The 144179-nt window shown below is 41.3% G+C and overlaps 1 protein-coding gene across 1 annotated transcript; it reads right to left on the bottom strand.

The window, feature by feature from the left end:
• Window positions 1-38248: 38248 nt before the first annotated feature.
• ofcc1 (orofacial cleft 1 candidate 1) lies at window positions 38249-125785 on the bottom strand. The gene is made up of 23 exons (XM_033638554.2): window positions 125754-125785; window positions 121189-121255; window positions 120636-120815; window positions 117313-117417; window positions 116585-116668; window positions 113934-114158; window positions 113508-113605; window positions 112028-112114; window positions 111587-111663; window positions 110252-110378; window positions 103122-103364; window positions 98536-98684; window positions 98233-98347; window positions 97115-97415; window positions 90990-91081; window positions 88964-89109; window positions 74682-74933; window positions 71167-71419; window positions 70464-70627; window positions 65216-65375; window positions 45547-45744; window positions 39934-40072; window positions 38249-39795 (listed from the first exon to the last, which is right to left on the bottom strand). Exons 1-23 carry the CDS (start codon window positions 125769-125771, stop codon window positions 39722-39724), a joined length of 3354 nt encoding a protein of 1117 aa, XP_033494445.2. The 5' UTR covers window positions 125772-125785; the 3' UTR covers window positions 38249-39721.
• Between the last annotated feature and the right edge of the window lie 18394 nt (window positions 125786-144179).

The raw sequence follows: 144179 nt of genomic DNA, 5'->3' as shown, positions 1-144179 counted from the left end.
GCCTGTTATCACTTATGTCAGTCAGTTCAGCTCAGCTTCTATCTGTGGCCAGGTACAGTAATCTGAGGTACAGCAGAGAGTTCAGGACGAAAAAAAAAACAAAACAATGAGGCCATTTCATTTTATTCCTTCATCCAATCTAAATGAATGGAAAGTGGCCCCTTTTTGTCAGAGTTGATTGGGGAAATGTTTTGATCTGGGTGATGCGTGACACGGGACCGACGACACCAATGCATATACGCCCTGCTGTACATCAATTCAAACGCAGGCGAAGGGAATATTCAAAATATATTCATGGAATGTTCAGAGCTATTTCAGCGAGGGATCACACAATATTACCTCCACATGGTGATAAGATAAGGTATTTTTCATATTTCCATGTATTTTCATTCATTTTCTCATTTTGGGGAAGGAGGAGGAAGAGTCTGGCCTCGGGCAAGATTAATAAGCATTTAAAACGGTTTCACTGCTAACCGGCAAATCACAGTGTGTGTTTCAGAGTATTGTTCACTACTGAGTGGCCATGAATGACATAAATAGATTGCCCTGGTATACCTCACCAGCAAGCTATTGAAGGCAGGAACAAATAAATAAACAAAGCACACATGCTTTACCTATAGAGTTTCACACTTGCAAATGCAGCTTGGCAATCACATACACACAAATAGAAAATACACACCAAACACACAGTATACAGCACATATATTCCATCTCCCATCTGAGCTATAATTAAATGAAAACTTGCCTTCCGGTGGCTTTTTTTTCCCTCAAAAGACAGAATTCAAAACACTTAACCCCTATTAGATACCAATTGACAACAGAGCCTAAAATGGTTGCTGCAGCCGTTGGCTAAGACCAAGTTAGTGTCAATAGCTGGCTGGAAGCCTGTGTATGTGGCTACAGGCTCACCACCAGCAACACCAACCTTCCTCCCACCAACACAGAAACCCACAAACACGCACATGCATATACCATCTACAGATACACAGAAATGTATGCATGCATGAGCACACACACACACACACACACACACACACACAACAAACTTGTGCCCAAGCTTTACAACTGTAAAGTGGTTTAATGGCTGATGTTCAAACAAGCAAGCGCAGCCGCCATAATTGAAGCCCTCCCCAAATTGTGTTTTTATTTTGCTCCCCAGTTCTGAAATATAATCAGTTTGCCTAATTTTATTGCATTTCCTAATGATGCTCGCCCAGAGCAATTGTTCTGTGTGTTCCTTAGCAAACAGCGCGTGTCAGCTCACTGAGATTAATCTTGATTACTTTAGCCCTTGATGAAGTAGGCTACAATAATGCTTTAATTGGGGAATATTACCACATACAGAAAAAACGGTGATAGATAGACCAGGAGATGGATGTTTGACTCCAAACTGCACTAATTGTAATGCTGTTTGGAGTGATTAACTTTGGATAGATCAGTGGCTGTGGCGGAAGGCAGAACACAAACAACAAATAGGGAACCACATCCATGACTGCAGTGTGCTGCAGTCATGGATGTTGTGTTCCCACTGTGATGCTGACAAAAATGATGATTCAGATTTCATTATCAAGACAAAGACAATGCTTTGTAATAGTTAGTGTACAAACAAAATGATTTACTTATTCCTTTTATGGGTCTCCAGTGGTTTTATCTGGTCCTGGCATTTGTATTAAGTCAGCTGCTCCAGGGTGTGTACATAATAAAGGAAATACTTGATAAATAATATAATAAACTTTAAAATTTAAGACTGTTAATAGCAGTTTTAGCCATATTCTTACTAATTAAGAAGAAGTAAGAACAAATCATTGTTTAGCAATTCAAGACAGGCAAGTCCCAAGTCAAGCTCCAAGTCCTAAAGAAGTCTTAATGCACTATTTACCAAATGTAACGCCATTTTAACACAGCAATAATATATTCAATTTACAAGAATCATGACTGCTTTTTAAAGGTTGTATTTATTTGTTAAAACAAGTGTGTTGGAAGTTGTTGTGTCTCCATCTGTATCTTTCAACCTGCACGTTCTCCACACTGCAAATTGTTTTTGTTGACTCCCGCATGTTTTTGAACGTGAAAGAAATTATTTCAGTATAATTTTTTCCAACTCGCACTCAGTAACGTAACGTTAGTTCTTAATGCTTCTCTCCTGCAACTTGAGTGGATGCTATTAGATTGATTCAAACAAAGTGGATCATCTGCGGAGTTAAGCATCAACTCATTGGGAATGAATATTGGTAATGTTAGTTGATTCAAAAAATGATGAGAAATGAATTAACTTGAGGCACACTTTTAAAGCAAAATTCTTTTTAATCGTTGGGCTTAAGAAAGGTATAAAATATTTTCAAGTCAAAAGGCTCAAGTCCAGCTAAAGTCCCAAGTCATTAGTGTTAAAGTCCAAGTTGAGTTGCAAGTCTTTTTTATTTCAATCGTCAAGTTGAATCTGTAGTCATCAAATTTGTGACTTGAGTCTAACTCAAGTCCACACCTCTGCAATTATCTTTTGAAAGAGTGACCCCTACTTAACCATTGCACTCCTATAACATTGTCGGACACTTGATTGATGGTTATAAAAGAAATGCTAAAAATCTTTGCAGCAGAACCAAAGAAATGTTTATTAAACTCCACACATTCTTCCTGTCCTTTTGTAAACCCTGGCGCCTGCTTTAACCATAACGCAACTCTGCTGTTGACAGTACAGTTGGAGGTTTGAGTGTGTTATAGTAGTAGCATCTGATAAAGCCTTGAGCAACTAGCCTTGAGCAGAAATGAGGAACGGGCTACAGAGGTCTGCTAACATCACTTTTTTCTCCAAACCCTTGTAGTGCTCAGCTAATTTATCTGTGGCACATGGAGAAAGAACAGGGGCAGGAAAGAGAGAAACAGAGAGAGGGAAGACAATATATAGAAAAAGCACAGTGGCAGTGAAAAGTAATTCAGGACGAAGGAAGCACACCAGAAATGTATTTTTGCAAGTTTATGGGTAATACCCAGAGAAAATGTATGCCGATAGTTCAGGTCAAATATGGTACTGTCACTTCATTCAAAATGACCTCTGCTCTTAGTTTAAAGTCCCCCTTCCCCCTATAGCCAAATCTCCACAATGTAATATTAGCCATCTTGATGCACACTGCTTTCACCGGTCAACCTAGCGCTAGTCTTTTATAGCCAGAACTATTTCCACATTTCATTTTAGCACTGTGGAGACCCAGAAAGGAAAAGCGAAACCTCCCTGATCTTCTTCAAGCCCCTCTTTAGCTTTTTTTTCTTTTTGTGTTGGAAAACCAACAAAATATCAATCATAGCAGAGAAGTTTTACATACTTTAAAATGTCTCTGGAGGAGGACTTTCAGTTTCTAGCTGTGTAGCTACAAGAGTTAGACTTTGTAAGTGGGCGACAGAAGACAGTTTCCAGTTTGTGGTCTTAAAGAGAAAACAGACCAAACTAATTGTGCTTGCATCACTTATACTTACTTATTTCTCCTTCATTCTCAGTCTTAAATACTTAGTCCCAAGCTTCTTGTATGACTTAAACCCAGCTTCTGGTTGGAGATCAAATTCAGCCTTCTAACCTCATTACCTGGACCTGAAGTATAATGAAGCCCCAAATATACGGGTCCAAGGCCTGTCATGTCACTACTTATGGAGACTACAGTACGCACCCTGGGGGCAACACCCAAATCTGCTCATGCAGCTCTCCTGCTATTCTGCCCCATCTTCACTTGTGTAGTATTGTACGTGACACGGGTGAGCGCACACACACACACACACTGTACAGTAAAGTGCACACACACAGCTGCACACCACACTACACTGAAGCTGTAGGAGACACCCAATCTGCTTGGTTGGGACAGTTGTCTTACGAGGTGTCGTACGCTGACTGGACATATGCTGACCCCTTCCGATTTTTTTTTGTGCTGACTTCCTCGTTGGTGCCTCTTTGTGTCACGACTTTGTGCTGAGTTTTGTTTATGGGGGGGGTGCAGAGGGAGGAGGAAGTTGCTTGTAGAGTATAGGGTGTGAGAGAATGTTCCTGTTGTGTGTGTGTGTGTGTGTGTGTGTGTGTTCAGAGCAATGCTCGTGAGCAGTGTTTGTTGGCTTGTGTGGTTCATGCCGGCTAATGTCCAGACAGGAAGCTGAGACAGAGCCAGTCCATTAATTGACCTACACAAACTTTTCCTCACACACACACTTACTTGTTGAACACATGAAAGAACACACAACTTTAAAAAAAAATAGCACGTCTGTATATTTGTACAGACTAATCGTCTTTCACACACCAACACTCGCTGCGGTCCTTTCACTCCCAGCTCAATCTCTCTGCAGTCCATGTGAGTGACACCTGACAGAATGTGTGTGACTAGAGTTAAAGGTAAACACACACACACACTCACACCTCCAGAGAGCTTGTCACCTGCTCACGCCACAGCGAGTTGAAGAGAAGAAGCTGGGATAGGCGATGGGGGAATGGGGACAACAGCCTAAGCGTGTGGACACTGGTGCTGTCTCGCGAAGGTGTGAATCTGCCATTATAGAACATCACAGGTCACACACACACGCGCACACACACACACATTAGGACATCCACTGGCACGACAAATGCATGCACACACAGGCACACGTGCTGAGGAGTGATCCTGGAGTCCTCGCATGGAAAAATATGTATGTATGCATGTAGGCGTATATCTTTATGCACACACAGACACACACATGCTCACACTCCAATACACCCACTGCACCGCAGTCCTTGGGTAGGACTAGGAGGTCACCCACAGTAAAAGTGTACTGTTCATCATGCCACGTCAAATCCTGCTGCAGCGCGGCTGTGCATGTCAAAAAGGCCTTTCTCTGAGAAAGCCTGACAAGATGCAGAAGGATCAGTCACGCTGTACCGGAAAGATAACGTCACCAGAATCTGTTACGACATATTGAGGGGACACACACACACACACACACACACACACACACCACTGTGACATGTTCCACAAAAGCCACGCTTAAAACAGGAGCCGTACAGTTATTTTGTGATATTAATGTATGACGACAACTAGCAAAAAGAATCAATAAAATTTTTTATGACATCTCCATCTCCCCTGGCCGGCGTGTCTGTAATACTATTCAAATGGGAGCAATGATGATAAGGTTTGGCCAAGGCTTCTATAAAGGAGGGGGAATGGAAGACGAGGATGATAGAGGGCCCCCAGATAGCTCGCTTCAGGCTGTCTGCGGTGCCATAAGCCGTTGTTTTATTTCTCATTTTGTGGATGTAATCAGAAGAACAAATACAGTATGTAGTTGGCAGGGAGGTGTGAGGGTTATCCCCATCTTTAAAATCATATAACACATAATCTACATACTGTACGCTGTGTGAGGAATTATAGAGAAATGTGTCATGTTGGATCTGTGAGAATATGGCCAGAGGTTAAACCTGTGTGTTGCTCCAGCAGTGAAACACATACCACATATGGATATATATTTTAGCCCCATATATAGTTATACAGCAATTTAATTTAGAAATGCCATATCTAAAAATCACAGAACAACTAAATGGACTGTTAGAGAGAATTAGTATAATAAACAACTTGGGTGGCCCCATTTGGCTCAAGGTTGTGCACCCGTGCTGAATATGTAAAACCGCCATGTTTCCTTAATCCGTGAGTAAACAGTTCAGGTGCAGTTTGTTAATGCATTTTGCCAAAGTATGTCTATTTGCTGCTCATCATGAGTATGGTTTTCTCACAGAATTAATGTGGATTTCAGTCTAATCTTCTGGGTTTACTCCGTGTACAGTCCAACAGCAGCTTCGGCTTACAGGAATTTTTTGACAGTTGACAGTCACCCCTGGTTTGTCTTGTTAGAGCTCAGCAAGCTCTAACAAGACAAACCAGGGGTGACTGTCAACTGTCACAAACATATACACACACACACACACACACACACACACACAAGCTCACACATAGGAGCAGAAGGAAAGCCAACTGTACACTAAATAAACCTGCTTGTCATAATAATGATGAGAGCCGACTCCATTATGTTCTTTTGAGTTTATTTCTCTGATTTACCGCAGTCAAAGCGACGCGTGCCTGGGACGGTCTCCAAGGTTGCTGTCAGGGAGAATTTAATGTCCTTGGCTTTAGCATCTTTCTGGGAGCCTGTCACATCAGCTCAGCGCTGACTGGCATACCAGCCGGGACCTCTGGCATTGTGAATATTAATAGAATATTGATACCGCCAAAACACTGCGATGGGATTCTCATGTCTCCCCCCCCACACACACTTCTGTCTCTGCAGGACTTTAACCCCTCTCTTTCTTCCCCATTCCCCTCTTTACATGCTTGTGCTCTCCTTTTTTTCTTAATTCGATAAAACCTCTAATATTATGCAAAACCCAATTAATTACTGTTTTTACTACCTCTCCTTATCATCACATTAATTATTAACTGAGCAAAAAATACAGGTGTGTTTAATGCTTCAATTATCAGCAGAAGTTTTTTGTGGGAGCTCAGTGGTTGAAGTGTACGGGGTTGAGACCAGGTTATTTACACTCACACATAGACAGACAGGTACACTCACATGCAGTATAGCTGTTGCATAAGCCACTCCATGCATGTACCTTCATGTGGACAGTTTCTTAAAAACAATGACTCAGCCATGAAGAAACTGGGAGCTCGTCCAACTATCTTTATTCATGTTTCCGCCACTGCCGTTACACCAACCAGTACTGGCATGACCCCGCAAGTGCTTTAAATCCTCTCATGAAATTACTTAACTGATGCTGGTTTCCTTTCCCAGGCTCGTTTTGGATCCCATAAAGTGGAGTAGTGGAGTATTTAAACACCATGTGCTGCAGTGGGAAGTCCTTAAGTTTTTTGAGAACTGAAATGTCAGTAAGTTCTAACATGCTCAGCTCCCAAAGCATGGTCCTGCAGATTTCAAGTATTGTGCTTAAAGTCCTTGAAAACTTGGTTTCAAATCTCCAAGTATTTCTGTATTAGGTTAAATATTCATGACTAAATTAGCAACAGTCGAAGTGTAAAAAGTCTAAATTTGGAAATAAACCTTCCTGAGTATTTTTTATTAACGTTTTAACACAAAAAGTAGCTAATCCTATTCATCGGGACTGTGTTGATCAAATTTGATTGACAGTGCATGCAATATAAGATATTGCTTACCTCTGACTGGGGCACTAAAGTACATGACATCACCTTTTTCCAGCTGAGCCCTGCCCACTCCAAATCAGTGATTAATGTAAAATGAAAAGCTGTCTTTTTAGGGCCTTTAAGTACAGATTATTTTGTACCATTAATACCAAACTCAAACTTTAAAAACATAGGAGGCTTTCACATCAGTGACCTGGACTCTGATACAAGTACACTTCACCCTAAAGTCCTGTTCATTTGATCAACGTGAATACTGTCTGCCGTATCTGAGCACGGCTTGTTGATTTGTGCCCGAGTCCACTTGAAAAGTTGGTCTTGAGTATAGTTCATGTGTACTTGGCTACGGTCTGCATTAGGTATTTATATTAATCATACCAAAACTTGGGTGTAGACTGCTATTTTATGCGAGTAGGATTGCAGTCGCATTTCTCAACATCGCTGGTCTCCTCCAAAATCTGCATATGCTTGCCGATCTCATCCTCTCAACTGCACGGTCATGGGTGATAAAGTAGGAAAGTAGGTGAGAAGGTTGTTCTTATCATTTTCTCCAAAATACAAACCATAGTAGGTATTATGCAACGGTCAGATCATTTGTATGGGCTTGGGATCTTGTGTTTTTTCTACACTAACATAGGCAAATGTCACATAGATGACACAAGTGTACTTTGGTACAAAATGAAAGCTAAGCGGTACAAGTCAATCGTACCAAGTAAGAAAACACCCATAGTTATTATGGAGCTCTCAGCTTCACTGTATTCCCCTATATTATTGAACCACATGATAACTTCTAACATATTCCATCACAAGGGGCATTGATTTTGATGTAAACATAATTATCAAAGAGCGTCAGACTAAATTGGCCTGACAAGATAGAGAGTTCATTATCAGCCAAAACACTTGGGAGTGTGTTACTCTAATTAATTTTCTATAATGAACCCAATGTTTTTGTTAAGCTTGGAAAAATACCTCAATGACACATTGTTTACTGAGAGACCTCATCCCAGCCCCACTGGGCTTTGTGGGGAAGCTTGTGTTGGGTTATGTATTGCAGTAGCCTGATGTATGTTCATGTTTCATCTACATCACTGCAAGGGAAAATTAATGATAGCTTTTTTTTTTTTTTTAAAAAAAGCATGTAACAGGATATTATGACTGAAAAAGGACGAGAAGTAATTGTGACGAGGTGGACGTTAAAGCCTTAAAGCTGCGTTATTTTTATTATTTACGCAACATTTTGAAGTTCTTCCATGTGGGCCACATAAGTACCGTCCTCTCTCTGCACACACTCTCACTCACTATACCAGGCGGCGTTGGCATCAGAAACTATTTTCAATAATTGATTCCGCACTCTAATTGAACAGCACGACTGAACGACATAGCTCATTACTTTACTCATTAGTTAATTATCGGAGAAGTAGGACAAGTCAATAAAAGTGAAGGCAGTAAATTCCGATACTAATTAGCCGCGCTTCCTTCAAGACATATTTAAAGGCAGATTAGTTACCTGAATGTCCCGCGATGGGATAGGAGGGGGCTGGTGGTGGTGGTGGTGGTGGAGGGGGAGAAGGGTATAGGGGGAGGGTGGGACACTGACGGGAGAGTTGGCGAAGGTTAGCTGCTTGATATCATTAAAGTGGGAGAGATCATAGTTACAGCAATGTGACGGCGCTCCCCCCAATAGACAGCTTTTCAAGCACATGGGGAGTGAAGAGTGGGAAATTGGTGCACTGGAAAAGCCTGAATTATGTTGTGTTAGTATTGTAAATAAATGTACAATCTAAACTGAAAATGAAAAATGTTAGTAGTTATAAATAAATGAGCAAAAAAATGTTTTAAAAATTAAAAATGAGAGGCAAAATTAATGTAAAACTGCAACGATCCCTTGTGATTACACTCTGTCCCGAACAATATTATGTGTGATTCGTCAGCAGTATCAGCTGAGATTGTGTCTCTGACATATTGCTCCAAACTGATTAATGAGGAGAATTGATTAAAACAATCTATTCCCTTTCATTATGAGCCTCTCTGCCTCTATTTGTTTTCTTGGCTAACACTGCTAATAATAACCGTTTGACATATTGGGCCCACAGTGAATAGCCGTGACTGGGTTCATGCACTCCTAACAGGGGGGGGATTTGCAACAGTAGCGCAGATGCCCCGTCAGCCAATCACAGGGCAGGAGAGAGGCCCGAGCGAAGCCAACGCTAGTGTCTTTTTCACATGCAAATGCTACAATGTGATAATAAACACCTGACATGGAGCATGACTGAATTATCCTGCCTGTTTAATCAAAGGCACTCCTTATTGCAGCTCCCAACCCTCTGTTGCCCCTCTCTTCCTGGCACCTTCCTCTTTCTGTGATATTTCATCACCCGTTCCTTCTCTACGCCTTTTCTCTTCATTCACATTTCTTTCTACATCTCTTTCGCTACTTTTCTTTCCTCCTCGCTCCTCACTTTCTCTCTCCTCCCCTCACATCCACTTCCTGGCCTGTTAATCTTCCCCCCTTTCTCTCCCTCCCTCCCTTCTATCACTCAGCTGTTTTCACAGTCATACATTATCACTTTTTCCGTCAATTGGCTTTAACCGTGCTAAGTTTTGTGAGGAGCCATCGACGGGGGCCCCTTGGGGACAAGGAAATGACAGAAGGCGGCCTTTATTTACCTCTGTGGCCCCTACCGTGTCGTCTGCTTAATCATGTGGCTAATCGACAACACTGTCTCCCCGCTCGCCCGCACCCGGACAATGGGGAACCTCATTCATATTTAATACAATGGAGTGTTTAAGTCATTGCACGCGTCTGAGGAGGAGGATATTGTGTTTCATTGTGAAGGGCTCCACAGGGACCTCCTCCCTGCCCACCCAGGCCTCCCTATCTGCCCTCCTCCTCCCAACTAGCATATGCTTGGCACTTCTGGTGTTAAGCAGGCGGGCCCCGGCCTGTGCAGCTGGCTGGACGCAAGGGCCCTGGCCTGGTATCAAAGCGTTCATTCCCATGATTAATTCAAATGGTTAATTCTGCTTTATCATGGCTTAAGAAAAATTACCAAGACAAATATGTACTCCACTGAAGAATGAATTACGTGGAGGTGTCTTTAATAATGCAACAGGGCGTATAATAGGGGCTCTTTTCCTTGCACTAATCTCCTCACCACCTCCACTTTAGAGAGCATGGTGTCAGATGCTGGGCACCATGTGCTGCCTCTGTTCTTTAATGGCTCTAAAAAGGGATTTATCGCAGAGAAAAGATTATTTCGTGCAGGATATGTTTATGTGTCTGTTGCTACTTAATCATTTAAAATGGCATGTCCAAGTCCAGCTTGGCTCTGATTGAAAACTTACATAACTGTAAACACTCCTATTGATGTGAGTGGCTGATATCTGGATGTAGTCCCTCTCCCTGTCAGATTCTCTCCCTATCTTTCTCTCTGGCTGTCTGCTCTCCTCCCTGTTTCTTTAAAAGATTAACCAGGGTCATTAAGGACACCGAGAGGGTTCATTTCGTCGTTACGAGTGGCAAATTAATCATGGGGGGATGCCATTTAATGACACACTTCCCTGGACTGATTACTTGTGTTCTTGCTAATTACATTGGTTAACTACAGTGCACCTATGAAGGTCCTTTTGGTATTTGGTCTCTCTGGTCCACGGGCCTCCTTAAAGACACACTCACACGCTTTATTTTCTCCTCGGAGCAAATTAAAGAACATAAAAGAAACAGCTGTGTACGGCGCGGTACCCCGACGAGCCCATTACTGACGCGCCTGCCTGTGCCACGGAAGGAACTTAACTGTGTCCTATAACCTTAAAACGAGGGCACGCCACTTGCCGCAGTTTTACTGTCGCAGTGCTGCGGCGGTTTTCCTCCTCATCTCTCACTCCTTGTCTAAATGAGAAGAGCACAAAAGCTCAGTGTCATTAAAAACCACCACCATTAGGACAGGGTGGCTTCATTTGTCCTCCATTATTACTGAAGACGGCTCCAGCCTTCAGAGCCTCAGAGGTGGGGAGGGGGCGGCGAGGCAATAGAATACAGGTTAGACAGAGGGCCACAGCCCAGTTAATAAGGGAGGGAATCTTGGGGCAGGTAAGGGTCAAACTGGACACTTCCTAGCATGCAGCGAAGAGCCATTCATCTGAATGGAAATGTCAGCGGAGACCATCAGGTCAACAGCTCCAGGCTAACTTGGACCTGGGTGTGACTCCTGACACTCAACTGTGGACAGGGGCCAGATAATGGGTTTAGGGCCCTGATGGTTATCTCCTCAACTCTGGCTTGTTTTCATTCCTCTCCTCCCCTGCCCCTCCTTCCATCCCTCCATCCTCTCTCCCCCTCTCTAATGACAACTGAGGAGGGGTTAAATGGTCCAATTCCACAGAGATTTTTTGTGGGGGAGAAGATACGTGACAGATTTATCGCGATAAACGTGATGCTGGCATTACTTAGAAAGAGCAACTCAGAAGTCAGGGACAACAATGTTGTTTCCCCTCTGATATGTGCCAGTATTTATAGCATGTGTGTGTGTGTGTGTGTGTGTGTGTGTGTGTGTGTGTGTAAACAACAAGTCCCGCCTCATGACTATCATAATTGGTGGGTTTATTTATTTATTTCTTTAAGATTACAACCCAGACCTCAGTTATTTTACTCCTCACTCAAATTATTCCTTTGCCTCGTGCACTGATGCAGAGATGTGTTTGTTTTAAGTGTAATTGATTTCTTTCATTGATTTATCTATTTTTCAGTCACAGTCGTTGAAAATATTTTAATTTCAGTTTATCACTTAGAGTGAAATTGCGGTAATTTAGATGCGTTTGAAATTAAATCTTTCATTTGATGATTTAAATCAAGAGTTTTAATTCCAAAGGGGAAAAAATACTTTTCCGACATGTAAAATGCGGAGCACTTTTTCTTTTCCCCAGGAATGCAACCCTTTGTGTGGAAAACAGCAGACAAATATCCACATCTTCCTCATGTCAAAATCTGTCACAGCATTTGGAGTCCTTTGATATTTTTTTTCTCCCTCTTGCTCATATTGAGACGGCTTAGAGGAGATCCTGAAAAGACCTTTTGAAATGGACCAGAGCTGGCAGTCTGGCTATTTGGTAACCCCCTCCTTTTCCTCAGCCTGTTTTACAATCTCATTAAATCGGCCCTTTGTTTTGCCACTTTCCAAGCTCTGATCTCTGGCTTAGGACGAGTCAAGAGGCCGAGACAGTTTGAAAAAGGCTCCCTCCGCCACAAAGAGGCCGCTTGTTCGCCATCATTCCCCTCTTCAGCGCCACCCAGACAAAAAAAGAGAGGGAGAGAGCAAGAGGGTCATTCACTGGCGCGTTATCGTGAGAACTTAATGAAAGTTTTATAACTCTTGAAATGTTTATGACCTTCCCACTCAGCAGCTTGTCCCACCAATTGATGGCTGATGCTGACAAGAGCCCATGAGCTCAGCTGCTCAGGCAAAATAAGGAGGAAATATAGTTGGGAGAATTATTTCTAATATTTGACATTGTCAGAATGCACTTGAAAAAATCAAATTAAGAAATGAAAAGATCCTCCTTTAACTAGGGCTGCCCAATATTACGAAATTATACGCTAACATTATTGATAATCTGGATAACGATATCACTTGTGATGAAAACACAGCTTTCAGTATACTACTAAAAAAAATAGCTTGCTGAATAAAAAAATAAATGAAAGGAAATTATTTTTAGCATTCATTTATGAAACAAATTAAACATTGAGCTGGATGCAAAAGTCACAATAAAAAAAGAATAATAGTTACATTTTAAAGTGCAGGTATCTACTGTCTTTCAACTTACTCAAAAAATCCCTGAGTGCAATATCACAGTCTTTCATGATGTGTTTATCATGCAAGTTGACATCGCAATGACCATAGGTGTAGATTTTGGGGGAAAGTAGGGGACACACCCCCTTCAATATTTAGGACACGTGCATTTGCCCTCCCCAATAAAAACATAAAAGTAGCAGAGGACTTTTATTTTGAAGAATTAAAGATATTTACACCATAAATTGGTGCAGAAAAATTCACCAGTGTCTGATGCTCAGAATTTTCTGGCAGAGGACCCCCCCCCCCCCCCCCCCCCATTTCACATATCCCCCCTAATGTTGAAACAAAACCTATGCCATTGGCACAGACGATTATAAACGACACATTGTGCAGCCCTACCTTTAACCTAGGTGAGTCTATCACCACCTGGCCCGCTCTTTAACTCCCAGATAGTGTATATGCCATTTACCTTGGCTGTTTAGTTGCTACAGGGAGACACGGCACATAGAGATATTATAATCTCTTTGGCAGCCCAGGCCTCTCAGGCACCGCTAACAAAGTCTTCCTCCTCTTCCCTGCCCAGCAGCTTTCCAGCTCTTGATAAATACTGCTCTATTGTGGCCTTATTATGCAACATTCCACTCCATTATGTCACTATGTTTACAGGGTGCAAAAAAGAAAAAAATGGAGAACTGAAAAGGCCACAATCAAAGAGAGATTCCGCTGCTGTTACTGCATCATGTTCAGGTCCAAATAATGCATTCAAAAGTGTTGCATCAAAGAGCAAAATGAACGCTGAATGCAGCCTCTTCCACTCAGTAGACAGTAGTTACTGAATTACTCCTCTTGCAAGGACTTAGCAGAGATCCATCTTGGTACTGTGAACCTGTCATGGAGCAATGAAGGGGAATCCAGCGCCCATCTGAAACAAATGACAAAGTCTATCGCCCAAGGCCCCTCTCTCCCTCTTCTTAACAGCTATGCTGAGAAGCCATCACTGTCCACAAAATATGATAAAACCCATGCCATAATAGGATTCATAAACATGCCCAAATACAATTTGCTGAGATGTATTTCAGGAAAAGACAATCATTTACAACTTCTGAGGGGGATTTAGAATAAGTATGTTTGTATGCAAATCCGGCAAACACGTTTTATGTACTCCGCTCCCACAGATCATGAAAGCGCATTAGATTTATGGCAATGTGTGTGCATAATTGTGAAGATGGTGGGGTGGGGGAAAAGAGGAAGAGGACGAAGAAGAAGAAGAAGAAGTGTCGGGATTTATACTGAGACCTTTTTGGGGGGTTTTGATTAGTGTAGAATGAGCCCAGCTTTCATGCCCCCGACATGGAAAACAATCGCTGCCACTTGGCTGAGTCCTGGGCATCCAGGCCCCCATTGCTTCCACATGGGATGCCGCCAACATTCGCTTTTGGCAATAAAGATAGCTGAGGACAAAAGACAGACAGCAAGTACCTCTTGGCAAATTCTTATTTGCAAGCAGGCCTTCTTAATTTGTAGGGTTTTTTTTACCCTTAAAAACAAGAGCATTTCTAAGTGAAAAGTTTAACAAGCGGAGATATTTCGAGGGGGATTGTTTCATCAGGGGAGAAATTAATCTTAAACATGTACTTGACATTATTGTGTGTCTCTTAAAATGTGATAAATAAGCGTAAAGTTCTCTCCCAAAATGGCTACCATGTACCTGGAAAATTTAGTGCAAGTAGTCGTTCAGTTGTTTTCATTTTTTGAGACACACACCTTCAGCCTTTAACAAAAGGAAATTACAACTTTTCTACTTTTGTCAAGACGTGTCTCTGTTCCCTGTCATATCCCTGACGTCTGACACCTTATAGCTTTCATCTGTGTAAGCTAGCAACATTTAAGGTCTGATCAAATTCTCCAGTAAAGAAACTAAAGCATTCTGATTGGTCTTCTATAAAGATGCCACTTTAAATAAAGCAAGTGCTACAATGCCTAATGACTTTATGCTACCCTGGCCTTATGTAAACATCGTTAGAAAGTTTAATCCAATAAAGTCCAATTTACAAACTCATTTATTACCAATAAAGGAGAAGAGAAACACCTGCTTCATGCCACCTTAACCTCATTTTGAGATGTGTTTTCTTTTCTCTCTCTCGTTCTGTCTGGAGAGGCCGTTATGTGCAATGTGGCATGAATTTGTGCGTCTGAGACAGCAGCCTCCTCTTCCTCTATCTCACCCATTGGTGGGAGAGAAGAAGGAAAGGAGTGGGGGGGGATTGACCCAGGAATCTGGAGTTTTTTGGAATGAGAGTTCAAAGGAACTCCCCGCAGCCTATATAAACCACCCTCAATTGGCACAAAGAGGAAACTCAATTTGCAGGGAGCTGTGCTGTATACTTTTTATAGAGGAACTTTTAGTCATTAGGCCATATACTCCATCTCACTCAAAGAGCCAGGCGACGCGGCAGGAGGCCGCAACGTGCTTCTTCTACAAAAAAGCAGGACCCCCACTCCAGAAGAGAAAAAATTCTCTTAATGAGAGCCCAGTTAGTTCCTGTGTCTTCAGACGGTGTCCTGTTTGTTCAGCAAAGCAGGGGGATCTGCGTTAACCCTTCCACAACGAAATCTGCTTAGAAGGTGTAATCCTATCTAGTATGCATGTAGCAGTCTTCAGGCGGGGCTGTGCAGGAAAAACAGCCAAAGATGCTGTATCAAATTAAACATATGTGTGACAAAAAAGCACACTCTTTTGGGCAACAATCAGTCCGCATTGAAAGAGAATGAATTTCCTCCGAAAATCTAGTTTAAGGTTGTCATATTCATTTCAGTCAAATGGGATTTGAGAACAAAACACAGTTTGAAACATGACAAAAACAGACCCAGTAGTTGATCTGTTTACAAAAACATTATTCACTATGCACACTGTGGGACTTTCATAGCTGGGTAAATAAAATAGGGAAAGATCATTTAAAATACAGATATAACATACATTTATTTAAATATTAGTGATTTAAATATTTAAATTTATGCCATAAAAATTAAACAAAAGTCAAAAATACTATATATTGGGTACATTTTGAAATTAGACACATTTTTATTGTTTGAGACAATTATATTTATGATTCCGAAACTGATGAGACACAGCTGGACCAGATGTAGTCTGGGTCAGTCATGAGATAAAATCACACAGCTTTTCATTTTAAGATTATTTTCAAATTTTAAAACATTTTTGGAATTTAGACTGTCATTATTATCAATGTGAGATAGATTTTTTAATGGCTAAAACAGCATATAAACAGAAAAATATGTGATGTATTAGAATATTACATTTATCATCTTTTTACATGCAGACGTGCCGCTCAGCTGAAGTCTGTCTCTTTCTTATCTATTTTGGACAGTCATGCGTTTGAGAATTTGTCTAATTTGGGGTGTTGTTAAGCAAAATTTTATTGACCTGTCATTCACTATATGTCCACTTTATTTACTTGTTCATCATGTGCTTCTCTGTGACTGTCGAGACTGAAACAATCAAGTTGTTTTCTGTGGGTTATCCAGGCTTTGTATGTTGCAATCATCATTAGGTCCCCCAGTTAAAAAATCTATCCAAACATCATCTTTCATAATCTCCACCTCGCCCTGTCCACCTGGGTTCTTGCTAACCTCTGTGAACTTTGACCTTACCATACAGCCCTTGCCAGCCATCATATTTGTCTCTTTGTGTCCTTTGTTGCCCTTCTCTCCCCCCCACTCTCCCCCTTCACTATGTATGGCAGATTAATGACAGCTAATAATATCTGATGTTCCTGGACATTGCGTCCGGTAATGAGATGCATTCCCAATGGGTAGGCAAGGTGTCACCACTAACAAATTCACCGTGGCTGTGTGCAATTAGCCTGTAAAAAGGCTGGAAAAATACACTAAATCAGTATCGGCCAAGATGGATGAAGCGTGCTGAAAGAAAAATACCCCATTGTTACCAAACACCCAACGCGGAGGAAGAGAGAGAGAGAGGGGGGAAAAAATGTCTCTTTTCCTCCTCCACATCTTTCTCCTGGAGGAGATGTGGACAGGTTACCTTTATGGAAACATTATTCCTTGACTGCTCCCTGGCAGGAGTTCATTACAGCTCAGCCTTACGTTGAAATATTCTCTGCAAAATGTCAGCGTATGTAAATGAGGACTCAGCCCTCATTCGCATGTCATGTTTTGTTAAAAGTTGTTGCAACCTTTCTTTCCTACTTATTTCTGGCTTTCCTTTGGCCCCTTCCTCATCACCAGTGATTCAGTTCACTTGCACAATGATACATATCTGCTTTGAAAAATACAAAGAAATGAAAAGAAAAAATACACATATTATTTGATGTTGATCAAACATGAAAAATATGTGTTATAAATGCTAATTTAAATATAAACCCTCAAACTGAGCTATTTTGTAACTTGTTTAAAGCTACTGATATCTCATGTGATTCGATGTCTGTTTTACCACCATTCCAAAGAAGTTAAATGAAACACCAAATAATCGATTTCCTGTGTTATGTGGCCGTATTTATATCTGTACTAGTAGGCCATATTAAATCATGTTCAACAGCATCGATCCCTCAGGGCAGTTTAAATATTAGTGAGCATTAAATCAATATCAATGCAGGCTGTTGTTACACTCTAAAAGGGACGCTGGCATGATTCAACATTTATGCAAAACAACAGCTAAACTCTGGCATAATGTCTTGGCTGGTGCCATCCTCACTGTACGGGCCCTGTGGCTACTCCGAATGATGAGAATGGATAGAGCCTCCATTCACAGCATCCATGTGTGCCCAGTAGCTCAAAGCGTCGACTAGTTGCCCAGTCATCCCCCAATGTGACAGCTAGCGCAACTCAGATGGGAGCGGCTAATGCTACGCTAACGCTGACACACCACCCACTTCCTGCTCTTTAAACTCGCAGTGTCTGTGCTCAGTGTCTGTTTCACACTCTAAAGCTCTTTTGCTTTCCAGGGCAGACTTAGATGCAGGGCTATATGGTAAATAATTTTCATTGTTGGGGGGGCTTGCTTAACTTATGTTGCTATGCATGTATGAATGCGTCAGCTTCTCTGTGTTGCATTGTCAAAAATTCATTTTATGCAGGGGCACAGAAGATGCCAACTAGTTCACCTAGAGCTGTGAGGAAAGGGGATTTGGTGCATTGTGCCTGTGAAAAGAACGCTGCACTACTCCCATATTCAGCAGCCGGCTCCTCGCTCTGCTTTGTGCCCCTACTGTACGCCTGTGCACAGGCTGAATCTGTGGGGGCTCGATCAGCCTAATGAAAATTACATTCACACCCGCGCCACTTCTGCCTATACAGCCTACATTATGCAACAGATGAGCACTGGGGCCAGGGTGTCTAAGTTTGATAGCATTTCTTAAGCAGGATCAAACTGGAAGCGCGGGAGGAGTGTTGGCAGTGATGTGAATTTGATGAGTTCAACAGTAAAAATATTCACTTTTCACGTATAATGAGAATGACAAACAGGTCGGCGCCGGGTAGATTTTTGGAGACTTTTTTTCGGGGGGAGGAATCTTCCTTTGCAATATCATTACGTGGGGTAAAATTGATATAAAAATGAACTTTTTGGAATAATTGACTCTGTGCTCATAACGAGAGGGAGTCCCGTCATTTGTTATGAGCCAAATGTATGCTACAATATAGGAAATCCAGTTAGGAGAAAAGTGATGAGTTTCAGGAAGGCACTGAAATCTACATGCAAATGCATAATAATCACACATCTACAATATTGCAGTGTTAAGAAAAAAAATACCTTGAATTCAATTATCATGTGGGCTGGAATAATCATAATGTTATTGGAAACTCAATTACGGAGGCAAGCCATGTCTGGAAATTAGCTGAACTTAGCTAAGGCAAGTCAGCCCCTTGAATTCATCAAGTATGGATTATCACAATATTACATGTTCACTTTGATTCTGCTGTCCAAAGACAAACATTCACAGTCACTGCTGCATACTCCCCACGTTTGTTTTATTCATGAACTGCGCTCTGATCTATTATACATACAAAACTGATTCTATGCTGATCGCCTCGGGCTAAGAGGCTCAGACATAGAATTAATTATATTATATACACATGCATGATAATTGTGTACGATTCGGTCAAACACAGAGGTATTTCTCTATGTGTGATTACCATTGTTGCTTCAGTGGCAATTATTTTCATTATTGTTGCTAATATTGTTAATGTTATTGTTTTCTCATTACAGCATTTCTCTGGGGCTTATTTTTAAGATATTAGGATGTATGTGACCGCTACTCTGGAATAAATCATGGCGTTGGCTGACGAGGCCCATGACATTAATACATAAACGGCACGCTCATATAGCAAGAAAATTACTTTGAAATTAAACACCAGGCTAGCACAGGTCGGGCACAGGAAATAGAGATAAGGGTGCTAATTCATTAAAAAATATTAATGAAATATCCCCCTCAACACAGTGTGCGTGGAGACAACCATACTTTTGAATATTGCAACATTAAAAGTATTTCCTCTGGCTGATATGAAGGCTAGATCTTTCTTTATTATTAATATTATATTGGTTGATACTTGGACTGTGTTTTCCATGCCTGAGCATGATTGAAAATATCATTTCCACTTGGTACTGGGAGCGTCATGCATGGTTTGGTTATCAAATTCCAACACACACTGCAAGGTCCAATATGATTCCACCCCAAGATTGTCCAAAGACATTTATAATAAATATACTGGGTTTATGCAGAGTGCACTGTATAAAAGTGTGCAGAGGTCAATTGCATGCCTGGGTGGCATTTCTATTAAAGATACTGTATTTAGGCATGGACCATGGGAGAAAGTGTGAGGATCTTTACTGATATTTGCATAGATCTATTTACAATGTGACGGCTTATATAGTATGGGAATGTCTGTATATGTATATAGAAGACAACATATTGTATTCACAGTGTGAATCCACAAAAAAAGCATAATCTGAAATTTTGCTTACAGCTTTAAACCTCTTCTTATTGTAGTTTAAATCATCAGGCAATACACAACTGAAAACCTTTTAACTAGCTGGTAATATGAGGGCAGAAAACGAAAATCAAGTGCTGTAATTTCTTTTTTTCTGCTGTCCAGCATCAATTATTCTAGTAATTTCTGTGTTCTTGTCTTTGTCTGTGTATCTGTGTCTGTTTCTGTCAACTTCCAGAGTTCCTTTCAGTTCACTCTGTCACCAGCCTTACCCCTGTTCCCCCTGCACCGCATGCCTGCCATGGCTGAGCTGGGGAACATGCAGCCTCGCTCCGAGACGACTTCAATCCCCTATTATCAGGAGAGCGCACATTGCCGCTCACAAGGGTTTAATTTATTTGTGCCTGTTTCAGCCCAAGATTAAAGTTTAATTGGCGCTGACTGGCAGCTCCCAAGTTTTGACTAATTCTCCTTATCGGGAATCCTTACCGTGTAGCTGTGGGCAATGTGAGGCCTGCCTGCCTGCCTGCCTGCCTGTGTGCGTGGCAGCAGTGCCCACACACACACACACATTTACGCACATGCAGTCAACATAGTAATCCCTTATTTTAATTGGTTGATCCATTGAGTACCTGTGACTACATGTTTATTTGAGTTGTGTGTGTTTTCTAGGTGTGTGTGCAGCGTGTGGATGCAATTATGCATGTTTGTGTTTGTGTTTGTTTGAGTGGTAATACATGTGTTAGCTCCCTTTCTCCTTGGCAAGGCCCCCAAAAGCTTCTGGATTGTTGGGTAATTAGACATGCATCGTATTATTTACCCCAGACTTTATAATTGATTTGTAAAGGTGGAACCATCGTGCTATAGTGCAGGCCGCTCTTGTGTTTCCGAAACACAAACCGAAGCTTTGTGACTTTGGCGGTGTATATGAATGTACATATTTACAAGTGAAATGTCTCAGTCAGGGCTGCAAACACAGGAGGAGAAAAATACCGGGTAAAAAAACAAGAACATTGGAATGAGGGTTGATGCAGCTTGTGCTCTGCCACGTTTTTTCCATGAATCGTTCTAGCATAAATCATTATAAAGTGCATTACCGTAGAGGGATCGCATTTCCATAAGTGCGTGTTTATGCCAGAGTGATACACAAGCGTAAATAACACTGATAATCTCAGCCTGTGTTTGATCAGCCAAATCTGAGTCTGAGGGTGCAATCATTTGTGACCTGTAATATTAGTGGCAGCTATTAAAAGCTGTGGAGGATTTGCAAAGCTTCATTTAGTCCGTCGGGGAGATGTGCGTGAAATAGAGTTCCTTTGGTCGTAACTAATGTCTCTAATTCTAATGAGCGGAGCTTCTGTGTTGCAGCTACATGCTCCTAAACTGGGAAGCACTGTATTAAGAGAGTACTCAGGAGGGCAAATGGACCAGAGTTCAAAGTCATCGGCTGTGATCAGGCATGCAGAAGTACACACTGGCACAAAAGCCTGTGTCAAATGATTCTACTGATGTACTTTTGTATGTGTGGTTGAACACACGCTCACTTTCATCCTATCAAACATAATTACGATAAACTAAAAGTGTTAGGAAAACTGCCACACCAAGTTTAGGCACATTTGAATATATCACTTTGACACTTTTCCAGCAAGACTGACATTTATAATGTGGCAGTGCCGAATCAAGTCAGGGAACATCTATGCTGGAAAATGAGGACTTAAAAGAGAAAGGAAGGAGATGCAAGGTGGGATGGTGAATGGAGATGAAAATGAAGAGAGCATGCACGTATATATGCAGGAAGGGTGAAAATGAAGGAGTCGTCCTGGCTAGTTGAAAGCAGTTTCTCACCTGCCAGAGCAAATCTGGGATAATGCCAAGCTCACAGGTAGCGTGAGCGCTGCGTCCAGCTGGAGACAGCAGGCTCCCGTCTAATGCAAATAATGTGTTAATACACTGTCCCTGAGCATATTACTGGGCTGTGCATTGAAACATGCCACCGCTGGCTACATACCTGTTGGAGTAAGGGGAATAAAGCGAAAACATACATAAGCACGTATGTGAACACAAACACATACTAGCTACTCTAATATCAAGAATTAGCATGATAAGCTAATGTATGTCAGGCAAACTTGTTCTTTATGAGATGTCTTATTGTGTCTTAAAACAATAGTTAGACATTTTAGGAGTTAAGTAAATATGAATGAAATGACATTACTTGCCAGAATAAAATTTGGCATTGTACGTCTCTGCTAACTATAAATATATGTTACACGTTTCATACTGTGTTATATCAGTGTTTTTAAAGTGACGTAATATATAAGCTGACTTTGTCATCTGGAGGTGGAGAGGATTGCAGGTGGTGTGTCACCTAGGTGAGATACCAGCCAAGCTGCAAACAAGCAACAAAACCAGTTGTGATTCAGTGAGTCATTACTGTGTTTCAAGCAGCTTTTTAGGCACCAAATATGGGTGTTTTTTAGGGACCCATCACTGTTTTCCCTGTCACTTTTCAGCCCCCCAAATGTGGGTGTTTTTGGAGACCCGTCACTGTGTTTTGAGCAGGTTTTTTTTGGTACGAAAAGCTGTTGTTGCAGAAACACTGCTGCATTTCCTGCTGAGATATTGCTGTGAAAAGCTATTGTTTTTTGCCAAGACATCATTGCTTTTCCTGCCAGGACAGTGGCATGAACAGCGGATGTTCTTTATCGAGACATTCCTGCTTCTCCTGCTGAGATAGTGGCACTAAAAGCGGTTACTTTTGACCCAGACTGTGTATTCTGAGCCAAAAATGATGTTTTCCAAACCATAACCAAATGGTAGTTGTGACTAAACGTTATCCATAGTGCTGATGAAACAAAAAGTTTCAACATATCCCCTACACAGTAACTTACAAATGTAATATCCATGGTTTGCAAAAATATACAATGCCACCATTTTTTCTGGTGGTGTAAGCTAAGCTAACCACCTGCTGGCACTAGCTTTATATGTAATGGACAAACATGGGAGCATCTTTCGTGCAAACTCTTAGCAAGAAAGTGAATAAGTATGTTCCCCAATTTTTTCTAAACAATTTCTTTGGGAAATCAGTTCACTCTAATTACAAAAATCTTCTTACCTAACCATACTGCTATGGAGCCATGCAAACAGTTCGGGTTATATTTGTCCATTCAGCTTATGTGTTGCTGTGATGGCAGAAATTGCAAAGACCTACATCTTGAAACATGGGCAACTCTGGGTCTTAAAATTTCAAATCTGTGCGGCGTTTTGCAAAATGAAATAAAGTGGAATTCTGACACCTCGCAATTACCATCACACTGATTCAGCTCTGATGTTTTTTTGAGAGACAGTTAGCTGGTTGGTTTAAAAAAGAAGGTACTTGTGAATGATGTGGTTGGCATGGTGTTTGCTAAAATGGCCCTGGAGCACAGGAAAAGAAAAAAGAGGGCAAGGACACACATGCACTGATAAACACACACACACACACACACACCCATGAACATACACTGTTTTGGACTTGGTGAGACTCTTAGCTGGGAGTCATTATTTGGAGCTGTGGGATCAGACGGGAATGGCGTGTGTCTGGTGTGGATGTGTGTATGTGTGTCAAGGGTGTAAGTGTGAAGGGCTGTCAGTGCGTTGAGATGGGGGAGGTTGTCCCTAATGAATCCCCCAGGTCTGAGGGTCTTTCATTGACAGCTGCTAATTTCACCTGACATTGCCGAGCCGCCGCTGAGCACGGCCTGGCAACCAATCGGCACGCATCAGTCTCAATCAGGAGGAGATGCCCCCTCTCTGTTGCCCACACACACACAAACAAAGACACTTAATGCAGGGTCAAGGCTGGTATCGGTGTTTCCACAAGTCTCATCCCCAAGGAGAGCACCTGATCCTGACCAGGAGGGGGACGGTTTTGCTGAGTCTAAGTCTTTCTGACCTCTAGGTGCTAAATACTGTTCTGACTCGTTTGTCACATCTGTCACACCTGAGGAAGAAGGAGCTGTCAACTCTGGAGAAACACACCGGTACAACACTAGGGCCTCCTCTCTTCTCTGAAGCACAAAACTCTTAATGACATCACCTTGGCTTATTGCCACCTTTTGCACGCCTCATGACAACTCCTCTAAAACATTGTGTGTACCACCTGAGGAGTGGCAGAGTGGCTTCCTCTCAAGCTGAAGTCAAGCAGCACCAAACAAACAGCACCCACTTGACAGATGGTGTCACGCTGCTGAGCTGAAGCACAAGGGAGGCACAGCCAAATAACAGCGTTGCCAGTTACGGTATAACACCTTCCACTGAAGATGTGGATGTATGTGCAGTTGTAAATCTCGTGTTTGTGTGTGTCCCTCAGTATTCAAAGACAGTTTCGGTGACTTGGCTGCAGAAGGTGCACTCTTGTGTATCACAGAGACACATGTTGGCAGTCTCGACTGGTCAGCTGTGCAACAACAACACAAAAAACATCTTTTTAATTCATAAATGTGACAAATGAACGACAATCGTCTGCCTTCATCATCCTCCCACTGCTTCTTTTATTTAGTCTTTTTTTCAAGGTCGTTACTCCGGGGCACGAAAATGTTCCTTTCCTCCGTCCAACGTCGAGTTATGATGAACAAATTGCGAGGCGAGAGTTGTTTACAGGAGGAAACAAAAACAAGAAACAATGTTGAAAAATGGGATTCGCAGTTAGTTTTTCGCAAAACAATTAATGTTGCTCGCGGTGGGCAAAAGCGCTCGCGGCCAAAACCCATCTCTCGTCCTGCTCGGCTTGTGTATGTAGTCGACGTAGCGGGTTTCTCACTGTGTCAAGAAAGAACATATTCAAATGTGTATGGCTATTAAATGTTAATTTGCACAACAGATGAATGTCAAGTACAGTGCTTCATCAACCAAATGCCCCTCTGTTTCAGTATGCAAAGAGCCGGGCTTTCACCAAGTCGATTGAGCTCTTGATTTCGGCATTAACAAACCTCATTTCTTTTTAAGTTTTGAAAAGTTGTTTTCTTTTTCAAGACCACTCCTCACATTCATACACGAGCCTCGGACGAACAAAGGGCAACCAGCAGCTGCGATGAAACAAATGCAGATGAAATGCTTTGCTCAAGAGTAACACAAGTAGAACTGAAGGGGATAATGGTTAATCCTCACCTTTCCAGGCACAAAATGATTCAACTTTTTTGGCTTCTATTCAACATTTGAACAGCTGTGCCACTTGTATCAACTCAGGATGTCTTTATTTCTTCTGTATTATTTTATGTTTAGAACGTAATCTTCAGCAAACAGCTTGAATTGGCCACAGACCAGCAGTGACTAATATGGCTGCTCACCACGTATCACTCAGCAGAGTGCTGACATTGAAGAGTGTTGAACTGCTATTGACACAATGTCGTTGAGCAAAATAAACCAAATGACTGGAGATAGAATATTTTAATACGGCCAGCTTAGTGCGCTGATAGATGGAGATTATCATGAACAGATGTAGCCCTCAACACGTTTTTGACAATTTTAAATCCAAACTCAAACAAAGTTTAAGATTCCGTAATGCCTCACGGAGGCCTTGATTATTGTACATAATATTCTCTTTGTCAGTTTTTAGCCTGCGAGGTTACTTGACTTTGCAATACACTTTCTCCTTTCCATTTCACTCTATATTCTTTCTACAAGACCCAAGACTACAAATTTTATATATGTCTGTCTTGAATTTGTCTTGTAGGTAGAAAACAAGCTTTTTATTTTTATTAACTTTGAAACAAAAAAATGATCTCCATCCATGCTGTATCTTTTGCCTCTCTGTGATATGAAATGTTGTAGAGTTGTTAACTGCAACTCCACCATGGAGCATTGTCCAGAGGTGAGTCACCCTCCTCTCTTTCATACACACACACACACACTAAAGTGCCCCTGTCAGTAGGGCTCAGGTACGTACAGGGCGTACATACCTGACAGCTCCTCCCAACCACATCTGCAATGGAGACGCACTCACACTCGAGATGCTGAAACGGAGACGGAAGAATAAAACGGACCTCCACGCCTCACACTGGAGCTTGAGCTGATGTCACTTGACATGGTCAAAAACAAAGCTCAGTGTTTCTCCGCCGCTACGTTAAGCATCAAGGCCAGAGTGTCAGGCCTTACCTGCTTCCTGTTTGAAGGCTCCATGGAAAGCCGTTGTGACGACACCACCTGGTCAGTGTCAGCAGAAGTCAGTATGAGGGGTGCATAAGAGAGAGAGAGGAAGGGAAGAAAGACACACTGTACGCTCCTGTACTCCTACTGTGCCGTATAGCTTCAGGAAACTGTTGTCCATTTTCACAAATATTGATTATTTTGTTAAAAAAACGTAACATGTTATACTGTTGACACATGCTAGATTGTCCAAAACACTGACCTTTGCACTTAATTCAGACAACTGTTGAATTAAATATTATTAAACTCTTGCATTTACCATATAGAATCTTAAATAGCTTACTTATCTAGCACTATTTTCTGTCATATAGCTACAGCATGATAATGTGCACCAGGGCTAAAGGGCAGTTGGTTTTAGAGGTAAAGCCCTGGACAGATTCAGTCATCCTCTGGGCTTGCTGCTTTTTTTTGGCTGCGCTGTTGTCAAATAGTTACACATCGAGGCTCCAGAGCCATGTAACGCCTTCAGGGGATTTATTTATGTATCTATTCATTTATTGAGCAACTGGTGCATTTTTAAAAGTTACAAACATTAAATGTATTCATTGTGTCGGCCCACTATTTATCGATCAGTAAAGTTGCGCCACATGCTTGGATTTTCTACAAGCTTGAGGAATAGTAATAGGATTGCAGGCCTTGGCTCAGAGGGGGGTGTAACATAATGTGGGCTTAATTTAAACATGTAGATGATGAAGTTAATGCTGTATATGCAGAGTGTCAACCTTTAGTGTTTTTAAAGAAAGTTAAATATTGTAAAATAAGTAATAAGATATTTTAGGAGTCTTACCAATGACCACATTTACCTTCACAAACTATTTTGGTTTAATTAAAAAAAAAAGAAAAGACAATATTCCTGCTGCAGTAAGCTCTTCACATGGCTAATGTAAATGAATATTCCACTAATTCTCCCCTTCACATGCAGCTGTGCATACATAATGTTCACTTACATGTTTATTATACGGAAAACTGGACCTGCTGTGGCCGCATGTGCCATTATGCTTCTTTGCGTCGAAAAAGGTTTTTTCAGTTTTCCAACAGTGCTAGACTTTTTGACTTTGTTAAAACAGCCTCCCTCTTTTATTCCTTCAACCACCATCTTGGAAAGGTCAGCACTGTGATATTTGTGCATATCCAAAAAACTGTTGATATACACGCTTTTTATAATGTTTAAAAGTAGATGGGTTTCGTGATCTTTTCTTTTGGTAATGCATCTCTACCTCACAACCTTGCAAACTATTGGAGAGTTGGTTTATGTACACTGAGTCCATGACATCATGCAGAGCTGACTGTAAACGCACAAAAGGCCATATGTCACAAACTGTGGTAAAGACCTTAGTTGAGATGAATATTCTGAATGAGCTACATATATGTTCAATGAATGCTCCTCAAACCTGAATAATACCAGCATATCCCACGTGTCGTCATTGGAAAAATGCTGCATTGGCCTGATATGGAATATCCAAATGGAATATGCTGTTAACATGACCTGTATCAAATCTGGAATACTGTCACATTTGGAATTATAGTGGAACATTAGCATGCATGTAAACTTAGTCAGTGTTGCAGGTTCCTGGATCATGCATCGTTCACATGGACTCAGACAGATAGTAAACAGCAAACCGGATATCATTTAAATCACTGTAGGTGAGGCCTGCAAGAAAGAAAATGCCGGCAGTGGTAACAGTAGACAGTTTTACTGTTAAGTTAAAATGTTTTTGCAATTCACCGTGGCAGAATTAACAACCAGATGTTACATATTTCCCCTCACACAAGGAGAAAAATGGCCTATCGGAACAGTTACTGGACATTACTGGAATAGTAACATAAAAAATAAAAACCAAATAATTTTATTTTATATGTTTTATTCCATTCTTTGCAAACATGCAACATCAGCACTGCAACCTCTTCTGATGAGTGTTTTGTTTTGCCGTCCTGCCATTTCTTCACATTGTTTATTTGTTTTTCCCGTGCCATCCAGAAGGTGTTGTCCGTCTGCCTGATTCCATATGAACACCACATTAATCTGACAAAACTAACACCACTGAAACAAATATGCAAATCTACTCCTGGAGTTGATTTGCAGCATGTGCAGTAAATCTCCATCCATTTTAGTGAAATCAAAATTATGAATAGTTGCAGTGTGATAAAAGTAGGGCATTGCAACAGAAGTGCAAAAGAGAAGGAAGAGCAGAATGCTTGTGTGTGTTTTCAGCCTTCCCCCAAATTGAGGCCACACTTTTAAGGTCAGCAGAGTGCGAGGAAGTGCAGCGGGTTGCAGAATGTTGCTGGCACTTAGCTTGGCGCACTTGTGAACCTCGCAGACGTCTGTGGCAAGGTCACTGCAGGAAGCATAAATGGGAGTTGATGGCTCCGTTGTTCCGTGTCATCCGCCGTGCTCTCCACCATACTATTTGGGGTCGGCACTACTGAGCGCAGCTGACATCATGTACATGTGTACACAAAGGAGGCAGGCGTTATTTAAAAAAGCGTGGCAAAAATAGAGCCAGGCCTGACATTATTAAGACACAAGCTTCAGTTAGCCCACACAATGTGGGGATGGGTCATAATTGATGCATTTCCTGTCTTCAACCCGAGAGAGCTTTTCATGCTGGTCTACACAAACACACATCCTTGTGTCTGACTGCATTTTAGTGCAAGTTTTTTTATTTGTGGGCTACTTTTTTCAGTATTTTTAAAATGCAAAGGGATAATGGAAATTCATGATGAGAGGCCAGAGTGGTCCTGATCCTCCACTCACCCTTTTTCTACTCAAGACTTTTTTTCCTACTTTGCGAATGCATTGTTTTACTGCAAATTATAACCATAAAAAGCCTCTGATCCCCCATTCTGTTAAATTAATAGAATTACGCAAAAAATGTAATGATAGCAATTAAGTCTTGAAAATGCAAATTTTATAGTCAAGGACGATTACCTCATTTATAGCATGTGCTGGAATGATGCCAGACGAAGGTAATTTAGATCCGGGTTGCTCACGGTTACATCATGATGAATATGAGACGAGCGGGGCCTCATCACGCACCTCCAGTCACCCAACGCTCAATCAAATGGAGAGGTCGGGGCGGAGTTTAGGGGAATGAGGAACATGAACGCTGTCAGGGACGACTCTTCCGCAGGAAAGAAAGACATACATCACGAGTAAATGGGACTGGAAGAGGATGAGAAAAAACTGCAGGTATTCTCCAACAGATGTGAGTGCTCGGGCGTTTAAAAGGACTGCAAAGGGCACTTCTGCACTGACCATAAGCTTTACAGCGCCTGTTCTTGACTTCTGTGACTTTACAAATGTTATGCATTCCAACAACTCCTCGACAGAGAGAAACTGTAATGTGTTTTACAACGAATGCTGACATTTCAGGGCGGAATGGATTCTAACACAGGTTTGATGGAAGCCTCTCAGGACGACACCACATCGTTTCCATCAGCGCGCCCTGTTAACCTCATAATGTTTATTGCCCCAGATTAAGAATTCACATCTAAACTCCACGCCCAAATGACATTTAAATGAAAGGATTTTTAAACCGTAACTGAGTTTGGCTGAGTAAAATACTCACATTAGTTAATTATTCGAGAAAGGCAGCTGTAATGGCATGAATCTTTTATGGGGGTCTGCCTGGTGCCATGATCTCTAATAGCTTAACATTTCACTTTAGCACTCCCTCCATGCTAGTACACTCTTCTAATCAACAACTGTTTTACATGCTGGAGTGCAGTGCAGGGGGGCAGCACAGCACCAAGGTCCACATCCAGTGCAGTTTTTGTTTTAAAATCTCGGCCTCACACTGTCTGTAAGAACAAAGAACACCAGGAAGAAAGGACTTTAATTTTGTCAATTTATCAAAGCATTTCCAGTGTGGTAACATCCTCATGTGGGTCGGATATTTCCCACCTATCAGTCATACAATGTTTCCACATCTTACTTGATTTAGTTTGATTTCACCTCCAGGGAGATTTAATAGTGGAATAAAGCACCGAGATAAAATAAGAGAAATAGCACAAGTATCCCTCTTGTTTCTTTTAAAACTGGAAAGCCATTTAAGTAACATTTCACCCAGGTCTGGCTATTACACAGTCTATTGACACACATTGCACCCGGGTTGGACTCTTTCTCAACCCCATCCATCGGTCACACAGATTGTCCCCTGGTAGGCAGAGGCCTGCGACGTTAATGGAAATGGGGCGATGCTGGGAGCATAGAGCCTGGAGAAGCCTGGATGATCCCTCAGGCCATGGCTGCCACGGGATGAAATAGAGAGACTATTACAGCGGAGTTGTAAAGCCCCACACGCTCCACGCACTATCATAATAGAATATTGATTCTATCAGATGCCAGGCCCGGGCCTGTCCCCGCAATGAAGGAAAGAGCACTAAAGGTCATTGTGTAAAAGAACAGAGTGGGGGAGAGAGAGACAGAAGAGCAGGAGAGGTAGAGAGGAACAGAGAAGAGTGGACAGGAAAGAAAGAGCAGGCTGCTGCTGTTGTGATGCTGTATTTCTGTAATAACACAATGTATCATGCTGTTAGAGCGCACGTCTAAACTATCAGAGAAAATACAAGGACAAGTAGGAATGAGTTCAATACTGTATGAATAAAGTTGCACCGATCTCGAACACATTTCTGCTGTTCAATTAAACTATCTTTCTTTTCTTTTTTTTGCATTGCCGCATCTGTCTCCACAGCTATAAGTAACAAGGAAGCAATTTCAACCATTAATTGTTGATCAAGGCGGTTGGGAAAAGCGCCAAAGGAAAAGGATGACAAATAAGCGCCCACCACGCGAACAGCAGTACAAATTACACCACAAGCAGGAGACGTTTATGCTTGATTGGAGCAATTTAATGTTTTCTTACGAAAAAAAAAAAAAAAAAAGCTTGCAAATCCTGGGAGGACAGTTAAGGAAATGACTTTTTAATCATCCAAGGAGCCGCTGCGCCTTGTCTCTCCTGATGGCCCCATATTGAAGACTTAGAGCCATTAAGGGAAGGAGTTCATTGGTGGAGGCCGTTCTTAGCAACAGTTGGACTGATGTTACTTAAGGTGACAGCTTTTTTAGGGTCAGACTGAACAGAAATAGTTTGAACTGGGGATGAAACAGTGAAAAAAACTGGATGCAGGCCATTTATGATGACTTTTTAAATGATTTCTTTTCTTTGTTACATTAAATCATTCTTTATATATATATTCTGTTCTTTAAGAATGCAGACATCAACACTGAGGAAGAAACAGTGCAAAACAATCAGTGTAGGTTTGCGCCATCATTAAAAAATGACAGTAGACGGAATAGTTTTAATCAAAGCTCTAACTGATTTTAAAAGAGGCCCAAAATCGGTGCTGAAACTAGCACATTTGGCACCCTGGGCAAGCTTCCACTGCACCCCTCCCCAGAATTTCATTATTATTATCATTATTATCTTCTATTGATATTTGGTGGTGGCTGCCTATGTCGCCTATAACAAGATCCGCCTCTGCCCACACTACACTGTTGTAAAACAATATAAGCCATGGCGGTCTGTCTACAGCCACCAAGAAGCATACTGTATGCTTAACAGCACCACAGTTACATGTACAATACATTAGGAAATTGACTAATCTTCGCTGTGACATTATGGCCTGTACAAACTTCATGATGAATTCTGTTTTTCCAGGCCCCTTGGAAAATATATTCATGAAATTTCAATGTCCGATGAAACAAGTCATCTTTTAACCAGAGCTTGACTGTGACATACCATTCCTCATTTCTATTCCAGGCAAGGCTTTATTTTAGTCAAATAAATATCCATTTGTCTTGTTTTTTTTTCCTTTTCAATTCACACACAGCCCCAGTAATTGAACAGTAGTTGTTGTCGAGGGCCCCGGCAAATGAAACTGCCATTGTAGCATCAAAAATAATCAATTTGATGAGTCTTGTATATACTCCCATACTCAAAGTAATGTGATATTGATTCGGCGCTCTGATATAGTACTCCTCTTCTGCACCAGAATGATTATTGGCTTTAGACAAATTCCAGCACAATCTTTTATCCCCCCCTCCCTCCTCTTCCTCCCCTCCCTCTCTGCCTCTCTGCCCGGCCACCTCTTGTCTCAAAACGCCGGTGCCAAAGCCCTCAGCTCCAATTCCACTCCGCAGCCAGACTTTGTGTGTGTTTGTAACACACTTGGACAATAAAAGACTCTTTTCTTTATTGCTAAACAACAGCGGGAATACAATTTGACCCGATCAGTCTGCGTCAAACCATTTTACATGCAGCTCAATTTGCATCTAAAAGACATGCAATTTCATATACTGTGCCCCTCTCTCTCTCCCTCTCTCTCTCTTTCTTTCACCTTCACACAAACACAAACACACACACACACGTGCGTACCTTTAAGTTATTATGTTTCATAGTGTTGTGAGGCATTGTGGATGGTAGCTCTGGAAATCTAATACATTATTTAAATCCAAATCACCCTCCCCTGTCCGGTCATGTTATAGATGACAATAATGCGGCCTCTCTCTCTCTCTCTCTCTCTCTCTCTCTCTCTCTCACACACACACACACACACACACACGCACACACAGTCTTTCTCCCTCTTTAGCTCTCCTTTCTCTCTGAATCAAAGAGATGCCAAGGACCAAAACAGTCAGATAGATGGAGTGATGGTTGGAGTGTAAGATGAAAGGATAGGTGATGATGGATGGAACGCAGGGCGGAGAGACAGAAGGGTGGATGAATGAAAGGAAGGGAGGAACAGGAGAGATGAATGATGGTAAGGAGGGATGAGGAGTGAGAGAAGGAGGCCGCAGAGGAGAGATGGAAAGATGGCAGGCCTCAACACCAGGCCAGTCTGTATTGATTAGTGTGTGTAATAAAGAAAGCGAGACACTTGGCCCCAGAGAGGACATGGTTCACTTGGTATCTGCTTTAACAAGGAGTGTAAGGGTGTGCGTGCGAGTGTGTGTTTGAGATCTAAAGCCACTAAATATGCCGATGTGTGCATTTTACACACAGAAATGCCTATGGGTGTCTACAGAAATGAATAAATGAAAAAGTGCGTGTGTGTCTGTGTGTGTGTGCACCTGTGTCTGTTTGTTTGTGTCGGCCCGTGTACAGAGCATGCAAGCGTGTGTGTTTGCGCACGCTACAGGCTGCATCCCCCTATGTGCCGTGCATGAAAACACCTCACACACACAACGGGGGCCCTGCTCATGGAAAAATCAATATGCTGGTGATAGAAATATGCTAGAATGTTCTCTAGGTGAGAGATTGATCTGAGCTCCACAGAGGGTCTGTCCAAAACCAAATAATGGTTAGGGGCCAGCGACCTCCAGATCTCCACAGAAAACAATAATTATAACCACACCGTGTATGCCTGCACTAAGCATAAAGGCCGCAGTCAATGAAGGCTAAATGCTAACGCTGCAAAGGTGGTGGCTCAGCATTAAGAAAAACTGGGGCTTTCAACTATAATTAGGTCCAGAGTGTAATTGTCAAGATTGTTTTTTATAGGGTCTGTTCACCCAGATGACAAATACAACACATTTTCCTCACTTGTATCAAACAGCACATGCAGATAATTTGGGTTTTATTCACCCAGGGCTTGAGATATCCATATCTTAACTTTTCCCATGTTATCCTAAATAAACAAAGGCAAATGGAATTCCATTTGTGGCGCTCAAAGCATCTGAAAATTACTTACAAATCAACAGCAACAATTTGGAGTCAACAGTTCTCCTGTTGCTTTGGTTGAAAGGAGTTCCAGTTTTAGGTGAAGTGATCTTTTAACATGACCATTAACAGAATAAATATTCAGGTCAAGGCTCTGATGTTTGAAACTATATGTACTTTATGTCTACACTGTATATGATATAATAAAACTTTATTGTCAGTTTAAATGGCAATTCATTTTGCATCCTTAGGGAGCTCCATTTAAGAAATTTAAACACAGGTTGAACACATCACAGTCATGATAAGTATATAACATTATGTCCTCTGGATTCAGATCTCAGTTGCCAGCATATTGATTTGGGTGCGGCAACAGGATGGGCTGATGTATAGAAGAATTCTTCAGACTGTTCGAGGACAGACGTTGGTTATCTCAGTTTAAATGTACAAGGAGTCAGAAGAGGTATTGTTAGCGAGTCTGAGCATGCTCCTGTAGTGAGTTGCTTGAAATAATCTAAGCACAAATTGTTATTTGAGTAGCTTTGAGTGTCACAGATAGGTAGCTGAGCCGCAGCAGTACAGCAAGACACTCTGAACCACTGATTTAAAAAAGAGAAAAATATTCTGGCCACTGGAACTCAAAAAAATCTGATGAAACAGCCTTACTGATACCTGACAAGGTCAAATTTCTGCTCTAGATACAATCTACAGTTCCGGTTTCTACCTAAATTACCACCAGCTAATTATGAGTCATCCAATAAAAGCAACTCTTTTCACTTAGTTCATTAATGGATTAAGTCTACAGAGTTTCAAAGTGTTATCTGATGTCTATAATCCAGACTTCCTTCTGCTGAATGAGGATGTTCAGCCAAAACAACCTGCATGATGATAATTTCATCCTGCACACTGTGTCTGCTTACATTATGAATAATCAGTGCAGTTGAATGCTTAGTTTAACACCACTAGTTTGGCTCCCCAGCACCTTGCTCAGTGCACAAGCAACAGAGCTGCACACAGAGCCTCTATTCTACAAATAAACCAAATAAAGAGCATTCATTCAGGAGCAGGAATGTCTGTTCTCAAGCCAGACTGAAACTCACAATATGTCCAATACACGACGTGTACGTTAGGTCACAGATCCACAGAGGGACTTGGCATTCTTGTTGGTGATGCCTGTGTCCAGCTCGGTCCTGGCAGGTGCAGCAACACAAGCTGTCTGTGTGGAAGGCGACCAGGCAGATAGACAGATAAAGAGAGACGGCCAAGCTGAAGCGCTGTGCTGGCGTGAGGAGGTTTAATTGCTCTGTGTGGCAGGAAACTAACTCGTCATCAGGCATAGCCTCCTGAAAATAGGCTCTCAAGTAAATTTTGTCATTTTATTCAAATATGCTACAGGAGGCAAAAGGTCTCCATATCAAAATATTTTGCCAGACTGAGTCTATTATAAGAGGTTGGTTCAAAATATGGTACGAAAATGCCCAAGTCAAAATTGAAAGGAGTTCTTGATAATCCCAAAGGAAATTATGTTAACATATAAATTGGTCTTGTTTTCTCAGGGCTGGATCTGCCGACAGAACATCCTGATATTACCTAGCCAGCTTATCATCAGCACGGCCACTTTTTGAGTGATGAGTCTCCTACAGGAACCAACAGCTGTATGTGCAAATCATGCATATAAATCAATTACTGGGGCCCTATGTACTTTAAATGCACCCATTAATTAAGCAATGTCAGACACAATGAACCGTGAAGTTCATTACATTTTTAGCATTCAAACCCAGGATTATTTGAAGAGTGCATGTGAGAGAGGGAAGACGGGTTTACCTAATGATTAGCCCCATAGCTCAATGTCGGGCAGACGCCAGCGGAAATTTCAGGAAAGCTGTTGCGAGAGGAGACAGAGCAGCAGCGAGCTGTCTCAGCAATCTACAAAACACGAAAGGGTTGATCAAACGGGAGGCGAGGAACAACAACAACTACGGTTTGATCGGCGCCGGCTGTGCCTACTTTTGAACTTTCAACTAAAAGTAAAACTCTCACACGAGCATCCATCGAAATTCTACCCAGTGGATTGATGTGAGTCATTTTTTTAATCATCTCAATTTGCATTTTGTCTGAGCCAGTGAGGTTTTATATGCAAAGTTCTCCTGAACAAAACATGCAACATGCATTCTGTGACTAGTGGTGTGTGCGTGGTATTTATTTACAACACAGCAAAGACAACATTTTTTATTTATCAAGTAAGTGTGTCAAGAATTTTCTTAATCCTTTAAGTAAAGTGAAAAAAGGATCAACAAAACTGAAGCTGCAAGGTTTTCTGTTTACAGCAACATGCAGGTGTTTAGAGTATGGATATGTGTGTATCGCTCCGTGTGTGTGTGTGTGTGTGTGTGTGTGTGTGTGTGTGTCCGTGACCTCTGTGTTGCTTCGTGCCAGGCTGTAGTTTGGTTCAAGTTGCTGTGAGATGACAGGAGAGGTTGGAGGGGTGGGGGTGCGAGTGCAGAGAGAAGAAGCTGGGCCCAGCTGCCTGGCATTAAGCAATGACCTCTGCATAATGAAAGATGGCGACAACATTTCCCACTCATTACAAGGTTCCACACTGTGACAAGATTTGCATATTCATATATTTTTCTCCTCCACCTCCCCTCCCCTATTTTTTTTTTTCCACTGCAAATTATTTTTCCTGTGAGCAGGACATCTGCCTCCCTGACACTGCTCTGGAAGAGGGAAAATAAATAAATATGTGTGCAGAGAGGCACATGATCTATCCAGATGCCACAGAAATATGGCACGATGTTGACATCTCCGCACACCCCGACCGTGTGTGTTTTCCACGGCTTAAGCACCAGGAAATCATGTTCGGGGTCAGCGGAGAAGAATACAGCTTGGGCAGAGAAACCTGACGGAAGTCTGGAATGTATATCTGTTTTGCATATTATTGTTCTACCACAGTGACATAAATGCCACTGTAAAACACTGGTGTTGCAGGTTACGCATAGCTGGGGCCAACTAAAATTCATGCCACAGAGGAGAGGATCAGTGGATGTGTTGGTGAGCAGATGTAACTGATGTGGCCTTATCTCACAGCTGAGGTGAGTTGTTGTTGTATAGATTATTAAAATAAAGATGTAATAATGAACAAACATATATTTATTTACAGTCGAAAGTTGAAAATTCTAAAGTTTTTTTTTTTTTTTTTTAATTTAAAAAAAGATGCTGTTTTTCAGAACAGAAATAATACTGTATGTACACATGAGAAGTCTAGTGAACGTACATTTAAGATACACACATTTAAGCTGAATGTCATCAGACACCCCTGATGGATATTCTCTGATCAAAAAAGCATCAGCGCACAAAGCTCTTCCACTCCTTACAAGACATAATTACATTTCAACATCAAACAAAAAAGGTGCCATAAATGAAGTTGGGTAAATAGAAAATACCGACATGTATGCAAAGACAGTAAATGTATAAAGTTCTTCATCAAAAGAAAAGTGGTTGCCTTAAAAAACAATCAGAGAGGTTTGAAAAGAAAGAAAAAAAAGCAGCAAAAGTGGGAATTTGAATCCCTTTTATTTAGTTGGTAACTTTAATTCAAATGAATCAGGCTGAGCTGCACCCGCCAACCGTGCCCGAAGAGTTGCCGATCTCAACGTGCAGCATAACGATCACCGCAGCACTTCTGAATACAAACTGTTTTATGTGAACACCTCAAGCTGAGGGCTACATAAATATAGAATTAGACAAAGTGTTATTTTTTTCTTTTTATGTTTTATTTTTCCCCCTCTCTTCTCTCACTCTCCAGCAACATCCCCAGGTTGGGTTGGCTCTAAGCAGATGTAGGCACTTACTTCAAAAAGTTGCAGCTCCCTTATGATAGCTCTGCAAAAAGGTTTTCTTTTAACTTAAATCAGCAAATGTGCGGAGCAGAGACCTAGCGGCGTGTTTTCTCTCCCCCAGAAATAATTGCTCCTAGGGATCAATTTGAAATTTAAATTGTGGTGAAATGGTGTTTGTCATTAACAATCAAATATTTGAACCGTTGAAATACCTTTGCCCCCGCTGTATCTGCACCCTCTGCGCCCAGTCGGAGAATATTGCAGAGGGCATTGTTTTGATGATGATGAACTGGAAAGTTGGCGATATTCTCAGAAAACATCACAAGAGAGAAAAAGCAGGAAGATAAAAAAAAAAACATCAGCAATTTTAGATTTATATAAAGGTATTAATGTATCAAACAGATTCATAAACCAGAGCGATATGTATGCTTCTGATTTTGCTTCATCGTACATACACTGTGCTATTACAGCGAGACACACAGAGAGAGTAAAAAGAGCAAGAGAGTTGAGTAAAGGGATAAGAAAAATACAGATATGGAGAGAGGTAGCAAAGTAGGACAAATGGGGAGAGAGAAGAGCTTCCTGTCATCTCTGAGAGGCAGCGTCTCTGCTTAATGTTCATTAGGGGGCTGATTGAATTGGGGGGTGTAGCACTGTCACTGTTAATGGAGTGATCTCTAATTGGAGCGCATTAGCTCTATAGGTTCTGGCTAGTGTCAAAGGCAGACAGAAGGACAGGATGCAACAAGAGCGTCTAACATATCCTGCCAATGCTGAAAATACACCACATAAAACAACATGTCATTATCCGTTGAGCGTTTGCACACAGTGGAGATAAACAATCAATCAATTCCCCGTAAAATTACACCAACATGTTGTGCTTTAGTCATTTTACAGCACAGATGGACTGATAAATCTAAAAAAATCTCATCTAATTCTTTTAAATTTTTTGGCTGGAAAGGCCCGTGTCTCTATCAGCACTCTGAGGATCAGAAGCAGAGACGTTATATGTGTGTGTGTGTGTGTGTGTGTGTGTGTGTGAGAGAGAATGTGTGTGTCCGTATGCACTGTGTGCCACGCCCCCCGGGCCATGATGGTTTAAACATGGAGGTGAGAAACAACTTCAAGGCCAAAGTAAGGTGTGTTCCTGATAATGACGAGCACAAATGGCCGCCATCGCCATCCAACAAGACCCAGAACTTGATCTGTAATGGCCGCCCATAAAGGCGAATCATCATCAATGAAAATGACAGGTTATTAAGATCCGATTTTAGGAGGGGGGCCATGGCTTTAGTATGATAGGTTAGCTATCTATAAAACCTTTAAAGCCTGGCCCTCAACGACATCAGCCCCCCGATTCCTATCTCCCCGCACCCTGTGCCAGAGACACATGCTAATAAGCTCACAACCTTTAATTAAGCAATATGTGTAAGTAGGCAGCCATTATGGCCTGATTTGTGAGCCACTTCATTACACTGAGCACCGGCTAGCAGACACATATTCAATACAAATCAAGCTGGCCTGAATATTATCCTGCTTAATGTGAGGCCAATATTGATATTTTATCACTCGTGTTCTGATTAGTGACTTTTAGAATCTTCATTTTTCATTGTGTTCAGGCAGCGCTGAACACCTAACGACCTGCATCCATTAGAAGTGTTGCTGAACATTGTTTATCAGGTTACAAACAGTTCATACATACTGTTTATGTTTACTGGCAGAGGGATGCAAGAATTATATAATTTACAGTACTGTGTTTTTTACCTGTTATTCTGATGAGTCAACCTTCCATTATTTATTTTTTTGACTATGTTAAGCATTTTATTTCTGTCATTAAAAAGGTATAGATGCCAGGAAGTAAACAGTACCCACATGCATTTTTTACTACTGGAAAAAGCTGTTGAAAAGTACATTTTCCAGCTGATGGCAGCAATACAGCATTTTTAAAGTAAGAATAAAAGTTCAGTTCATAAAAGTTTTAATATACAACTTCACAAAGAGCCCCAAATTGTTCAAGTATTCCACGAACATAATGACTACTGCAGTACATTCCAGAGACTTCAAGTCAAAACAGATGGTTGATATGATGACTTACATTAGTTTAGAGTCCTATCTCTCCCTTTGCTTTGATATCATTGGTTGAGGTCATGCAGAGCAAAACTGGAGCCACACCCGCTTCCTCCTACCGGCTCAACGCGATGAGACCCTGAGGGAACGAAACACTGGGTGAAACTGTGTAAACTCTGCTCAACAAACAGCAAGTAGCAAAGCTTTGCACAGGTAAGAGGGTCACGTGTGTGTGAGACAACCACTGTAAATATGTGCTCTTAAATGCAACACTCACGCCCAAATATTTTTTTCCGTTTCCGTAGCTGGTGTGGAGCACCAGCGCCTTCCTTGTTCTCTCTCTGATTGGCTGAGCCCTGACCAGCGCAGGGCACCATCCTGGTTGCGTTGTCCACCCCTTCCATGTCACCGATCACCTTCAGAAAAAAAAAAAAAAAACACGTGCACGAGTCAGTACGAACGGAAACAATAAATGAACAGTGCAACAACTGTTTCCGGAGAGACCCCAGGGGCCATATGCATCAAGCATCTCAAAGTACAGGTTGAACTTGGATGACAGTGACTGAGATTGGCAGGAGAACTGCTATTTTTCCTCGAGGCCTGCTAGTAGTGTTGTCATGCATAGTCTCTACCTCTGTGACTGTCCTGGTGCTTAGAGTGAACTTGGAGGAGAAGCAGAAATGGAGACTTTATATGACACACTACCTCCAGTCCCAGAGGGGAAACAGCTCTCACAACTCTGGCTTGGCCTACTTATGTACAGTGATATGAAATACAACTTAAATCTCACTGGTATAGCCACGATGAAATGATAGACTGTAAAATTGTCTTAAAAAAAACATATTTTTTTTACCATAAATATATGAAGGAAAATTCACTCAGTGAAGTTGCGCTACATAAATAATGACTGCAAATTTAACACAACACGTCAAAATTACTTCTGCATTCTTTCCGCACTCAGCTCTATATTTCATAACAGCATCAAGTCATCCTGTCAGAAAGGTACGCTGGCACTTTTCTAAAGTTGCAAATTACACAGATAGAGCAGCAATTGAGCAAACTTGAAAAATGTGCCACAGAGTGCTTCTTTATCTCAAACTAGTATAAACTTGCCAGATAATTACATGCGGTGTACTTTGGAGAAGTCCTCCTGCTAAGCAGATATGGCTGCCAGGGAGGCATTAATCTCCTCATGCAACATACAGTACGTAGCCAAGGACATCCCCCCTCTCTCTCTCTCGTGCTCACTGTCTCTCTCTCTCTCTCTCTCTCTCTCTCACACACACACACACATACACACACACCACATGCAAAAAAAAAGACAGCACACACACAGAATACAGAGCACACTCACTTCCTGTATAAATCATATTCATATTTCTGAGGGCTGCCGATGACCTCACGGCAAATGAAGCGTGGGTCCTCAGCTCCGCAGCGGCAATCAAACGTGCGGCAGAGTAATTACAAAAGAGGGGCAGGAGGGAGAATTGATGCGGTTTGTCAATTAATGTTGCTGCAAGGTGTTTTTTTTCCAAAGGTTAACTTCTTCATATTCTCTGCATGCTAAATTAGGTCAATATTGGTCCGGCAAAGAGTCGTCGTGGTCGTGGTTGTGGGCAGACGGACGGTGGGCTGAGTCATGAAAGGACAAGACAAAGGGGTCCTTGTTAATGAGAGATTTGATGGCATATCACGATGATGAGGTGTCCCTTAAGGAAGCACAATCCTCTGTGCTCTTTACAGCTCGGCTTTCCATCTCTCATATACTCTGATTGTCATCATCTGTCATTATTATCCTATTTCTCAGCTTTGCCACTGTTATTATAAAAATCTACAAACTATAAGGGGATATGCTCTCCTAATTATACACACCATGCATAATACAACACAGTCCTCCCTGCTGAGGTTAAGATAATTAAATGCGATACAGTTAAAACCTTACTAGGTGAATAAACTGCATACCTTTTGTTTCTACAAATGGTTAAGCACATCCCCCCCAAAAAGGGAGAGAGAAAAAAAAAAGCCCAGCTGAAATTGCCGAGAAAAGTGTTTTTATTTATACAAGTCGCTGGAGATGCTCATCATCAGCGTTTTTTCCGAGCCATAAATAATTTGCGGAGAGAGGTAATATTCAAGCTGGCAGAGCCTTAGTTGTGCATCTTTAATGGAAGTTTTACAGAAGCTGAGCCAGTTCTTGCATATGCTGCTGCCTCCCATATGGAGGAAAGGAGACAAAAGGGGCACAGTTGGCTTGTCCTATCTTTTTATAAGTCCATCGACACTTAAATGCTAGCCCCGGAGAAAAAACGACACAGGGGGACATAAACCCACTGTGGTTTTAGGAGGGAAGATAATGACTTTGCCTGCATTAATTTCTTCATCAGCCATCTTGTTTCCTCAGACAGAGTGGTTATGAGGCCTTCTCTGAAGGTCCTAGGTTATATAGATGCATTTCCCTGCATAATTTCGGCCCTAACAGTTGTTGTCAGCAGTGCATTTTGCGAGTTGGCAGCTGGGGAACATCTGTTTATAGGTAATGAGTGTTTGAAAAGCTACACCTCACTTTACCTTTAATGTCTTTTATTGGAGCACACTGATGGGAACGCAGCTTTAACTTTTTGTATTGTTGTGATTCAGCGAGAAGATTCCTTCAACATGGTCAATATTACAAACACCTGCCTTGGGCAACACGCTGAATGAGAGCATATGATGGATCATTAATATTAACTTTCTTTAAACAGAATTCAATATGCAAGTCAATAAAGACTTCATTATGGTTATATTTTTTACTGCACAGCCACAACTCAGACTTTTCTGCTTCCACTCCGTTCCTACTTCTTGCTAACGATGCAACACTGAAAGAAGAAGAGGAAAAAAAACTTTCAGTCAACAGTGCTGGTTCAATAATGGCTGAATAAACAACAGAAATATTTAGTTTCTCATGACTCTTGCTCAGTTTCTCAGTCTTCAGCAAATCAAACAGGACACACCTCACTGTTCTGCTCCTTTCAAACAGTGCCTAACAGTGTCTATAGCTCAGGGCACTTCTTCCAGGACTTGCTTTTTAAGGTGTTCGTTTAGACAAATTTTGGATGTAAATTTGTGGGTATTATGCAAAACAGCCGGCCCCTGAAGCTGTGGTCATGTTAGTCTAAGGGAGGAGCAAGTCCTTCGGGGCATCAGTGTCCAGGACACTGCCTGAGAAAACAGAGCTCTTTAAAGGAAATGAGCCATCCGTCAATATTTCCTCAGTAAATGGAAACAGACTTCTTAAGTAGGATTAGGCTTTTAACTAACTGGGACAGAGAATGGAGTCATGTTATTACACAGGCAAATGACGCTTTTTTTTTTGTCACTGTCGTTCTCCTATTTCAGGTATCATCTATAATCAAGACTTCAAAACAGAATGTAAAATATATTGTAGTTACTACTAATAATAATAGTGATAAAGGGGAAAAAATGTGTTTTCAATTGAAATGTAAAAACAAAAGTAATGGTATGCTGACATGCTGCAATAAAGCCTCTGTGGAAATGTCAAATACACCTCAGCATATTTGGCTTAAAGTAAAACAAACTACATTAGTTTTTTTTATTGCTCAAACAGGATTCAAGCTACATAATACTTAGTCTAGTAACATGGCAGTGTAACCACATCACCATAAAACATGCTATTATTCGGATAAGTGAATAAAGTAATAAGCCTATACAGGAAAACCCATAAAATTGCTTTAAAATGTCATAAATCTAAGAACAGAGGGGAACTTCTCTGCATTACTGTGGTCACTGCATCTCATAGCACAGCCCTTTTCTATTCCATTCTATATTTTTTATCTATTTAATTTTTGTCGAAGTGCCTGCACGGCTGTTATTTCTCTCTGAGGAGCTGTCACCTTACATCTGAAGGCCAGTTTGTACACAACACCGTGTCGCAGTGTGTGTATCGCTGCCAGAATTATATAAAGCACTAATAAAATCAGCTCAAGTGTTCTTCCGAGTGCTGGGGATGCCCTTTGGTGATTCCTGGATCTTGCTCTATACATAAAACCAGTCTATATATTCAGGGGAGGATTAGTTTTGAATATGTAAAGTGGGGGTCCGCGCTGTGAGGCGAAGGGGAATGGCATAGTGCTCTCTCGGTGACGCTGCGTGTCGGTGTTATCACTCCCCACTACCAGCGGGTGAAAGAGGATGCCATCGGCGTCTCTTGCTACTGGAGGTCCCTGCCTGTTAAGTTGCAAGGAACAGACAGCAACACCCAAGGGACACAGTGTGTGTGAGAAAAGAGAGCAACAGAGAGAGATAGTGTGTGTGTGTGTGTGTGTGTGTGTTTTTCCAAGGACAGTAACACCTATCTTTCACTTAAGGTGGCCTTCATGAAACTCCCCTCACAGTATAAAGAATGGAGAGTCAGCACAGTAGAAAAGGCAGGAATTCAGTCTTTAACTCTCAGTGAGCTGATGTTTTGTGTATCAGGGTTATGGCTGTAGTAAATTTGTGTCCGCACCCATATTTGTGTGTCTCTGTTTTTTGTTTTTTTTTGTGGATCCCATAATAACATTTTTCCACAGGAAGTGGAGATCCTCGTGTGTTTGCCTGTGTCAATGAGTGTGTGCTGTTTGGCTACGAACAATCCACCCAGATGTCTCATCTGCTATGCACAGGTCTAGAGGCTACATGCACACACATACACACCCAGACAGTGCGACACCAGTAATAAATATACCATGCTGTGTGTTTACTCACATAAGCTCACCATCACTCAAATTATGACGGAGAACCATTAGAACGCAAAAGAGCCTCAGAGCTAATTGTTAGCACATACACCCCCCCTCCACCCTCCTCCCTCCCTCGCTCCTCTGACATTCAAACTTCAAAAATATTAATTTTGTTGGGATGATCCAGGTTGCTCTTGGGCGACTGACAGAATGATTGAGGAAAGGAATGACTTCTTGCTACTGCAGCAGGAGTCACAAAGCACTACTTTTAATTAGGCAACAATCTGTGATTCAGTCTGTTTCTGACCTGCCTGTCTTGCAGGGACTTGAAGGACGAGGAGCTAAATATAAGCTGCAATAATTACAATGCACGGCAAAGTGAGGTAGCATTGTATCCTCTTTTTTTTTTTTTGCTGTCAAAGATGACATTCCATCATAAGTCATATCAGTGTTAAAAAGGATGAGGTGCTGGAGTGTTTATTATCCCGTACAGATTGTAAATAGTTGTTACAAGCAGAAGAGACGAGGGGAAAGGTTGTTTTGTTGGAGCTTTGTTGACTTAGTTAAAGTAAGTAACAGTCAAATGATGAACTAAGTCTTGATTTGTGTCTCAGGGCAAATCCTGTCATTTTTTATTTGAAAAGAAGAACTAATTTCAACTCTGGTTTTACCCGAGGAGAAAATGAAAATCTGTCACGGTTCTTCACCCGTTCAGACCACAGACCTGTACTGTTGTCTTTTTATTGTTCTGACAGCAGTGTAAGGAACTAGTTTCTGTTTCCATGTCTGTCCTATCCCCTTCTTGCTGTCTTTTGAGAGGGAGGAGTGAGAGAAAGAGGAAAGGAGGGAGTGTTTTGTGAACCTCCAATTCATCTCACCATTTCCTCTCCCTTCCTTTGTCCTCCTGTCTTTATTTTGCAAGCTTCATATAGAGAGGGACCTTGCACGAAGCCCTAATATTTCAAAGATTTAGCTTTAGATGCAGGTAGAATTAAAACTGTATGGTTTGTGCTCTGTCTGTATTTATGGCCTCGCATTTAATCCCATTGGCAATATTATAAGGAAGAACTGACCCTGCATATTGTAAAACAAAACTTGTGTTCTGCACCAGCAGTAAACGGGAAAATTCAAGTATGTTGTCAAAATGTTTTGTGTACAATATGTTAAAATCCCACCTCAATGATAGCCCCATCCGGCTGTCGGAGGAAGTGCCTGTATCTTTGTTTCAGCCCGCTCAGGTACAGGGTGTAGACTGCCACATGGGTGCTGGTTTCGCCCTCTGGTAGTGGTGCACCTTCCCTTGAGGGGTCACTAAAGGCTGCAGAGCCTGCCAAGGGGTCTTCCACTGTCCAGATATAGTCATAGACCGCCACCTAATCAAGCAAAAACAAGAAGGGAGATGATGAGATATTGTGAGCTGGGACTGTAAACTCTTCCTTGTTTGATATCCAAGGCAAGCTGCTAAACAGTACTGTTAGAAAATAAACCCAAAAAGAAATTTCAAAAAATGAGAATGTGTGACAACATACAGCGCACACATTCAGGGAAAAAAATCCCACACAAATTGTATGTCAGGTAACTTTATTTTATTGAGACAACCCAATATCAAAAACCCATGTACAACCTATTAAGATCAGCCTGAACCTCACCTTGTAAACTGTTGAGATGTTCATTTTAATTACATACAACTGCAGCCACCAGATAAGCACCACTGGCATACAGTACATCAGCACACAAATTCCTAGTAGTGCATGAGTCCTATGGGGCCTGATCTGTGGCAGGTAAAGAGACAGGTTGTGTTTGTGATCATGCATACATATGTATAATCCTGGTGGCAGGCTTGTTGATGACTCTTTGTGTATGTGTGTATGTATGTGTGTTTGTGTGTGTGTGTGTGTATTAGGGACTTACACACCTGTAATGCGCTGCCCTTCTGTATTAGGGTGAGACACGGGGAGCAAGCAGAGCGTGTAACATGTTATATAGGTCATGTAACTCGAAGTCATCCATGTGTGAAGATCATGGAAGCTCTCTCCCTCTCTGATAGTGTCTGCTGGTGAAGGCTTGAATGTGTGCTGATCACATGCACTATGGTAGATCTTATGTATCATATTGGGTAAAAGTAAAAGTTGTAAACCCATGTGCAAACATAAATATAAAGAAATAATATGACACAGCTATTTTTTTCTGACATAAATCCCAAATTCATGCTTTGGACTAGCAGGAAAAGGTAGGTCTTAATAACATAACTACACATACTCGGCCCAGGTGAAAGCACGCATGTGAGCGCATAGTTTCACTGGTGTGTATGTGAAACACTTTTTAAATGTTTTAGTGTGTTTGTATGTGTACATGCATGTGCTATGAGGAGCCATACGGGCCTTGTTGCAAACTTTAACTCTAATACCGCAGACTCATACCAGTGAAAACCTAACACACACACACACACACACACACACACACTAAGCCACACACTCACACACAGTTAGAGTAATAAAGAGGAGGAAGTTTTTCAAGTAGTTTCTAAAACTCAAGGTGACCCCCTAATTGGCTGCGTAATTATGATTCGTCTAAAAATACAGAAAGAGGGAAAAAGGCAAACTCATTCAGCGGGCCATGAGTGGCAGGGTCAAGCTGAAGGAGAGGTTTAATTTGGCAATGCATTGCTGTCACCCCGCACTTAAAAACGGTTAGCCAAACACAACTCTAGGCACTTCACCGAGAAAACAGTGGGAGCCATTACCCCACTTGTAATTAGAGACATTGCATAAACTGCAAACCAGAAAGCCCCCACGAGGGGAAAGGACCACATTGTCAAAATGTCAAAGAGTCACGGGTGCAGAGAGAAAGACGACTAGTAAAGAACATTTAAAGAAGGTGTGCATGTGTGCGAGGGGGGGAGGGGGGGACGCGGGGATGCATCTCTTCAACGCTAATTAAGACGCTCATTAGTGAAATCGCCTCAACTGCGCCTTGCCTCTAGCTTGGCCTCGGCCCACACTGGGGGAAACTGATTACCTGAATTCCTTAAGTAATCAGCACCTCTGCTAGGCAGCAATCAGTCTGTTTGGATAGTGTGTGTATGTTGATTTGTTGCTTTTTTTCCCCTTTTTGAGGAAACACAAGTGGGAGTGTGCAGAAAATCCAAGAGCTCTTCTTATACGGTGGTCCTCAGCGTGCTCATGATACAGTAAGGGATCACAAACATTCAAAGTCACGAATGTGGAACTGAGTATGAAAACATTCTTTCCCGCTGTGCTGGTCACAGGAAGTGCGCCCATGACCCGGTTGAGGCCCCAGTCCAGGATTTTATAAACCAAGCTGTACAGTGGTGATAGAAACACCATGGATTCAGCCTCTGTACTCTAAGTCACTTTGGTTAAACACACCTGCTTAAATTCCCCTGTATGGTGTGCATGTGTATGTATTTTGGCTTGCATGAAAATAGATTTTTTTGATGTTAGCCATGCCACCATCCTACGCTAATTAGCACGTGAAATCCACTTGACAAGACTAGACAAAAGCTTGAAAAGGTGTTTGTGTGTTCGGTTTGGGTGATGCCATTTCATGCAACGCACCATGGCTCTCAGGATGCATCATTGCCGAGACACAAAAAGGAAAGAGCATTAGAAGGCCTGTCTGCTCTACACTACTCTGTTCTGGTCTGTTGTGTTGCGTTATGGTGCTAGCCTGGCTTCTAGCCCTAGCTTGAGTGCTCTCTCCACTCCACCATTGTTCCATTTGATAGCACTAAGTGACTGATTTAGGTTCAATGCCTGCATGGAGCAGACAGGCCAGCTGTGGGTTAAGCAGATAGCATTCAAGTGAGCTAACCCAATTCAAACCCAATCAAGCCGGGATTTATTGTCGGGGTCTGTATTTAGAAATCTGATAGAGTCTGCATCAGTCCCTTGACTTGCATCAGGAGAGACGGGCCTTATTTCTTTTAACGGAGGACTATAAACGGCAAACCATGTTTTCCAGCAGGGACATAAATTTCAGGATTTGTAGACATTACCGCAAATGCACATAGAGAATGGGAGGGAGGGACAGGGGCACAGGAAGTGGGGATGGCACAGCTGCAGACATGGCTCCATGGTTCACAAATATAGTCTGTCTGTCTTTCTGGGAGAAGATGCGATTTCACGCCAACCGAATCATACCATACCACGTATGAATGCAGAATAAAAGCAATCAGCACTCAAATACAGGCGCCTGTGGAAAGCTTTTCTTTTTAAAAATGCACTGTGACTTGTAATAAAATTCGACTGACCTGTCAATCACGTTTATTCAAGTGTGTGCAAATATAAAGTCTGTCAAGAGATGGATTTGGAATTCCTTTGCTGTTTGTGTTAGTTTGAGGCCAACAAATAGGCATCACTGCCTCGGAGATAAAAAGGATAAATGCACTACATTCTAAAAAGGATTTTCCTTTGTGTTATATATAAAAAAGTGACCCATATTCATACCTAAATTAGGATTTAAACTTGCAACTAACAGCTAAAAAGAGGGCAGGCTGATTCTGGGAATTAAATAGTAATTTTCCACCAGGTGACAGACTGGTCTAGTAATAACTATATGTCTGTTTCTACAGTGTATTTTATATACTTGTCTCACATGTCCTTGACTGTCACAAATATCGATGTCTGACATTTTCCTCCATTTCTTGACATGTCAGATGTAAACACAGTGTCTAGAGCTGACCATTATTAAAAGAGGACATTTCCCTGCTGACAGCCGAAACAGTTCCCCAACTTGACCCCGTGACCCCATGCAGCAAACTTTGCCATTTTCAACTAATAATCAAAACACAGTGTCAAAATGGGAACCAATCATATGCCTCAGGAGCACATTTAAAGTCACCCATAGTCAACCCATGCGTGCCTTAATCCTCCATTGTAAAAACAGTACCAGAAGGGGGGGATGCATCACTGATTAATAAACACAAACTAACAAGGCCCCAGAGCGAGTTATCCATAGGCATTAAATATTAAGCTTTTATTGGGAGTGTGAGTATACATGTGTGTTTGAATGCAATATATGAGTACATGTGGTATGTTCATGTGTGTGTGACTGAACTGAAGGGAGGAGAGAAGGAGAAGTCTCCATAGCCAGGCAGACTGAGCCGGGCTGGCGACTGTCCAGGACAGGAGCCTAAGGCGTGGGCACGAACAGGCCTGTCAGTCCCCCTGATCCTTTAATGATTGATCCAAACTAGATAGCCATCATTACCATTCATGTACTCTCTCTTCCCCAGGTCTCCCTTCCTCTGTCTAATTTTACCTTCCATTTGCATGTTCCCATGGACTAATTAAATCTTTCCCCTCTCTCTCTCTCTCTCTCTCTCTGCGTCTCTTTACCTCACTCTCTCTGTCTTTCTTTCTCTCTCCGTGTCCATTGGTATGAAAAATAATGCAGCACATTTTTGGCACATTATTATGTATGAAATGTGAGGGCATAATGTATTCCAGCTGGTTGAAGTTCTCTAGACCCTGTCTGTAATGAGCACAACAGAAGCAGACTTGCCGCACAGCCTGTGTGAACGCTGTACCTCCCTACTCTCCCCTCTCTGTCTCCCTCACTATCTCCCCACTTGAAGACAAAAGCTGCTGACCGTCCCTCCGTCTACCATCCACACACTTCCTTCAGCTTCCCACCCTTCACGCAGTTCATACAAAGGAGGGCCGGGGTTTTCTCCTGCCACTGCCATGATCATTTTGGTTTGTAGTTCTGTCCCACTTGGCTTTAATTTACAGTGGGAAAATAATTAGAATCTCACTTTTGCGAAGAGTGGAGTGAAAATGTAAACAATGCTTCCCTGCGGGCGGGTGCTTCATCACTTTGACAGGTGCATTTGAATTTGCCTGGGTGGCGGACAGGCTTGGTTATTTATGTGTCAGTCGCACATGGAAGCCCCGGCTGTGGCTGGGACTATGGTTGGGACTGAGACTAGGGAGGAGATTGGAGCTCTGTTGAGTGGGGGGTACAGGTTTGCATTTGGGAGAAGACTGAGGATGGTGCTGGTTCTGCAGCTGGTGCTTGGAATGGGGCTGTGGCTGGTTCTGGCACTTAGAAAATGGCCACAGCAGTATTGGGAATGGAGCTGAATGTGGAGCTGGTGCTGTGGCTGAGTACTGGTGCTGAAATCTGGAGGAGGCTAGATTTAATGCAAGGGTCTGTATTTGGGCATGGGAATTTGGATGTGGATGATGCTTGGTGTGGTGCTATCTTTGAAAATGAATTGAGGAAAAACAGTGTATAGACTTGGCTTTATAGGCTGGTACCAGCATGTTCTAATAACTCTGGAGCTTAGCTTCCTGTGAAAAAAAAAAGAGTATTTTGAGCACACAGATCATTGGAAATGTTTTAAAAGGTGCCAAGTCACCTGATTATAAGCCAATTTTCCATAATGCAATTTTAATCTAGTGCCGAAGAGGAACCAAATCTGAGTCATGAAAAGCACTGGCAAAGTCCATCGGGAAACATGCAGACTATCTGAGACACGTATTGGAGCAGTTGTTGTTGTTGGGTTAGCCTATCCCCATCTGGACCACTGCTGTATATTAAAGCACGAAGGCGGAACTCCAGTCTCCCCCCTCTGGCAGTGAGAGTAATTACATAAACACTGTTGACACGAGCTCATGACGTATGTCTGCAGGTGAGCTTACCTCATCTCTGCGCATGTTTTTTTCTTTTACTTTAATCCTTCCTTTGAACGCCAACTTTCTTTTTTACCTGGAGCATCCCCTCCAGGAACTTTTCTTGAACGCCTCTTAGGATTTTTCCCCATAGCTTCGGCCATACTCCCAGCTGCTGCTCTGTCCGTAAAGTCGCCACAGACACCTGACACCAAAACCTTGGTATACTGTGAAATACAGAGAGCTTTCCCTGACAGCGATAGGCTTATTTAGCATTGTGTGAACTCAACTGGCAAGTGCTTGAATGTAATGGACATTCATTTAAATGTATAAGTCCCACACTCCAACTTTAAGAAAGGCCGAGTGATCCTCACACAAACCTGTAAGAGCCAGTTAGTCAACTTAAGACATGGCAATAGACGAGGCCTAATGATGTCCATGATGATTCTCATCGATAGAGGACTGATTTAAAGGGTAAAGTAATATTTGCATCAAGCAAATATCAGGACAATGGAAACTACTCAGGGATTTTGGATTGTTGAACCAAACACGAGGTGATGAGAATTTATATCAGTATCTAATTTGTATGCCTCATATAAAAGGCTTATTGTCTCCTAACAACTTTACCAACTACTGTACAGAAGCTACTGTGTCTTAAACCAAACCACAAAGCACTGATTTCAATAAACATTGATTTCAGTAGCCTATCTCTTTCTGTCTCTTGTGTTTATATTGTCACCCTAACATTGTCAGGCGTTCCCATTTGACACAGATTTTTCCGTACATCTCAAAACAAAAGGCAGTCATAACATGAGAATGCAGCGGGCACACTAGCACAGATAGAGCAGAAAGGAGCATCAATGATTATTGCCAAGTGAGAGAAGAGGTAGACATGGTTGCTTCTTTTGTCCACAGATCCTCATCCACATGCACGCACACACGCACGCACACACACACACACACACACACACACACACACACACACACACACACACACATACGCTCATCTACATGCTAACACACACACATACAACCATGCTCACAAACAGACAAAGCCTCACACAGTGCGAGGCCACGCATGCGTGCATCTCCAGTGCCTGCGGGCGCTTGGGGCTAGGCAGCAGGGAATGGGGGGAGGGAGGGAGGGGAGGGTTGTGGGGAGATGGGGAGGAGGGAGTTGGGGGGAGAGAGGAGTGTGTACTGTGCAGAGGCTCTCTAAGCTATAGAGGGTCAATCCCTCCACTCCACTCCACCCCACCACCACCACCCTGTCTGTCAGAGCTGGCCTGGACTCAAGGCCTGTTTGCTGAGCACTGGGTTCATACCACAGACTGTATGTAGGCACACAAACACGAGTGCCAACACGGCTCATGGACACACACACATGCGCTGGGTTCACACGCTCACACACCAATCTGAAATAACAGGCATATATACTGTGGTACAGATGCACAAGCTTTGTACATCAGGGGTCACAGTGCATAAATGCACATCCACAGAGATAGTAATGCATGCACATATACACACACAGATACATACACTGGCTTCATGCAATACACACAGGGTCAAGACAGGCTGCAGCACATTCCACATGACTGGGAACAGACCAAACCACGAAGCATAAAAGACCACCGACATACATGCATGGATAAGCCAAGCAATGTCAGCCATTAGAACGGAAATAGATATGCTATTATTGTAAATTTGGCCAATATGTGGACAGTCGGAAGATATAATTGGAGCAGCTTGAAAATGGCATGGATGCACACTGTCTGTGTTGGGCCTGATTTGGCTGAGGCAAAGGTCTGTGTCTGGTTAAACGCACCACTGGACAAGACAGGCCACCCATTCATATTTGCATGCAGGGACACACGCATACCGTACACACACACACACATACGTTCACACACCCAGTGACAAAATGGCTAGTACGCTACAGTAGCTTTCATCCACCCTCCTCTCATTACTGTGCCTATAAAGCAAATCGCCGTCTATAAATATTTCAACTTGAGTAATCATGGTTAAAGTGCAATAGCACACTCCATCCAAAAGTAGCACGGACCAAATTGGACTTCGAGAAAAGATAAACAAGCAGCAATGACTATATTTACAGTCAGAATAAACTGAACAACTTTAAAAGAGATTATCCAGTGAGATAGTATCTCTGAGTGCCTGAGATAATCCAGAAAATAAGACATGCATAATTCACTGTTACTAATCTCCTTTGCGGAAAATAAAGCCTACTCCCAGCCTACAGTAAACAACTCAGATCGTAGCCCAGCTTCTGCTTGCACACCATGTCTGACTCACCCTGGGCCCTAAGGAGATCACTTTTCCAGGTTTGCTCTGAAGCACATTGAAGTTCACCTGCAACTTTGTTTAACAAAGGGAAAGATGTGTGTTCAGGGATGATATACGAGGATGATTAAAGCATTTAACACATTAAATTAATGACTCCATCTGCAAATATGTAACCTCAAACCTGAACTACCACATATGAGCAAGCATTGCAACGTGTGGTTGTGTAATTTTAAATATTTGCAAGAAGATGAACTAAAGGATTAATATAAAAATGAATAAAGCACTTTGAAACACATGCCTCTATTGAAAATTACAGTTCAGCAGCACCCTGCAACCAGAGACCACTCACATAAACCAGACTATTGAGAATGTTTTTATATCTTACACCCAACTATTTCAGTGTTTATAGACATGCCCCCTCCTGGTAATTCTTGAAAGCATGTTTTCTCACTGGAACACATATTTTAAGACGTTTTGCTCGATTCTCAGAATTTCAGGAGATCAGGCTTCATATTAAGATGCGGCAGACAGATGTCAAAGTTGAGTATTGCCTTTGATATCCAAAATTTGACTTTGGAGTAGCTTCAACCTAATCAGGCCTCGGAGGCTGGAGGTGATAAGTATCCAAGCCAATAACCGAAATGAGAGCTGGGGAATCAGTAGTACGATGCACACACTCACACACACATGCGCGCACACACACACACACTGTCTCTTTAAGGTTATGAGTGAAACCCTTATGAAAAAAAACCCTCCAAATGTCTATCTCTCCTCGGGATGTCATGTGGGGCTGTTAAGACGCGACACCTGTCACAATCACCAGACCTTCCTCATCCCCTCCGGGCCGCAGGAAGCGGCCAAGGTCAAACTCTTTAAAGGAGAGGAAGGGAGAAAGGGGGAAAGAAGTGACTAACGGCGGACAGTCACAAAGAATCAGATCTGTCAAGTTCAAGCTGTAAAGCCTCTGTGGAGTCTGAGGCTGTATATGCATCTTTATATGTATGTGTGAGTGAGCTTTACATACAGCATCACCCCTGTGCGTACCGTACGCATGTCGTCATATTTTGCTTTGTAAGATTTCTTCAGCTGACAATTAGCTTTCCACAATAATTACTGGTACACACATTTAATATTAATCAATCAACCTTTTGGTCTTTTTCCACATGACCTATCTGAGCCATGTAGTTTGGTCGCAAAACCTCTGGAACTGACATACTTTAACTCCTCTAAATTTTTGCTCAGTGTGTGCAGTGCTGCTAAAATCTTTTCTGACTCTTCAACAGTCCAGTTTGTTGCCTTCTGTTTCACATTATGGGATGGCAAGGGAACAGGCCCAGGACTCTTTAGGATGGAGGAGGAAGGAGGTGAGGTACAGTAGAGGATGAGGAGAAGGAAGGAAAGACGGACAAGCATCTCAATGTGGTGAAAACCTGGCGTCAATTTAACCTCCTCCAGCTGGACATGTTTTGACAGCTGACAGGCGAAGCTTCATATTATGAAGAAACTGAGGGAAAAATCTCCTTCCTCACTGACGGAGTCACAAGTGTCCGAAACACTCGAAGAACACAGTGTTTTGAAATAGCCGCCAAGAATCTTAGCTTGATCCTTTCTGTGTGACACAGAGGTCGAGCGTACTGTAGGCTGCTAACCAAAGGCACTTCCTTGTTTTGACTTGCTTTTTCATTTTTCCCTCCCTCTTTTCCCTCTGACAGAGACGCCTGCCCAGGCCCAGGCTTTGGTAGATAATGACATCCTCTCCCTGGATTAATTGTGAGGGACACATTAAGCAATGGGGCTGACACTCCCTGTAATTAAACTGTTCACACCGACGAGTTCATACTGGAACACTTTCTCCCTTCTCTCTCTATGTGCTGCTGGAATTGTGGGCCTGTTTGGAAATGGGATGAGACATTATAGTGGTTTGTTTGTGAGAGAAAGTGAGTGCATGAAATTTGAGGGCTGTGCCTGTGTTCACAAAACTAGAATAATTGTATTGGCCAGATAATAAACCTTGATTACTAGATGAGCATACACCTGTTTTCAGATTTAAGAAACACATCAAATAAAATTACTAGCATTCAATAAATCCGATGTTGGAGAAAAAAGATAGCAAACCCTAAAGAAAATCAACATTCAACCATAATGATTGCTCTGTCCACCTTTGTTTGTAAAACAGCTGAAAGTACCTGCGTCCACAGAACCACTGAGACATTGGTAATTGCTGTTCCTATGTCCATGTCCTCACATGCCCGGTCTCTTGAGAAAGCCACAGTATATATGGACCTATTGTGTACGGCCCCTTGCGCCAAACAGCAGGTGCTAAACAGAGGTCAAAGAAGTGTATCACAAAGAACAATGCTGACTGAAAAAAGGGTGCAAGGGACAGACTAATGGAGAACAGCTCTCCTCCCACAGCTCATTTAAGGCAGAGGTGGGCTCATGGTAAATGTGCAAAAAAAGCTCTGTTGTTTGGAAAGTTGTTCTTTAAGTAATTTGCGTTGAATAAAATCGTATGTGTGTGTGAATTGGGAAGGAGGAAGGAGGGTGCATGTGTTTGATCTTTATCTGTTTCCCCCCCTTTTCTTTTTTAACCACTGTGTACCGCTTTCACACATTACTGCCCAGCAATGACCTTTTCAGGAACACAGGCATGTAGCCTTTGCAGTCATATCTCATATTGAGCTCCCTAATGCTCTGACTGCGGATGCTGTGCTTGCTGCTACATCGCTCCTGTCCTTGCCTGCCTGCTTTGCTATTGCCTCGGGGCCGTTGGGGCCCTCAGCGCTGTCCACTAAAAAAAAAAAAGAAAAGAAAAAAACCCATCCGCTGTAATTGAAGAAGCCACTCTAATGTGACATGCACATGCGGGCGCGCAGAGCGGTTTGCATGCATGTACTCACACTTACAAATGTGCATGACAGTGTACACACATGCACGGACGTACGGTATAAGCACATGAATGCACACACATGCATGTGCACAGCGACCACTTTGCTCTTTGGTAGAGGTTACTCGGGGGTTGGGAGGACTCACACGCACACACACACACACACGATAGACCAATAGTTGCCCTCTGACTCTAGACGACCCTTCCTGTGCTGCTAAAGCACTCAGCTCCTCCTCTCCTCTCTCGGTGTTCCTGTGTTGCTGTTATGGGTTCCTGTTCAGAAGCTGAGGGTTCTATTGTTGTATGACAGCGGTTCCTGTGTATCCTGTCACGGCCTACTGCTCCTTCTGTCCACCTTCCACTCCGAAGCTTCTTCTTCCTCTTACTTGAGTTTAGATTTGCATCTCAGGTGGCCTCATACTCACATCACTGTACTAAAGCGAGACAGCGAGACTGATGATTACACCAGGTGAAGTGCTGCACTGCATTGTTGTCTTGTAAATAGAGATTCAACTGAACTGCTTTATTGTAGTTTAGAGTTTTAGAGGCCATGCTGATTGTATGATGTCAAAACTCATTTACAGTGATAGATTTGAAATTAAAATAAGTAAGGTGTTCTTGTCAGTTTTGCATGTTCATGTTGTGTAGCAAACTGTAGGCGCATCATATTATTTCGTCTAAAAAGCGAGGCAATATAGAATACTTCCAAATTAGCTTTTGCAATGAGATTCAGGCTTTCTTTTCTCACATGTAACTGGTAGAAAACAAAGATGACCCTGGTGTCTCTCTGGTCAGGTGGTAGCATCATGATGCTGCTATAGATTAAGATGGAGAACACATCTCACATGATTAACAGCCAGCCTTCCAGACTCAAGTTATCATTACCATTCCAATCTGTGCTGTTTGACTCTCAACAGGTTTACTCCCCACCAACCACGCTGCTGTTGCAAAGCACCTTGGGTGTTCCCAAACTCGCCCGCTGGTAACCCATTACCTAGACATACGGAGACAAACGGCACGAAGGTACGCAAATGTTGATGCAATCAGGTTGCGAAAACATCTCCAGGGCCACCACACATACCCCGTCTCTCTCATCTCTCCCTCCTTCCCCACTTCTTTTAATCTCTCCCTCTCTCCTTCAATTATCACAATGTCACCACCACCACTGGGAAACTTTCCTTTTGCTGAATGAAAAGAGCTTTGCAGCGGGTAAGCCGGTGCTCTACTCTGTCATTGTCATAGCGGTGGCTCTGACAAAACAGTTTGCGTACCTGCTTAAGTATTACAGAAATTAACACCTCCCTTCCAGGTACAGTAATCAACGGGGTGACGGGAGACAATTAATTAGGTCCATCTGCATCACTGCCTTTACATAATTAATGGGGCTCATTACTGAACCAGTAGTATGATGTGGAGCTTGCTAGCACACTCACTAGCTCAGAGCACGGCAGAACTAAAAGCACAAGGAAAGAGAAGACTTTGTTTGTTTGCATTTTGTACAAATTTCCCTCTGGTTGACTGATCTGTCAACTTTTTATTGGCTTATTTCAAAGGTTTGTCACTGTTTTCAAGGCTCAACTGCCTGAAAAACAGTGACACAGAGTCACTAGAATACTGTCATTCATATTTAATTATGTACAGTTTTGAGGTACTTGTACTGTATTTGAGTATTTCCATTTACTGCTATTTTATACTTCTTCCCCACCACAATTATTGTACTTTTTGCTCCACTTGATTTATTAAAATGCTAGTTACTTTTCAAATCAAGATTTTCCAAACAAAACAGTCAGAGATTAAACTACCAACAGTAACTTAAGTAGTTAAAGGTCCAGCATGTGGGATTTAGAGGCATCTATTAGCAGAAATGGAATATAATATTCATAACTTTTTTCATTAGTGTATAATGACCTGACAATAAAAATCATTGTGTTCTGGTTACCCTAAAAGAAACTGTTTATATCTACATACGGAGCAGGTCCCCTTCCACGGAGTCGGCCATGTTGTTTCTACAGTAGCCCAGAACGGACAAATCAAACACTGGCTCTAGATAGGACCATTTTCACAATGGTTACCAGAGTTCTCCTTCACGCTTGGCACACTGGAGAAGTCTCAGTTCTGCAATCTCACAGCTAGAATGCTAATGAAACCTACACATGACCAACAACAACGTTAAAAGTACCATGTACACATTAATACATAAATAATAATAATCTAATTTTACAACAACATAACACTGAAGGTAGCTACTCTGCGTTCTGGGTCCTTTCACTTATGATACTTCAAGTGCATTTTATTGCTAATAACTTTTTCTTGAGTGAAATTTCATAGCGGAGTGTTTTTAATACAGTGGTATTACTACTTTTAGTACAGTTAAAGATCTGAGTACTTCTTCCACCTCTGCTGCCAAGTGACAACCCAATCAACCACACTTCACTATAAAGTAGAATATAAGAATAAGAACATTACTAGGGCTGTACCTGCCTCACAATTATGCCAGTTAAATTGGATTTGTCTCACTGTTTTTATTATTATGATACTATTCATTTCTTTATTCGTAATAAAATTTGAACAAGTTTCGGCTATAGTAAACCGGCCAAATTAGCCCTCTAAGCTAATGCTTGCTGGCTACGCTGACAATGGATCAGACATATGTGACATTTTTTTGCTGACACTAGATATCAAACAAATGCCAGAGACTATATCTTGTAAAGTTGTTGTGAGCTGTAAATTAGCCACTTCTAAGCAGAACGTAGAAAATATTGTTATCTCTGAATCTGACAGGGCAAAGACTCTCCTCCTCTGGACTCATCCAGGGTCTGAGTCCTGTATGGAGAGCAGCATGAAAGCGAAGAAAGCTCACTCTGCAGCTACTTCTGGGGACTGAAACATCCCCAGAAGTGCACTGCACACTGAATGACAAAAACAAAACAAAACAATGAATGCTCAACTTAAGGAATCTCAGTCGACTGAGGGGTCTCAAACTGATGATTCGAATCTTCAGCTTTTAATGAGCAGTCTTAAACGTCACATTCATTTAAATGGAAAACAAGAAAACTTAGTATGTAAAAGGTGTGGCATCTGCTATATATATACATAGAAGTAGGGACGTGTGAGTTAAGTCTTAAAGAATTTCAATTATGAAAAATGCCATAATTGGTGGGTGAGCTAATGCCCCCTCTCTCAGCTGTTATCCACAACACTTGAGGCAAGTGATCTTTGACGGAAACTCATTCTTTTTCCTTCCTTCCTGGGATCAAATTAAAGAGCACACAGGTAGATAGATCCTTGGCTCATTCGCCCCCTCTCCGCTTAGCCGCTAAGCTCCACTGCTGACATCTTAACCTGAGAGTCATATTTAAACCTTGAAGCAACTCCAATGATCATATGGCATAGAGGAATCTATAATATAAAGTTAATTGGTGAGAAAGTAAAAATTAGATTATGTTTTATGACCGCCTTGTGAAAATTACAAGTTTGATAATAATAGGCCATTTGCAGGTTGGTTATTGAATGTGGATTCTTTTTTTATTGTTTCAGTGCTGGAGGGAGACACAGCATCAGAGAGATTTTGCTGACTTCTGAGTTACAGCACAGCACATCCGCAAAACTAGTTTCAACTTAATTGATTATAATCATCTTTCATTTTGTTTTGCTTGCTTTAACTTTTGTGTGCCTGCTGCGTATAAACAGTGGTAAAGTCATGGGCATACGTGTGATATTGGGAAACCTCTGATGCTCTGCAAACTACAAATACATGTACTCCATTAATGCCTAATTTTATAGCCTGTTTTCTTATGTATATCTTAAACTAAAGTCTATGTCTTTGTATTATAATAATAATGATTTGTCTGCTTGCCCCACGAATGTGCAGGTGATGTGATCAGTGATTGACACAAGGATACATGAGACCCTTATATTTCAGGTATGAAGTGGGTTGGCTAATCAAACACAGTGCAAACTGGCTGACAGATTTTTAACTCTTTTCTAGGGATGTTAATATCCATCGATCTTATTATTAATTGGTAGATTAATCCAATATCATCGATGCAAAGTGTGGATATCCATCCATATCACTGTCTTTAGGATATAGCTTTACTTTTAAATTCAGAGTCACTGTCAAACTGCACCAGGTAGATAATGGTGAGCAGCCAAGAAAAAGACAATGAGGATAACGTCATTTACTCTGGAATAAATAATCAGTGTGGAAGTATTTTTGATTTTGGAAAAAATACAGGTCAACCGACAAAGCACATGCCATGTGTTAACAATGCCATAATGAGATAAAATACTTAAGAAACACAACGTACCTGCCTCGACAGGAATCTCACTAAACTCTTTTCTTATTATGGCAACATTAGCTGCTGTATTTCAATAATAGTCAGCTACGCAGAACAACCACCGCTCCACTGAGCTTGGTCTTGGCAAGTTGCTGGAAACATCAATAAGTATGGAGTGGTAGAAAAAGATTTTCACACTCTTACATCTATGCAGAGTTTCTGCAGAGTTTATTTTTACATAGGCAGCAATGGACAGGCTGGTAAAAGTAACCAATCTCAGGTTAACCATTGGCAGTATGCAACACATCTGTGCATAACCCTGGTGGTAGAAGCTCCACCTCCTGGGAGTTGTAGTTTTTTTTTATAGCAATGTTAGGCTGATAAAAAAGGTGCATGCAGTCTGAAATTTAAGCGTGCTGTTCTGTCAGGAGATACAGTGAAAAAGTATGAATACTACATGTAATTTGTTAAGCTATGAGTAGAGGAAAAGTCCTCTAGCTGCTTGGCTAATTTATGCAATGTAAAAATGGTTAAGCTAATAACAGATGATATTGTTTTGTCCATGAACCCTGACAGTTATTATTGAGCTGAATTTTACTGTTTTTGCTAAATGATCTTGTTGTTTATTCAGGTTTTATGGCTGTTGGGAGAAGTTTGCTTTCAGGGCTTTACACCCCTACTTGTTTCTATTTCAAGTTTCCCGACTGATGCCCAATTTAGAAACAAATTGCTACCTGTGATCCAATGCAGCTTAAAGGAGCTGTATGTGAGTGTGAGCCTGGATTGTCAATATTGAGGTGACTGAGACAGACACTAGCAGCTTACAGTGCTAACAGCAGCAACAGTGCTGACAGAGCTAATCTTGAAGGGTGACGCTACTCTTCTGCAACAATGCTGTTTCCCTACTGTGGGATTGGACAGCGTTATCAGGGGTAACCGCTGTATGAGTGCAGTGCAGAGTGGTGGCTATTAGCTTGCCACTGGGATACACACACAGGGACTCACATGTGATAACATGCACGCATGGCTGGACCGGCTATTGCAACAAAGAACAGAGAAGGTCGAAGTTATAACAAACACAGAGTGAGCATGACTTTATTCTCTGCTCAGGATTACTTCACCATATCTTTACATAGCAAATTGTTTGTTGCAATATTAATGCTCTGACTGTCTCATACAGCACCTTTAAACACCTCTATAGGGTGCAACAGTGGAGGCTCTAAGGTGACTGCTGCATGTTATAACCCACCTTAAGTACTAAATTAACCTTAAAAGACCTTTCACTTGTGATTCTCTGACTCACTTTCCATTTTCAGTTGCCCTGTCAGGCACCTGACATACAGCTAGTGTCAAATTAGTCCAAAACAAACAAGAAGTATTTGCAGTTCCTGCCTGCCCCAGATCTGATTTGTTGAAAATGTCATACTATATCCTTTTAAGAGTGTACTGTTCAATAACTTTCTAAAATTGGCTCAATATCAGACGGCTGCTGTTCCTGTGAGTACCTTGTTTTCCTTCTCCTCATCCCTCCTCTCTCTAACTCAGCTAATGAAGGCCTCGTGGCCCACTGTTATTAAAATTACGCCCTTGCCTCTGATATTAATTGGGTCCGTAATAAGGAATGCATCGGATTCATTATTTAATTGCAAGGGCACATTTGGAATACAGTTTCTGAAATGTATTTTTAATGAAAAACACTACATCCTGACCTAATCATATCAACCTTATTCTATCTAATTAAGGATGCAAAAAATCATTAGAGTTGCAAAATATTAGCTTCAGCTCTGTCGGGCTGCTCCTTTGCTCGCCTTCATGAATATATTTTTTTCCTGTCTATGATAAATAGTTAATGAGGGAAAAATGACAAAAATTTGCATGTAGGCAAATTAGTCTAATAGGGATATGTCTTTGCTGAGTTAGGAAAGTGACCCTTTTCACAGGAGAAATTGTTACAATAATTATGAAATAATGGCAAGGCCCATCTTATTTTGATGAAAAATGGCCGGCTTGAATAATGTAAAAATCATAAAATGCAATAACCCTAAATTTTCATCATGCTGGAGAATGTGTTAACGTGTTAGCATTTTATCAGTTTAATAACGCCAAATTAGGGACAATATGAAGTATGCTGTAATTGTTGCTGTGGAGGGAGATATGCAGTAATGCAAGGATGATTTAGCAGTGCCACCACAGCAAGAGGCCATCAGCGGCTAAATGAAGCATTTTCTTAATCACAAACTTTGGGGGTATAATTTCTTTCAAAGTCTCCAAACATTGGGAGGTTCAATTTTCTCCCAATAAACAGGTCCATCACCATCCCATTAGCATTAGTGTAGTCACCTCTCGGAGCCAGGGCTGCAGTTCATTAAGGCTTACAAGACAGGTGTTAAGAGAAAAACAGCATTTTAACGCTTTATGTGCAGTATGCAGTAAGTTACACATAAAACAAATCTTATCTTGTGAGTTTAAATTGCAGGACAGTTATGAGTAAAATAAAGGTGTCCTTTCCAAGCACCAACAATGTAAATAACATTCATCATCTTCTGTGTTTTTCAGCTCAGTTTTCATCAAATTCTCAATCAACAGCACAGGAAGTGAGGTCACACTGTCATACTGTTGGTCAAAATGATGGTTGCTATTCTGACATAAGATGTCTATGATAGCAGATGGTGTGCAGCAAAGCAGCAGATCAACACTGTTCAAAACTAACTGCCTTACGTTGTGTTTGTTATGTTGCCTCCGCTCACACTGTGGGGAGTAGATCTTCAAAGTGTAGAGCAATTTCTTAGTGTGGGGTTTCACAGAGGAAGGTGATTTCATACAAATGTTAGAAGGGACGTTTTATGCTTTTCCTTATTTTCTGTCACGTTACGATGTCGAATGTTCACTTTAAACGTGGCCAAAGATGCAAATAATGAGGGAAACATATACAAAAGTAATCCCGGTAAGCAATACTCACTACTTTTTCTACTTTGGCCACAAGCTGCTGACATCAGATTGTAACAGATTTCTTTACACGGTCATCTGCTCCAGGCATGCTACTGCAACTGTTTCCATTAGGTATAGTGTACACTGCTACATGAGGCTACGTGCTAATTCCAGGGGAACATTTAATCTTGGTTGCTGATGTTGATTATTTCTCCCTGATTTCACATCATATTCATGCTGAAACATGTCTGTCATTTTTTCTCAGTAAGGGGCAACCTCTAGCTCACCTGGTAGAGTGCGTGGCCCATAAAGGTTAAGGACTTTGCAATGGCCTGGGTTTGACTCTGATCTGCAGCCATTTGCTGTGTGTCATCTCCCTCTCTTTGCACCTTTCCTGTCAGTCTTCAGCTATACTATCATTAAAAAAGGCAAAAATGTCTCTCCCGAAAAAAAAAATCTTTGAGAAACTGCCGCTGTACTCCAATTAAGTCATTCCCTGGCTGCAATTATAGTACAGAGACGCTAAGACGCATATGACCTGAAAAGGCTGACCAATAAGAGTGGACTGGGCTAATTGAGGAGGGGGCTTAAAGAGACAGGTGCTAAAATGGAGGGTTTCGAACGGACGGTGAATACAGGTGTTCCAGCACAGACGGTATGAGGAGACAATTAAAGCATGTAAATATGTTCTTTCAGAAATCCAAAATACAAGTATGAATCTAAACTTCAGCAAAGTAGGTTCCCTTTAATTACCTTGGACCTCAGAAATTATGTTTAAGTTCAGTCAAGCCTGTTTTTACTCGCCTGTAAGACAAAACAGTGCATACATTATAACAGCCAGTCTTTCACTAGAAACTGAAAAAGGACTGTAGCTTGTGGTTCCATTTTACTCCTTTACAGCCATATGAACTTGTGCAAGCAAAGAGCAAAGGAGTTAATGAACACGGAGAACACCGAGCGATGTGTGCCACTAACAAATCCTGCCGGAATAAATTAAAGGGGGCTGCAGTTTGATCGCTGTGTTCCATTTCCCTTATCTCAACAAGTCACATTTTCAATCACTATGCAAAGATTCTACATCGGGTGTAGGCTTGGTGCTAATGCACTGCCCTTCCCTGTGTCATCTCCATCGACCTGCGCTGGGCTGTCAAACATGCAACAGCCTCTCCCAAGCAATAGTAATTTCATGGGGACATACATTTATACCTGCTGGAATCATGCATTCCTCCATGTCACCGAGCTGTCCACATTAAGGGAATGCCCAGCATATGCACATGTATGCACCCCAGCGTTTGTGTTGATTGAGCAGTCTTTCTTTAATGAAATATCTTCGGAAATTGGTTTCCACAGACTAATCAGGCAGCCCGCTAGCCGAGTTTCTGTTTTGGTAATTATCTTGTACTAATTAGAATGAAGCTAAAGACCTCTGAGATGAATTCTCAGCTTTCTGAAATGTAACTAAAGAAAATGTAATGATATAAAATGAGCCTATTCTATACATCCTCTCGGACGTAATATCTTCGTTAAAGTGACCAAATTGGACATGGTATTGATGAGCAATGGGATGCCATCATGGCTGCCGTTATATGTTTCTTTCAGTATCACATTCATGTTGCCTCAGCCAGTCCTCCCTTCAGATGCCTCCCATAGTTACAGACAACCAACTGTAATTCCTCCTTTATACACAGACCAACCTAATAGACAAGTATCAGTGACCTTTTATCTCATTCTCTTGTTAAGAAAACATCAATTAGCCCAATTAATCAGGAGGGGGAGAAGAGCATCCTCTGGAGAGACAGGACAGGCTGCTTACCTTGCGTCTCTCCCCATTAAAGCCTCTCCACTGCTCCGCCTTCTTGACAATGTAGCTCAGCTCCTGATTGGACAGCTCTAGGTCCTGAGGCAGGAAGTACGTCCCCTCCTTGGCTGTGAGCCGTTGAAAGACGTCTAGCATGCGCCCGTCGTTGTGGAACCTGGAAGATGTGGTGTGAGAGAAGAAGTTAGAGGCGGGAGTGGCAGCAGGAGTGACGCCATACTGAATCACTGTCTTTGCCCTGTAAAGGTCACATGGGGTCAAAGAAAAAAACATCTTTGCCTTGTGTCATGATGATAATTGTGGATATCTAGCTCTGTGGTTACCCTTGTGCCAAAAAGTATCCTCTTTTTTTGTATTCTGGCTGGCTTTTATGGAACAGGTCAAATCAAAATGATCCCAACTTGCTGGGAGAACATATGATTCTTCTATTGATTACACAAAGCATATTTGCAGTGTGACGCTCTATAAAAGTCTAATACATCAATACAAACACAATGAAAGAGCAAAAGGAATCAAACAAATTGGCCTGTGAGTGGGAAGCACTTTGTTAACACAAGCTGTAGCAATGTCTGCGTTTGGCTGCGTGTCTGCGTGGTTGTTGTACATCTGTTACTGTGTGGGAGTCAGATCCTGGGATACTCTTCAGTGTTAATGCCGAGCTTCAAAGATGGCAGATGCAACGGACGTGCTGGTTGCAGATGTGTCTGGAGAGACCGGCCTGAGTCACAAGAAAACGTTCGGCGCAGCAGAAGGCATATTGATTCATACCTCCAGATGAGCGCACAGCACCAAAGTGTTGTTTTTCTTTTGCCACACAAGGGTGCATGCAGCCAACCCCTAAAAAGAATCACCATGTCTGTAAACAAATGCCTTGGCTGACCATCAAAACCAGCAGACCTTGTGCCCTTCCATAGAGATTCTAGCCTGTCAGAGGGTAATCAACTCTCAAATAAAACCAACATCAAGGAGACGGGGATTTATACAAGACACTGGTATGGAGCTTTGAACTCAGCATCATTCCCCATCGCTCTTGGGAGAGGCATGTTTGTAGAATCTTGACCTCAGACACAGGAATAGCATGCATTCATTTTCATCCTACACTTGAATTGTGCTTCTCATTCATTTATGCGGCATCTCTCTTGGAGGAATTCACCATCTATGCATCTTTGTGCTTCAAAACAGGCTCATTTCCTCAGCGTTGGAAGTGCCCTGAATGTAAGTTTGTGTTACTTATATCTGGGGTTTGACCTTGATGATAAGGCTCTCATCAGCTCTTCTTCACTGTGGGGGTCACCTTGAGGACACGTGTTAACTTATGGAATACATTTTGACGGAATATTCATGACAACATGATCACGGTGGGAAAAAAAGGGAAGGGTATTTTTGTCTGGGAAACCTGCATACATTAAATGCATTTAGACTGAAAGAATTATGCAGTGTTTTCTATCTTTGACTTTACTATGTACTACTCTTTCATTGCTTAAGAATAGAATATTATCCTCCCAGTCCCACGCATATACACTACATGATATGACATTTTACAAGATGTAACTGCTAGTCAATGCATGTTTCCTTTGAGAAGAAGTGCTTAATGAGTGATTTGGCTATGGCTATGGAGTCTCACTGCCCTTAAGTTCCTGTTTAAACTGCATGCTGTATGTATATATACATACTAGGGATGTAACAATACATGTATTGAACCATGCAGTACAAGACTTTCAGTTTGGTATGCATTACAAACAGAGCGATACGATGAACTATCCTATTACATTTAGAAAATAAAATATACAGCTTAAACTGTGTTTAATATAATGTTCTCAGTGCCACTGTGCTCAACAAGGCAGCCCACACGACAGAGCAGGCAACATGCTGTCTGCCCCTCCCAACCCCAAACCAAAACATTATACTCCAGTGAGACACACTGGGAGGCATGCTACGCTAAGCTAGCTCATTTCAAGATGATCAGTACCGCCATTACCAGACCAGAAATATAGGATCCTCTGATAACCTACAGGTCTGTCGTTTGGAGCCACTTTGGTTTCACTGTGAATTATACAGCTAGCCCAGTAGCACAGTAACATACACGACCCCCAAGCTGAAGCACAGGTACCTGCACAGCAACAGACTCTTTATACCAGCCAAGACAGTAGCACACACATGGCTGCACAGCACAAACCCCCCGAACCAGGGAACAAGAGCTGCTGCACGGTAGCCTCTAGTTCAGCAGCTAACAGCAGCTAACATTAGCACAAACCACACACCCACAGCAGTGAGAGGTAACTGCTGACGGGCCAGGTAGCCAATTCGGCCAGAGGGACAGCAATGAATGTTAGTGATGGCTGTTTAGCTCGTTTTTATATGATTGTGATTTAACAGAGATGTTTATTCACATATTTAGTAGAGCTCGAGGGATGTAGCAGAAACACAGTAGGCCAATGAAACAACACTGATATCATGCGCTCTAATGTTAGTAGTAACATAGTATTTATATCGTAGGACACAAAAATGGTGAAAAACAGTTTAATAGTCTCCACAGTTCAGTTATACACAGTTCCAGGTCTTTTCACATATTTTTAACAAGTATTTTCTAAGATATATAATGTGTTAGAAATAAATCACTAATTTTGAGAAACACAGCAATTGTGTGCAGGAATGCAATTAATTATTATTTTATAGCTCTGAACCTTGTAATCATTTGGCTCTAACTCCCTAACTATCAATGTAACATCATCTTTTTGGTGTTTATGAAGTTTCAAAGAGGACAGAGATGTAAAACACATCACTGATGTGTATATTTGCAGCCAGTGAATAAAGGCTGCCTAAAATGTAATTAAAAAAGGATAACAGTCCATTCTATCTATACATATAGCCCCAGGCATTTTTTTAGAAATAGGTCACGCTCTGTGTCAGAGCCCCTTCCTTGCAGCCAATAGGAAACTGTAACCCATAAAATTATCAGCCTTGCTTCAGCCTTGTGGCCTACATTCAATACAAACCCGTGTGGCGGTTGAGTGGCAGAAGTCATTATTCCCGGCTGCTGTTTTAATATTGTCCATTTAGCTGGAGCCCGATAAGCGTCCCGCTTACTGAAATTAGATGGCACCCTCTCCTCGGCCGCCAATCTCAAACTGATTAATTCAATAAGGGTTTTCTTACATTTTGAGCCGTTAATGGAATTTGGGCTTATATGAGGGTGGGAGAACACACCTTGGATGAATACTGAGTTACATTATTCAGTAATTTATCATCCGCCCTTCTACTTTTTTACTTCCATGCTGCAAAGAATGATGTCCTTCTATTATTTAAAAAGTGCAATAGTCATCTTTTAAGCTGGAAATTTGGAATCAGTGGTTCTGCAGTGCATGTTTGAGTCCACCCTCCCATTGCAATGCAGTGCTAATCTCTTTCTAAAACAGAGGAAAAAGGGTAGTGTCTGACTCAACAGTTAGGAACCAGAAGCTCCTAACAGCTCCACCGAGGACATGAAAACTTGAAAAAATTGTTAAAAAATTCTGAGGTGCTAAAACATCATATAAACCTAGCAAGTAAATGCTTCAGCATGAGTGACCTCAATCCGCAAGACATGAGTGGAACACATAGTGCGGTGAGATAGAGTTTGTGTGTTCACCACCATGTACATGCAGTCCATTTCAATATGTATGAAACCTGCAGTGATACCAACCATGCAAAACATTCAGCCTAATCGGATAATGTAAGGGGGTTATATGTTCACGCTATATCAAAACACATCTAACTTTTGAATTAGAAACGCTTTCAATTTTCCGACCAATTGCAGAGTATGGTATGTTCAAAAAAGGCAACTATGTGGTGCGCGTGTGTGTGTGTGTGTGTATTTCTGTGTTTGTGTCTGAGAACTCAATGTGTGCGCATGTGTGTAGATGTGTGAGGTTGATGCATAACTGCATAAGTAATTCCATGTGACTATAAAATCAAAATGGATTACATCAACATTTGTTTTCATTTTCTGTTTTTTTTTTTTTTTTTTTGTGCTTTTCTGTGGACAGAGTAGGGGAAGAAAGATTGTGGATGGGGTAGAAAGTGGCACGAGGCTGCGGGGGTGGAAGGTTTAGAGTTATTTCTAAACGGGTGCTCGAGAATAGTAGGCTGGTGAGGGCCAGGGTGTTTCAGAGAGGGTCTTCCTCTCCATTGGCAGACTGTCCCTACAGGCTGCATCAATTCAAAAATACCCAAATGATAATTCTCAGCTAAAGCTGTGTTGTGATGCTTTTCAGCCACCAGGAAGGTCAGACACAGAGATCAAAGTCAGGGGTGAATGAGTAATTTGGAATAAAAATGGGACTGGATTCAGTGGAACCAGAACTGACTAAATTTATGGGAACACGATCATCACGGTGTTTCACCAGTGATACACCATGGTACATCTTAATACTGACATGTACTGACATGAAGCTGGTTGTTCTCATAGCTTTAGTAATAGACCCAAATTGAGTGCATTTAATTTCCTCCAACAGATTTGCACATAAAAAATAAAAAATAGCTTTGTTTAGACTGCCAGCCTGAATCTGTTTTGGCATATCCAGATTGTATCCAGATTGATTTCAGAAAGTCTGGACGGCTGGAAACTAAATGACTAAGTTTTGCAAATCAGATCCAAACCACACTGGCGGATTGAAATGTGAGTCCAATCAGATTTCTACAAATGTGTCTCAGTCTGGATGCTCTGGCTGCTCAAATCGGATTTCAACGTGTCTTTGGCGTCACTTGCAACACAAACAACAACGTTAAATCCAGAGTGACAGAAAGGCTGAGCAGATCTGCACTTGACAGCACGATTGTTTGGAGGGCCAACTGAGGGACCTCCATTTCTCATGCTTATGTGTTGGGAAGCCAAGTCACCAACCTAGCTACACAGTTACTGATGCCTATGCTGTTACCACAGCAACCCATGCAAATAGGCTGATGATGTCTGGATGCACAAATCTGATCAGGTCACTTTGATTTGAGAAATCTGATTTGCCTACAATGACAGGGACGTAACTCATTTTGGGTCTCAAAATAATGTTCTTTTACATGTTTGACCTAACAGGAAGTGTCAGGGTATAAACAAGGTAAGTTTTTGGGATAAAAACTTTTCTACCAACCTGGCTACCAAATTTTTAACTGCTTGTATACATATATATATATATATTAACATATTGTGTTACTGTAGTCTTGATTTGGTGACAATCTCTGCCATTCACAAAATTTTTCTCAACTTTCTCACCTGAGCATATTAATGGAGAGGATGGTGATGGACAGCAGGAAGAGGACTGCGTACAGGAAGAGAGTGATGATCACTCCCGCTGCACCTGATTGGTCGGCTCGATAGAAGTGCCAGTAAAGCTTGGCTGCGTCACCCACCGGTGTGTCTGGGCTGTAGGCGAGACGCTGAGGAGACAAAGATTGAAAGAAAAGGAAAAAAAACAGACAAATCTAAAACTGTTACAAGGCTGGACATTTGCAATATGGGAAAGCTCGTGCCCAAGACAGAGACTGATCACAGGGAGATCACGGGATGGCTCTAGGACGAAGGTTCACATACTGGTCAGCTGGTGTTCCTCTCACTCTGCATCTTACATTACTGACTTTTTGAAATCACAAATTATAGGTTTAGATTAATTTCTTTGGGATAAATGGAACATGTTAAGTGTTGTCTGGTCAGACACTGTTACAACGCCATTTAACTAGGACTTGATTTACACATCACCTCATCAGTCCAAATCATTTCAATCTTCCTCACTGACAAAATCCAACACGCTGCCAAAAAAAGACACTCATCTCATCTCACTCATCTCATCTAACCTTGCACATTTTCTTTCTCACCCTCTCCCCTCCCCCTTTTTTTGTAATCTAAAGTCACTTTGCCAAGATAAAGTGAACTCCTATTTAAAGTGCACAAGTGTCCAAGTTATTTTTAAGTGACTTACCCCGAGGACGGCGTCCACTGCAAAGACTGCCAGGGGGTTGAGGACTGTCCACACTCCCTGAGCCATGATAAACTTTGACGTGAAGGAAGGGAGTGAGCCAAATATCTGTTGACAGCCCCATCTGATCAGAACCAGCAGGAACGTTACTGCGTTCAAGGTCAGGGGACCCACCACCACCATGGCCAGCTCCTCCCGGGTGTGGAGCAGAGAACTCTGGTACACGAGGTCCACCGTGTGTGCGTGGAACTGGAATCTGGCGGGAGAGGAAACGGGAGGCGGGTGATGTGCTGTGATGTGGGCAGAGTGTGAAGTGTGTGCATGTGTCAATATGTGTGTAGCATGTTTGTGTTTGTGATGCTTTGAGGCTCAAGGGCAACTGGTTCCAGCAATTCACACACTGTGTTATATTGTTTGTGGTTGATTCTGTCATGTCTAATTAGTTTGATGACAATTAACATTGTAATTGTCTGTTTTACTAGTATGTGCTGTCTTGCATGTGATACATTTAAAGACAAATTTCATGTATAATAAGATTATCTGTATATATATCCCAAAAAACATACAGACTTTAGAAGTAACAGTATTAACACCTTTGCTGTTACTTGAGAGAGCTTTTCTGAGACCCCTATTGTAGGTTAGACTCCCCATTTACCGCAAGCCTCATGAGTTTCTTAATCTTCCCATCAGTCAGGAGGAGGTAGAGCCACTGGTGGAAGAGGAGAGGTCCAGTTTTTGCTCATTAATTTCCATCTGATTTGCTCCAAGAGTCAAGCATCTCTCAGATTCTGTCCATTAATCTGACAGTGGAGGTCCGTTGGCGTTTTATCTGAGGCAAATCTCCTAACACACAGATTCAACCCTCCAAAAGTCCTTTTAGAGCGCAGAGGTTCCCTCACTGAATGACCGGTACAGAAAGAAGAGTTTCATGTTATTTTTTTTGACACTGTAAGCTTCTACTTTTTCCAGATAAATTGCACTGTTAAATCTCATTCCAACATTGACAGGGGAATATTTCATTTATAGTGAATCTTGATGTAATACAATGAAACTTTCCACTTCAATAAATTGTAACAGCATTTTGACATTGGCAGCATCATTCCGTATCAAATATTGACGGTCATGATTTTACATCAAATCAAATTTGGTGCCTCACATTTGAAATTTCAAAACGACATGTGGCACTTGTGTAATGATTGGAGCATGTGTGGTCCTATTGCCAGGCAACATGGATCTTGTTCAGCCGTGGAAAGTAACTGTGTGTCCCAACACCCAAACTACCATGCTATATAGTATCCCAGAAAAAATATTAAGCACGTCCCAGTATATACTATGTCAAATGCAGTATGGCAAAACAAAAAAAGGATGTTCTACTACATCCGGTCTGATTTTGCAGTATGCAAGCCGGCACGCTTTTATGGCTGTTCTGACCCACAATCCTCTGCGCAGCGGACGATAAGTCACATCAACAGATGTCAGCTTGACAGCTGATTGGCAGCTGTCAGAGGATGCAATGATGGACAACAGCGCATTCAAGTAACTGATGACCAGTTGAATAGTAATTATAGGAATATTGATTAAGTAAACAAATAATTATAAATATCACAAACAACAAAAGGATAGAAGAGAGGAGAGGAGAATTGCAGATGTAATTTCACTGTCGCAAATATAATATGTCAGAATCTACAATCTGTGCAGGTATAACTTTGAAGTTAAACTACATACTTTGCAAAGTAACAACAGCAAATTTCTCTTGGTCAATCTTCGTCTCTGGCGAACTCTGCAAGCGCCGGTTGTTTTACCTCCAAGGTAACGGATATAAAAGCAAAAGAGTCAAAGTTCAGGGTGTAATGTTATGAGAAAGTAGTATGTCCCCATTGTGTGCATACTGCATACAACAGTACATACTTTTTAACGGCAGTTTCAGTACCTACTAAATGTAAAAAGAAAAAGTATGCGATTCAAAACGCACCCTAAGTATATGTAAGCAAGCAAAACAAGGCACTTCTACTCCACTACATTTCAGAGAGAAATATTTACTTTATTCCTGCCAGCTACAGTTAGTAATTATTTAGCAGATTAGATTTTACATGAGCATATAATACATGTAATAAAGTACACTTATCTACCCAACAGGATAAAAAAAGAGTATTCGCCCTACCTGACCCAGCTACAGAGATGCTGCTTAGACACTGATGCATGAGAAATAATAGTCCATATAATATATAAATATATACAGTATATATCAGGACAGGGGGAACTGTGCACAAGTACTTTCATACTTGTAGCTAAGTAAAATTCTGAACGCAGGACTTATACTGGAATAATTTTAGTGTTTTATTATTTATGTCAGAAAAAAAAAAGAAAGGAAGAAAGGAGAGCTCATAGGTGACTGAAGCAACACAGGGGCCAGAGAGTCTGTTGCTCCTGGGCACACTTTGCTGTCCGCTGATGTCCGAGGGAGGACTATGGGGAAGGAGGAAGCAAAGAGAGACAGAGAGACGGAGCTAGAGAGGATGAAAAAACAGAGTGAGATAAAAAACGAAAAAGGGAGGGAGGCCTGTCATCACACTAGCCACTCTGACTGTCACTTGGCCTCTCTCTCTCTCTCTCTCTCTCACTGGGCACCACCAGCTCTGGCCATCGCATGGAGAGAGAAATGCTCGGAGGGAGAGCAGCAGATTTGGACATGTGGAAGTTGTCATCCGACGTTGACCCCCTCTGTTTTTGTGTTTTTGTTTTTTCACCTCCTATCCACCCCCTCAGTCCATCTTTTTTTTTTTTTTTTTATTCCACCACATTTTTTTCTCCCTCAGCCTCCCTCTATAACTTTCCATGATTTAATGCGTGATGTTTGCACCCCCATGTTATTGTAATAAAAACCTGCTTGTATGCATGTTTGCAGCCAGCTTGTTTTATTGTGATGAATTAAATCAGCACCATATGCCATTGAGATGTGATTTAACAGTTCTGCGGTATCTTATTGCTGTTTATTATCAATGCTGTGTACCAAATAATAACAATAAATTCCTTCCAAATAATGTAGCCTTTTGGGACTTAAATCTGCATGGTAAAATCAGCAAACTCCCCCAGCAATGGTTTGTTAATATTGAGAGAGTCTTGTTAAAATGTTAATGGGGGGATTCCAAACAGATGATTTGGGCGTATCCAGTGTGTGCGTGTGCATGTTTGCCAACACACACACTCAGACACATTGCACATCCTCCTTCTCTCCTCTAGTCCTTCACTCCTCCACATCCTATTTCATAACCATACTTTGCATTTGTGTTCTCCCGAGTTTGCGAGCCTCTGTTGTGTGTGCATCTAGAGTTTGCCTATATGTTCTTCAGTATGTAAAAGGATTTATGTCAGCAGCAATGTATGGGCTCAAAGAGTGTCTATGTAGTTCTGCTGTGTGTGTGTGTGTGTGTGTGTGTGTGCATGTGTATCCATATGCCCCCCCCCCCCATACGAGTGTGTGTGTGCATGCAGGGTGATATCAAAGGAAGCAAACTCACTTGTTGACAGGAACTGCTATGGCCTGGAGGTAGAGCCACTGGCTGCAGTAATGCAGGTAGAGCCTCACAAACCACATCAAAGCCAGCAGCAGCATAATGAGGCCGAGCTGCCGCACGGAGCCACGCCAGCTCCTATGCGGCTGTTGTTGCCGCGGCAACGGCAGGCCCAGCTCGGACGGCAGCATGCGGAGGGCCAGGCGGGCTCGGTCGGACAGGCGTGAGGGGCAGGAACCAGATCCAGTCAGTGCCGATCTGTTTTTAGAATCAGATAACATACATAACAAACTCTTATTCTCTGGAAATGATAGTGATATTTATTCAAATAGCTTTTTACAGAGAACCTTTTCTGCATTTCCTTGTTGACTCTATCATACATAATGTTACAGTGTTATAATCAGATTAAACATGACTGATGTGAAAGTATTTCATGTGAGCAAAAACCTAAGGATTAAGATTGTTATGCATGTTTTGAATACTCTGTTTTTTTTTTATCTACTTTAGACACAAGGTGATGTCAGCTCATGAGGGATTTCTTTATATTGTCATTTGCTCCACCAGGCACACTACTTTGAGTGCTGTTTGCATAGCCCACACTGCTACACACTAACATCAGAAAAACATGTTCTTGGTTGCTGATGTTGTTAATTTTCCCCTCGATTTTGGGTCATAGTCCTGTCGGAACATGTGCGGTTGTGAAGATTTTGGTTTAGAAGCTTTTACTGGTGATTTCTAATGTTAGAAAGCGCCTCTATACTTTGTTTCAGTCATTCCCCGGTTGCAGTGAAGGTGCAGAGATGCTGACTGGACGTTGTCGGGAGGGGGGCTTAAAGAGACAGGCACTAAAATGAAGCGTCTCACACAGAGGGTGAGTACAGGTGTACAGGTGTTCAAGCACGGACAGGATGAGGTGTTTTTTGAACGTTAAAGCATGTTAACATGTTCACAAAGAAACACAAAATTCAAGTATGAACCTGACAGTGCGCATAATATGGGACCTTTAAACACATAATGTACAAAAGTGTTATCCTTAAACCTTCACAATGTCTTACGACTTACACCTGTCCTGTCATGCTTGATATTTTGCATCACATTTACAGTTAGATGGCTTGAACACAGGGTGATTAAACAGTTCCTGAGCATGGGTCACAGAGCAGATTACAACACTAGATGTTATGTTTATGTATGTTTGAATTCACAGTGCAAACACTTCCTTCTCCGTGCATCACATATAGTTTTCAAATGTATTTTTTACGATAGTCAGATGCATGCAATAAATAATAGGTAGGGAAATGTAGTATTCAAATTGACACACATGCACACACAAACAGATAGGAATCCCTTCCAGCAGTGCTCAGCTTCCCTCAGCACCTCTGCCTCCTCTGTGCCGCCCTTTGTCAGGCCTGCTCAACTATTCCCTTTCATATAGAGGGCACAGATGGAACAGTGGAGGCAAGAGGAGAGGAGAGAGAAAAATTCAAAATGTTACAATGGGCTCATAACAGCCTAGCATAAAAAACTTCATACACACCCCATACCGCACAGTACAGCGTGCGTCTGTGTGTATAGTTAATTAGTGTGTATCGTTACAACGTGCATAGAAATCCATTTATTATAATTTGAACATGTCAACACAAGCAAACACTGATGACCCCAATCGTCTGGCTGGCAGTAATCAGACGAAGGCTAAAGTAGGTGTGTGCAGTGGAGCTATGGTTAGCATCACAGAGTGTGACTTAAGGCCTTTGCCTGTGGACATCCCTGTGTCTCACCACTGTGTCCCAGAGCACAGTTGGAATTCACTTTGTAGTGTGTATCTAGGGAAAATGGTACACTGCCTAAAGACGAAAAACAAGAAAAAAACAGAATCAATTGCATTACCCCCCCTCCCCTTACCAAATAATTAGGCTAGACTTAAATCAGAATGCAGCATTGTGTTTTCTTCTGCTTGTATTGCTGCTGAAATGTGAACCATAACACACAGCTGCGTTTAAAACAAAAGAGATCATCTTTCCTGTTCCTGTGAGGTGGGTACAGTCTCTGAAGTGTTAAATTATTTGAAGTTATCGAGTTCCTTTGTGGATGCACACGAGAGCGGCGCTGTTGCATACAGTACACGTGGGAGAACTCTGGGATTCATTCAGAAAACGCTCAGTCAACAGTTTGGGATGATAAATATTCATAGCTTGGCTGAAATAAACTTGAGCAGAGAGGATAAACATCTGGCATAAAAGTCAGCTACCGGTCAGTTCTGTGGTTGAGGTTTTAAACTACAGCGTGTGTTCCAAGTGTTGCACTGCACTCTGTATATTTCCTGTGTGAGGTCAGTGAGATGCTCTGTGTGCAAGATAATATATGCAACAGAGATGCAGGAAGAATTGCTTCAATTGCTTTTTGATTACATGTAAATTAAATCATCTCAAGGCTTTGTTTACTGTTGTTTTTGTACTTTACTATTAATGTTACATGAAAAAGCAGTATGTGGTAAAGGAACAAACTGTCAGCTCTTTATAATGGGATGCAACAGCCTCCATGTTAATGAATGGCACTATCAATAAGGATAACTTTAAAGTCACAGTCCTGAATCTTCAGAATAAACGATTACAAGAAGCTGTTTATGACACTTTAGATTTCCAGGAGATACTGCCAAAAATAAATATTCCGGCTTTCAGTTCACTCCAACAAAAACAAGTTCTGCTGTGATGATGTTGAAAAGTGTGCAATGCCAGTGTCAAGTGTGTGTTTATACAAGGCTAACACAAACAGAAAGACGATAACGTACGAGCAAATGTCTGTCTCTGCTTCTCTATTGTGATTTTGACAAAGGCCCTCCCATTCTGTTCCCAGCTTTATCACGACTTGCTTCAGCGTGTGGTACGAAACTGCTTTCCGCACGTCTGCAAAAGTGGAATTACAGAGTAGACAAAAAAGCAGTGTGTCACAAACACAAGGCAAGATGCTACCCTGTCAAGTGACATTAAACGAAAACAGCAAATACAACCTGACGCCCATCTTTCATATAATGAAGATATTGATGATGCATGAAAGAGGAGTATTTTTAGACGTCTTCATGTGGCGGCCTCTTCCAAAGGAAACTGGTAACATGATGTGAAATCTGTTATCACCACTGAATTGATTTCATTATGGCACCTCCAATTACAAAAGTACAATACAGAAAAAGAGGGGAAGGCAGGGGGTGGAGGTGTGGGCTTTTTTATCTTGCAGGAACGAAGGATGTTTCACAGCTTGTCCCTCGAACGATTGATAGCATGTGGCATAGCGGGCCCAGAGATGAAACTAACCATTTAAACAGGCATGCATTGGCACATAATACTATATTTTAATTGTATATGATTCTGTGAAATCTGGGCCAGAAGCTGTTCCCTCATTATCTCAGTTTTGATATGTTTGTTGTTCATTCCCATGTCATCAAATCACGTTGCAAAAGAACTCATCGTTCTCCTTAAACCTTGCCACAGAGTGCCAAAGCCTGTAAATCAGATTTAACTAGCGTATATCTGTCAACCATTGGAGCAAGAACCATCTCCTGGACTGGTTTTCCCAGGCTGTGTCCCTTAATGTTGAACGGCATGACAACAAACGGTAGCTGTGCGCTTAAAAATAGCACAAAAAGAAAAGCAAGCACAGGCAAGTATTAAACCTCTAAGATGGCATGGGTAATGAGAGATGGAGGGGCGGGGGGGAGGAGAGGAGTACAGTGGGGTGTTACATTTTAAATAGCAGATTTATGATGGGAAGGCTCCAGGGCCGAGGAGAGTGAAGGTAACCCTCAGAATCCCTCTGCATAGCCCTGATGGCTTAAACCCTCCAGTCTAAGGCCACTTAAAGTATTGGACTTATCCCTTTATTTTGAGGATTAAGTTATTTTCTGTCACTTTCTTATTTGGGCCACCGGCATTGTTTATAAATGCACTAAAACCACACATCTCTTCCCACATAGCCGAGGAACGGTTTGCTGTTGGGGAAATAGAGAAAGCAAAGATACAGTGTGAAAATAGACTTAAAAGATTGACAGATAACGTGATTGTTGTCTTAGTGGCCCAGATGCACGCAAGTTGTGGTGATTATGGAAGTGTGATTATCTGAGGTGTCAACAGATAGGACTGAAGATACCACATCTTTGTTTACATTTCATTTTTGAAGAATGCTGATAATGCATTTGTTCTGAATTGTGACAGTATCAGTCATCTGTTCTCTGTGGGTTTTACAACTAGCTCCTCTCTGGGGCATTATGGCTTTTAATGTAATTGAAAAAAAAAAAAAAAATGGTGAAACTTAGTTTGCAACTCGTAAACAAACGTACAACTGACTCTAACAGAATACAGACAGACTTTACTGTGTCCCATAAAGACTCATAATGGCATAAAGAGCACAAGCAACAGGCGCACGTACTACCAGTCATAGTTTTCAACACTTAGTTAACATTGTGATATGGTCGCACTTAGGCACCAAATCTACTCAGCTAAGTTAGTAAGTATATTACATACGGGATGTATTTGAAGTACGTAAGATAAGTTGAAGATACAGCTGTAACTTTTAATCATATTTGCTAAAACTGTCACCATATCCACACAGAAATACAAGAGACAGATAATCCGTGAAAAAAAATCAGCTTCATCCTCCCACTCCTTGTGCTTCTAATGGCATTTGCTAGAATATAACATAGGTCATGAAAAACAACCAATCACAGCCAAGGATTCTCTTACGCAGCTGTCAATTTTGTCAATCACTGCTTGTGAACTGTCAAAACAGACATGAGGAGAATGGAAGTGTTTCATAATCGATGCCTCCGACGAATATGCCAGATCTTTTGGCCTAATAAAATCTCCAACAATGAATTGTACAAGAAAACGGGAAGCCCGAACATCACCAAGGAGATTACGCACAGACGCCTGAGATGGCTAGGACATGTGTTGAGGATGGAGCAGGACCGCATCACAAAAGTTGCCTTAAGATGGACACCACCAGGCAAAAGAAAACCTGGAAGACCCAAAACCACCTGGCGCAGAACTGTGACACAAGAGCTGGAACAGATGAACCTGTCATGGGGAGAGGCCCAACATGCTACCAGGGACCAAATGCAATGGAGAATGCTCATTGAAGCCTTATGTCCCATAGGAGACCAAGAAGAGTAAGTAAGTAAGTAAGCTTGTGAACTGCGGTCAAACAGTCAAGCTAGGCAGCACTGATCAAATATAAACTAGGATTCCGTTACTGCATTGCAGATTTCTCACCTAAGAAGTTTTCAGAAACATATTTTAGTGTACTGTTTAGCTGTGAAATGATAAAGTTTGCTATTGGGCAGTGCTTGGTTTTCAACCTGACTGTTTCCATAATGGCCAGGTCACAAACTTCCTCATTTTACATCTAAACAGTACAAATTAGAGTTCCTCTGTTGAGTTCCTGCAAATAATTATTAGTTAGCCAAAACCTGTATTTTAAACTCTTTGAGCTCGTCAAAAAAAGACGTAGGTGGCAATAGCCCATCCCTATCCCAGCAGTACCAACCACCTCCCTACGAGGACTTTGTTGTTCTTTAAACTACATCACCTGACTTCCCTCTTTGCTCCTGTCATAATTACTACATACAGCCACTCAATTAGTACAGGTCGTCATAAGCTGCTTGCACAGACGACCCATAGTTGACAGTATTTATCCACTGTTTTGGAAGATGCTACACAGTAAACTTTATAAAGGTCACAGCTGAGATTCAGCCCTAAGAATTTAGTTTCACTGTATACTACATTGGAGGTTTGTGCTAATATGAAAGAAACATGCCATATTAGTTTTAAGATGCCGTATCTGCTATGCATGAAAAGCAGATATTATGGGATCAATCCACAGCCAGTAGCAGGTTGCAACTAGTGAAACACTTCATCAACTGTGTTGCATAAACATGAACAAATGGACAAACTCTATGTGTCCCAGTCCAAGTTTACATCATGTACAGATGCTGCAGTCATTCCCACAGTAGAAGCTTTAACTGCCCATTTATTTCATTTACGCAGAAGCACACAGGTTTACGTAATGACTGGCATGTAAACAGGGCTTTGCACAGGTGGGGCAAATATAATACAGGAAGCTATGAAACCTCACAAAGTGGAAATCACAAAGAAACCTGCTCCCACAAGATGTATTAAATGATAATCATTGGTTACTAAGCTGGTATCATTTTCCAAAGCACCTTGAATGTGTGTGTGTGTGTGTGTGTGTATGTGCATAAAAAACAAGTTGAACAGAGCAGCACTATATGCCTGCAGGGCTTTTAGATAATTGAGTCATTTTTATATCATCTTGTGAGAAGTTTTATTTATACTGAAAAAAAAAAAATCACAAAAAAAAAATACAAAAAAACTGCCTCAAAATTAACTTTGTGCTCCCTCTTTCTCTCTCTTTTAATTTTATTTGTTCCAAGAACAATTACCTTACCATTTGGGGGCTTTATAAGCACAGCTTTTTTACAGAGACCCTGGCAAAGCGAGAATACACATAAATGAGTTTCATTGACAAAATGGGAGCACAGTGGCAGGTATTTGGGGTGTAGTTAAAAGAGAATTATGGAATAGTGACTCAGCTGCAGAACTGGAGTCCATCATCATGTAATTAAAATAGTACAACGATGCAACACCAAATTATCAGAATTATTTGCAGCTGACAGGGAGTGGAGGAGAGCATAATCAGGAGCAGTGAAAAAAAAATGTTCCACTTAATTAAGAATCCATGTTTGACTAATAGTTGGCTGCTCATTTTTACAATGAGAGGGAGGGTCTCGCATGCAGGCAAGCATATGAGGGTGATGGAAAAGGCCACAAAAGTGCTCTGTGCTGCTGATCAGCTAGCAGTGGATAAAATGCAATGCTGGAACAGAATCGAAAGCTCATGAAAATGTTGCATCGATAAATCTATCATATTTAATGTGAGTGGACTGGGAAGAAACAGTTACATTATCATCATCTTGGTTACTGAGGATAGGATGTGAGTTGTTTTATGTGCGAAACCAAAACCTCTATTTGGGCTTGTGAATTCTGCAGGATGATATTCAAAGGTAATTACCATCATAATGATCTGTTGATCTACATGTAATCAACTGAGATAAACACAATTCTTTTCTTATGATCAATAACAACTAGCCTGGCAATCTCATGATGAAGACAAGACAGAAAGCAGAAATATTCTGGCACGTAACTTCCCCATTACGCTCTGTTTTTATAGGGATTAAACAAATTAGATATATTTTGTTATTAAATGAGCTTTAGAGGTGCAGATAGGAGGATTTTGTTACCTTTGGACAGAGCCAAGCTAGCAGTTTCACGTCTGTACACCAAGCTACGCTAACTAGTGCTGGTGCTAGCTTTAACCTCATATTTACCCCACAAAAATGAGATCTCTTGAGCACTTTTCCAATAACATGATAACGTGGTCAGAGAAAATAATGAAACTCAAAGCTGGATTGCTCAACTGTGACTTGTTCATTCTCATGTTATACAGTTGCAGGCTGTTCTAATGCACTGTTTGTACGTTTACCTACAAAAAGTAATGCACCACAATTCGTATATAACCCATGTAATCATAAGCCAGCAATTTGTGTATATCCCATGTAATCAGGAAGGTGACGAGGAGATCACGTGAAGAATGCACTCACAGGAGTAAAGAAGAAGGTAGTCTGGGTAAAGAGGCAGTTGGAACCATGTGAAACAAAGTAAACTATGGAGTGTTTTACAGTACGTCGTCACCACCATGTCTCTTTTCCAAAACCTGTGAAGGAAATTTCTCCACCGCGCTAATATTCTTTGTTCGGTGGCGATCCTCTAAAGCTACTAGCTAAAGCACAGCTCAAGAACACAAATCTGATGAGTTTTGATCCAGCTTTGTGACTCCTGCACTGGCCAAACAAATCCCTCCAACAAAAAGGAGTGTTTTGGCCTCCCCACACACCTTGGAATAGTTTAGATATATACATGAGGTAGCCGTTTCACTGCCATGCAACATGTAGCGTTTTTATGGAGCGCCTGACTTAGCACGAGAGGGGATTAAAACATGGAAATGGCAGGTCCCTTGGTGCGCCATAAACTAGGGTGGAAACATTTCAAATGCAGATGCACCTGGGATCAACAAACACACACAGGGGCTTCCCAGGCACTCGTTACTCACACAGCTACTACAGCTACCACCGCAGTCCTCGGCAATGAAGAACAGGTTGTTTTTCTCTCTATAAACTTTTTTGGGGCAGCGAGAAAACACTCAAAACACGGCGCCAGTAGATGTGTAATACACCGAATGATTAATGGAGGACAAATAATAAATGTTCTAAAGAGATCTATCCATTCTTCAATTTGGGTGAGGCGTACAGGGAAGAGTGCTGTGGAGGCTGAGTATGGGCCTCCGGAGAGTTGCATCAGTATTTAAATGGATTTCACTTCTCTGACCTTGCCTCATAACTGCAGGACATTGCCACCAGAGAGATAGAGACAGAGAGAGGGAATGAGGAGAGGATGGCGAGAGAAAGATGGAGGAAATTAGAGAAAGCGAGATAAAGACAGAATCATCGGGAGAGGGTGAGACAGGGAGAGGAAATAATTATAAGCCAAAAAGACTGACTAGTATGTTATATGTGTGCGAATGTAGAGAGAAAGTAAGTGGGTGATGGACACGGGAAAAAGATTTTCTGTGCCAGGACATGACCTGAAATGCCACCCAGCATCACAGAGCAGACGAGACATCTGTAGATCTCTATTCTATCGGTTTTGTCAGTGCAGGATGAAATGGCCTCTTAAAACTGCTGTTTCCATATGACTGATGAGGCTGGGAAAACACCATAAATGGGCTAAATGCTGCTCTTATCTCATGTCCAGTGTGTGTGCCTCCAAACAAATATAAAGTAACCTAAGACAAACGCAAACTGTTAACTGTGGTCTCAGTGCAATTATCAATGAAGCATGCTCTGCTTCTAAACTGGCAATGGCTAAAATAGGTACTGATGACATCACGCTCATATATATATATACACAAATGTTAAAATCCAATTCTGATTACATCGACATCTAAGACTTGTCAGTTATATTATTAGAGCTGCCAGTCAGTGATGTTTTCCTAAAAGTTCATATTTATTTGCACAGCGTGCAGTGCATTAGTGCATGTTTGTGCTACAGTGCATTAGCTTACATGTATCTGCATGTACAAATCCACTTTTAAATTCTTGGGGACTTGTTTGTTGACTTTTGCCATCTTTTTTAGATGTTTATGTCAAACTGGGGAACAAGTGATTACAGATGAAAAAAAGAAGAGCGTGAGGGAAGTGTCACCTCTGGCCTAGCTCTCTTTCTCTCTCCCACACACACACACAAACACACAATCATGCACAAATCACACGCAATCACTCATATGCTCTCACATATAGTTCCTGTCATTTTTTCTCTATCTGAACTCCCCCCTCCCCTCCTCTCGCTTACGTGTCTGTGGGAAACACATTCATTTGACCCAGACCACCAATGGGGCCGCAGTCAGCTCTGACTGACAGCCACATCACTGCAGATTAACCAATCATATCGCAACATGAGCCTGTCAGGGAGCTGACAGCTCTGATTTCCATAAAGGAAGCAGCACGTTGATTGTGTATGTGTGTGTCTGTGAGATCCACAAGTGACCCAGGGCGCGTCTGGCCGCAGAAAACCCTAACATGTGCACTCTGGGCCGCGGTTGCCAGGGGCCCTCTCTTTCACAAATGCACGCTCGCGCTTGCGCATGCACACAGACAGACACATTCCTGCCCCCTCAGCACAGGAAAGCACTAGAGACCCAGGGGTGAGCAGCGCTGCCATCTCCACCCACCTCTCCTACCAGCATTACATCAGAATTGATTGACCCTTGCACTGAGTTGTGATTCGGAGCTGCAGTATGCAGGGGATTGACAGCCTGGAACTAGCTGTTATTTCAGGTGTTTTTTCTTTCTTACTCCGTCTGTTACTGCAGGCCGATCTCTCTTTCCCTCCATGAAACCTCGTGGCTCGTCTTTGAAAAGGGAATGACACTGCAGGGTGCATGTTACCAATGTTTCCTGCACATGATCCTGTGTAGATGAGCAGCCATGAACAATAAACTGTACACTTTACTGCTAACCTTACACTTGCATGCAGACTCAAACAGATGGAGGGCACAGAGAGATAGAGTGACAGAGACTCGCAGTGAGTGAGTGCTCTGATAGGCTCGGTTGGGGGAAACGGGCGGAGAGGATTGTTGGTCCCCAACGAGGCGAGCTAACTGGGGGAAATTAGGTCAGTGTGTTCCCTCTGACTCCACAACAAGAACAGGCTGTGCATGTGCGCGTGCGCGTGTGTGTTTTGCCGGTGCACCTACAGCACCATACTGCACCACTATAGCAACATACTGTGCAGGTCTGTGTGTGCCTGCGTGTGTGTTTGTGCTTGCCGCCTGCCACACGCTGGCATGGGATTAGATGTGCTACCAAAGGTCAGACCAGATTTTAATACAGGTGATTATTATTTCCACCACAACCGCTTCTACAGCTTAAACACAGATTAAACAATAGTGTTTGATAACTAGCTCTGAAACTTTATTTATTTTGACTCTCATCTAATTGGAACAGAAAACTAGGATGTAACTAATCATAACATCATCATCAGTAACAAAATAGTTCTGAATATTAAAAAAACGGATAAAGGTTAAGTGACATTTATCCCCAAATGGCCACACAGTCTTTTGGAATAAAAGCTTTGGGGACAGATGGAGTCAGTTCTGCAGTCATTTGGCCTCCGGAGGATGTGGATGCTCTTTTATTTTATACCTCCCACCAAGCTTTGTCTTTACTCTGTGTGTCTCTCTCTCTCTTCATGTCTCCTGATCAGGACAAGTCACACATACTATAATTGATATGAGATTTAGGGGGTATATTTCGATGTAATTAGAATCTTGATAATTGGACTAATTAGATCTAATTGCTATGTGAGAATGACTTTGATTAAAACAGGTTTCTCTCCTCAAAACCAGAGTAGAAAAAAGAAATAGTTGGGTGACATTGGTGAGACAAAATGCTAAAGCTAATTGGCAATAATCACAGATGCATGAAAATCAAAATCTGTGTGTGAGTAAACAACAAATAGGAGCAAAATGTTTTCCCAAAAACTGATAATCTGGATAAAAGTATTTGTTAGGATGTGTGCGACTTTTAAATGTAAAATGTGATGAGCAACAGTAACTTATCACTGTGCTGAGTACACTTAGTGTAAAGTACTGCTAAAGTACCCAATAAGGTGTGAAATTAATTCAGTCTGAGTATGTTTACCTTTTCTAGAAGTTGTTGCCGCACCATCCGAAAGCATTAAATTGGCCCTATCGAATTACAACAGCTGTATTGAATCAGGTGCTTTGATTTTGCTCAGTGCTATTCTGTGAGAAAAAAAAGGTGGTTAAGATTACACTTGTAGACATCAAATAAGCTGGAAGGTCGGCAGGAGCCTTTCATGCATGTTCAAACAGAGAGCAGCAGCATAGGAACTCAAAAAAGAGAGAGAAGAAGAGAAGAAGAAGAATCATTCCCTGGCTTGTTTTCATAGTCTTTTTCATTTGCCCAGAATTGACTTGCAACTGTCAATACTTGCAGTAAAAGGTGCACTGTGTTGTCTTTGAAATTGTAATTTATGGTTTACGGTTATTATGATCCCATAGAACATGTAGGGCTTTACTTTGTCTGTTTTTTTTTTGGGGGGGGGGGTAGATGTACTAGAAACTTTAAATAAAATAATTCAAAAGAGAACACAGTAAAATCTCTAACTCCAGAGATGCAGAGAGGAGCTGATCCTGGCCCCAGTGAAACAAAAACTTTAAATTAAACATGAGTAAAATCATATATAATGGAGAAACCTAAACAGCTACAAGAAGATGTATTTCGAAGTAGCTCTGCTGGTCTAGAATCAGAAACGAGCCGTTAGTGATATTTAAAGTACATTATTGTACCTTGTGAGAAATTATGTGACTAGATGCATATATATAAACTGCAACTTGGCATACCCACAAAAAATATTATTTAAGTTTAGGATAGTTGACTTTGTTAGACTTTGAGGTCACACCTACAGCTACACACAAGAGATTTACTCTAGTTATAAGTGTGGGTACTGTACACACTGTAGAGCTCTGTAAGACACTGACCTGCCTCATTCCAATACATTTCCTTACATTTATTTGACTTTGTGAGTAAAGTGTCCCTGGCTGTGACGTTTTAGATGCACTGTGTTAAATATTTTGTGTGATTCTCAGACTATCCTAACTGAATCTCACTGTTTCTAAGTGTTTGCTTAATAATGCATGAGCATCTGATTTGCACATTTGTGCCAGGACGCCCTATAAAAATCTCAATGAGCTCAATCTCTTGTGGCTCAATAGATGGCAGTAATATCCCTCAATCACTGCAGTATGAATCCTCATCCCACATAAAATACATGTGTACGCAGACACTGGTGCGCACACACACTGTACACAGACACAGTCGAGAAGTGATGTACACGTAAATGCAAACACACTCCCCCGCGCATGCACAGACGCATATAAACACACACACAGGAAGATACAAACAGAGCTCTCAAAATGCCAGAAGAGATGGAGATGACATCATTACGGCAAATAAAATAAAAAAAAAAATCAGTAAACAGTTCCTTTCGTCTGCGTCTCTGTCAGTCCTCAGGTGATGTAGAGAATCCCAGAATAAGTCAAACAGCACAGTGGGAGAGATGGGTGAGGGTATGACTTTGAGGCTGCAGTGTCTTTAACTTCATTGTGAAAGCCAACACTGGCACCATATCTTTCTAATGTTCTGATTAGGCGAGGGCAAAAAAAAAAAAAGCAGCCTTTAGCTCAGAGATACTGTAATGTGTGTGCTTGTAAAGATAAAATCAATAGCAGCAGCACCTTCACAGGGCATCAGGGAACCGCCAGGGCTCCAACTCAATACAATCCGTACCTATAACTGACAGAAATGTCTCATCTCACGGAACCCGGCGACTGCTCAGAGGTAAAGAAGCGGCACTATGAATAATCGTGAAAACCATTTAATTGTGTCCCTTTGTGTGCAGCCTGCCTGGGTTTCTGTGTTCGTTTTGTATTCAGTCTCCCTCAAGATAGTCCCTGTGTCGTCATTTGTTGGCAGGATACGCTGGTAATCATTTGAATTCCCCCAGTATGTTCAGAAGATGTCAGGGAGTAGTCTCTGATCTTGTTTAATATGTGACCAGCAGCTATAAATTACCAACTCCCAGAAATGAGGAAACATGGGTACTTTTAAATCTCCAGGGAGAGCTCTCTTTCTGTCTCCCTCACACACATAGGCTCCCTCTCTCTGCCTCCCTCTCTCTCTCCCCCCCTAGTGTAGTCGTGTGTGTGGTAATCCCCTCCCCTTAATTTAGTTGACGTTCAAATAAAAACAAATACCTGTGACTTTTTTGTTGAAATAAGCAATTTTGCTTTTAGCCTATTCTGATGCTCCATGGGCAGACGGTGCCGCACCTTGTTGCGTTTAACACGTTTGGCCAAGGTGTTTGAAATGCGGTGCTTCCTGCTTTGTTTTTATTTCACACGTCCCTGTTTTTTCATTAAAATCAAATGCTTTAAGCCACGGTGAAGAGGGGAACAAATTTTTCCAAACCCTCCTTTTCTTGCATTTTGTTGTGCAGAGGAGAAGGAGCAATTGTTTGGTTGGCTAGATATGCAATATTGTTACAAATTAAATTGCTTTGAATAAGGTTGATTCATTTGTCTTGAAACTGGAAGTGAAATTTTATCTTATAATTAAACATTTTTGACATCAGAGTCTACATTTTTAATTTGAGTCCATCTTAAAGCAGAAAAGTCAAAAGTGTAAGTCATTATTAACAGCAGAATTTTCCTGCTTTCTAACAAAGTTCTCAAACAGTGCGACTTTCTTTTTTTTTTTCCAGGAGAGATTAGGCCGTGAGGCTCTGAAAACGACTTTGCCTGTGACTTGTTTATGTTAGCAAATTAAAATTGAGCTATACAAGGGTAAAGCTAGCAGATGCAAACTCCATTTATTTAGGATTTCCCTTGGAAGAGATGTGACTACTGTATCTATATCTGTACAGGAGGTGTTCTAGCCACATTTTGTTGTCAGCATCTGTCTGGTTGATGCCGTGCACATCACTGTCTGTGAGGCACAGAAACCAGTTGTCACCCACTCCCTTTTTTTTTTCCACGTTTGAATTTTGTGAGACTGAGGCAGGATAATGAGTGGTGAGACTTACTGTAGGGAGAATGTATACTCCTCCATCTCCTCCGTGGAGAGGTTCTCCATTGAAGGCTGCATCTTCTGTTTGTCTGCCTGCCGAGGCGGCGCGCTGCTGCCGCTCATGCTGGGGCCGCAGCTATTTGTCTTCTTGATTGGCTTCTTCTGTGAGGAGCAGAAATCGGGGAGAACACATGCGGATGTCATTTGTAATCAAAGCAGGAAACAGGCCCCGGAATTTATCTTGGGGGATGCACACGGTGACAGTGACAGTGTGCGTGGCACTTTGGAGCCTCTCCTATATCTCAGCCGCGCCTCAATTGACATGAGACAAGAATGACGGCAGAAATCGCATACGGCACGCCATCATTCAAGTTGAGTTCATTTGGGAAACGTGCGTACAGTGACGGTGGTGTTAAATATGTGATATTTGAGCAGCTGGCACTGTTTTTTTCCACACAAGTCGTTTACTGTCATCGTCATAAACACAGTCAAATGGAGTTAGGAAGTGGGGTTTTAAATATTTCACCAAGGTACTTGGGAGCAGATATTATTTGTTAAGCCGCCAACATGTTAACGGCTTGCTTTCCCTGGCCCTGTCAGCCCTGCCTGTGTTGCCCTTGGGTGGGCTTAGTGCCTTTCTGCTTGAAGTTGTGAAATACTCACTGATGTATGTTAATGAGATCCACAGTTGGAATAAGCAACCTCTCTCTTTCTTCCACCCCTGTCTCGCTCTACCTCTCTCCATTTTTTTCATCTTTTCCTCCCCACCATCTCTCTCTCTCTCTCTCTCTCTCTCTCTCTCTCTCTCTCTCTCTCTCTCTCTCTCTCTCTCTCTCTCTCTCTCTCTCTCTCTGTCTCCCCCTCTGAGATAAACTGGGCCCAGGAAGTAGTAAATGGGCAGGGCCCCATAAAAGCTCCATCCGTTTTCATAGGGCAATCTTTGCCAAAGCAAGCTTGGATTCCAGAGTGATGATCACAATAAAAAGGTGGAAAGGAGCGGGAAAGAAAGCAGAGAGAGAAAAAAAAATGCAGGAGATATATAAACCACAATGTTCTCCGGTGTCTCCCCACAATAAATTTAATGCAATACCTTAAGAGCGGATTCCGTATATAGCTGGATTCCTGCCCTGTGGGCAAAGTGGTCGCCTGGAGAAAATTCATTTTAATTAGGCCTGCACTGCAGGTTGAAGGGTTGAAATCTGATCCCTAGCGCTCCCAGGCTGGGGCAGGTTGGAGATCACTCCACTTAATCATTAGACAACTGGGTTCCACACCACGACATTTGACAGAGTTAGCACGGTTTTAAAGATGGGGCCAAGAGGAGAAGAAGAAAAAAAAAACGTGGTCTACAGAGGCTGCAGAGAAATAAAACCTCATATCAACAAACTCATTTATTTAACAGGTCATCACTGATTAATGGTGGTCTGAAGAGCCTCTTGTACATCAGTAGAAGGAGGTTAGTAAGAATAAAGACTAGGAGGGATAGAGGAGAGAGGCGGGAGGGGCGGATGTGTGTATGTGTGTGACAGACGGAGGCTTGATGTTGTTCATAGGCTTCTCACTACCTCAACAATAACATCACAACAACAAAAGGCCGCAGCGAAGGCACAATGGCAGGGGCGGACCGGGAGGCAGCAATGCCAGATCAGCACACAGAGTAATTTTGCAATTACCACTTCAAAGTATGGCAGGTAACATGCAGGCTTTGATTAATTTAGCTTAAGTCCTCTGTAGCACAGGAAGAGGCGTGTTTAGAGCGGCTTGGAGAAAAAAAAGGGAGGCCTGGCTGGCATTGCTGATTTCACAGAATTTGAGCTGCTTTGGCTTGTCAAGCAGATCAAAACTGGCTTTGAAGGCTGAAAAATACCTGTTAGTGTGAAATGTATTTTGACAAATCTCAGATAATAAGCCGGGGAGGTGTGTGTAGGGGTGCAGAGAGGGGCGGGAAGGGAAGGGAAGGGAAGGGAAGGGAAGGGAAGGGGAAAGCGGAGAGGGTGCTCATTTTGAGAGTGGGAATACTTTGCCTTAAATCACAGTGTTACCTTGTAGTGAATCCCACCCTCTGCTTTCTCCCTGCATGGATCACTCTTCTCGCCCGTGTTTCCAGAAATGGCTCCCGAGGAGGAATTCTTCCCTGCATCAACCCCCCCCACAAAAAAAGAGAAGTAATGTGCAGTGAGTGTGAAAAAGAAAGAAAGGTTCATGTTTGTTTTCTTTTGCAAACCACATCTGGCAATCATAGTGAGGATCAAGGGTGGTTGAGTGGTATTTATATTACAAAATCCAAATGACTACGAATATACACTTGTTAAAAAGTACTGATCAAGCAATGATGGAAATTGACAAAAAAAAACATAATTAATTCTGAAAATGTACTACAACACAATACAAATTAAAAAGTTCACATTTAGTTGCAGAAAATTCTGAGCTAAAATGCAAAAAATCCAAGTTTGTACTGGCAGTTAAAATAGGAAGAATAACTGTTGTTTGCAGTACCAAGAAATCAAATGAAATGCTCTTTGCATTTCTGAACACACTGCCAGCGTTGCTTTTGTCTTGTTGTTCTACTCCAAGGCACGTGGTGAAGATGTGTTGGTTTACTATCTGGAGACTTGCAAAAGCAACAAAGGCTGATTTGACTCTTTACAGAGAGAAGTAGGAGTGTTAACTTATAGAGCTCCCACTGCACAGTCATCTCTGTCTCCCACAATCTCTGAGCTGAACCTTCCCAGCCTCGACGCTCTAATGTATGCAATTAGAAATGATGAAAAATCGAAAAAGAAATTAAGTTTGGTTGTAATACATTTTCCCATTCTTCTCTTCTTTGGAAAATTACTTTTGAAGTATTTTTTCATCCTAGCCCTCTTTTTTCTTTTCTCTCTCTCTCTCTATCTGTCTGCCTCTCTTTTTTTTTTTTTTTTTTTTGCTGTAATTTAAATGGTAAGCCGCCAGATGTGTGTCTCATGCTTGAAGAGTCGGAGATCTGCATTATTTAGCATATTAACATTCACAGAATTTAAAAAAGGGTTCCTGCATTGCCTGGAGGTTGTAATTAAGTAAACCTTAGCTTGATACATGTAAAAATCTCACTATGTGAAACTTTTCTCCCCCCGTGGAACCAGTCACATCTATATGATACATATGGAAACCTCTGCGATGATATAATTTTTTTTTCCTCGCTGCAGGATTAAATATATCAGTGATAATAACTTAAATATAGGCGACACATCAGAAATCCTTCTGACAGCTAAAATGTACTTAAATGGCAGCACGAGTCTGCTCGCTGCTATTTTTAAGCGAGTCTGAAATCAGATTTCATCCTAACACAGATGTAGTTTTTAATTACCACCGCTTTGCTGGTAAACATGTGGAGTGCCTACAGTCACAAGGTAATAAGGTTATATTTGTTCTATTCTGGAGATAAAATAATTTATATTTCTACATTTTCATGACATTACATAACTGTACTCAATTTTGTGTCAGTGTTAAGATTGCAATCATCTCGTATCAGTCAAATATTTTGTGTATGAACATATGTTCATGCCTGGACTTGAAGATAAGATATTTTTTACACATTGTGAAAGTGAATTTAAAAATGAAAAACGACTGCCATGAAGACAGTCAGAGTGAGGGGAGTTGGATCGTATCAAGAGGGAAAAGGTCAGGGACCCTTCAAATAAAAAAAATTCAAATATGTGAACTCGGTTAGTTTAGCTTTTTTTCCCAGTGTTTTCAACCAGAGAGAAAATACACCACACTCTGTATTTCCAACTTTTAAAACATCCAAAGCAACAATTTTTCATTTACGTTACAGGGCATTGTTTTAATACTTTATTGCTATTATTCTAAATAGAAGTGCACTTGAGCAAATATTACATTTCAGCAAAGTATGTGTTTGTTGCTGTCCAAACAGTATGAGACAGAGCAAAGCGGCCCATGGGCCTGGCCAGCTGCTTTTACACACACACATACAGACACACACACACCTCAATCTCTATTAGCAACAACAACAGCAACCGTATACTCACGGAATTGGACCACCATGGATTAGAATGCTTTCTTCGACTGCACAACCACACACATACGCACACACACACACTCATTACACCAGGCCCCACTTGCTAATGCGCAGACGCTGTGGAACCAGAATGAGCGCGGAGGCAGCATCGACAGCTTCGACAGCTAAGGGCTACGTCTGTGAACTCGGAGCGCTGGAGCTGCCACAACTCCAGCCTCTCCGGGCACTCAAGGCCAACAACAAACTCCTTGTTATCCCCCTGCGCTCTGAGCTGTGTTAAGACCAGCGCACACACACATACACTCAGTGCATACACTGTATTGACGCACCCACACACAGGAAGGCACACAAACAAAGATATTAATATGTAGACACTTGCATACATGCACAAACATTTTCCAGGGTAGAAATACAAATGAGCGTACCTCACAACTGCATAACTCAACACACCTCCTTCCTCTCTCGCTCGCACACAAAAACAGGCCGAGGAAAGTGAAAAGCCTGAGGGCCGTAACACTGTCGAGACCCCATCACTGTGTTACTGGTGAGATGCAACCAGGCTGAGATGGCGGCTCTTGCTCACCTAGGCCCCTAATTGCCTGATGACTGGTCCAAAGTTACAGAGGGATCGAAGGTCAGTGACTCACGGATTACCCCCGAGTCCACGTCCGGATCTGGTGTTAAGGTTGCTATGATACGATGAGGATTTGGTGTCGCTTCATGGAAGAGTTTCTTTCCTTGTAATCCACTGCATTTTAATGACAATAACAGACACCCAGTGCATATGTGTGGTTTTAAGACTTTCTCACACTCACTGGTGAAGTCTGTTGCTCTTGAAAGTCAAATCTGTCTTTATTATGTTGCCCTTGTCTAATCACACAATAACTGTGAATTTTCAGTGCGTTTCAGAGGCAAGACACTGTCACCTTTGAGTGTATTTGTCTCCCATGTGCAATCCTTTAGGGCTTGTTTACCACACCCACTGTGAGCATTTACACGTGTATCTCTGCAAACAGGCTCCCATCCATTTGGAATCCGGACATTGTTGAATTAATCGGCGGGATGCAGACTGCAACTGATTGAGAGGGTATGATGTAACATTGTGGTTTGAGACTCTGATGACTGGGACCCGGCCTGGAGGGGAGCACATCCTGAAAGTGCAGGGCAGCGCTCCAAAGAAGACATTAGATGAGGAATCCTCGAAATCACCATCGGTGCTCAAGGGGATGGATGTTACGATGCATTTGGGAAAGAAAAAAAAAAAGGCAGAGAAATGAAGCAGCAATACAGTTACAGCAGAATCATCGGCATGCTCATAGTGATCTACTAAATCATGAAACAAGACGCTAATCTAATTAGTCGTTTGGGTTCAAACAAACCCAATGTAACTGGATCATTCAGTTAAAGTGAAAGGTCACTTAACCCAGAATGCCTTGAGCTAATCTCTACGTTAAAACACCAAATAAACTCTATTATGCTTGGACGAGTCAACTGAGGTAAATCTGGATTATTATCATCCAATGGCAAGTCAATCTGAAACTATGAAAAATATCAATGCACTCACAACAGCGCTACAGTAACCATCAGATTTTTCGATCAAAACTTGTCAGAGTTATTATCTTGGATTGGGATGTCAGGTTTTGTTCTGTAATAGACACCTCACCGCGCACTGTGATTTTTCTACGGGGATTAATTAACTTAAGGCCTCAGGAATACAAACTTCCAGTCTCACTGTCAAGCTCTGCTGTGTGTACGTTATCGCAATGACAAGGGGTCTCCATATACTTGTCCTGATTCTGAGACAAACGGGTAATGAGGAAAAATCCTGGCGTCACACGCGCAGAGAGAAAGCGATCTCCACACAGCGCACATCAGAAACAGAGAAGCATGAAATGGGAAGGAAACGTCTGAAACCCCCAGACTTGACAGAGGACTGAGGAAGGGGATAATTTGTTCTTCTTCTCCTCACTGAATTGGATTTCCATTTTTTGGCTGGGTTAAAGTTGTCCGTCCGATCACTCCCTTCAACCTTGACGTAATCTCCCCATCTGAACACCATAATTCGCACCAGAGGTAATGCAAAATGAACAGATCTGTATGCAAATGAGTCGCAAACGTCAAGTCAGCTTAGGGAACGGCGCGGATGTGTTGTGCAGGACACCTTTTGATCCATTATTTCACTTACGGATCGGGTTCACTTCCCAAGCAACCTCCTCACCTGGCTGCGAGAATGTGTGTGTGCTGACGTCCGTGTCTGCATGAGAGCCAGAGTATGCAGCCGTGTGTGTTGAAAAGACCTGGTACCTTTTGCCTTGTGTGGCAGAACATAAATCTCCCATAGTGAGTGCCTCCCTCCTTCCCTGGCTCTCCCTCTCACTCTCTCTCTTTCTCTCTCTCCCTTTCTGGAAAGGCAGTCAGTTCGTTGGGGACACTTCCCTTGTGGGCGTTAGGATCTCTGTGGGGGGTCACAGGTCAGTCGGCGGAGGAAGCGACAAGCTGTGAAATGTAAAAGACCAATTTCTTCCACATGTTTCAGTGCTGGGAGAACACTGCCAAGCTGTCAGCCGGCATCACGTTTAAAATGGGCCAGGGTGCTACCCAGCAGACCTGTCACAACTCATTTGTAATTAAAAAGCCTGTGTGATGTTTAAAGCAGAGCACCCCAGAAACTTTTGAGGACTGTTAAATAAAGATGAGCTGTGCGTGCAAAAAAAAAAAAAAAGAAAAGGGAAAAAAAGCGATGTATTAATAACAAAGAAGCTAGCCAGTCGCCTTTGTTGTAGATCAATACCAAATGAGCCTGGATTTGATTCATGGCAATGGCCAGGATGTTGGACTACTTAGGTGGGAAACAAGAATAGTATGTTTTTAAAATGAGAAAGTAGATCCTGATTACTATTAACAGAAGTCATTAGCCACCTCGAGATGTGGTTACAATTGTGGTATGACCTCGCCTGCACCAGATATGCAGGGCAACCGCATCGGAGCAGTTCATCAGTGCATCTGATGGACACTATACCTATTCAGGAACACACTGAAGCATATCCCAGCATGCACTGGAAGAAAAGCAAAGTAGTCCATCGCGGAACTAAAACATGGAAACATAATTATATTCACATCCGGGACTATAAGTCTCAAACCAACCTGACCTGCATATCTTCAGACTGTGGGAGGAAACCGGAGCACCACGAGGAAAATAGCACGAACGCAAGGGGGAACATGCAAACTCTACTCAGACCCCTCTTGCTGTGAAGCAACACTAACCAGTGAGCCACTATGCAGTCACTACAGTAGTTCATCTGCTGTCTAAAACCATTACATTCTGTGTCCTGGTACGTCAGGAAATTAAACAAAATAACGCACAGTAATCAAATTATACGTAAAACAAGAGTATTCCAGGGGATAAAGTTGCAGATTACTTCAGATAACTTCAAGAATGGAATCAGAAATATGTGATGGATGGATTCCAGTTAAATGCCACACACAGAATAAAACTGCTTTATCTGAAATGCTAATTTTTATACTGAAAACTGCAAAGTAATAACAATTTGAGTCAAAATACTTAGTTTAGTTGAGCTTAGTTAGGCAATAAATAGATTAAATAGAACTGCATTGTGTGAGTGTAAGACACAGAGACTGCTAATTTTTCCTAAATGTACCATATGAACATTTTAGCTGAGTTTACACATGGCAGCCAGACTACCAACCTGCTCTTTGAATAGCTTGAATTTTAATGATGTGCCATGGTGTCATTTTATTAGTTTATGTAATATCTTCGTGTTATCATGCCGACGAGGGTTTGTTTACTTATTTGACTGGTGGTTGTGTTATCAAAACGTTTTATCTAAAGTTGTTACAACTATCAGTGTTGTGCTCGCTGTTTAAACATTTGCCAGAACTAACACTTATGTCACAGTGTATCTGTTGGATTTTTGCATATAATCTAACTGAGAAAACACTACTTTGTTTGATTTAACTTCTGTCTGTCGAGCTTGGCCCACTGTCGACTACCCAACCCTACCCTCAAGCACATCCACCTCAGAGCTGTAAGTGAGCCCTGCCACTCTTCTCATCCCAGCGCTTGTGACATTAGGGTGACATTTTCTTCCCACTGTGGCATAGTCGGGGGTTTTAACATTGGACCCCTACCTGGCAGAGATGAGGAAGAGCAAGCGGAATCAGCTGACAGGTGGAGAGGAGACCCCCGGTGAGAGTGTACCACAGCGGGCTCTCCTGCTCTGCTGCTGGGGCCTGCATGTGCCTGCTGTTGGGGGTATAACTGATGACGGAGCTGGCCCTGCGATGGGGGCTGGGGCTGGAGTGGCGGTTGGCCCTGGGTTTGGTCATGAAGGACTTCAGGTTGGGGCATGACTGGGGGGTTAGGTGGGGGTACTGACAGGGTGATGCAGCGCTCTGGCCCCCCAGATGTTCCAGAAGGGAGCCTCTTTACCTGAAACACCACAAACACAAGGGGGGTCTGTGTGTGTGTTCTAGGTCTACATATGGGTTTGGTGAACATTAATATAACCTCTTCATATTAATGTCATCAGCAGTTATGTTCATATCATTCCATTGCATCACCATTGTTTGTGGGAAAACAGCATGTGTGTGTAATTACACTACAGGTGTTAGTAATCAAACTGCAGACATAGCTAACTATTAGTATTTGTCATAGTGGGCCAAAATGGCATGGAATAATTCAATTAAGACCATGAATGTGACTAGTATGAATATTGCACATCCTATTGCACTGTACATCCGCAGAGATGAAAAAAAAAAACAAGGCTATTTACATCCCTCTGAAATCAAAGCGGTAATGATAATGCAGTAATACGAACAACATGTCACAGTTGAAGGGACAAATAAAGAGACAAACCCAAGACAGAGAGCTTTGTTCTGGCTTTTAATTCAATTAAGATGTTTACTAATCTAATCAATGCATCAGCTCAAATGCATCCGGAATTGCTGGGTAAAGATGTGGTTCTTGTTTGCTCTCTGGGGCCAATTTCCAATTGCTCTGTAAAAGCTTTTTATCATAGAAAATCCAAAAATCCAACCCCCACCTACCCAGATCCACCATCCTGCCTCCCAAATAATAGGGGAGGAATGAGAGAAAAAATGTACACACGCACACACACAAGCAAATGATTTAACATGACTCATACCTGCACACAATTATGAATATACTATGAAAAAAACAAAAACAAAAGCAGATAAGAACCTTCAAAAGAAACATGCATGCACATGTTTCACAATCACACACACACCTTAAAGTACAGGTTGCACAGCCAGTGGTCTAGATCAGACGAGATGATGGCTTCAATCTTTTTAAACTGGTCCAGTCGTGTGTTTGGCTCCCCCCTGAGCAGAGGGGTTTTAAACCTGAGTCAATGACACATAAATGGTAATGGTTACTGTACAACCGCGTGTATCGCGAGCTTTTTACTTTTTTTTTACTAAGGGTCTGAAATTATAATTTCACGTCACTTTACTGTATGTGATGTTTTGCTGGGAGTCATAGCTCAAAATACATATTTCTTATAGCTATCTTTGATCTGCCATCGACACACCTGCCCTGGACAAGACCGAGGCTCGGCCCACAAACAGGAAATGCCCCCCAAGCCAGCACGGAGCTGATGTGGCTGCTGTTTCCCGGTAGTGCGATCAGTTGGAATACCAGGACCATGGAGGGGACGACTTCACAGGTTGCAGGTAAGATCTGCCGACACAGAGGAAGGCACGAAGTCACTCACAATTCCACAAATGCCTGCAGGCACACGCACTAACGTTTGCACACATATGCAGACACATCGACATACACATCACTACACTACATGAGCAAGCATGCAACCAGGAAGCCAATAACAGACAGAAACACAGAAGGTCAGCCGTGGAAAGTAACTAAGTACATATACTCAAGTACTCAAGAAGTATAAACTCAAGGTACTTGTGTTAGTTGTTTTTTTTTGTCCAACTTTTTACTTAACTTGTACTTTTTTCTTAACTATACTTATCTGACAGCTTTAGTTTCTCCACATTTGTTGATTTTGAATGTTTGTGATAAGCTGAAGGAGTCTTTCTTTATGCACTGCGGAAAAAAATGTACTTTTTAAGCCAAACAATTGACAAACCCTCTTGGATCAGCTGGAAAATGCACTGTCACAAAACTAAAAAGAGGGCTGTTTTTCTGACACCCTGAAAATGTTTTAGAGATACAAGGTTCTCACAGGACAGCGACTCTGCAAACATATGATGATCTTATAGAATATGATGCATTGCTGTAGATTAAACTACTCAACAACATATAAAGGAGTTAAAAATTAGCACAACTTAAACATCTACAGCAGTAAAATGCAACACACACATTAACCCAAACACACTGTGTATGATAGTAAAACAATGACTGTAATAACTGAGGTACTTTAAGTACATTTGACCAATAATACTTGCATACTTTTATCAAAGTAAGGTTTTGAATGCAGGCTTTTACTTGTAGTGAAATGTTTTCACAGTGTGGTATTAGTTCTGTTACTTAACTAAAGGATCTGAATATTTCTTTCACCACTGCAGAGGGTAACAAACAGGACAGGAGCCCTCAGGGAGCTACTTAATCTACATCCTAGACTTGAATCCTCTTTTAACTTATTTCCGTGTTCTTTTTAAAGCCTTCTTAACTGCCATTCTTACCCGTCCAACCCAGCAAATTGCCTAAAAGGAGATGTTGGAATGATAAAGACTGTCGGCATCAAACACAGGGTGGAGGAGAAGTTGAGATTGCCGTTGTAGTCTACGAGCTGACAGTTAGTGAATTTGCGACGCAGTGAGACGACCATCAATCAAACTGATGATATTAAGGGTATCTCGCGTGGAGCAAAAAGTGTTAGTGGTTAGCAGTCGACGGCAAACATTCTTATTTACCCAGAGAACGGTGGGTTTGCTTAAAAAATGAACTGACAGTGAGGTGTGTGCCACTTCATCCATCACCGGGTGGAAATATTTTATCCCTTTATTAGTTGTAATGGAAAACGCAGGAGACTTGTTTTAACACATAAATCATGTGTATCCCTCCCTCCCCCACTGATAATCTGCTTTTGGTATGCACCTGTGAAATGATGGGTAGTAGTGTCTGACCCAGGACACAAATTTATGGCATAATATCACGGATTATGGATATTGAGGATATTTCATATTATTCATTTACTGTAAGAAATATGACCTGCATAAATAGTAATTTGTGTGCATGTGCATATGTGTTAAGCGCCTGCGTGTAGACATGTGCGCTTGTTTGCATATACAGTATGTGTGTGTGGGGAGTGTTGCTGTGAGGTTTGTGAGACTGGATGAGGTGCTTTAGATGATTTCTCACTTCCTGTGTTTGCTGGAGGAGCCACTTAAAACCATTAAAAAAATATCCTGTTTAATTCAAAACAGACTGATGTTTTTTTCTCATTAAAAAAGAGTGCATGTGCAAAAGTGGTGACTATCATTGTGCAAGATAAGAGCTGAAGATCTTTGCCAAATGACTCAACCTCCTTCCTAAAATGACCACAACAGAGGACAAAAATGAAAAAAACAAGGCTGAATTCATGGATGTCCACATGCACTTCCTTGGACCTTTCCTTTTCTCTTTCCTACCTCATTCCTTTTTCTTCCTGCTTTAAGATTAAAATGTGGAATCTTATGCACCTTCCCATTTGCTGTGAAAACTGCACTAAGACCGTGGGCCAGACTCTTCTCATGTGCTCCGACTTGCCAGCATATCCAAGACATCTCCAACTGAACTGCACTGTTTCTGTCTAAATCCAAACCCAGACGCACAAAGCAAAGGGTGAATGAAAAAAAAAAGAAGGAGAGAGAGGGAGGAAAGGAAAATAAGCTCCTGGCTTCCTCTTACCATCACTAATTCCTCATTTCCTCTTAGAAGGCACTGCAAGCACTCCTGAAATTGCACGCTATAGTGTGGGCAAGAGGAGAGAGAGAGAGAGAAAACATCCAAGCCAATCCTGATAGTGGTGGAAACGCTGATCAGATTTGTCTGAGACTATCAATGGGGACTACAACAACAGGTTTGTCTATAAAGCACATCCAAAGGTTTGGGGAGGAGAAGAGGGAAGGAAGAGTGACAAGAGGCATTTACCATGCCGTACTTAAACCTTTTTACCTCTGAATCAGATCCCAGGTTCGCATTCAGTTCATGCCAGCTTTTACCCCGTCCTTTATGTTTGATGGGAGCTGGAGACAATATTATCAGGACGCTCTCACTCAGTGAATACGCCCACCAGCAGATTGGCAGTGTCCACATGTGCTAAATGCTCCAGCTAAGGCCTTTAGAGTTGCCATCAGAATGGTGAAGAAGCCCTTTCTGAGCCTGTACAAAACTCTATGGAATCAGGAGGGACACTGGATTTAGTGGCTTCTGTTTTAGGGTTTCTCTTGTGAATCTTGCATACAGTGCACACGCCATCAATGAATAAACATAAACAGAGATTTCTAATCCACTGGTCAATATCGACCATCCAAAGCCAGTATGTAGGTTTTTAAGATTAGTGCAGCTTCTATAGAGGATGTTTTCCCTCATATTAAAAGGTTTAGGAAAGTGCTTGTGAAACCTGCATAGATTTCATCTAATGTAATCTACTGTGTCGTTCCATAAAAAGGACCAAATGTGAAAACGTGTTAAGTCTGTGACTATACATTGGGGATGGAGGTTGAGATTTTAAAAACTCATTTTAGTCAATTCTGCCTAACTTTTCTATTTCTTCCTCTTCTTTTATTCCCCCTGATCCAGCTCAACGCGACGCTCAAAGACATGTAGAAAAGCAGCTAAATTTTTCACTGCATTTGTACTCCATTTTCATTCCAATAAAACATTACTTCCTTATATAAATGAATAATTGATCTTGGGTTTGATATACATGCATGGATTAAATGTCATGTTTGAAAAGTTGTTGTTTTATTCATATGGAGATCCCCGGAGTAAAACCTAGAGGCTGTGTGTGGCATATTTTCATATGCTGTCTTTTACAGCAATATAACTTCTCCTAACCCTTTCAATCTTCCCTGCCACTGATGAAATAAAGGTAACAGGAAGAGGAATTTGGAAATACTAAACATGCAGTGCGGTGGGTTCTGTCATATAAGCAAAGCCTGTTTTATTGTTTGCTTTTATTGCTTTTTACACATCAAAGTCTTTGTCCATGTCATTGAAAGTGAGTGTGTTTTAATTCAGGTTCACTAAATGTCAAATTGCTTTTAGGATAAGAGATGTTTTATATTTATTCAAATATTTTGCTGGAAATAAAAGAAATATTCAAATCAGCTTCCCCAGGCATGATGTGAATAAAGGAGCACTGATTAAATAAAATTGCACAGTCACAAATAACAACCTGATTCTGTCCTTTTCTTGTTGAATAAAAATGTATTAGTGTCAATAGAGAAAGTCAACATATCACTGGTACCTGCATATGCAGACCTTGTGTGTTCTGTTCTTTCAGTGTTCTCTTCGAAAACTGTGAATGTTAATGCTGACTGCAAACCAAACTTCTAGAGTCTATGAACTACATGCTTGTGTTTTTAGAATTATCCTCTTTTTTGCAACACTCAAACATTTAACCACAACTAGCTTAACTATGTAGGATTTTCCTAAAAAAAACAATGTACTGACTCATACAGAAGTAATCCCTCTCAATCATCACTCATGACCTGCTACAAGTGTGTGGCTGTGTATTTATCTGCAGAGACCCTGCTCTCTGCTTGTATTTTTTATTTTCTTCTTATTTTGCTGTGTTCGGGATGTTCGTGGGCACAGCTGCAGATGAGGTCGGGATTTTATAAAAAGGTAGCGACCGGTGCCAGACCATAAGCAGCAAGAGGAAGCTACAAAACTTGCAGACACAGCACCAAAAAACAATACAGTGAGGCAAAACAGACAAAGTTGGGGTCGGCTTTCACTTTGACTGTCAATACTTTTTTTTACATCAGTAGCTGACAATTCCTGCATCATATACCCTAATTAATTTCAGGCAATCCATCTTAATTAACTAAATAAAATTATATTGTTGATTATTTCTTGAAAATGGTTAAAAATGAATGAATCTGAGTTGTTGCAATATCATCACCATTCATGTTTGAGTGCTTTTGTAAAACATCTCCTCACCATGAACAAGCTCTGGTTGACGTGCAGGTCAATGTCGCAGGAGCGGCCCTGATGCTCCATCGGCTCAGTGGACGCCGCCCATTGTTGCAGCTCTTTCTGACTGCACCAGGCCAGAGCTGGACCCCCTAGATGGCTGTGAAGGGCCACAGTGACAGTGTAGAGGCCCCTGGGTAGCTTGTCTCTGGTGGCTCTTAGGCAACACACACACACCTCCACAGGCTGGGGAGTCGTGCTCTGGTTCACCTTTAATACACAAAGTGGAGAACATAAGATTTGATTGCAAAATTTTATATCTATTAATTCTATTACAATGGATAGTCAGACTAATTGCCTCATTTGTCATCTCACTGGAGAGAACTGACATAGACACACATGTACATATGATTAATAGTAGATCTGTGAACGTAGCTACACTTAACCTAAACCTCATCAAACATATTATTTAACTTGTGTGATATATCTTGGAAGTGTAGGAATAAAACTTTCATACCTGAATGGAGGATAATCTGCCAACATTATTATAGCCAATATTAGTAGCTTGACAGAAACATAATCTTAAGCTCTACAAAGCCTTATAATTGCAGAAAAACCATAACGTCAGTGTGTCTTTGCAGGTAAATAGTGTGCATTGCTTATCAGCTGCATCGTGCTAAAGCCGTTGTGTCTGTTAGTTGGATGTTGCAATTTACCACTAAGCCATCAACTACTGCATCACACAACTGTGAAAGTAATCAGTTAAACAAATTGTTGACACTGTGAGACTACCATCGTAAATTCTGTCAACAGTCGTGTTATCTAATCTGCCCCCACACCACTGCATCTGTAAAGCACTTTCTAACTACTGTTTGAAAAAGTGCTATGTAAATAAGGTTTGCTTGCTTAGATACTTATCACTTCCGATGCTGTTTTTAACAACGCCTCCTCATTCATACTCAGCTGTTGCTGAAAATAACAATCTATCTATCACTTCTCATTGTCCTTGTATGTTAAAGAAACTAAAAAAATAAAACAAAAATCCAACCCATTTTTTTCTCTAGTGTTATTAGGTGTGACTTTTAGCGTAGCAAAGTGTTATCTTTACTTTTAAGGATACACCTCTAGTTGCATGTAATTTAGTATAGGAGTGAGGTGAGTGAAATATCATGACCTTGCTGTATGCAGGCCATGCCATGAAATGATTAATATAAAATTATGATGCACATCTGTGTCAGTTTTTTTTGTCATGTAGCCTGCAGTGGACATAACTGGGCACTCGTCATAGCACTGACAACCCCTAAATGATTAATTCTTACCCAGAAATCTGTGCATTTGGTGATGTAACTCCCCACGTTTTGGAGTAGTCATCTTTATGACTTCAGATATGTTTCCTGAACAAGTGTTTTTGTCCAACTGCAGTCAAGCAGTCTTATGTGTAAGACATGCCCAGTTCAGCTGCAGGCTTCCATCTGATGATCTCCATTCAACCATTCAGGGGTTAAGTGCCTTGCTCAAGGGCACATCAGTATTCCTTGTTATCGAAGTTGAGAGTGATACTCGTTTCCCCTGGCCAAGCTGCCCATTCAGATGAAGGTTTCAAAACACCAACCTTCTGGTAGAGAGCTCATCCCACTAACCTTCAGGCTACATCAGCCCACTTGTTGTTTATTTGCTTGTTTGTTTTGGTGACATGTGCCTCTTTTTTAGGGCTTAGGATGAGTAATAGGGTAAGCTGGTGAGACAGTTTAGTTTTTTAAGAAACATAATCAGACAACAATATGTTTTTAAACTTCAGTAGCAGTGTTGGTTGGTCTGTGTTTTGGCTGGTTTGATATTTTGTCAATGCATTTGTTCACCTGACACAGACTAAGACAATGTCACCCAGATTATGATTCCTGATGTTATCGATGATCCCTTCACCTTTATCTCTATAAACAGATACCTGCATTTGTATGCAGACCATCTAAGCAACTGTACAAGATTTTAATATCAGCATCCACAGCATTTTGGTTCCTGTTTGTAGTTCAATTACATTTTGACCAGTCAGGTTTGAGTCGCAGGTAAACAGTCCATGTGGAGAGCAAAAGAAGTGGAATGCATTGGTCAGAATCTCAGAACCCATCGACTATCATCTGACAAAGATTTACCTTTTTATTATCTTTAATCATGTATCTGCATAGTAATGCAAATATCTGCATATTAATACAGATATCTGTTTATATAGATTAGCTGAAATGACAAGAGCATGGAAGAGGAAGTGCTGCCCCAGATATCCATAGGCTACACCGGAATCCACAAAATGCTGTTGCTGCCAGAGGCTTATGGTTGTCAGACTGATGGCCCATGGGTTTCGAGACTGTCTTCACCTTTATTCTACCAATAACATCAGACCAAAAATCCATTTGTTTACAACAAACATCAAAATCAAATCAGCAGATTGCTAGCCTTAACAATCCTGTTCTTTCTTTTATTCTCCTATCCTATCCCATTCTATTCTCGTTTATCCTGTCCGCTCTGATCCTATCCTACACTGTCACACCCTCCTATCATTTGTAGTCATCATTCTTTCCTGTCCCATCCTATCCTGTCCTGTCTTATCCTATCCTGTCTTAAGCCCTGTTTCCACCAAACACTTTCAGTATGGTACCAGAAGTACCAAAAGTAACTCTTCAGACATGGTACCTAGACCCTAGCGTTTCCACTGCAAACTGTACCCTTAAATGTGGGCGGGGTTGTTGTCACTCACTGCTCCGTCCAGCACTCACTGTATTTCCTCATTTATCGTCCACAGAACGAGGCTGCACGCCGACATTTTCAAAACAAAATAAAACAGGCTGCAGTGAGAGTCTCTCTCCATGGGATATTTAAAAATAGCGGGTTAGTGCATTTAGTCCTTCTCAGGCAAGCTCAGGGGTTTAGTGTTGATGTAGCTCGATGCTACGCAACCCTTTTTTTTTTCAGAGTGAAGATTAGAATATATGCATTTCACATAACCATAACAACTGAAGATCCATTCATTACTAAAACTGTATGTCATATAAAAACCTAAGTAATGGTCGAATTGTCATATGGAATATTTAAGCTGTGTTGATCAATTCACGTCGTGATCTCATGCATTGAGTACCATTACGCGTTAATGTTCTACCTTAAAAATCCCGGCAGTCGGCCCAGTGAATTAAGTTATTTTTTTCTCTGACTCAGGCTGCTGAAGGAGGCAGCAAAACATCCTTATATTTTATAGTTACAATTTACTAACTAACCTCTCCACAATATGAACTGTGGCTTCTGCCTCAAAACCAGCCACAACTCAGCCCTGAGCAGAGTGACCATCCACTACTGACCAATCAACGGACTGCAGTGTTCACAGCTCCACCTTTTAGTACCAGATCTGTGTGCTGGGTATCCCAACAGAAGGGGTACCAAAAATGGTAACGGTACGGAACATTGATACCATCCACAACTTTTCACAGTGGAAACAGAAAAAAGTGTACCAAACTGAACTGTACCGTACCGTTCGGTGGAAACGGGGATTTATCCTATCCTATCCTACACTACTCCATCCTATCCTATCCTACACTACCCTATCCTATCCTATCCTACACTACCCCATCCTATCCTATCCTACACTACCCTATCCTATCCTACACTACCCCATCCTATCCTATCCTATTCTACACTACCTCATCCTATCCTATCCTATCCTACCCTACACTACCCCATCCTATCCTACACTACCACATCCTATCCTATCCTATCCTATCCTACACTACCTCATCCTATCCTACACTACCCCATCCTATCCTACCCTACACTACCCCATCCTATCCTACACTACCCCATCCTATCCTATCCTATCCTACACCTACCCCATCCTATCCTATCCTATCCTACGCTACCTCATCCTATCCTATCCTATCCTACACTACCCTATCCTATCCTACACTACCCCATCCTATCCTATCCTATCTTACACCTACCCCATCCTATCCTATCCTATCCTACACTACCTCATCCTATCCTATCCTATCCTACACTACCTCATCCTATCCTATCCTATCCTACACTACCTCATCCTATCCTATCCTACACTACCCTATCCTATCCTATCCTACACTACCCCATCCTATCCTATCCTATCCTACTCTACCTCATCCTATCCTGTCCTACTCTACCTCATCCTATCCAATCCTACTCTACCTCATCCTATCCTATCCTATCCTACACTACCCCATCCTATCCTATCCTATCCTACTCTACCTCATCCTATCCTGTCCTACTCTACCTCATCCTATCCTATCCTATCCTACACTACCCTATCCTATCCAATCCTACACTACCCCATCCTAGCCTATTCTATCCTATCCTTCCCTATCCTACCCTACACTACCCCATCCTATCCTATCCTATCCTACACTACCCTATCCTATCCAATCCTACACTACCCCATCCTAGCCTATTCTATCCTATCCTATACTACCCCATCCTAGCCTATTCTATCCTATCCTATCCTACACTACCCCATCCTAGCCTATTCTATCCTATCCTATCCTATACTACCCCATCCTATCCTATCCTTCCCTATCCTACCCTATCCTATCCTATCCTACACTACCCCATCCTATCTTACACTACCCTATCTTATCCTATCCTATCCTATCCTACACTACCCCATCCTATCCTATCCTATCCTATCCTATCCTACACTACCCCATCCTATCCTATCCTATCCTATCCTACTCTACCTCATCCTATCCTATCCTATCCAATCCTACACTGTCATATTCCTCCCCATCCTATCCCACCCTAGCCTGCCCTTTCCTTTCCTCCCTTAAGTGCAGGCATTTATTTTTCTCTGATTATCTAAGTTGCATCTCTTAATGCCCATTTATTTTATGTACTCCAATTTACATCATGTTGACCAACTCCCTAGGGCAAATTTTGAGTGTCTGGCAATTAAAGCCCTCAATTCCAATCGATGACATAGTAGCACTCAGGGGCTTCATGTGCTCACACACACACATAGACACACTCATACACTGTACCCACTGTTTGCTTTACAGTATACTGTGCACTGTGTTGTCACTAAACAACCTGAGACTATTCCTATCCTTTTCACAGACACACACCATACACACTCACACAGATTCACCTAACACTGGCTGGCGGTGCCCATTGCTCTGCCAGTCTGTGAGGGGGGAAGGTGTGTGCTGAGCCCTGCAGTAATGCCCCTCAATCTCCCCACTGTGAGCATCTTTGCATACCAAAACAACAAAAACAATTTAGGCAGAAGTGAAATTAGTATAATTGGTGGCAAAGCGGTTTAGCCCACACATCTCACATTTGGGAGGAGGTGATGGAGGCCTCTAAACCCCCACACTGGAAGGAGATGTATGCATGCAGACTGGAAAGAAGAGGAGGAGGATGAGAGAGGAGGAAAAGGAGGCAAAGAAATATAAAAAAAAACAATATCATCACAGTGGTGTCCTATTTGCACTATGTATGTTTTTAAGAAGTATTGTTATTATCTGGCCCACATGCTTGCACAAGCGTCGTAAGAGACAGTCAAGACAGCAAGGTGAAGGTAAAAGGTGAAGTGAGCCAATTTTCCATATCAGAGGTGGTTTGTTTGCCCCAAGCCTGAGTTGTGCCTAAAGTGCCATAACATTACAGCACTCCTACAGATGAGATCAAAGGCTCTAGCAAGGGATCCTCCGTGGTTTTGCTGGCAAGCAGCCGTCCTTTCGCTGAAATATCTTTTCAGGGCTTTCCACACATTGACTGATCACACAAAATGCACTCTTAATAGAGACAGGAAATGCCACATACAAAAACTTCCTTTCTTTCTAAGTATGGGCTAATATTCAGAGATTAAGCTTTCTCGTTAATTATTTTCATTTTAATTAGTAAATCTTAATTAACAATGAACATTTACCCTTAAAATTTTTTGGCTTCGGAATGAAGGAGGGGGGTGAAGAAAGGAGAGAATAAATATGACAATCTTTTTGGGACCTCCGGGCAGGATTACTGATGCAGGCTGCCTTAGTTATTAAACACGTTCTAAATTAAATGCCTCCATGAATTTTGCACAGAAATATATTTTCATAGTTTTGCATGCCAAATGTGACATTTTATATTTCAGATTCATCTCGCTGCAGTAATTTTAGGGAAATGTCATATAAACAAAGATTTTGTCATTTACCAAAGGAAATTACTATGCGTGGCAGGTTTGGCCATTGCTTTCTCTCTCTCTCTTTCTCTCCTTCCCTCTCCCTCTTTTGCCCCCTATTCTGCCTGTGCCGGTTGTTTCAAGTCAGCAAGCCATAAAAAATCTTTATCTCAGTGAAACACAGCAATTTGGGAGATAATCGAATGGTGACTGGGGGGCACAAACGCCAGTCTGAGGAATTATACCACAATCTCCCCTGCATTTACAACCTTCCTCAAAGCCAGTTGTCACCCTGGAAGGAAAGCCCCCGACTGAAGATTCATTACATCTTTAAGCCAGCACGGTGGCATGGCAGCCTCATCCCCAGATGCAACACAACAGCACACTCCTCCCACAGCTGGTGATGCTACCGCTAAAGCTGCAGCTTCCCTCTCTCTTTCCCACTTGGTTCTCTGTTCTCTCCTCTCCCTCTGTTCCCCTTTTTCATCTCCAAAGACTCCTTTTTCCTCCTACTTAGATTCATAAAACCACAGACACCATCCACACAAAGCAGAGGAAAAAAATCTTTATGTACTGTATAAAAAAATATGGCTGAGTAGTTAGCATACTGTATAGGGAAGCCTTTTGCTCAGCGTTGTATGGTGCCTGCATGTGAATGTGCCTTTGTGTAGGCATGTGCACATACAGCACCCATTAGCGTCATGAAAGGAGTGAAGGAATTTGAAAAACTAGAAAATATGAGAGATAATTTCCCCATTGTCTAACAAGTCCCATTCATCACAGGATTTCACATAATTACATCATTGGGGTGTTTTTGAACAAACAACCCTGCTTTTTTAAGATTTGTAAACACTTTGGGATCAATATCTCCTCCTGTGAAACAAGCCTCTCAGAGATTAAGAGGTATGTCACTTCCTGTTTGCGTGCTTTCTTTTTCCAATGAATGTGTGTTTCTCGGTTCACAGTCAGAGCGGCTCACAGATCTTACCTGCCACCGGGGCCGTGACGCTGAAGAGGAGGATGCTGGGAGCTCTGTCATCTGGCCATATTTGGCCGTGGTTTCCTCTTGGCCTTCCCCCAGCGCTCTGAGTGACGGGCTTTCAATGGTTCTGCTGCTACATACACAAACACACACACACACATGTATAAAACACACACGAACACAAGAAGCTAACCCTGTTAACAGCCACCTGCATTTTGGACTCTGTTGTTCCACTCTGTAGCCAACAGCAGCTCAATCTAATAACACCACAACAAAACACTTTCCACTGGGTCCCTCTCTCTCTGCCTTTCTCGGCCTTTCAATCTTATCAGTGGTAATGTAATAAGCGGTTGCTTCGCTCTGTCTCCTCGCCACCTCTCTTAATTCCTCAAAATAAAGCAATATCACAGGGGCCCTGGCCTGCCTGTGACTGGGGATAAGATGCTTGTAAAAGGAAGGATAATTCAGCAAATAAATGCTCAGCATCAAAGGCAGGCACTGGCTCTTTCTTTCCTTTCTCTCCCTCTCTCCCTCCTCACTGTTCGCCTATCAAAAGTATTACATGTGCTTTCATCAGTTCACAACAAGGCACAATGTGCTTCCTAATGCAATTACTCGACCTCCATTAAATCAGAAACAGTGGAAACAAATGAATTACACATTTGTTATAAAAACCACAAGTCAGCTCCACGTCTCTCCTCTTTATTTTTTTTCTCTTTCATAAGCGTAGGGAGAGAAAAAGTGAAATCATTTCTCATTAAATTTCAGGCAGATGTAGCCCTAGGTGATGCATAGAAAGTCTCCCATGTCTAATAGCCACCCACCATTGATATCAGAAGGAATTTACAGGGTTCAAGGCTGTCGAGAGGAGGTCATCTCGCTAAACTCCGAACCACATTCATCTGACAAGGCTGGTGTCCGACTACCACCCACCCACAAAACAACCAAACACAAGAGAAGATACTGATGTGTACAGTAGTTTCTTGATTTTATCATGTCAGCCAGCGTGGTAGTCCATAATTACTAAAAACTTAAACATGCTAAGCTGATTGCCCACAGGGCTCTGGCTACGAAATTTGATGTGTGATCTCAGACTAAAGTGGATGGACCCAGGAACTGATGCGCCTCCAAGCCCAATGACATGGACAGATTTCCACGCCCTGGAGCCATACTACCCACAATGCAATGCCCGTCGACAGGAGAAGCCATGCAGAGGACATATGAATTACATGCCTTCTTGAATGTCAGTGGGAATACAAATGCTTTTCACACAATTAATGATTAGAGTCATGTGACATCAATTGTACATATGGAGAGAAATATGAAATGGGCTGGACTCACCACTGAAGCAGCGCGTTCAGCCTGGGCTGGGGTGCGTTTCTCGCTGCCTCGTCACAGTCTCTTTGTGAATGAGGCTCCTTTGAAATATTAAAGTGGATATGTTAACAAACACTGCTAATGTGTTAACCGTCATTAGCATTATCAGCTAATTGACAATTTAATTTAAACCACATCATTCTAAATTACGATGTAAGATATTATTAATTTCTGTGACTGGCTGTAATGAAATATTTTTAAAGATGAGCGCTTAAGCATCAGAATTTCACTGGCTTATGTTATGGAAAATGTAAGAAGAAAGAGTGTGTTTGGAGGAATATGTTGAGCTTGTAAAAGGATCTATAAACACCATACAGTCCCCGAATTAATGCCCTGTGGGCTGTTCCTAAAAAAGTAACACATCCTTCATACTGTACAGCATATATACAGTACACATGCCTTTACCTCAACGTTCCCAGCGAAGAAGGCCATTAGTCTCTTCTTTCTCTTTGCCCACTCACTCCTCTTCAGCGGTCCCTTCTGAGCCACTTGCTGAAAATACGTGTAAATACACATGCACACTTTCTTTGGATGCAGCTTTATGAAACAGTGCAGTGCACCATAATGGCAGAATTAAGCACAAGGAGCAACTGTAATGCAATCTGCAGGCAATCGATACTGAGCCAGGCCCTAAAGACATGTAGCGTTTGATGAGTATTTCTGCCGGTTTTACATTCAGTCAGCACATTCACACTCCCCATTCAGACGCATTGACACTGCTAAGTGACAGCGTCTCGCCCTGTAGAGGCTTTGTACGGCAGAATAGAGAAAGAAGAAAAACACTATTATTTTTAAAATAGATGTGAAATCTCTGGTGGATAATGTGCTTTCAATGGGAGGTGGGTGTGGAAACAGTAGGAGAGCGCATACATATTATGGCAGAATAAGATAACACTGATCCCAATACTGATACAGTACACAGTAGATGCCGCTGATTATCCAGTACGGGAGGATGAGTCAACTGTTGCTGTGGCTTCCAAGTGATGGTGAGACATTGTTGAACCATTTTTCCCCAATTACGTTTACTTTCTATTCATATAATTTGATACTCCTTCTCTCTTTTCAAGTGAGATTAGAACTAAAAATACAGTGGATAGAAGTTCTGCATTCTTTTTATATATGCGTTAATGTTTGGGTTTCTTTGCAATCTAGATTTGCCAACACAATGGAAACCCCATGTTCTTGTATCCTCTCCCATTCCTCTTCCAACTGATGGAATACAAACACTTGTTTTGAAAGAAGCTTCAGATCTTAACGCTAGTTCAAAATATCCCTACTCCCCGGTCGGAAAATAAAAAGTAGTCACGCTCTATTTTTTCCTGAAAAGACCATAAGACGGGTAAAGAACCACGGAAATTCAGCTTCTGTCAGAAACAAATATGCATAATAATGCACAACAAAGTTCAAAGACAGAACAAAACTGTCTCCACAAATAAGTTAATTGTGTGAGGATATCATATGTAGCATAGATTATACAGTTAAAAATCCATGCACTCATTCTGAGCTGAGGATGAATGAGTTACCTAACCCTGAATACATCTTCTACAAAAAGCAATTTCACATGAGTGCATTCAGCTCAGATTCAGACCATCTGCACTGAAAATGAAATGCAGAACTTTTATAAAGGTAGCGCTGGGGAAAAAAAAGGTTGGGGACAAAAAGTGGAGCAAATATGGAAAGAAAGAGAAAGAAAATTAGTAAGCCGAGGATGTAAGACACACGTACGTAAACACACGTGAACAGACAAAACGGATACATGCACGCACACACATGCACACACTCTGTGTCCATTAGCCAAAGCCACTGATACACAGCATAATGGACACGGCTGACGTGCTGGTGAATATGGGATGATGACACAGATATTCCTCTTTGTAGCCCTGACCTGCTGCAGTGAAAGGCTGCCAAGCGTGATCATGTCAGGCCGCACACGCTCCCTCAGCTGCTGGGCGTAGTGGGGGATCACCTCCTCAACCGTCCTCGCTGCAAGAAATAATACAGAGGCATCACAAACCTTATAATAAATATAAAAAATAAAACAATACTGCGGCAAAATACATAAATATTTGATATTATGTCACATGTCCTATCATGTCCACAAAAAAAATCTGTGGAAATAAAATATTGTCCAGAGACAAAGAATTGTACAAAAATGTATACAACTTTCTCGATAGCTTTAATGATTGATTTTTATGTAGTCAAAATAAAACACATTTTATACTATCATATTAACCTTAATAGTTTAATACTATAATACACGTCTCTCAAAAAAGAAATCAAATATAAGACACAAATAAAAGCATAGCATTACTTTTTACAGTGCTCTCTCTGCCCATTACCATCCTCCCAGCTTCGAGTCCAGCCTCTCCTCCCAGCCCAGCACTGGCCCCAGCCTGGGTTTTGGCAATGGTTTGGGCCTGGGAGGGCCTGGAGCCCGAGGCATCACCACCACCGTGGAGCAGCAGTCGCCGCTGAAGCGCCGGATCACCCGCCTTCACCTCCAACACCTCCTCATCCCTGGAGGCTAGCAGCGTACCTGGAGAGATACGCATCAGTGGGCATGCACAGACACGCACACACATACACACACACACACACACACAACCAGAAACACACATGCATACACATACTGATGGATGTGCATACTTACCACAACCAGAAACAGATACACACTCACATGGATGAGTATGTATATACAGACGTTTATTCAGGTGGACAATCTGAAACACTAACTCACAAATACAATGTGAACATTCACAACACTAAAGTATCAAAGCATCTTTTAGTCCTCAAATCCTGATCTTGACAGAACCTTAGTTCTACATGGGCATTAAACGTGGACCACGTTAGCCTGTCTTTTTTTTTTTTTTTTTTTTGCTAATATGCTCGCAGTTGTTTATTCAAGCAAAATCTTTGGTCTTTAATGGAAATATTTCATAACATTCATCCGAAAATTAGACAAAATGCATGACTGGAATTTAATAATCACGGGTTATTGTTGTTTTTTTTACTTAAGAGCAGATGTAGAACAGGGTAAGGTTGAACTGATGCTGCAGAACTGAGTACATGTATCTGTGTTTCTATGCACAAATCAAAGTAGTATCTATTTGCATATTGCTGTGAATAACTGCTGTGTTTTTACGTGGCTAAATTGATGTGAGAAAAAAAAGGCACAAGCATTAAGCATTTTTACTCACCAACCTCCGAAATAACTTAATAATAACTAAACAACAAGCCCATACACTGAAAAAAAGTTTTTGTTCTCCAACATATGTGCATATGTGAACTAGATTCTAGTTATCAACCTTGAATCCATTACTGAAAGCAGAAAAGCACCATCTACAGTAGCTAACCTGCTTGCAGTGCGTCTTTTTAGTTTTGTTGCACCGCCTCGTTGGTAGAAAGCAAGAGGTTTTCTTTTTAGCATCTGTGTATTCGACGTGTGCAGTCCAATATGTGCAACAGCCAAAGCTGTTATCACTGCCTAATGCTTTTCACATAGAAGCTGATATCAATGCCTAACGCCTCACAGAGAACTAGAATGAATAGCATACCAATTCTGCGTTCTTTCATCTCCGAGCCAAAGCAATAGAATCTATCGAGATAAAGAGGAAGAACTGAAGATCTTGGAAACAGAGGGGGATTTCTCCAGGAATTTGTTTTCTGAGAAAACGTCTACAGCACTGGCCACTGTCCATTTCATTAATACTTTGTCATATTCATGCTCTTTCTTGTGAAATGTGCATGTTGCTTTGTGGCAGACTGTAAAAGCTGAGACAAAAGCCTGACAAGCAGTCGCAAAATGTCAGGATCAGTAGTGACTGATACACTGAGCTGGTTCTGCAGCTGCAAAGAAGACTTGCGGCCTACACCGGTGGGAGGCATCCATACAACAGCATAAGGTGATTGTCTTCAAGTCTATTGTAGCTCGGTGAAGTGCTTACTGGCACTCACCGCAGTTGGACTCCAACAGTACAGAACTAAGAGCTCTCTCTCTCTCTCTCTCTTCCTCTCTCTCCTTCCTTCCCGGTTTCTCAGCCTATTGCACGGAGGAACTGTAAATCCAAGATCCTCTTTACTTTTTCTGTGGGATTTCATGAACATTCCAAGACAATGGATGGGGCTGCTAATCTCAGTGGTACAGCTAAATCCGAGACAATGGCAAATAATACAAGCCAGCTAAATTCTACCGTGTTGAAGCAGGCCTAAACCCATCACTTGTGCGCTGGAATTACAAGGGAGATGTGCGTCATGTCAACAGGATCTGGTGCGACTATCTTCACCCAGAACAATGCTAAGATTAAACCACCTCAATGTTGCCTGGTTGGCTACATATTTAAATGAAACTGAGCTAATGAGAAAAGGCACGCCTACTGTGAGACAATGGCTGTGCTTGGAAAGCACCGACTGCAAGTGAAGGTCCATTTCTAGTCTGAGTCTTTGTTCTGTGTGAGTGCTGCTTTCAGTATTAGTGGAAAATGTAGCGTCTTAATTGTGTCTGGGTTGTTTATGGTTTCACTGTCTTGAGCTTTTCTTAAAGACACAGTACCTTTAAACTTTAGGATCCAGTGGTCATGCTGTGGTCACTATTTCAAATGGTAACTTTGCTAATTTGGTCAATATATCACCACTGTTCTGAAGTGTGTAAACAGAATTAATACACTAGATCTTAACATTTACCAGCGGTTACACACACATCTGGAAAAAGTATATTAACATATGCTCCTGACAGGAAAATAAAATCAGGACATGTCATTTAAATAATCTCAAGGGATTAAATGAGCACTACATGTCCCAAAATTTAATTCTTAATTATTAAATTAAATTAATGCAATATAAAAGTAAAGTAATTGTTTTAAATGTAAGTTTCAAAACTTATTTTTGCTATTGTGATTAGAGCAAACCAATCAGCTGCTTCTAAATTACCGGGGCACAGGAGTACAACAATACAGGGAGACATACCCGGTATATTTATGAAGGTGTCGTCCTCATCCAGCAAGGCAGCCATTCTTTGATACAGCCTATTTTCATCAGCATTCAGTATTGCTACAAGTCAAAACAATTATAAAATGAGTACACCCTCAAAGGTGCTGGAAAATTACATGCATCTGTGTGCTTCAAAATTACTTTCTACTTATCAGACAAGTCAATCTAAACCACATCTTAACATGCAAACCGGAGATATTAGCCGTGGCTGGAGAGGGGTGAAAATCAAGTGTATGCAGAGGGGTAATGAAATAGGAGCATTAACATGCCTGTTAGCCGGCCTGTCATCATGTGATGAGATTTGGTTTGGCGAATCCTTTGATATTACACGGCAGTGATATCCAAAAGATACAGGTGAAATGGCTTCTCCATTAATAGCCATGTTTCATTATAACATGCATATTACTTGGCTCCCAGGAGCTCGCTTTTAATAGGCCTACTTTAGGAGGGGGCTGCAAACTATTGATGTGGCTCTGCATGTGTCATTTGACAGGGGAAAGAAAAAGCCACGGTGAAATGAAAACTGACCAATGATACGTGACCTTCGTCAATGACAGTGAGTTGGGTAGCCAATCTTGTGATGCCATCACTTGGTGTATTTACATAGACTGTCCTGCCGTCACAAATGGCGGCCTGAGACTAGTGATCTCTCTCACCTCACTTTAATGAACCGAGGAGAACTATTATGACAGAGAATGGCATACTTAATTCCAGCTCATCTTCAGCGCTGACCCCAGCCGTCCTGCAATGCCTTGGGTCTGTCTGCTCTGCTGACGACGGGTCAAAGTAATTTTGGGCACATTTATTTCCTGTGGAAAGTGCGAGAGGCAAGAGAATGAGAGAAAGAGGGGTTGGGAGTTTGTGGGAGGGGGTGTTGGCGGGGAGGAAAGAGGGGAGTTGTACAGGTTCAGGTTAGTGGTTATTAGAAGCACATGAAGCGAAATGTTAATTTTGGAACCCACACTGTCGAAGGGCAGGGGCAGCGGCTGCTACCAGATAAGGCAGAGCCAAGATGAGACAGGAGTACAGAGGCAGAAAGAGAGAACTGGGAAAGAGACTGCTGGGTTTCTCTGTGCACCTCTCCACGGCCTGCGGTGCTCTGGGGCCTAATTAGCATGCCGCAAAAGGTCACGGCAGGCAATCTCTTAAATACGACTGCCATATGTTTGCCGTGTTCAAAAGGAACTAATGAGAAAGTCTACAAGCTCAAAAGTACCTGGAATTTCAAAGACAATACCTTCTAAATACTCCGAGGTCAGCGGCCTAGAGGACCGGGCAAGTTTGGAGGAGCAGATCCAAAGGAAAATAACCTGAGCCCATGTCTCATTGACTTCTTATTAGCAATCACTGACCTATGGGTATCAAGTCTGCTCCACAGAGTTTATGGGAATCCAATGGCTCCGGGGCTCTTTCTATTAAGGGTACACCCCACCAAGCAGCTTTCTTAACCCCAAATCATTCTCATTACAGGCCTTGAATATTTCACTCCAATCTAAATTGCTTTACTTGTATTTCTCAGGTTGTGGGGCAAAAAAAATGCATGGTGCATTAAATCATGTTATATATTCCACACAAGGATCGCCTTTATAGAAGTCTGTGGGTATCAGCGCTTGGACGCATAAAAATGTGAGTAAGTGTGTTTGCATAGGAGCACCACTGGCCCACTAGGCCACTGCCCAAAAAAGCTCACATGGATTCTTTCGTGCTCATATGAAATACCTTGCATGAGATTTTTCACACTCCTGTCCTCACTCGAAGTTAAACAGTCCGACTGCAAAACTTATTAAACGAGGAGCAGCCGTATGACTCCTCAACGGCGCCATAAATTGACTGTGAAATTCACGTGTTAAATCCCTCCACATCGTTAACAAAGAGTTTGAACAATTTCTCCGCAAATAGCTCTGAGGTTATGAAACCCTTTTTTCAAACACAAATTTGCATAATGGTGGTAGCTTCGTGGATCGCCTTTTTGAATCATATCTGTGATTTACCTAAATAGTCTGGCTGTCCTCCAGTTCATCTCTTTAATGAAAATTTCAATTCTCTGTTCTTATATGCATATTATCAATAACTAGCACTTCTTGCCTGCTAACAGAGAATAAGAGATAATGAAAGATTTTGGTGAAGGCCAAATAGAAGTGTCACAAACATTGGAACATTCTGCCTTCGTGATCACTGAACTGTTATGCATATTCGCACTTACTAATGAAAAAGTGAGGCTTATTTTCATGCTAGCAATTTATAGTTTGTTTATGTAAATCCTATATTGGGTGCAATAAAGTTATAAACCTGACACTGTAGATTTAAAATGTATTACATTTTCCTGAGTTCTAATATCAATAAACTACCATATGGCTAAGTTCATTTTGTATGTTTTAAGGGGAAAGCAAGTGGCCTAATTTGCATTTGCAATTAATGGAACAAAAAGAAGAGAGGGAAAACAGTGACTTAACTCATCTCTCATCATCACCATGTCAATATATGTGGAAAAAAGTGTCTATATCGATACACTAAGAGACAGTGGACCTTGTATTCCCAGTAAAACAACCTTAGGGTTTTGTTTTCTTAATTTGAACTTTAAATTGAATTTTGTATGTGTAAACCAATTTTAATCTTCTTCTTCTCTACTGCTTTTTGCATTTCTGTTTTGTTTTTGTTTTATGATAAGAATATAGGAATGGAAAAAGCCAAAAACAGTTGGAATTATAGATGATATCTGGCAATCTACTATTAACATACTGTATGATCTTATCTAAGACAACATAATGATGTGTTTTAAATACATTTTATGAACAAGTTTATTTCTATGCTTTATGCTGCATTTTCATTTTGAAACTCAAATTGCCCCAAAACATGCATTATAAATGTACTGTATCAACAACAACAGAATGTATGACCCTTCGACAGTCGATGTAAAAGACTGAGCAGTAAAATGTACAATAAATTAATGAGTCAACATGAGATAACCTTTTCCAATTCCAGTATTACTCTCAGTTGTCTGTAGTTTAACAGTAGAAAGTTGTGTCTCCCCAAACGGAGGGAACCTGACGCTATAGGTCTTTGATCTCGAGTGTGATCAAGAGGAGAAGAGGCATGGATAGACACAGACAGCCAGAACAAGCCGACTTTCATTGTCATATATATCTGAAATATGACCTCAGATTTGACTGTGATATAAGAGTGAAAAACAAAACAGAAACAAAGATGATTGACTTCTGCAACTGTTGATTGCTTTGCTAAAGCCGTTATCTTAAGCCAGTGAATAAGTCTTTTTAATCACTGGTTTAGGTTTAGCATTAATCTCCTATATCATATACGTTATGTTTATGGTCTGACTTTCTGACCTCATGGAAAATGTTTTTGTCAACATGCTGGCCAGTTCTTAAATGTAATCCTACCTCTTGTGCATAAAACATCATGACAATAATTGATAATAATTACTAGCCATGCACAGCAAAAGCAAAATAAACCACATTAAATCAAGAATCTTACATGTGACTCATCCCTGAGAAAACTGGCACGCTCGCAACCTTGAACGCATCCTAATTTACCATCCCATTCCTCAAGAGTTCTCCCTGACATACTGAATTATAAGGGGGCATATTCGTATGCCTGATTGGCCTTAAGCCGTGTTTCGGGGGCGTTGTGAGTACACCACACAGACAGCGGATCGGCTTGGTAGCGTAGTAGCGTATGTAAATGCACTCTCCTATGACTCCAGCCCACCACAAGGCATGTAGCCGAGAGTGGGAGTCAAGGCTGATTGTGTCGAGGGTACTTCTAGATAGAGATACAACACCCACTACTGTAGCGTTCTCCAGCGGAGGAAGAAGTTATACGAGGGTTGCTTGTTAGGACACGCTTGCCTTGGAATGCAGGGACCAAGGGCCCCCCGAATGGAGAGAGACAGAGAGAGAGAGAGAGAGACAGAGAGAAAGAGAGAAAGAAAGAGGGAGTGAGAGAAAGGTTAGATCAGGAACACATCTACTGTCAACAAATTTGAGGCTAATGAAAAATGAAGCTTCACCTCTTTCTTTGGCAGGGGCTTGCAGCTCCATTTTTTTTGGGTGAGCTGCAAGGGTGCTATCTGGCCTGTCACCTCGAATTTCTCTCCCCAGCCAAACCGGAGGAACAGAAAGCTCAGTGCTTCCTCCTCCATCGAAGGCTGGGTTTTCTATGCCCACCAGAGCAGCTCTCTCCTCTCTCCCTGACAAAATAAGTAGAAACATAAATAAAAATACAAACACTGACATGAAGGGGCAACACAACAGTTAGGTCAAAGTGACTCATAAAAAAACAAAGCACATTTAATGGCAATGAAATGTTTCTACTGGTGATTTCTCTGCCCCAAAATGTTCAAGCGCATCCTCCTCGAATGACACTAAAACACAATTAGGTTAAAATTAAATCAGAATCTTGCAAAGGAGGAGAAAAAAAAGAGAAGAAGAAGAAATGATTAAAATAATTACAAATTGCGCCCTGACAAGCAAGAGCAAAATTTAGCCCAAAGCCATTTGTCTGTAATTAGTTAATTAATCCTTACACAAATTATGAGCAATAACTCATCAAGCAGGACTCACCCATCAGAAATTCAGCCGACTTGGATTTCTTCTGCTTAGGTTGCTGCAGAGCCTTCTGCTGTAACTTCTGGAGGGAAATTGTTAAATGAATAAATTAGCTGCAGAATGAAGATCATCATTTATGATCCGCAACTAACGCAGTATTTTAAATATGGGACGACACTAAAATGTCATTTAATTTACATCGCCGCTAAAGGGGTCAAGCACTAATTGAACAACAGGAGTGGAAAAGAATTTAATCATAAATAGATAAGAAAAGTTGACATGAATGTGTAATGAAGGTCACATTAAAATACTTCCTCCTTGTTTCTAAAATGAAAAGGCAACAACACTCTCTCCTGGAGAATTATGCATTTCTTACACAGGCTGTATGAGAGTACACAGTCTTGGTGTGCAAATGAGTATGGAAATCCAGGCACACTTCTCATTACTTCCATTCACATGAACTCAACCTAAAAAAATCTCAAAGGAGAGGAATAAAAATAGTCTTTAAATAACACCATGTCAGGCCCCTTGTATGTCGAAAATGAAATAGTTATTTCATAATAGAGGTAATGTGTAAAGCATGATAAATACAAATGTAATAAAAATTTTATGTATCTATGTATCTGTCTTTCTGTCTGTCTATACATGCTAGGTCGACACTATTTGGACTTGTAGGTGGTCCACACTGGCATGAAATGGAAAGAAAAAGGAGGAATGTATGAAAGCAAGTATGGGTTCCTTTGAAATTAAGAATATGTGGAACAAACTCTGCAGTCCCACATTTCTCTCATTTCTGCGGACGAGCAGAACAATAAGAAAGCTGAGGTAATAGGCATAAGTAGTTGTTTTTGTTATGGATATGTTTACATAAGAATGCGCCATATAAAAGAGCTCCCTTGCTCAAAGCGTATGGAGCTTTTTAAGCATCATTTTATGCAGATTTCAATGATGAACTGTGCTCATGCCCATGAACAGCATGTATTTGTATACAATATTTAATTTCAAAGGCAAAATCAAGGGGCAGGATGGGTGGGGGGGCTTATTTCAACTCTAAATGACAGAGCAATTAAAATAGAGAAGGACTACTTCCAGACCAATCTGGTAAGAGGAGTTTTTGTAAATCTGTTTTTACATTCAACAAGCCCTACAGCAAGACATTCATTTATACCACTGAGATTAATGCTTATCTAATTGTAACTTATTTAAAAACCATTTTCATTTCGACTGGGTACCAATCAGTTTTTCTGAGTTTCACATACTGTGCAGTACGAGGCTGGCAAAGTCGGCATCAGTGGTGATTGTCTCCCTGTGTTTTCTTTCATTTGCTTATTTTCATTTCGTCAGACACACACACCTTTCTGCAAGACAAATATTGTTTGGGTGCATATGCAAATTGAGAAACTCCCTGAAACAATTATGGGAAAATTAATCAGGTAATTTTTACTAATAAAAAAATATGCACACAATCACCATTTGCTTTGTATTATACCGGGCTAGTTTAACAATATTGTGCTGTAAAGTGAAGCAGCCATTTAAATAAGCTACGTGACATTTGCATTCATTATATGGTATTAAATTTTTGATTGTTACTGCAACCTTACAGACAATTCCAAAAACAATAACAAATACATTTCAAATAATGTTCCTCTATAGTGAATTCACTTTTCACTCCATACTGTAAGATTGTTGTTCAGTTATTTAACAACACACACTGTGAAAGTTATTTTATGAGTTGATACATTATTTTGCCAAAGTAATTAATCATCAAATTGGAACAATGAAGGAGGATAACACTCTTTATTAATTATTGCTTTTGCCCTGAGGGCTAAAGGCACTTTGGAGAGATCAAAGAAGAAATCACATTACGTTTTATCTTAGGCTATATAAATGTATTTTGTTTATCGCCCTAATTACTGCACAGATATCTAGAAAAGTGTAACGTATAGCTGCCTTCATATACATAATTCAGACACTGCAGTGTAACAGCAATTTTAAGAATATTACTTGAGATTTTTTTCTATAAAAGTTTTTATAGTCCTCTTATTCTCTCCCTTATGTAACTGTCATATCAGTTCATTCTCCTCTGGGCACCGTTTTGTTTTGCTCCCATTTTTAACAGTGCCCATGTTTCTCACTATGCAAAGTAAATGAGCTCCATGTCCTGCAAATGTCAATACGTCCTCTGATTACTATGAATGTATTCTTGCCTTAAGTTCTGTACCAGTGAAAAAAAAGACCCTGGTAAACACACAAGGGAAGGAACACAGAAGGAGTACAGTACATACACCCCGGGCCTAAAGCTTTGGGTCATTGTCACTAAAAATCTAATCCACACAGCTCCATGTGAGCCTCTCTGTCTAGAGAGCTAAGAAAAATGCCTGGTTCTCATCTCGTTCCCTGGACCCCACTGACATTGACAGCATGCTCCTTGTAATACAAGGACTGTTGTTTAATGTGCCATAACCGGATGGAACATGCAGATGTTGCATTTCTGAAACGATAAACAACAATTCAATCCTGAGGAAAAACATGTATCATAGAGGTTCATGAAAAAAAAAGGGTTTTTAGAGGTAAGAAATGCTGTTCAATACTGTGATGGCAGCAGGGTAAACTGACCCAGTGCAGGCAGAGATTTACATGTTTCTGTCATATTGCACATAAATGTTAAATTCACAGTGCTGCACCAAAATCTTGTGCCAAGAAATTTGGGGTATATTACAACATACATATACAGTGGCACACATAATAAGCCCTGAGTTCATTCTCCTGTCATCTACAAGCATCTATACATGCTCCCTTAAACTGTCACACTTTCCTCATCTCACTGTGCAGCACACAAACTGCTTACTGTGCAGTCAGCATGAGAGAAAAATCATTTATAACTGGTGACAAAAAAAATCCATGACTTTTTTTCTTTATTTCTTTAAATGTGATTGTTGTCAAAAGGAATTGAGCACAACAATGCCTTGTTCAGTTCTTGTTGCATTCAAAGGCATAGCTAGAAGGGCTTGGGGAAGACCGCTCGCTGCTAGGGGCTGGTGGGCACAGACCAGCTAGAAAGTGAATTTTGCATACTGTACGGATCATCGCCCAGTTCAGCCCAGTCACATTGAATCTGCCATCAACCAATTGTGCTTCATGAAACCGTCAACCCTCATTTACGTCTGCCTGTTTTCTTCCCCACGCAGCTGTAAACAAGGCCCCAGCTTTGAGCTGTCTTCCTCTGTCCCTGTGCGCGCTGCTTGCCAGGGGAGCGTAGACAGCAAAACCTCGTCTTCACAGAGCTACTTGAAGCTACCATTTCCAGACAAGCAGCCTGTGCGTGAGGCATAAGGAGTCAAGGACGAGAGTGTTTCTAGAAATGACAAGAGTTTTGAAGCTTTACATAGAGAGTTCTAATTTGTACTTAAAAATCCATAATATTTGGTTTGTGTTTGTGTTTCTTAAAGTGGCATTGATCAGAATTTGAATGTGATCAAATGTGCAAGTGAATGAAATCATCTCGTCTTAATATGAATATATGTGTGAATATACTGTGTGTCATAATGGGTTGTAATAAAATGATAAAAGGCATAATAAAGATGAGACTAGATGCCTTGCTAAATCAATATAGACATTAAAGTTGATTTTGTTTTCCTGTTTATAAAGTCTCTTTTTATCTTTCAACATAATAGAAATGACCACATCAATAAAATGTCATAAGAATAATGAAAATTTCTGCAAAGCCTCTTTATTTAAATCACTGCAGATAAGGTTAGCATTTTGTTTCAAAGGCACACAAAGCCAATTCTGCCCTTAAAATGTGAAACCATCTTAATTTATAGAGCAGCTTTATATGTGCACGGTAATTGTGACCCACCAAACAGTTTCTTATTAAACAACAACCGCGTCAGTTGGTGTAGACAGAAAACATAATTAGTATTCAAGCTTAATTAATCTACGCTGGCCCCCTTTAAGTGAATTAGTCAATTATTTATGCATGTGTGCTCCTTTGATGCTAACAGATTATGTATGTTACTGGGGAAAAAAACCTTGAAAAATGACTTTGAAAACTTTTCACCATAAAATGTCACTACAAGCTTCTGCGCTGACTTAGAAATGTCAGCGAAGAGCATGAATGCTGAATGATTATGGGGAAAAAAGCTGGACTAAACTGTGAAACTTCTATAAATTCTAATTATTGCCAAATCACCATGCCAGACATGTCAAGGAAAACATTGCAATTCATTGTCTGAAGTCCAGAGCAAAAGACAAAAATAAATCAGCCAAATATGTACTTTTTGTGTGCCCTAATCCGTGGAATGGAAATCTAACACAGGTCGGATCAAGGTCTTTCCTGGGATCATGGGAACTCCTTGGGATTTTCAAGAGCCTTTTTGTTTTTACCCTTGAGAACCAGGCACTGGCCTCTGCACCCCTCAATCCCCCATTGAGAACCCAGAGGCAGCACGGAGGAATGCTAAATGTCAATGGTCAGACTGCACCAGCACCTTCAGTGAGAGAGATGGAGGTACAAGGCCTGACCTCTTTTGTGTTCAGCTACGCTTGCTATGAGGGGCCAAAAGTGAAACTGTACTCACATTGCTAAAGGTGTCCATCTCCACAAACTGCGAAAGATCATCACTGGCTGACCCTGATCTCTGAACAATGGCAAGGCCTGCAAAACAGAATGTGTGAAAATACAGTGAGAGATGTGTCAGAACAAATCAGATAAATCTAATGTTGCACGGCTCCCACAAATCTGACCTGCACAGAGAATCTGTAATTGACATAAAACTTTAAATTTGCCTTATAATTCAAAGTTCGTTAATGTTATTGGAGCTAGAATTTGCAAAAAAAGCTTTTAATAGCTTAGTGCGCAGCTCAAAATCCCTCATTCCATGCAGCGTTACACTACCTCTCCCCGCTTGTGTGTTTAAACCTGTTATCTCTGCAATGCATCTCACAGAATAAAGGACAATAAACACCATTTATTATCACAGATAACAAATTATTTGCCCTGATTATTCAAATAGTTTATTCATTTACATCTGATACAATATCATTTGGTATTTTTATCGTCCTTTTCCTATGGTAATTCACATGGCTTGCACAAGTTTCTGCTGAAATAGCAAAACAAACCCCAGGCAAAATGTGAAAGATTATCCCATACCATGCGAGCTAGGATGAAATGCTATACTTTTTCACACTGAACACTGCTCCACTGGGTGTGATTGAAAAACATGTAAAGCTATTGAATCTGTGGTTTGTATATGTGAGGGGAAAATGAGTGTTGTAACAAGTGGGCCAGTGTTTTTGTAATTGTTTCAAATTACACTCAGCGTAATAACTCAGTGAAAGCAGAGCCAGTGTGCGGTCCGTACACATTAACTAGGCAAAGACCACAGGATATCCATGCACCTTATCGCGGCCCACAAAAAAACTTGATTGTGTAAACAACTGTGGAGACTAAAACTCCTTAGCTATATTTCCAGCTGTGTCTATTTGTGTCCAACGGCGCTTATCACCAGTTACACAAAAGAAGGATAATACTTTTAGATAAAGAGGTACTTTGCAGCATTTCCTTTACATGTGTATTTTGTTGAATTAAAGACAGCCTTGAATTCCTGTTTTTCATTTGCTCAACTGTTTTTCTGGGTTACTAATAGAGATGTGTGTGTATGTGTGTGTATGTGTCTGTGTGAACATTTTATACAGGCTGTAAAACTGCAATGTTGTGAGAAAAATAACTACATTAGCTGTTAAAACTGCATGCCTCCTGCCAAATACTGGCTCCCTAACCAATGAGATTGCCAACATCATTGTTAACCACATAAATGACTGACTCACTTTTCTGCTCGAGGTTCAGGCTTTCTGTCAAAAAGTCATGTGCAAAATTTCGACAGTAAGTGCAACAAACCCCCAAAGTCCTACACAGTATGATGTGCTTGCTGGACTCGAGTTAGTCCCAATCCAAAGAGATAGCCACACATGGGTTCACTTCTGTGCAAAAATTATCTCATGTGCTAACTAAACAGTACACCCATGCAAACACGCACTGCCAACAGCAGCCAGCGTGCAGCAGAATCATCTATACAGGGTCTCTTTACAGATGTATTTGTTTCTGACCCGTACGCCACAGCACTGTTTCCCATGTTTGATCTCAGCAACATGCCAGGAATAAGCATCTGTGGTCAGAGTTTAACAGCAGAAAGACAACACTGCTGTCAATTGATTGCTGTTATCTCAGCAAGATGCTGTACATGGCTTTTTCTAGTCCTTCTCTCTGCACAAACCAGTGTTTAAGGGTTTTTAAAATGATGCAAAATTTTGTATAAACCGAATCACCATGAAGTTGCGCTGAAAACAACAATCACTTTCAAGTGGACAACTGGGAATTGATTATATCTGTGGTTATTTTCAGCTGTAACTGTATGTTTAGTTAAACATGGTAGTCTGACCTATCTGACGTTTCTGCTGTGCTTATTTTATGTACTGTGATGCTTTGCTAGCATCTTTGATAAACCAAATCTACCAGCACGGAAGCTAAGTAATGCAAAATGAATTTTAGCTATATAAAAAAACAATCTTTACTGCTTTACCTTACCAATCGAGGCAGCGGTAGACCAGCAAGTCCCCTGTTGTGCAAAGTAAAATTACTTATTGTCAGTGGAGTCTGGTGTCTTTGAGATAACGGCTCCATTCCCTTTCGGAAAAGGCTGTCTGACAGTAAGGCAAAGCAGTGAATATAACCTAAACAAAGCGTACACTTAAAGCTGATTCTGAGTTTTTAGGTGGGACATTTTTTAGGGGGCTAAAAACTAATTTAGGCGTGCACTGTTTCATTTAATGTACACAATGCAGAGGTTTTCTACACGAAAGTTACTGTAAACAAACATTGTGATTCATTTATATCTCCTTTAATCACTGGCTTCTTGGCCTTCTGTCAGACCCCTAAATCCCCCTTTTTAAATGAGTGTATGAGGAAGTTGTTATTTGATATCCATGAAGTCAGCATGAGCCAAAAGACTGACCCACCATTTAAACTACACAATAGTTATAAAGAAAGCAAGTATATACATTGCTCCTCTAAAATGACATGCTACTATGTCTGACCTGCAACTATTGTCTTCCAACTCCCTCTCCTGCCCTGAGAATGACCATCTCCTCTGTCATCTAGTCAGCTAAGCTCAATCAACCCTTAATCCAGAATGACAGTGGGGGTCTGTGTTGCACTAGACAAGGCACTTCCCCTTTTCTATGGCATAGTGTGACCTGAAATCTTCGCTTGACATTCTTTTTTCTTCTGCACGAACATGGATAAGGGATGTAATTCAATAGTCACCGAGGGACAGGGCACCGCGCACCAAAGACTATTTTATTTGCTTGTGGACAGAGGTCTTTTCTTAATGTTTGACAACAGCCATTCTCCCTCAAGACATAGAGTTCACACAGCTGACAATAAGGGTAGAAAAAGGGCAGAGTCTTTCTTCTTCGCTGGGCAGTGGAGACGTTTCACATGCATATTTACTCTAAATGTACTCTTTGCACTTTGAGGTGCACTTACAAAGTCGTATATCTGCAGTGCACTGTGAAGTCAGCAACAGTGGAGTATATTTAAGTGAATTCATGCAAGTTTACTGCATCTTCTTTATGGGAATTAAGGGCACACTGCTCACATAAATTCAGCACACTTTTCATTCAAGAATGTAATTTCATCCTGCTGGATTATAAACAAAATCTACTGCAAATAACTACCACATTGTATTAGTAACTGTATACATGCATGCTGTTTTTGTTTAGGATTAAGAGGTATTTTACCTTGTGAGGCCCGAATTCTTCCTCTTCATGGTCAGCTACACCTCAGTCGTCAAGGTGATGGTGACGCACACATGTACACGTAGTCTCAGGTAACCTCCTCATGTTCACTTTCACTCACTGAAACAAAAAGAGAAAGTCTGAATTAGATTATACACCACACAAATGTAAAAAAGACATCATTCAGATCTCAGGTTTCTACCTTTCTGCTACACACACCGTGTGTTTTAAATGAAGTAAAGCAAAAGGAAAAGTAATTGTTGAATGATAAAAGAAGAAATGTATGTCATTTAAATTCAGGGAAGGAGAGATAATGCATGCCATTTCCAAAACTATAACCGTTGAGTTGTGCCAAGATAAAGTTTCATCTGTGTGACAGTCTCATCTACCAGATGGCATCACTGTTTGTGCTATAAATGCTGTTTCAATATTAATGTGGCATGTGGCACGGCGCTCCTTTAAAGAGACGTTCACTCATTGTTTCACCTGAGCCAGAGATGTTGTCGGTAAAAACAGGCTGCTCCATCACCTTTCAGCGCTGATTACAACGAACTCCCCCAAACTGAAGGTAAAGAGCTCACACTGCTTTGTAAACATCCATTATGTCGTACATGACAATTCACACAAAAGTTCCCCACATACATTATTTAGAGGGAACTGCAGACAAATGTATTCCTCAGCCAAAGCAAGCTTTACAGCTGCTGTGAAGAATAGGTAGCAAACGCCCGGCGGATTGGCCTGGTTATGTTTGGCATAAGGCATATTAACACTAATGTCCCCGTAGAACAGATCATGAACTACTAATGCATCCCTTTGACCAAACAGTCAGACTGTTCTTTATTTATGACTGCAAAGCTATCAGGCCATTGGTGGCCTTTTCAACTGAGGAAGAGAGATTGTTTGTATGTAATAGCAATGAATAGTACTTATTTGTTTTGAAAAATTAAGTCAATTTTTTGTTTTGTGTAAAGTTTGGTGCTGTAAACTCATTTAGGAGACTCATATTACAACCTCTCCTTGATAAAGCCACGATGCAGGACACAATCAGAAGTTACCAAGGCACAATAATACACCATTAATGCACATTTTAATCAATACAGTGTATGCAAAGGGGATCGTTACCACACCTATACTACAAACCACTTTGATCTTTTTTTTTTGTTGCTCATTAAGCTGCTAAAATGTGATCTAAATAAGATGCCCACCGATTTGGACCTCCCATTACCTGGCTAAGCTGTCGTTGATCGTTTATGCGATTAAATATAGACCTAAATCTCCATCTTATCCAATTAATTCTTGGTGCAGGCATGAGAGTGGCTAATGATGTTATCTTACCTAATTAACCTGTATAGGGATTCAACTGCAGGACAGGGGATTGTTCATCCTTCATCCAAGTGTTCATTATTATCATTACAATCATTATCATAAAGGGGCTAACTTATGATGTTGGCCATTCCATCACCATTAATCTAGATTGAGTCCTTTTTTTTCCATTTTGGGGAGGGGGATCCTTTGGGGTCATTTTTAATTATCACTAAAAGGATGGGAATGCTAGCAAAGCCGAGTAAGTTCAGTTGTGGTCACAGCAATCACTGGGATCCCGTGAGACCACATTACACGAATGTGATTTGACTACTTATGACTGAAGGGACATTTCTGATTTTGCTGTGTTTGGGGCCCTGCGTCCTGCACGCTGCAAAACTCTCCTTGCAGTTTCCTGTCAGCTTTCCCACTGAATGTCGGCTTCAACCTATTAACACAGCAGACTTGGAGCAGATCAATAGCCCTCATTGGGCCATGTGTCATTAGTTAATCGGATATTGATGAGGGTATTGACACGCACCTAATTAATCTCAGGCCCAGTGCCGGCTTTCATATGTTTCCTTAATTATGCACTTCATCTTAGTCCTTATACATCAGCAGGCTGCCGCTTCCTGGTTGACAGTGAGTAAAAGTTAGCTGTCAAGTCTCACTCTTGTGTTATAAGTTTATTTTCTTTCTCTGCTTTTTTTAAAATGGTGCAGCAAAAAATGCACATTTAGCCCTGACTCTGGCACAGATAATTTGCATTGCATTTAATTTCCCAGCACCAGTATCAATAAAGAAGCATGTTAAACGCAGTGTAATATATAGTTTTTATATCTGATTTAATAAATGTATTTTATATTTAAGAGTTTATTGTTACATAAAGTCTCTCTGATGTTTATTTGGCTGCACTAGTCAAAGAATCTCTCTGTCCTGGTACCCTCTTTTGATGTGTATGTATACAGCATGTGTTTAATTGCTTCTAAATATGCATGCATAACGCTTAACCCTGTGTCTGTGCTACTGGATGTGAGCTCATATCTGTGCACCTGCGTGTGTGTGTGTGTGTGTTGACGCATACATACTGATCAATAGAGCTGCGCATTAGAGCGCTGGTATACAGATGAGAGAGCACCTGAAGGTGACCCTGACTACTGGCATCACCACAGGGCTCCAATAAGCTGCTCCTCAACCGCTGCTCTGCAAACCACAAATCTCCAACTTTTAGCCTGCTGCTGTTGGTTTGATTATTGTTTATAGATACAGCCGAGAATTAAAGTATGGCCCGCAGGCAGCATAATTATTTACAGCTGAAAACTCATATCATTACCAGCATGCTCCTAATTGCCAGAAGTAATATCAATGTTAGTTGATTAAGTGTATTTTTTTCATCTTCACTCTCCATAATGTGCAGAGATTGTTTTCCCTCAGCATATGGGGTGACGGTTTATCTCAATACAGCTGTTCATCTGGCTTGACTTCTATTTTTTTTTTTTTTTTTTTTCACTGTTCATTCCAAAATACAATATTGCTGTATCTTCAGAGGGTAGCGATCGATTGCTCCACTTTTTGTAGTTTGCTCACAAGGTCAAAGAAAACACTGGAGATTCATCCTTCGTTGCTCAAAAATAATTTATCTCTGTAAAGATTTTCCCTAAATAGACACAGATGTGACTTTCAGGGGCGGACTTCTTGACTCAAGGTGAGGTCAGAGTTAAAGAGAGAGGCTAGTGGGGTGTAAAGCTACCTCTAATTCACAATCAAATGATTAATTAAAACAAATGTTTATTTGGCCTGGACCTCCCTCCCACCTGCTATGAACATGTCAAAATATTTCATCTTGTATTTAAGGCGGCAAGAAAGATGAGGCTATTAATAACACCGCCTGTGAAGGGGAAAATACATAAACCTTGAAGGCTACTTTATTATTCACATGTAGATTACTCAAACATGAATGTGGCGCTGCAGCACTAGAAACATATTTCTTGGACCTCAGCAGAGAAATCTCAGAATTAAAACAGTGAGTGTCTGTTCGATTTTATAACCAAATTTTAAAAGGTCAAATAGTTCTCACAGTCACAAGTCATATTGCTAATTACAGCACCAGATGTGTTGTTGCTGTTTACACAAGCAGCAAACTGAAATAGAAAACACTACTTATGAGATTGTATTCCAGTATGGCTCTGAAACGTTAGTGTGGATCTGTCAGGAAACTACTGCACGCACTGTTGTTTCTGGATTCTGGTTTCCAATCAGGAGTCAGTGTATCATTTACTTAGACTTTGACTTTTTGGTTAAAGTTATTTCTATCACACTTGCTTTGCTTTCTCTTTGACCACAGAGTTCATGCAGCCTCGTAAGAGTGGGAGTGAGTGACATTTTTTATAAAAAAAAAAGCCTTGTACCATATGTGAAGCCTCAACTTTGCTTCAATCAAACTTGGGAGCGAGTGCTGTCGAAGTAAGCTTGCCTTGCATGATACAGCTTAAGTAATACATAGAGGAAAACTCATGGAAAGGAATATTTTCCATCATTTCCTTTCAATGCATCGTATCTTGCGAGGAAAAAAAACGTGAAAAAACTGACGTGGTCCCAAAAGATTGTGTCTATAAGGCAGTTAACAACCACAGGAATCCATCTCATGCTTCGAGAGTTAAAACTGTGCAGAGGAGTGGAATAATTGTTAAAAGGGCAATGCAAATAGTGATTAAAAGTGGGCCTAGGGTCATCATTAGGGCATGATCTCAGAGAAATTGGGAGCAAGGGGGGAGTGTTTGAGAAACATCTTGCTGACCAACAAGGGGCATCTCGCATGCGACTGACTCCTCTATGACAAGGATTTATTATGCGCCTTGTGACAGGCAGTGAATCTGCCCCTTTGATGAGCACACTGACTGCGAGTTCACGCATAAAACGCTTGAGGAAATTAGACAATTGTCGGAATGAAACTTTGTGCTATAAATACATTTTCTTTTCTTCCTTTGTCATTCATTCGGAGATACAGTGATGTCATCGCACAGTGAAGGTCTTGTGATTCCTTTTAAAGATCAAGAGGCCACAGGCGGTGGTGTGTCAGTGGCTCAAAGGGTCGGTATGTATTAGGATATGATACAAAATACAGTCTGAGACTTTAAGCTACAAGAGCAGACGGATGAAACCGACTTGACCTATTACAGGAATCACACTTAGATGACTCACATGATACATGAAAAGAATTACGTAAAACTGGGTAATATTGATGGGGATACTGATGCTGTGTTGATCTCACCAATTGATTTCTATTCTGGTAATCCTGACAGTGATTTTACGATTAGAAATAATTATTATATTATTTGGACTGCTGAATAATTACAAGATAAAGCACCAAAGCCTCCAACTTGGATGTCCAGTGGCTGTGAGAAATTTTTCCAACTTTGATTGACCTATGAAGACAAGCGATTACATTAAAGGAAATATTTTATTTTTCTTTTTGTAAAGATTAAGGGTTTATGTGCAGTAACATTTGCATCTGTGTTATGGAGTGTTCTGTGCTGTTGTCCCTTTTCCCTCCCTTGTAGATCTGCCCCGGTGTGCTGCATTAGCTAACGAGGTGCAGCACACCTGGCATGGAGGAGGTGGTTAAGAGCTCCTGTGCCAGCAGCAGAGGGGAGAGGCTCTGGTGCGTGGACTGCTGCCGCTCACCGCAGGATTTTTGTTGTTTTGTTGCTTGTTTTAATTCTAATAAATCCCATGGATTTGATTGTTTTAAAGGTGTTTATGTGATTATTTTGGGTCAGTGTTGGAGTTTTGTTAGCCCCATAGGGCTACCTAAGGGTGGGGCGTAACAATCTGCTATTTCTCTCCATTGAATAAAGAAGTTTACAATAGCCAAATTAATTCAATTAGGTTGCAGCTCTGCTCATCTTCTTTGACTTGACAATGAACCCTATGTCTCATGCCTGTCATGTGCTGAAAAGCAGGATGATTATGGGCACCCCTAACTACTTAACAATTTGAATTTCCTAGAGGTGGTGTAATGATATAATATCATTACACTGGCAGTTTGTTCTTGAAGGTCAGAGTAAATTCTGCCAATTTTTGACCAGTGACGAGGTTAACTTGACAATAAGTTGGTCAACTACTTGATCTGCTAGATAAACTTTATCATTTATCACCACAGAGTTGGAGTGATTCTATATTCCTGTTTCAAACTTTTTTTTTGACATAGATATAGGGTCTTCCAGTTAATTTAACATTCCTAAAAGTCACTTGGCCACCAGTTTTTTCCATTTTTACTACTTTGTGTCTGGAAAAAAACATGTTTTGCCAAAGACACAAATTTGACTTGTTGCAAATTCAAATGTTTCATCATTGCACAAAAAATGATAACATAGTTGACTATCTTTTGATGGGATCACTCCAGCCACAATACAGTGATCCACGACTTAAAGCGAATGTGGGCCAGGAGCGTAATGTGGGGGGCAATGGCACCTTTCTCACTTCCTACCCCCTACTTCCAGCCCCCAGTGCTCAGACCCAATACATCTTTGGACTCAGCCTTCATTTTGATCTCAACTAGACATCTGTAAAGTTTCATGACTGCATCTTGCATGATTGTGATGCTGTTGCATTAACAAAAGACACACAGACACACAGACACACAGACAGACATAAACACCTGAAAAAAATACTCAAATGGCTTCTGTGGTAGTTCCAGCTACTGTAGGTGTCAGCAGGACCATATTTTGTTCAAGTCAAGTGTCTGAGCGGTCAGACATCCATCCATCTATTTTCGTAACCGCTTATCCTCTTGAGGGTCACTTCGCCAGATTATCGCAGGGCTTGAGCTGTCAGACAAATAAACATAAATAAACATTATCTACTGAAATCATGAGTGGGACTTTTAACATCTAAACTCTTTTTTACAAGCCAGGTGTATCATGGGTGAGAGGTTAATTCAAATGTTTCATTTTCAATGAATCCTACCAAAATAGTACCTGCCTGCCACTGCTTACCGCAGCAGTGGAAAATAACTTGGATGTTTTGCCTACACATTGCTACTCGTAGATGCAATTCACTCCTAAGTCCTCCCACAGTCTAACCTGTCAACCAAATTGCTTTTGTTGTACGTCAAAATCTAGCTTTTGATAGACTACATGTCAATACATCTCGCCTTTACATATACTGTCACTCCCCACTCTCTTTTTCTGACTGCAATACATCTGATACAGCCACAGGCAAAAAATATGCCTTGATATCATTTACTGAGGAGCAGCTACGTAGGACAAGATTTTTTTTCCTTTAACTTTTTGGTAAAACTGTTTATTGCAGCAGCGGTGCAGCATCTGTGTGAACAGTCACAACTACTGTGGGTTTGTCAAACACTTATTTCAAGTTTCAACTCATGTAGGAAAGTGAAAAAAATCATTCAGTGTGCTGTGTTTACTTTCAAAATGTTTAAAAACTAAGGATTAAACTAGGAAACATGATAGAGAAGCTTTATAAGCTTGTTTACTGCTCAAAATTGCTCATTGACTGATGACTCACAAGGATGTAAGCCTGTTTCAATTAACATACCAGGAAATAGTTTGTCCAGGTTGGACTCCCCCTGTAACAGTCTGAAATGAGATCAACCCTGATCTCCCAGGTCACTAGCTAAGCCACACATCTGTCTTAATATCTAGGTGAATGTTTGAAATGTAAATGTCTTCAATGACCAGCTCCACTTAGCTTGTCTTCAATGGACATGCAACGCTGACCCTGAGGGCAGTAGCAAGCTCATTGGACTATTCATAGACTGTGTCCTCTGCGTTTTGCCTTTTAAGTTTTTTAAAGGGTGTAGTGTTCACTCTGTGAGTTTAACCTAGATCTCTTTTGAACTTTTAATGATCTATTTCCTACAGTTAATGATTCAACACTAAGTTTACTACTGTGTGTGCACTGACATATTAACACACAGGCAAAGCAAGGGCAGATTTAGATGTAGAAGTGAACTGTGCTAACACTGTATTTCTCTTTGTTTGTCACATTTGACCCTCTGGGTGTGTCATACTTTAACATTTACATTTCAAATTAACACGTTATCAAAAGATCTACACCTGCCACTAAATGCAACAGAGAACAGTGGCAACAACTATGCTAATGCTAAGTTCCTGTATTGATCCACAATATATTGAACAGCAGGTGTGTTGCACGTGCTTGCAGCCTTTACAGCATGAAATACATGAAGATTAACCAAATAAATTATTGCCTTTAGTTATATTTCTTTTGTTTTCATAATGTACACTGGGCTAAATATCAAAGTGAAATCGTTTCCTATGTTAACAGCAACTCAGTAGCCAGCTTGCTAGCTAGCTGTCACCTGCTACAAGACGTTTTGCTAGTAATATAGCAGGCTAATTTTGGGGAGGTTTGTTCCACTGTATTTTCATGTATTTAACCCAGTTGTCTTCTTTTTAATTTTCTTTCAAACAAAACAAAACATACCTGTGAAGGCCTCTTTATTTAGGGCACTGTTGACAACTCTCCCTGTCACAGTAGCTAGCACTAGCTCCAACCGTGGAGACAGTCGTTAGATGACGTCACGCGTTTATTTGCATATTTGTGACGGTATCGCGCATTAATTTGCATAATTGCCTTTAGTGGTTATGAAGGTAGCAGCAATGAAGAGATCATTAAAGACCGATAGGAAAATCGCTTCATTGACATTGTGAATTTAAAGTAAATAAAGTGGGGTTGAAAAAAACATTGAAAAGGAGGAAGAAGATCGAATTTATTTATTGCCATATGCACAGAAAAGCAGTCATTGGCAATACAAATTTTGGATGTCAGGCTCCCTTCAATACATGCATTCAGTTTTATGTGCACTACAAAAGGGACTGTAATAATAATTCATGAGAGTATTAAACAATCATATTGTTAAACATAGAGCCCTATGTTGTTTGGTCTGGACTTTGTGATTTCAGCTTGATCTGAACCAAAATTAGGACATGCGTGAACCAAACCAAACCATGGTCTGACGAAAAGAGGGGTCCAGATCCAGTCTGGATTTCACTTTTTTCCATATAAACCTGGAATCCAAAATCTTTGCGGAGGTGTGAATAGTCAATAGAGCCTTATTCCCAGCACTATTTGGCACACAGTAGTTTCTCTACGTCTCTGACCCTGAGTAGTGAGGCCCACAGTAGGTGTTCTTAGGTAAGCGCTCAGTAGGGGGTGGTGGGGTCCTGAAGTGGAACTGAGCAAAGGCTTTGGTGGTCTAGGAAGGGAAACAACATCTTCCCCACCCTCTGTACCTCCTGCCCCTCCTGTTGATGCTGACAAAGTGCGGGGCACCTGATAGGTACAGTTTGCGCCAGGTGTACATGGGATATCATAACTGATGGAAAGGTTGTGCATCTGTGACTGCATTAATAGACATACATTTTAAATGAATCAACTGTGCACGGCCCATAAAGAGAGGGAGAGACACCACACTGCTGGCAGAAGAGCCATGAACTGTGGTTACTCAGAGCAACATACATGGGAACGTATATAATATAGACTATTTACATATAATTCTCGTGTTTTTTTCCTGATTGTCTAAATAAGTAGCTAAATTTATCACCAGTCGCTTTTTAATAAAGTTACTAATGGGGTCTGAAAAGTTGCAGGAATGTCACCAAGTTGGCAACGCTGATTTAGAGACCATTAACTGGTGTAGCTGTTGTCTTCACTAAAAACAAGGTAATGTTTCCCACCCTTAAATTTTAAAAAAAATTTAAAATTTCACAAATTAATCTGTGTTTCAATAAAATAGGATTTTATTATAACTTTATTCACACTATTCGCTCATGTTAGCTATGATGTCTTTTTCACTTCAGGGGGAAAAAAGGAAGAGGCTGAAAGTAATAGGCTCAGATGTAGACTATAGGCCTTTTCACACCAGAAAGTCCAAGCTGTGCTTACATTTTTGTTTCACTGTATACATTTGATGCTGTTAATTTTGGATTCACATTGCAATCATGTGAGCACACTTAAGAACTTTACATAGCATTCTTATGTACTGTTGTCATCACCTACGTGAGCTGCATCTCCCTAAACTTGCAATTGATTGTTTTGTAGACGGGCGTGCGTCAAATGTCAACATGTTGTCAGTTCAGCAGGTAGCCCTCTATCGCAGTTTGAATGAAGAAATGAGAAAAGTGAAATCCAGACCAGGTCCAGACCAAGACCCCATCTTATCGTCGGACCATGATTTAGTTTAGACTGTGGTCCCCTGGAGGTTTCACGCCTGTAATTTTGGTTCAGATCAAGCTGAAGTCACAAAGTCCAGATCAAACAATGTAGGGCCCTATGTTTAACAATATGATTGTTTAGTATTCTATTATTACAGTCACTTTCTATAGTGCACATAAAGCTGAATGCATGTGTTGAAGGATCACACCCAAAACTCATACTCATACATACTTGATGGATATTTAAGAATGCCGTTCTTAAAGCCAGCTAATCCACAGACTCTCTTGGTATACAGTCTGTTTGCTCTGAGATGAGCAGCATTACTTTGTGGAAGTTGTTTAACCAGAGATGAAAAGTACATAAAAGACAGAAGTCAGTGTTAATGCAGGTGAAGCATGGTGTCAGTGTAGCTCAGGCTTGCTAATTCTTTAATTGCTCGTGTCTTTTTCCACAGCTGAGCTCCACGTCTCTCAGAGATCAGACTCCTCTTTGTGTTAGGAACTGACACAGTATTATTCAGTTGGGTTGTAAAGCACATTGCCCTATAAACAATGGATTTGTTGATACAGTGTAAATCCCACACATTGCATTTGATTCTCTTTCTGTCTGTCATCTCTGGGTTTTAGCAGACAATGAAACACTCAACAATGGAGGAACATTTTAAAGGGTAGGTTATGTAACTGTCTCAGAGCACTTGTACTGCTTTGTCAGTTGAACTTGGAAGCACTTTACCTATGAAAACATACCCAAGAACTAGTTTTGGTGATATCACCCCTGATTAACTGACATTTCTTGATTTGTATTGTACAATATAGTCAAGCTTTTTTGTTTAAATTTGTTCTGTTGTTTCTAAATTTCAACCAAACCCACTTAAAATGTGGAGCATTGTGCTCCTTTCGCAGCTCTGTCACTGTAGAGTAACTTACAGTGATGACTTGTGTTCCATTGAGCACTTTCCCTTCCATGTTTTTGTCATCTGTATCTCTCCCTTTCTCTGCGAGACAAAAAAATTGCAGCCAAAGAGAACACAGTCAAAGCTGAAGGCAATCACGGCACCATTCTCACATGAGCGAGTGTTAGATGTGGGCCTGTGTGGGGCAAGTCTAAGAGCTCAATATCTCCAGCACATGAAGTTATAAAGAAGACAGAAGCAAAGCATCCTCTGTTGTATAAAAGTCATACATCGCTCGCAGGCACCAAAACACAAAAGAAGTTGAGCCGTGAACGTATTATGAAACAAGATTGGAGAGTGGCAAATTGGTAATTAGCCTCTACGTTGCAAATGAGCATTACAGTCTTGCTTATGACTTTCCTCTCTGGTCCCCAAAGCCTCTTCTATTAATTTAGCTCTGAGGGGCCATCCATAAACAGGCTGAATAAGCTGTTAGCCTTAACGACGAGTGCAAATGAAGGGCTGGCTAAATATGCTGAAGGTAACAGAGATAGCGAAACATTCAATACTTAAATTACAGTGAGTAGAGAAGGTAGAAGGTAGGAATAAATTGGTTTTCTCAGGTATTGCCGGAATCATGCATATTTCTTGTGTAATTCTGTGTCAATTTGAGAAGAATTTCAACTATTCGCCTAAAACTATTTTGCATCTTGCAGGAAACATATTGTTTGATGAGTTAAAAAGTCAAGTCAGGTCAAAAACACTAATGGGCGGGTTACATGTATTTTCTAAATGCTTCATGAAAACACCTGCAATCGATACAGTTTATATATTTTAATATAAATTGCAGGATTCAGTCTTAATTTTCTGTTTATTACATTTAAAAAAGTCTCCCGATCATTTTCTGTCTACTGTCAATACTGTCAATCCTCTCCCACCTGTGTTAATCAATTCTTGCAATTTCATGAAGCAGAAGAAAAAAGAAATATATAATCTATCAAATTAAAATATCCAGCAGTTTACAACAAAATTATAGTGTTAATGATGTGCTGAATTATTTTGTCCATGACATAGAGATAATAAGCTCCATTCTACTGGTAAGAATTTTCCGCATGTAATGGCTTGGCACAATATGCTTGTCTGGCATCGTTTGTCACATATCATGTTCTGTCTCCCAGCTCTAATGGAAATTGCTCTGAACTCTTGAAATTCTGTCTCCCTCCCTCATGAGGTCAGTTTCCTGCCTCAAAATTCATTCAGCCCTCTGGTTGTCTTGCATAAGAACAAGTATAGCCCATTACTACCGAATGAAAAGGAAGTAAGACAGAAACTTCCAAATTAATTTACAGTATGAACACACCTTACAGGTAACTGACTTGAGTTTGATGTAATTACTCCAGAAACCATAAATGGCTGTAATTGAGAAAAAGCCTACAGCATACAAGGATAACGAATGGCGAGATAATGGAGGCAGTGAAAGTCTTAGCTATTCAGATTGATGTTAGGGGGAGAAATATCTGGCTTCTTTGAGATGGGCAATTCACGCAAATACACCTCACCAACACTGGTAGCACTGCTGCCCTGCGCTTGCCCTCCCCTAAGCATGGCGCTTATATTCAGATGAGCCAGCCATTAGCTCTAAGTGGTCTTTACCCCCAAATTCTGCCATTTCACAAATTAGCCAATTTTCAACATTAGATGTTAGCCAGTGGCTAGGGTCAAAAGGTCAGCTGTGGTAAATATGAGGTGCAAACCTGCAGTTAAGGGGATTAATAAGGGCTCATTCAAAAGCACTTAAAGAGAGCGTGCAGCACGTTTACTGGAAGAAAAGATGGGTGCTGGCTATTCAGGATGAGTGACATTTCAGCTTTTAAAATGTTGGAAATATTTCACTGTGACTGAGCTATGTACTGCGCTGACCTCAACTGTGGATGGTACAGGTTTTTAAAGCCATCTCTCTCTCTTCTCTGGCCTACATAGTGTCCTAAATGGCCACTGCATGGTTTAATGCAATAGACAAAACAGCATTAAGCTTTTGCTCCGCACCAGAGAGGGGAGAAAGGCTCGTCAGCCCTTGCAAAGTAGACTGGAAATAGAGAGAGAGAGAAAGAAAAAGGGAGAGAGGGAGCACTTTCGCATCCCTGCCCTTCCACTCCATCGAGTATGCACCAGGGCAGACGGACATATGGGTGACGCTACATTCTTTAAAGAGAGCGAAGCAAATTCCTGACCCTCCCTTCCCGCCCCCATCCCTCTCTCCCGCCCCGTCGCTCACAAATTGCCCGTTCGAATGTCAGCCCTCCTTTTTATCAAACAAGTCCATTGTCTGCCAATTCGTGGGGCACTGACAAGAAGAGGCTAGCAATCTGCTGAACCTCTCGCCTGTGAATGAACGCGTGTGTTTTTATATACGCTTGCTAGCTGTCGTATTAGCACTCAGCCTGTTTTAACATGGCTGCACACAGTCAGACACACAGCCAAAAAATCAATACAGCTTTGCATGGGCCTGACCCACATACAGTGAGGCCAGTGGCTGCCTTGTCGAGGCTGTTTCATAATTTTAAAAGCAAGTGCGTGTGTGTGTAGAGAAATGTGTGCATGTGCCTACAATCATGCCTGTGTTTGCATATGTGACTTTATGCATGCGAGCAAAACGTGCACATATATTTGCACGTCTACATGTGAGAGGTCATGTGTTTGTTGACTTAGGAAGAGTGCAAGTTTCTTTGTGAAAACGTGTGTGTGTATGTGTGTGTGTGTGTGTGTGTGTGTGTGTGTGTGTGTGTGTGGTGTGTGTGTATGCGTGCGTGCGCGCGTGTGCGAGTCTAAACGTTAAGTCCGAGTGGGTGTTGAGTTCACACAAGCCCTTCCTGCTGCCTGACTTCACTGTCACTGATTGCAAGCGACGCAGAGCTAATAAAAGAGCAAAGCTGACTGTCAGCAGCGATTAGGCTGGCTACACAGACAAGACAAAGAGAGGGGAGAGCACGGCGGCATTAGCTGTGGTCATTAAACAACTTGAGTCAAGGAGAAGACTAACCTGGTTTATTAAAGGGGAGGAGGGCAGCGTTACAGAGAGGTTAGCTATAATTTTGCAACCACATTTAACATCAAACTCTTAACTGAGTGCTTCATGTTTGGACAGGGGAGAGAGAGTCAGTGTAGAATTTCACACACAAAGTATACAGGCATACAGTTATGTACATATGCCTTTATTTGGTGAGTTATGTAACAGCTATGTGGGAAGCCTTTTCTGGTTAGATAGAACTTAAAAAGTTAAATAATTTTAAATGAATGAATAATAATAAATAATACTTATTTAACTGTATCAGTCTATGCAGTATTTATCTGTCTTTCTAATTCTTCTCCATGTCAGTTTACACCTGTGCACTCTACCTTCTCCTTACCCAGTAAACATTTCTCTGTAACAGCAGTGAGGACACAGGATGTCTAAAAAGACAGGATCTTCAAACCAACTCTAACCTCTACAAAATCTTGATGGTTCTTCTGCGAAAATAATTTTGAATTGAACGTCCATGTACTAATTTTTTTCAATGCTTTTCAGTTCATTTTTTTGTTTGAGACATGCATAGGTGCAGCCCCAATACATTTAAAACCTGCACGACATGCCCCTTACAAACAACACCCACCAACAGTACAAGACAAACCCACTAAAGCAATAGTTGAACTTTGTTACAACCTGACTTGTGGTGACGAAATATGGGGCCGAACATAGCAATAATTCACTTTATTCATTTAGTATATTCAGTGGCATAGTGCAAACTATTATGGCGGGCCCTAGTGCACGCTATTGTGCATGTATTGTCTTGGCACAAATACAGACTTGACATTGGACAACATCAAAGTAGGATATTACCCAGCAATCATCATTGCATATCTGACAAAAACATCAAAGAAAGGAGGAAATCAGTCATTTAACTGAATAGTTTTTTTTAGTGTATTTATAGATTTTATAGCTTTATATGCCAATTTAAAAAAAGAAAAGAAAAAAGAAAACCAATGATGTAGATGGGTTTGTCTTTTTGAGGACATATATAGCAAATGGCACCATTTTTAAATTAATAATATTCTCTCTCTCATTTATCTTTGAACACAGGTATATTTCCAGGGTGGCAATCTGAATCACTTGCAAGGGCCCACTCTCTCCAGGGGCCCCAGTGTAATTGCACTCCCTGCACTATCTATATTTACACCCCTGACTATACTGATCATACATTAAGATGTGATTTACCTTTTAAATAATGAAATGTAACCCTTACCCTAATCCAAACCTTAACCGCCTCACCTTTAATCTAACACTTCAGCTAGCTAAATGCTAATTTAGCATTTTCTTCAGGCCTTCTGCTTACAGGCCTGATCATGCAGATTTGAGGGGGCATGTCATGTAACTGGTGGGCGAGTCACGTAGCCACTTCAGCTGCAGCTATACCTAGTTGTTTCGTTCAGGCTATTTTTCATTTTTTTGTAACAGGAAAAGGAAGTGATGCCATTTTATAGTGCTGAACACAGGTGAGTCAGGGTGACAGTTGTATTCAGATGCACAGCTGCAGAGAAGGTTTGTATTGTGAGCTTGTGTGAGGGCGATTCTGTCTAACTGCACTATCTATGCATCTCGTAATCCATCTCCTTTTTATTCTTTCGTAATGTCATGGTTGATTGATGTTCAGGTAGCATTTCCTCGTGGTTGTGTTGGACTGAAACAAAAACAAAACTCTCATTGTCATGTGTACGCTCACAAACACACATAATTGCACTCAAGCACACAAGCCATTTTTATTTCCACCATCTCACATAC

Source organism: Epinephelus lanceolatus, chromosome 20 (assembly GCF_041903045.1).
Source record: "Epinephelus lanceolatus isolate andai-2023 chromosome 20, ASM4190304v1, whole genome shotgun sequence".
NCBI lineage: Eukaryota > Metazoa > Chordata > Actinopteri > Perciformes > Serranidae > Epinephelus > Epinephelus lanceolatus.
The sequence above is the reverse complement of the archived record's forward strand: the minus strand, read 5'-3'. Positions and strand labels throughout refer to the sequence as shown.

Bases quoted from the DNA above. Each gene is read 5' to 3' on its own strand.
- ofcc1 (XM_033638554.2), bottom strand. The intron at 111,664-112,027 runs GTAAAGGCATGT...AATATTTCAAAG, and splicing joins TCTTCGCTGGGAACGTTGAG to GAGCCTCATTCACAAAGAGA. The intron at 110,379-111,586 runs GTGAGTCCAGCC...TTGTGTATGTAG, and splicing joins CTGAACGCGCTGCTTCAGTG to CAGCAGAACCATTGAAAGCC.